Genomic DNA, 144,179 nt, shown 5'->3' with positions numbered 1-144,179 from the left:
GTAAGGTGGTGAGACCAGCCTGGGCTTCACTGCCAGGGAACCATGTGGCTGGGGGCAGGGAAACAACCTGATAGGTCAATGAGGACAACCAATGGACTGCACCAGAAAGCAAAGATTGCCTTTTAAGGAAGAAAAGAGCGAGGGCTGGCATGGGAGGAGTGAGGGAGTGGTTATGCTAATTGAAGGGTCTTCAAAGGGCTCGTCCCTCCCATTCAGGTGTGCTTGAACCGGGTCACGAGTTCGATGTACCCAGCACTCTGTTAATAAAGTTCTTTGTTTCACTTTATTTGGCAGTCACTGAAATTTTAATTAGATATATTTGTCACAAATGAATTGCATTTTACTTAAACGAGTATGCAGAAAGTTTTAGGGGTTTCCCGTGGAATGAGTTTTTGTGCGAAAGTTTTAGTGAAATCCCTTATTCATGGTTGTAATTTACTCCTGTAAAAACCTTTCACCAAAATATCATATTCAGCAGAAAAAAGCAGAGTTTTGGCAACAAAGAAATAAACCCCTGACAAAAACAGGAGAAAAGAAAAAAAAAAGAGGTAAAAAAAACCCCTTCCGAAATTCAGCCTTAGCAACTGAGCAGGAGGCTTAAACCTCCCAGACCCAGGAAAGTTTAAACTGCCGATTCCTCGGGGCTAGGAAAAGTGGATTCTCTAGCCTTCTGCCCCTGTTCTGGTATGAGGAAAAAGTAAAATCTTTCTGCTTTACATAAAAACTGCAACTTTGCAACCTTCTGGTTGGGGAAAGAAATTCCTTTGGCTTGCAGTCTGTGAGGGAGGGTACAGAAGATCCGAACCTCTCCTCTCTCGCTGTGAGTTTCCCTGCCTACAGGATATGGGGGGGGGAAGGGAGCCACAGTAAACTACAATCTCTCCCATCACCCAACTTAGCTCTCTTATCAGCATAACACCCTGACTCCTACAATTAAAAGTCAAAGACGAAATTGCAAATTATTGTATAAATTTATAAGGTTATTAATCGGGAACGTCTAAGTTTGTCTCATAAAACCAGAACCCTAGATGCATGCCTGTGAAATAAAGACAAGACAAAATAAAATAAAAAAAATTAGCTATGTTAGTAAGTTTAGATATGTAAGTGTGACTTTGAAAATTGTAAACTGCTTGAAAGAAGGTTGCTGCCCAAATTGTGGACAATTAAGATAAAGCTAGCTGACATAAACAAAAGAAAGCGGGAAAGACTTTTAGCACATAGCATTGTAAGAGAGACAGAAGGGGATGAGGGGAACCTAAGCTGTTTGAAATGATAAAACTTTATGTAAATACTCTATAATAGTAAGAATAGGAGATAGGCAACCAAATGTCTATTTAGATAAGGCAGATTTCATAAAGAGTGTGTATGATAGATAATTTTGAAGCTCGCTTCTTCCAAATGTATAAAAAGATGTTGTATTTCTTTTCTCGGTGGAATGCATGGGGGGGCGAAACCCCTTTTGCATATCCCCGGTCGTAATAAAAGTGTGCTTTACATATTGTTTAAGGATTTCCTTGAATCACCTGAACAAGCAATAATGAAAAGAACTGTTCTCTGATTCCTGCAATATCTACAAATGAGAAATGAAATCAACTCCGAAAAAGAACCATATGAACAGTGGAATTGGACAAAGCAACAACAGATCAGAGACTGTAAAGTAAAAAAATACCAAATGCTTTGCTTTGTGTTTGCAGCACAAAAATCTCCTAGTGTAACAACATAATATCAAGTTCTGTTTTGTTGTTAAATGTTTGCCTTTTTTCTAATTGTTTCAGCAAATGAAGGGTTCCCTGATAATTCATATGAGGATTCATACAGAATAATTGAATCAGGTTATACTAAGAAACCTCATGGTATCTGCTTTTAATAAGTTGCCACTTTAAACACGTATTTGCCACATTATTCTTACCCTGATACACACAATACACCACTGACAAACTGCACAGATACAAAAGGACCAGAAAGTTGTAAACCAGACCTCATAGGTGTGACAGCTATAAAAAGCACTGTGTTTCACCAATGCTTAAGCTGCATCTAGTCCCTGAAATCAAGAATATAGAAGCCTAATTTTTATAACCTCTATGTCTCTACCACAATGTAGGTATAATCACCTGTGCCTATATTAAAAGCCAGTTTATTTTCTTCACCTTCAGTTTTCTAAACTTTAATGTTAGTGGGTTTAACCTTTATATCACTCAATTTGGTTTGAGAAATACATAGATGCCAGTTATAGGAACTACAAAGGTGACAAACTGTTACATACAAATATGATTTAAAGAGTTTTCTGGGTTTATTCAATGGAAACAGGTTTAACAAAGCAGAGTTTTTACAGATTAAGGTGAACAGCAGAACTTTAATATTTTTCTTAAAACTGACTATGAAGATATGCAGGTACCCTTTAAACAGTTATGATTCCTTCATATGCCTTTATAATGCCAAGCTTTGTAGCCCAAATTATTCTGACATGTAATGCCTTTGCATAACCATACTTTCCATTTCAGGTATATATAGAGCTGTACATGGTATTAACAGTAAGGTTGCAGTTAAATCCATTTAAGAATACCTTTGCTTCTAAAATGCAGCTATAGAATTTGTTATTAGCTCATTCTGAATTGATACATCAAAGCACTGATAAGTAGAAGAAACTTTCAGCTCAGCTCAAATAAAATAATGATCAAGGCTTAGATAAGCATGTTTAGTTAGCTTGATAAGTTTAAGTATAGTACCCTAGTTAGAGAAAGCATTTATAGTAATATTAATAGGCCTGTTTGTATTCCTTTGTATTATGCTTTGTATCCCATGTTTATTATCTTGTATACAACCATGGTTATTTGCAGCTTCAAGACAAAAAGGGTGAGATGTTGGGGTAGGAATTCTTTTTGACAAAGCAGACATAAGAAACTATCTTAGCCAGGAACCCTGAGACTTAAACAAAGACAAGAAAGCCTGTTTACATATACCACCTGATAGTCTTACACTATCTTTTAATTAAATAGACTTCTAGACTCCAGAGGTAAATCTCTTTATCACCTTCGTTTACCCCATCTCCTGTTGTAATTGTGATAAAGAAATATTTGTTTATCTGTTTGAAGAAAAATATCTCCCTGCGCTTCCTGGACCTTTAACCCTAGCCATGAATGGAATGCTTACCCCCCTTTCCCAAAACCCTATATATAGCTAAGATTGTGTCAAATAAAGTATTCAGTTTTGGACCCTCAGACTGGATTGTGTATTATCATTCAAACTGTCTCAATAGCCTGTGCAGTAGCTCTGGGGCCAGTTCGAACAGGACCAGCTGTGTGAAATATCCTCTACACTGCAGCTGGGGAACATGGTCTCACCTGGAGCATCTGTCAGAAAAGACCAGGAGAAACCCGAGGTTGACCATTAGGGTTTTGGAGTCGGGGTTATCGAGGATCAGAAGCCCACTACACACCAACTGAAAAGGAGATATTAGCAGCCTATGAGGGGGTTCGAGCCGCCTCAGAAGTTGTTGGAACAGAAGCATGTCTCCTCTTGGCATCGCGTTTGCTCATGCTGCACTGGATGTTCAAAGGCAACATCCCCTCAACACATCATTGTATCAGGGGTTAATTACGCTGATACTTTTGGTCTGTGTTTGGCCCAGCCAGTTGTACAAGTTTTGTTCTTTCCCTGCCAAGTTATGAGAAAACAAGCACTGATAAAATGGGAAATTTGTCCTTGAAGAGAGTTCTTCTATAAACTATATTTAATTGGTATTCTGTGATTGGCTAATCGTTCTCCAAGGTCACTTGAAGGAGAGATTGAGGAGGAGGAGGATGAAGTAAACCCACCGACTCAATTAAGAAAGACCCCCCCAGGTGCAGTACACAGGCGCAGGGAAAGCCACGCATGCGCAGAAGAGATATTACTTGCATAACGGGGGGTGGGACTGAAGGCCTCTGGCTGGGCAGTGCTGGCCACACCTGGCTAGGTTGAGGTCACTCAGTTAATTGTATAAAAAGCAGATAGCTCTTCTTTGGAGAAGAGCTAGCTTCACATCAATGGTGGCCAAGAAGGCCAAAGGCATCCTGCCCTGTATCAGGAACAGTGTGGCCAGCAGGTCCAAGGAAGTGATTCTTCCCCTGTACTCAGTGCTGGTGAGGTCACACCTTGAGTACTGTGTCCAGTTCTGGGCCCCTCAGTTCAGGAAGGACATTGAGGTGCTGGAGCAGGTCCAGAGGAGGGCAACTAGGCTGGTGAAGGGACTCAAGCACAAGTCCTATGAGGAGAGGCTGAGGGAGCTGGGGCTGTTCAGCCTGGAGAAGAGGAGGTTCAGGGGAGACCTCATCACTCTTTACAACTACCTGAAAGGAGGTTGTAGCCAGGTGGGGGTTGGTCTCTTTTCCCAGGCAACTATCAGCAAGACAAAAGGGCATGGTCTCAAGTTGTGCCAGGGAAGGTTTAGGTTAGATATTAGAAAGAAGTTCTTTACAGAGAGGGTGGTCAGACATTGGAATGGGTTGCCCAGGGAAGTAGTGGATTCTCTGTCCCTGGAGATTTTTAAAAAGAGACTGGATGTGGCACTTAGTGCCATGGTCTGGTAACCGCAGCAGTAGTGGATCAAGGGTTGGACTTGATGATCTCGAAGCTCCCTTCCAACCCAGCTGATTCTATGATTCTATGATGCTCACATGCCCAAAAGTCATGCCACTGAAGAACATCAGAACAATAAGCAGGTGGATAAGGCTGCCAAGATTGGAATAGCCCAGGTAGACTTGGACTGGGAGCGGAAGGGTGAGCTATTTATAGCTCAATGGGCCCAAGAAACATCAAGACATCTAGGAAGAGATGCGACATATAGATGGGCTCATGATCGAGGGGTGGACCTGACCATGGAGGCCATCACACAGGTTATTCTTGAATGTGAAATGTGTGCAGCAATTAAGTGAGCTATGCGAGTAAAATCTCCCTGAATAGAGGGTGCCTGGGTTTCCAGTATGGTGAGGCCTGGCAAATTGACTACATTGGACCAGAGCCACGCACACACCAGGGCAAGAGCTACATACTCACCATGGTGGAGGCAACAACTGGCTGGCTGGAAACATACCCTGTAAACCAGGCCACTGCTCGAAACACCTTTTTAGGCCTCGAGAGGCACATTCTGTGACAACATGGGACCCCAGAGAGAATTGAATCAGATAATGGGACTCATTTTCAGAATAATCTCATAAGTTCTTGGCAAAGGAACATGGCATCAAGTGGATCTATCATATCCCTTATCACCCACAAGCCTCTGAGAAGATTGAGAGGTATAATGGACTGTTGAAAACTATGCTAAAAGTGTTAGGAAATGGGACATGGAAGCATTGGGAGGCAAATTTAGCTGAGGCCACTTGGCTGATCTGCCAACCGCCCTGGTCCTGCCCAAACAAAACCCCTACACACTGTGGGAGGGGATAAAGTCCCCATACTACATATGGGAAAGTGGCTGGGGAAGTCAGTGTGAGTTTCTCCTCCCATGAGAAAAGGCAAACCCATCCATGGGATTGTCTTTGCTCAGGGACCAGGGTGTACCTGGTGGGTAATGAGGGAAGATGGGGAGACTCGATGTGTGCCTCAAGGAGATTTAATCTTGGGGGAAAGATAATCTCTGTTCTGAGTTGTATATTGCAGGAAGTAAAGTCGCAGGACAATGAAGAGTGAATTCTGTGAGGAGCAAGGACAGTGTGACAGTGACCTGAGCCAGGCTGGTGTTGGTGCCCAATGATCAGTTGCTTCTCCTGCCCTGAGTACCCATCCCAATGGGATGGAGCCCAAGACCTGAAGGGGTGGAAGAAGGCCATTAAACGAGATCTGTGTAAGTGGGGGAGATAGTCAGATATGGGATCTGAGTATGACATAAATGGTGGAGATTGTATTGGGTCTGGCTGAGCTAGAGTTCATTTGCCCACAGTAGCCCTCGCAGTGCTGTGCTTTGTCTTGATAGCTAGAAGGGTGTTGCTAACACACCGGTGTTTTGGTGTGTAAGTTTCGAGCTGGTTCTCCGCCAAATTGCCAAGACCCAGCAAAAGAGCCTACTCCCCAGAGAGGGAAGAAAAAAAAAATCGAACAGCCAAAGCTATAGCAAAAATATATATTTACAATTATATATACAATTTGAATATATTGTACATGCGATAGGGAGCTCCCGGGGGGGTGGAAGAAAAGGGAAGGGGAAACAGGGATAAAAAAACCCACTAAACCAAATATCCTCCAAATATACACCGTTACTATAGAGCTAGCGAATAAATTAGAAAAGATGAATTAAATACTTCCCTGAACGAGACAGCAGAACTGCGCAAAGCACCAACCAACTCCCCCATGCATCCCGAAGAGACTGGAGATAACGGCAGGTCTGAGCAGCAGGGCCTTGTCATGGTTTGAGATAGTCCCAAAATCCAATCCCCTAGCTCCATCCCCCCTCCCACATCTCAACCTAATGTGAGATGGGTTTTTTCCAGACAAAACACACCAGACTCAAAGTGGGGGAAAGGGAATATATTACAATGACTGTACAAATAAATACCATATCACATTATACACACGATCACAACTATCTCTACCATGACATATAGTATTTACAATGGATCAGATCTCTTCTCCCCTCCAAATAAAAGTCCAGGAGGGAAAGAAGGACAGATCCCTTCCAGTCCTTAAGCAGCAGCATCTTCTAAGGCAGCAGGTTCTCCTCATCTCATGCATGCAGCAGCTGTGGCTGGCTTTCTGCCAGCATCCACGAGGGAGGTATCCAAGCCTCTCTCGGCCCCATCGCCTCACAACCGAGGGGTCTTCCGTGGACTTCGTAACCCCAGACAAGGTCGTATCACCACGTCATATCAAGAAGACACAGGGGAGTCTTCGTGACGGTCTGGTATCTCCAGGAGACTCAGCTCCTTGCTTGCAGGGCCTCTGTGCCCTGCCTTCAGGCTGCCACCGTGGCAGCAGTGCGAGGGGGGGGAGCCAAGGTCAACTCCCCCTGCATTCCATCTGGCCGTCCCGGTCCAGCTCTGGGACTCTCTGAGCTTCTCAGTTCCTCTCTCTCTCTAGTGTTACATGTCTAAAACTCTTCTCCTAAATAGGAGTCCATGTCCCTCTTCTCCAAGAGGGTCTCCAAGGGAGTTTTGGGGGATCTGGTACAGTCTTACCCCAAACTCTGTCTCTCAGCTGCTGGCTCTCTTTCTCCTCCCTTTCCAGGAGTCTTCTCTGCGGTGCTGCATGTTGTTTCTGCTGCTCCTCCAGTTCAGGTTCTTATCTCTGGCTCTCTGCTACCGTTTCTCTGGTCAGCGTCGGCTGCTGCTCTGCGCCCATGGAGAAAACATCTCCCGGCATAACTACAGGCACCTAGCCCAGTTTTATGCTGTTCCAGGTCCCCGCAGGCCCCCAGTCAGGGGCTGGGAGGCCCCAGAGGGCCCAAGGGGCACAGAGCCCCTTCCTCGTGGCTCACAACATGGCCACCTCTCCTCAGCAACCATCAAACTACAACTCTTCTCTTCCGGTCTGGTTGTGATATGTTTACATTTCTGCAGGAGCGCCCATTGGGCGGAACTTCAAAACTTCCAGGGGTTTCCACCCCTTGGGGTCTACCACTTCTCTTAGCCTCTGGGGGAAAACAAAGTCCAAACCACTACAGCCTATACAAGCAAAGACCGTCTGCAGAGAGACCTGTCACCTTCAGCCACCGGAAGAGAGAAGAGCGAACTCTCTTATCTGCGCCTTTTTATATGTTGTGTTACGGAAAGGGATGATATGGAATACTTCTTTAGATTTCTGACCCCGTTGCTAAGGAAGGCCTAAAAAATCCAAAAAACCAACCCACTACATTTGGCTACTGCTGAGCACAGCATCAGCACTGTAACATTCCTTCCTTAGTTGAGGGCAAGATCCTGGGAGGGGACCCAAGTAGTCCAGCTGACCCAAACTGATCAAAGGGATATTCCTTACCATATGATGTCAGCTCAGATATAAAAGATTAAGCAAGGAGCAGGAAGGCAGCCATTCATTGTCTCCAATGGCTGCCTGATGAGAAACCATCACATGTACTGAAGCCCTGCTTCTCGGGAGTGGCCGACCATTGCTTCTTATGGGAAGTAGAGAATAAACCCTGCTATCTTTCGCTTCGCTTTTGCGCACACAAGCTTCTCCTTTGCTTTTTGCTTTAAATAAACTGCCTTATCTCAACCCATGAGTTGGTTTTTTCCACCTTACTCTCTCCCCTGTCCGGCTGGGAAGGGAGTGATAGAGTGGCTGGGTGGGCACCTGGCATCCAGCCAAGGTCAACCCACCACATTATACTAGAACAGAATAGACTATTTCAGTTGGAAGAGACAGACAATGATCATCTAGTCAAACTGCTCAACCCCTTTAGGGCTGATCAAAAGTGATAGCATGTTATTAAGGGCATTGTTCAAATGTTTCTTAAACACTGACAGGCTTAGGGCATCGACCATCTCTCTAGGAAGCCTGTTCCAGGGTTTGACCACTCTCTTGGTAAAGAAATGTTTCCTAATGTCAAGTTTGAACCTCCCTTGATACAGTTTTGAACCATTCCCATGTGTCACTGGATACCAGGGAGAAGAGCTCAGCACCTCCCTCTCCACTTTCCCTCCTCTGGAAGCTGCAGAGAGCAATGAGGTTGCCCCTCAGCCTCCTTTTCTCCAACCCAGAGTGCTCAGCCACTCCTCATAGGACATGCCTTCCAGCCCTTCCACTGGCTTTTTTGCCCTCCTCTAGAGTGCAGTAGTTTAAGTATGTTGCTGGGTCTGTTGAGAGTCAAGTCAAAATGTCTCCTTTATCTGTGCAGAGATTTGCTCTTTCACATATTGAGTGACAGTGCCCTAACAACTGGGAGGTATTCTCACATAGATGCCATTCTTCTTTGTTAGAAAGTGATAGGATTATCCAAATAAGGTCTTAGATGCCTTGAAAGCAGTTGGACTTTAACCTCTAGAGTTATTTCAGCTAAATTCAGTAAACTAAACATGTATGCCTTTTCTGTAGTTAGTGGAGTCAGAGGCACTATTTTAGGCTGGGCTGAATTGTCTTCTGGAGGTGCCTATTGATGTCCTTCACTAGAGAAGGAATCCAGACATCTAATTTTTACATAACTAATGTCAGATTAAGTGAATCCAGGCCTGATGGCTAAAATTAAAATTCCAACCAAAGTTCTTCCTCAGGGACTACCCACATTTTCTAGTAACAAGCCAGCTGATCCAGGTGTTTCCTGCAAAGCACCACACCTGTTTCCTACCCAGGCCTATCTGTTGGCCTCTGAAAGCCCCACCACACCTGACCTCCTTGGCATGATCTGAACACTGAAACTTTCAGAAGGCAGCAAGGTTACCACAGCCTGAACCCTTCTCCCCTCCCAGAGCAGCTCTATGAAAAAAAACCTGTGGCACCCAGAAAAGCTTGCGCTTCCTTCTTGCTGGTTGGTGGGGCCATTGCTGTGATCTTGTCGATGACTTCTGTCTAGATCTGACAACGTCCATCTTGCCACTTCACCACCAGGAACTGGATCTCTCGGGCAGGTCCCTTGACCTTACTCTTTTTGATGGCAAACCCAGCTCCCAGGAGAATCTGGATAATTTTCTTTCCTTTCTCAAAAACATCCTCTGCTGTGTCCCCCATATGATGATGTCATCAATGTACTGCAGGTGTTCTGGAGCCTCACCCTTCTCTAGTGTAGCCTGGATTAGTCTGTGGCAGATGGTGGAACTGTGTTTCCACCCCTGGGGCAATCGGTTCCAGGTGTACTGCACACCCTTCCAGGTGAAAGCAAATTGCGGCTTACACTCTGCTGCTAAGGGAATGGAGAAGAACACATTTGCAATGTCCATAGTGGCGTACCACCTCGCTGCCTTGGACTCCAGCTCGTACTGGAGCTCCAACATGTCTGGCATGGTGGCACTCAGTGGCGGGGTGACTTCATTCAGGCCATGATAGTCCACAGTCAATCTCCATTCTCCATCAGACTTACGCACAGGCCAGATGGGGCTGTTGAAGGGTGAATGAGTCTTACTTATCACCCCTTGATTCTCCAGCTCACGGATCATCTTATGGATGGGGATCATAGAGTCTCGGTTCTTTCGGTACTGCCAACGATGCACTATTGTAGTGGCAATTGGCACTCGCTGTTCCTCAACCTTCAACAATCCCACAGCAGAAGGGTTCTCTGAGAGGCCCAGTAACAAATTCAACTGCTTAGCCACCTGTCTCCACAGCAGCTATTCCAAAAGCCCATCTATGTCCCTTGGGGTCTTTGAAATACCTGTTCCTGAGGTAGTCAATGCCCAGGATACATGGGGCATCTGGACCAGTCACAATGGGGTGTTTCTGCCAGTCTTTCCCGGTCAAGCTCACCTCAGCTTCCAACACGGTCAACTCTTGAGACCCTCCTGTCATCCCAGAAATGGAAATAGTCTCTGGTCCCACATGTCCTGATGGCATTAATGTACATTGAGCGCCAGTGTCAACCAAAGCCTTGTATTCTTGTGTGTCTGATGTTCCAGGCCATCGGATCCACGCAGTCCAATAGACACGGTTATCCCATGCCTCTACCTGGCTAGAGGCAGGGTAACGGATCTGTGTGCGAACTCTCTGCTGGTTTTCCCAGAGTGGAGCTCGGCAGCGCTGCCCCCCTTTGGCAGGGGGAGAGAAAGACCAAGCTTCCCCAGTGTGTTCTGTGACAGAAAGGTTCAGGGGGAGGGCAGGAAGGAGGGCTGTGATTGGGTCGAGGTACGGGGGGAGGGGAGTGGCTTGAGAGCCCACTGACCAATGGGAGATACAGGAGGATCGGGTTCCAGTAACCGAGACAGGGATTTGGGGAGAGGCAGGTGCAACAAGATCCACGATGGGGGGGGGGGGGGGGGGGGAGGGGGAGACCACATGGTTCTGAGTGGGGGGGGCCGCATGGACCAGGGAAGTACATAACTCAGGGAAAAACTGGTACAGTAAAAACACAAGTAGTTGTTTTTTCTGCTTTGCTCAGTCCCAGGGAGCTGCTACTGTAATGGGCCTGTTTCTAAAGCTGTTCTTTCCAGCTCTTGTAATCCTGCTGTTCACCCACAGCAGGGCCCCTCTAACACTGGCCTTCGTTCTGCCAATCACAGATTTTTTCCTGTGAATACTGACCGGAGGTACCTCCTAGTGGGTCAGATCCCTGCCCACAGGATACCGGTACTGCACTCACTTTCACGGACTTCCCTTTTCCTCTCTCTTTCAACTCTTGTACTCAGGCTGCTAAGGACACAGGTAGGTTTCCTGTCCCACTGTCTCATGTCTTCTCCATGGTCAGCTAGGAAATACCACAACTCCGTTCATGAGATCTGTCCATTCTTTCTAGCTGGGGGGCATCTGGTTCTCACTGGTGCCATATGGAAACTGTTTCCCTCAATTCTCTCTTTCAGTCTCTCCTGTTTATCTTTCACCTCTGTAGTTAGTGTCTTCAGGTCCTTAATCAATGTCTCTACAGTGGAGATGCGGGCTTGTAGTGGTCCTTCGATCATACTGTCATACAACCAAAGTTTATTTATTATAGACATCACCGGCTCTCGCTTCTCCCCAGCCTGCAATGATGTCAGGTAACTGGTGTGTGTGGACAGCCCCATACATGTGAGGCTCCACCACATCTGTGGTGTACACTTAACCCTGTCAGGATCGTTGGTGGGTTGCCCATCCCTTCCAAACAGTACCTCCAACAGTGCCATTGCCCTCAGGCGCAGGATCCCCTCCTCTATGGTCTTCCAGCCCTTTGCATAATGGTCTGCCTGCAAGGAATCTCTGTAAATGAACCTCTCCCTCACACCGTCCAAAAGCCGTGCCCAGAGAGACAGGGGCTTTGATTCTCTCAGGAACTCCTCCTCGATACCCACATCCTGGGCAATAGACCTCAAGAACCTTGCTTCATCGCCATTAAGGTTTATGGCATCACCCATAGAGTCCCAAACTCGGATCATCCAGGTCAGAATGGGCTCATTCAGGTGACGAATAATGTCTACCCATAAGCTCCGGAGGTTGTTATACGATAAGGACTCAGTGATGATTTCTAGCTCTGGACCAGATGCCTGTGAGGGTGCTGCCTCCCCATCATCGTCAACTGGACGAACCGATTTGGTCTTATATTTCCTCTTTTGGATAGGGGCAACCTCCACTGGCTTGGTCTGTCCCTTTGATTTGGCCCTATCCTGAGTCACCGTGGTATCAGGCATCTCATTTTCGTCTTTCTCTTTTCCCTGGAAGTGCTGCACCATACCGAGATGCTTCCAGTAGGCAATGGCCAAAGCCCCACATGCAGCTGCCAGCTGCCTCTCCATGGGTCTATCATGACCTTCCTCACGGCTTTCATTATTTTTGTAGGATTTAGGAGTTGTTTGAGGGTGAGCTTCCATGTTGTAGGAGCCAAACAACTTTCTAGGAATTTACCCATATCCTCCCATAACCCATGCCACTCGAGGTTTCCCACTCCTGGGGCAGGCTTCTGGACATGTTCTCGATAATTCTTGGCCCTAGCTTTGTATATTACATATACCGTAATGGCACAAACTTGCACGAAAAGCCCAAAAAGTAAAATGTCTCTGACATCTAAGGAGAATTTAAACTTCCCAAAGGCAATTGTATTGGATCCAAAGGGAAACTGGATGAAGGGTTGGGCAAATATACCCCCCTCCATTTCTCCATAGGGATGGGTGTCATTATCCTTAAATCCTCAGAGGAAGCAGTTTAGGCTAGAGCAGTAGTGCATCCTTGAGGACATACTCCGGATGAAAATCACAGGTGCTGAGTTTGCCACGTCATAAACCCAATGCACAAACTCAAAGGTACTTATCACAATGAGGGTCTTAATATCTGAGCTGAAACACATTGACAAATGGGACATATCTTGGCATGGTTATGTGCCAGAGGAAAGCAACAACCCCAAGCATCATGGTGCCTACAGGTTCAACATGTGTGTAAATCACACAAGGGCAGTTATTCCTTTTCCACCTTTCCTCTCTTCGAGCCCCACAAGTTGGGTGTCGAATGTCTTAGTTTAACAAGATTACAACTTAGAAATTAAGAAACTTCAGGTGGAAGGGTGGAAAAGGAAAAAAACCAGCTTTTTATTAACAAAATCTCAATAAACAACAAATGGTGCAATCAAAAACTTTCAGAAGAAACAAAACAAAGTCTCAATTCCCCAGGTTGGGGGGAAGAAACTGAAACAGGAGCCAGGCCTAAAAGAGTTAACTGAGATATCTTGGCCTGCTAAGAAACCCCAATACCTGTTTTGCTAGAAGAACATTTTAGGAGCACTGGTTAATATCATGTTCTGTTCTGCTCACTGGACCAAAGGCCTTATTATAGAAAGAATAGGAGTAATACACACACAGTAATAAATTAGGTAAACTAGACATTTGAATAAGATCTAGAAGGCCCAGAGCCAGGATTTTGCAAGCTTGAAGAATTCAGGTCACCTAATTGAAGAGGTCAAATTGAGGAAGACGTCCATGGTGACCACCAGAGGAATGAAGGCTTGAGGAGAAGACCCTCACAGTAGAAGACTGCTCATGTCTGGAAAGACTCCACCCAGACACTAACCTTCTTATTAATATGTATAATAAATGATGTAACCATGTATCTAAAGTGTATAAAATGGCTTAGTTTTGCACTTGCAAGTCAAGCAAGTTTGTCCAGTGTGAACTGGCTAGCTCCCAACGTTGAATAAACAAATACCTTGCTGCTTAAAGATAAAAAAATATCTCTGAGGAGTCTTTCGGATCGAGTTTTTCGGATTCAAAACCCACAGCAACCCGGAGCGGGGGGGGGGGGGGGGGGGGGGGGGGGAGGGGGAAGGCATGACTGTCTCAGCAGTTCAACAACTGCTCGCAGCCACGTGCACCTGCAGCAGTCAGCAGCTGATGGCTTCACAGCCAGCGATGGAGTCCTTTCTCCCACAGGCAGTCCCGAAAACTGAATACCTTGCTCTGAGATGGGTCGGTCTCTCTCAGTCGTCTGTGGGGGAAAAAAAACTTCCTCTCCGGAAAAGGAAAGGAGGTGGCCGAAACTGGGCTCCCCGCTCTGTCTGGACCAAACTCAAAAAAGCCCTTGAACAAAGGACTCCCCCAGCTGTCCCCACAGCCACCTCATTTCCTGAGAGCCCTCCCCCTTTCCCTGCTCCCGCGCTGCCCAGCGCATGCGGCTTCGTGCCATTCCCCTCCCCCATCCCGGAAGAAACAGATGGGGGGCGGGGGGGAAGGCGCATTGGGAAAAAATTCCAACATCTCTTTTCAAACCTATGACATAGAGTTACTGATCAGGTTTGTTTCTGGTTATCGTCTTTGTTAATGCTAATTGCTCAGGTTTTATGTCTCAGTGTGTTTGTTTCCCTCTCTTTCCTTATCCTCCCAACTGAAAAATTAAACATTCTCACACTTCACATATCCTTACCAATTAGTGCGACTGACCAAGTTTGCTCTTATCACTGTGTTCTGCACCGTGTATGTGGGAGGGTGTGGAGGAGGGACAGAGAAATAGAGGGAGGGATTTCTATAAGAAAGGCCCAACAACAAATGGCTTAATAAGATAACTGCTTTAGTAAAACAGAAAAAGAACTGGAATATAGACAGTGAGTAAATCTTGCACCCCTTCAGATGCTGGTTGCCCCATGTTTGTGTGGCATTGGACTTAGACCAGATGGATTTTCCCACACCGTACTTCATAGAGCTCCTGTCCATGGAGGGAAGCTCTTCCTATTTTTGTCCTTTGAGCTAATTTCCTTACAAAAAACCCAACTCTATTTCTAAAATATGTTCTTACGAAAAATTCTTGCTGCACTGTTAGATAAAGGTGAGGCCACACAGGAGATGTAATCACTGATACCAAGCCGGAGCTGCCTTCAGGCTTCTCTGTTGCAATGAGCTGGCTGAGGTCATCCTGCGGCTAGGAGTTTGTGCAGCTCAACTAAGACCTGGGCCTGCTCAAGTTAACTGCGTTGTGGATCACCAGCTCCTAAATGTGCAACCCTCAAATGAGAAGTTACTCTCCTTCCACATACTCTTACAGGATGGAGTCAATTTTCTTCATAACAGCCCATATGGTGCTGTGTTTTGTATTTGTGGCTAAAAAAAGTGCTGATAATAACATACCAATGTTTTGGCTATTTCTAAACAGCGTTTGCACAGTGGCAAGGCTTTCTGTCTCACTGTGCCCTGCTCACCCCCAACAGAGAGTTAGCTGAGAGTGAGCAAGAGGTTCAGAGGGGACATAACCAAGACAGCTGACCAAAGGGATATTCCATGCTGTATGATGTTGAGCTCAGCAATAAAAGCTCAGTGAATGACTTCCTCTTTTTGTTTGGCTTATGTGCACACCTTTTGCTTTTCCTATTAAACTGTAATTATCTAGATCCTTGTCATCTCGCCTTCCTTCTGTTTTCTCCCTGTCTCGTGGGAGAAGGAAGCAAGCAGGTGACTGGATGAGTGTTTGGATGTTGGCTGGAGTCAACCCACCACAGTTCTTTTTTGGCACTCAACATGAGGCTTGAGATAACAGCAGTTTTGATCTGAGTGTGCCATAACTGTTGTTGTTAATCAGCAGGCTTCTGTGCTGATCATGGAGTATGCTTTCTTTACTGTTTATTAGACATCAGGACTTGTTAGTGACTGCTTTTGGCTTTTGCTGTTTGCTGTGCTACTTATCACTTTATTTGACTGTACCTAGGAACTTTTTATTAAAAGAAATGGCCATGCACTTGGACCTGGGTTGGAGTATAAATCTGACATTGATGCAGTTCCTGTGCTGGGTAGGCTAACTTGCAGGGAGAATGAGGGATTATACCTCCCTCTTCTCCAGGATGCATGCGTACAACTTTTTGCACAGGCTCCCAAGGTTCTTGCACATCTGTCCTGGTTTTGGCAGGGATAAAGTTCATTTTTTCTTAGTAGCTGCTACAGTGCTGTGTTTTGGATTCACTATGAGAATAATGTTGAGAACACACCGATGTTTTAGTTGCTGCTAAGTAGTGCTTACCCTAAGTCAAGAACTTTTCAGTGTCTCATGCTCTGCCAGCAAGGAGGTGCACAGAAAGCTGGGAGGGAGAATAGACAGGACAGCTGACATGAACTGGCCAAAGGGATATTCCCTACCATGGAGCATCATGCCCAGTATATAAACTGGGGGAGTTACCATGAAGGCGAGCTGATCGTAGTTCAGGGATGGGCTGGGTATTGCTCAGCAGGTGGTGAGTAATTGTATTGTGCATCACTTGTTTTTCTTGGGTTTTCTCTCTCTCCCCTCTCATCATCATCATCATCATCATTATTATTATTATTTTACTTCATTTTATTTCTTAAACTGTTCTTAACCCATGAGTTTTACTTTTTTTTTTCCTGATTCTCCTCCCCATTCCACTGGGGTGGGGGGGAAGTGTGCAGGCAGCTGCATGGTACTTAGTTGCCAGTTGGGGTTAAACCACGACAATATCCTTATGTAAGTTGTTTGATCCTATTATCTAACATCGCCGCATAGTTGTTGGGCTTGCAGAACCTGTTTTCACCCTGGCATAAGACTAAACAACTTGTTGGTGATATGACAGAGAAACACATGGCAAGATGATCTCTGGATGGTAGGGTATGTTGAAGGATTTGGACAGGTGCCTAGGGAGGTTATCACCTCTGATAGCCTGGGATTTTACTCTTGAATAGGCATGTGTCAGAGACTGAAACGGTTAATGATTTATGCATTCTAGGAGACTTTTGCAGGCTTTTGACCTCTGATGGGCAGTTGGGCCCATCCCTCCCTCCAGTGCTGAAGGTGTCAAGCCCTGAAAAGGCAGGACCTCTGATGGCCCATCAAAGCCCATCTCCCCTCCCGCCAATCTTGAAAGACGGGAACCAGGCCAGACACAGAAACTCTGCGCAGGCCCAGGGAGAGATTGGAGGCTTGAGGCATGGCCCATAACATTAACCATGGATATAATAACTCATAACTTCTTGGCGTGTGGGGGCTTCCCTCCTTCACCCCCAGCAGATCAAGGCCACCACTTCAACTGACAGACATGGAAGCGGCAACTACCAAGTGTCATCGCTGGACCCCGTGGGCGGTGACTATATACGTTTTTTTCACTCTCATCTTTTCTTTTTCCTTACTCTCCCTTACTCTTATCCTGTCTTTCTCTCCCCTATGCATTTTCTCCCCCCCAAATGTTATCTCTATGCCACGTTGTTATATGACAAACACCCAAACTGCTAGCATACCTGTTGATACAAAATTGTTAAAATAAACCCTACCAATATGTTTTCAGACACCGATTATTCAGTGTCGTTTCACTCTAACCCACCCCAAGGGAATTATTGATAAGAACCTGGGTTACCCCCCTCCCCTTTTTCAGGGGCGGGTCGTAACAGCATGTAGTCTTGTTTAAATGGCACACCACCTGATAGAAGGGTGCCTTGCCAACCTCAATGAGACCCAGCAGCTCCTAGCACTGGTTTGGGGCTCGGCCTGTGCCTATGGAGCCTCTGTCCAGCACCATCAGAGGAACAGGGGAAAGAGGGCTTCTACATCTGAGGACACCATGCTTGAGACAGGGACCCAAACCCCTGCTACAGTAATTGCCTCATTAGTCTAAAACAAACATCATATGTGGAGATTGATGGGTCCATATCATCAATGGGGAACTACAGGCCTGTCAGCCTGACCTCTGTGCCTGGGAAGATTACAGAATAGATCATCTTGAGTGCCATCACGCAGCATGTACAGGACAGCCAGGGGATCAGGACCAGTCAGCATGGGTTTAGGAAAGGCAGGTTCTGTTTGACCAACCTGATCACCTTCTATGACCAGATGACCCTCCTAGTGGATGAGGGAAAGGCTGTGGATGTTGTCTACGTGGACTTCAGTAAAGCCTTTGATACTGTCTCCCCCAACATTCTCCTGCAGAAGCTGGCAGCCCATGGCTTGGAGAGGTACACACTTTGCTCGGTAAAAAACTGGCTGGATGGCCAGATCCAGAGAGTGGTGGTGAATGGTGACACATCCAGCTGGCAGCAAGTCACTAGTGCTGTTCCCCAGGGCTCAATATTGGGACCAGTCCTGTTTAATATCTTTATTGATGATGTGTAACATTGGGAGCAAGGTGGTTCGCACCACATAAAACTTTCTCGGCTTCAAAGTGCAAAAGCAAGCCATTTTATACACTTTAGATACATGGTTACACCTTCTAACATACATATTAATAAGTAGGCTGGTCTCTGGGCGGAGACTTTCCAGAACTTTCTTTGGACATGTGCAGTCTTCTACTGTGGGGGTGCCATGGTTTGAGGACCCCAGAAATCCAATTCCCTAGTCCAAACCCCCTCCCACATCTCAACCCAGTGTGAGATGGTTTTTCCAGACACTACACGAGACTCAAAATGGGGGAAAGGGAATATATATTACAATGACTGTACAAATAAATACTACAATACATTATATACAATCTTAGCTATCTCTACCATGACATAAAAGTATTTACAATGGATCAAATCTCTTCTCCCCTCCAAATAAAAGTCCAGGAGGGAAGTAGGAAAAGATCCTTTTCCACTTTCAGAGCAGCAATGTCTCTAAGGCAGCAGGTTCTCTTCTTCTCATGCAGCAGCTGTAGCTGGATCTCTGCCAGTACACACGAGGGGGTATCCAAGCCCCTTGGCCACTCGTCTTCAAGCAAGGGTCTTATCTTCCGTGGGCTGCGTTCACCCAGACAACGGTCGCGTCACCAAGGTCATACCATGAAGCACGGGAGTCTTCGTGACGGTCTGTATCTTCAGGGGATTCAAGCCCCCTTGCAGAGCTCTGTGCTCTGTCTCAAGCAGCGGGGGGGCCAAGGTCACCCCCTCCGCATTCCTTCTCGGAGCTTTTCAGCTCCTTTCTGCAAGTGCTGTAGCACTTTAAGACTCTTTCAAGTAAGAGTCCATCATGCTCCTCCTTTCTCGGAGGTCTCAGAGGGGTATGGGGTTTTATTTCAGTTCTTACCCCAACTTCTTCTCTCTCTCTGTAGAGCCTAATTCTCTCTCTGCTGCTGGCTCTCTCTTGGCTCTCTCAGGCAACTCTGTGTCTTCTTTGCTCAGCTGCATGTTTGTTTCTGCTGCTTCTCCAGTTCAGTTCTTATCTGTTGGCTTTCAGCCATAGCCTCTGTTCACTGCTGTCTCTGCCGCTGCTCACTCACAGTGGAGAAAACTTCTTTCAGCTTTCTAGTTACAGGCACCTAGCCCAGTCTAACACTGTTCCAAGTCCCTGTAGCCCCCATACGGGGGCTGGGGGGCCAGAGCCCCCCCAGGGGGGCTCCTGCTCTCACTCCTCGTGGCTCTACAGCATGGCTACTTCTTCTACAACTACAACTAACCTTCTCTTCCGTTCTGCTTGTGATATGTTTATATTTTGCAGAAGTGCTCATTGGGTAAAACCTCAAAACTTCAAGGGTCACCACCCCTGGGGTTTTACCATTTTATAACTTCAGGGGGAAAACTGTTTCCCCCCACCACAGGGGATCTTCACCCTGAGCCTTCATCCCATGGGGGTCGTTCTGATATTCTTCCTTGATTTGACCTCTTCAACTTTCTTTGTTAGGTGACCTGAATTCTTCAAGCTTGCAAAATCCTGGCTCTGGGCCTCCTATATCTAATTCAAACATCTAGTTTACCTGATTTATTACCTTGTGGTCTATTGTATACTACTCCTTAGTATTCTTTCTATAATGAAACTTTGGTCCACTAACTAGTGCTCTCACAATGTTCTTCTAGTGAGGCAGGCAAGGCAGAATAAACATCTTTAAGCAATTATCTTCTGGCTCAGCAGAGCAAGGTCTACCAGCTTAGCTGCCGTTACCTCTTTTTGTGCCTTTCTGCCATCATGAGCCAGCAGTGTGCCCAGGTGGCCAAGAAGGCCAATGGCATCCTGGCTTGTATTAGAAATAGTGTGGCCAGCAGGATCAGGGAAGTGATTGTTCCTCTGTACTCAATCCAGTTCTGGGCCCCTCACTACAAGAAAGACATTGAGGGGCTGGAGCATATCCAGAGGAGGGCAATGAAGCTTTTGAAGTGTCTAGAGAGTAAGTCATATTAGGATGTCATAGGTTTCAAAAGAGATGTTGGAATTTTTACTTTTTTTAACTAGGGTCCCGTCCCCATCCCCCGCCCCCCCCATCTGTTTCTTCTGGGATGGGGGGAGTCGGGGAGGGGGTAGGGGCAGGGCGAAGAGGAGCCGCATGTGCTGGGCAGCACAGGAGCGGGGAGAGGGGGGAGGTCTCCCGGGAAGCGCGCTTGCTGCAGGGACAGCTGGGGGAGTCCTTTGTTCGGGGGCTTTTGGGTTTGGTCCGCGGACCAGACTGAGTGGGAGCCCAGTTTCGGACGCCTCTTTTTCTTTTCCTGAGAGGAAGTTTTTTTCCCCCACGGGACACCTCACGGAGGATGACTGAGAGAGAGAGACCGACCCATCTCGGAGCAAGGTATTCTGCTTTTAAGACTGCCTGTGGGAAAAAGGACTTTTTCATTGCTAGCTGCAAGCACATGTGGCTGTGAGCAGCTGTTGAACGGCTGGGACAGTACTGCCTTCCTCGCCATCCCCGGGTTGCCACGAGTTTCTCCCCCCTCACCTGGGGAATTGGGACTTTGTTTTGTTTCTTCTGAAAGTTTTTTGATTGCACCATTTGTTGTTTATTCAGATTTTGTTAATAAAAAGCTGGGGTTTTTTCCTTTTCCACACTTCCACCTGAAGTTTCTTAATTTCTATGTTGTAATCTTGTTAAACTAAGACACAGGAGCAACTGAGGGAGCTGGGGTTGTTTAACCTGGAGAAAAGGAGTCTCAGGGGAGACCTTATTGCTCTCTACAACTACCTGAAAGGAGGTTGTAGCAAGGTGGGTGTTGGTCTCTTCTTCCAGGCAACTAGCGACAGGACAAGAGGACACAGCCTCAAGATGTGCCAGGGGAGGTTCAGGTTGGACATCAGGAAGAATTTCTTCATTGAAAGGGTGGTTAGGCATTGTAACAGGCTGTCCAGGGAAGTGGTGGAGTCGCCATCCATGGAAGTGTTCATGAAACATTTGGACGTGGCTGTACAAGTTTCGAGCTGGCTTCCTGCCAAGTCCCCGAAACTCGACAACAAGGACCCGCCTCCCAGAGAGGGAAAAGAAGAAAAACCAAGCAGCCAAAGCTATAGCAAAAAATATGTATATATATATATATATACCGTTCTCGAACCTCGCCGGAGAGGAAAGAGAGCGAACTCTCTTATCAATGCCTTATTTATACCCTGGGTTACGTAAAGGAATAGCATGGAATACTTCCTTGGTCACCCTCCTAGTTCCCTCCTGGTTACAAGCTGGTTTCCAGGAAGGCCTAGACTGAAACCATCACATTCTCCACCCCTTATTCCATACTATTTCTTTACGTAACACCTGTATATTGTGTTTGTCTCTATCCCGCACATATACACATATATATATATAGTCCATGTTTATTTTTTCTCGAAGGTTGTCGTCTGTCATTGAAGATCAGCACCACCAGCAACTCGATTTGTGTTCTTGGCCCTTTCGTCATAATCACAGTTCTGGTTTAGGGCTGGCTCATTGGTTTGGGCTGTGTCATCATCGGCCATCCTTAGATTCTCGTATCAGCTTTGTTTGGGTCTCTCTTTTTTTTTCCGTCTGGTGTCTGGTCTCCTGTAAAATACAACTCAAGGCACAGAATTAGTTTTTTCCCAGGCTTAGGTTTCCTTGAGGCACACATTGGACCTCTCCATCCTTCCTCATAACCCACCAAGTATATCCAGGCCCTTGAGCAAAGACAATCCCACGAATGGGTTTGTCTTGGCCTGAGGGAGGAGTGATCCAAACGGCCTTACCTAACATACCTTTTAGATGGATCGCTGGAACTTTGTCTCCATCTACAGTGTGGAGGGATTCTGCTTGGGCAGGACCAGCTCGGTTGACAGAGCCTTGGGTGTTGACTAGCCAGGTGGCCTTGGCTAAATTCTTGTCCCAATTTTTGTAAGTTCCCCCACCTAGTGCCTTTAGAGTCGTCTTCAACAGTCCATTACACCTTTCTACTTTTCCTGCAGCAGGTGCATGATATGGAATGTGATATACCCATTCAATACCATGCTCCTGTGCCCAAGTGGCCACTAGACTGTTTTTGAAATGAGTCCCGTTGTCTGACTCAATTCGCTCTGGAGTGCCATGTCTCCACAGGACCTGCTTCTCAAGGCCTAGGATGGTGTTTCGGGCTGTTGCATGCGGTACCGAATATGTTTCTAACCATCCGGTGGTTGCTTCCACCATGGTAAGCACATAGCGTTTACCTTGGTGGGTCTGTGGCAATGTGATGTAATCAATCTGCCAGGCCTCTCCATACTTATACTTCTCCCAACGTCCACCATACCACAGGGGCTTCAGTCTTTTCGCCTGCTTAATAGCGGCACAGGTCTCGCAATCATGGATAACTTCAGAAATGATATCCATGGTTAAATCCACCCCTCGGTCTCGTGCCCATCTGTGGGTGGCATCTCGGCCTTGATGACCGGAAGCATCATGGGCCCATCGAGCCAGAAACAGCTCTCCCTTCTGCTGCCAGTCTAGGTCTACTTGTGACACCCCTATCTGTGCAGCTCGGTCCGCTTCTCTGTTGTTATTATGTTCTTCATTAGCTTGCTTCTTGGACACATGGGCATCTACATGGTGGACTCTCACATTCAGACTCTTCACTCTGGCAGCGATGTCCTGCCACAAGTCAGCAGCCCAGATGGGTTTTCCTCCACGCCTCCAGTTCATCTTCTTCCATCGGTCTAACCATCCCCATAGAGCATTGGCTATCATCCACGAGTCTGTGTAGAGGTAGAGTCTCGGCCATCCTTCTCGTTCGGCGATGTCCAGGGCCAATTGGACGGCTTTGAGCTCTGCAAATTGACTCGAGCCGCCTTGACCCTCAGTAGCTTCTGCCACTCGTCGGGTGGGACTCCAAACGGCTGCTTTCCACTTCCGGTTCCTTCCTACAATACGGCAAGAACCATCAGTGAAAAGGGCATAACACCTTTCTTCATCTGGCAGCTGATCAAATGGCGGAGCTTCTTCAGCTCGGCTCACTGGTTCTTCTTCTTCTTCTGCCAGACTGAAGTTCCCACCTTCAGGCCAATTTGTGATAACCTCCAGAATTCCAGGGCGATTTGAGCTTCCCAATCGTACACGCTGCGTAATCAAGGCTATCCACTTGCTCCATGTGGCATCAGTGGCATGATGCGTAGGGGGTACCTTCCCTTTGAACATCCAGCTCAAGACTGGTAATCGGGGTGCCAGGAAGAGCTGTGCTTCAGTACCAATTACCTCTGTAGCTGCTCGTATACCTTCATACGCCGCTAAGATTTCCTTTTCCACAGGGGTGTAATTAGCCTCAGAACCTCTGTAGCTTCGGCTCCAGAAACCCAGTGGTCGCCCTCGTGTCTCGCCAGGCACCTTTTGCCAGAGGCTCCAGGAGGGACCTTTATCTCCAGCTGCAGAGTAGAGTACATTCTTTACATCTGGTCCCGTTCTAACTGGTCCAAGAGCCACGGCATGTGCAATTTCTTGCTTGATCTGCCTGAAAGCTTGTTGTTGCTCAGGACCCCACTGGAAATTGTTCTTTTTACGGGTCACAAAGTAAAGAGGGCTCACAATCTGACTGTATTCTGGGATATGCATCCTCCAGAAACCTATTGCTCCCAGAAAAGCTTGGGTTTCTTTCTTGTTTGTGGGGGGAGCCATTGCTACAATCTTGTTGATTATGTCTGTTGGTATCTGGCGTCGTCCATCTTGCCATTTCACCCCTAGGAATTGGATCTCTCGGGCAGGTCCCTTGACTTTGCTCTTCTTGATAGCGAAACCGGCCTCGAGGAGAATCTGGATGATCGTCTGTCCTTTTTTGAAAACCTCTTCTGCTGTATCCCCCCATACAATGATGTCATCGATGTACTGGATGTGTTCGGGAGCCTTACCCTTCTCTAGTGTGGCCTGGATCAGTCCATGACAGATGGTTGGACTGTGTTTCCACCCCTGGGGCAGTCGATTCCAGGTGTATTGAATGCCCCTCCAGGTGAAAGCAAACTGTGGCCTGCACTCTGCCGCTAAAGGAATGGAGAAAAACGCATTGGCTATGTCGATGGTGGCGTACCACTTTGCTGTCTTGGACTCCAACTCGTATTGGAGCTCCAACATATCTGGCACGGCAGCACTCAACGGTGGCGTAACTTCATTTAAGCCACGATAGTCCACAGTCAGTCTCCACTCTCCATCGGATTTACGCACAGGCCAGATGGGGCTGTTGAAGGGTGAATGGGTTCTGCTGACCACCCCTTGGCTCTCCAACTTCCGGATCATTTTGTGGATAGGGATCACAGCATCTCGGTTTGTCCGATACTGTCGTCTGTGCACAGTTGTTGTGGCTATTGGCACTTCTTGATCTTTAACTTGCAGTAATCCTACAATGGAAGGGTCTTCTGAGAGGCCAGGAAGGGCAGACAATTGCTTGGACTCCTCTTCAATCACCGAGGCTATACCAAAAGCCCACCGGTACCCTTTCGGGTCCTTGAAGTATCCTCTCCTTAAGTAGTCCATACCAAGGATGCAAGGGGCTTCTGGCCCCGTCACAATGGGACGCTTTTCCCATTGGTCTCCCGTCAAGCTCATGTCTGCCTCTACTACTGACAATTCTTGAGACCCTCCGGTCACTCCAGAAATAGTAACAGTCTCGGTACTCTTATACTCCGAAGGCATTACAGTACACTGGGCTCCAGTATCTATCAAGGCCTGGTATCTCTGAGGATCCGATGTGCCAGGCCATCGAACCCACACAGCCCAGTAAACTCGGTTATCTTCTTGGTCCCTCTCCTTCTCCTGGCAGAAGGCAGGGCCCCTCTACTGGTCTTGATCAGAGCATTCGTCGTCAGAGTTTGACTTTGACTTCTTAGACTTTTTACCGTTGTCGAAGTGGACCTCCATCTTCTCGTGTTTCGGCGATCGCAGTTTCTTTTCTAAGAAATCTCCGTCTACTACATAGACAACTTTCTTGTCAGTCTTCTTTCGCTTCAGCTCCCTCACTCTAGCTTCAAGTTTAAAAGTGGGTTCACCATCCCACTTCTTCATGTTTTCTCCTTTACTACGAAGGTATGCCCATAGTTGGTTACGTGGCCAACGCTTAGAGTTCTCTTTCCTTTGACTTGTGAATGACAGGGACCGTGAGTGAGATCGAGACCAGGATCGAGGTCTAGGCCGAGGTCGTCTTTGTCGGTCCCGCCATGATCTTCCCATTGGCCTTTCCTGGTAATCTCTATACCTTCTGTCCTCTCTTTCTCTAAGGTCGTCCTCATATCTGGAATATTCATAATCTCTCTCCATTCTTTCCCTATCATAGGGGTGTCGGTATAGAGGGTCGAAGGGGTCTTCCAGATTTTCCTCTATGCTCCTCATCCAAGCACACATGGTGTCCACACTTGGTTCATCCATCTTTGGATGATATGCGGTTATCAAGCAATACCTATATGGTTTAGGGGCACCTTGAATTACCTTCTTCCACATTGGTTGTGTGCAAGGAACGTTCTCGGGAACTTGGATGTCATAATATTCTGGATCAGAGTAGACAATTTCCTGCATGGCCAATTCCCGCAGGTATTGGATGCCTTCTTCCGCAGTCCTCCACCTTCTCGAAGAACTCTTGAGGGACTCCTTAAACGGGTATTTCGCCCTCACAGCATGAAGAATTCGGAGCCAAAGACTGGATGCCGTTTTCTCCCTTCCCATTTCTTGTTCTATCTTAGGGTCTCGGGCAATGGATCCCAGTTGTCGTGCTTCGTCACCTTCAATTATGTGACTATCAGCTCCCTTGTCCCAGCATCGCACCAGCCAGGCGAGGATTTGTTCACCAGGCAAGCGCATATAATCTCTCCGTAAATCTCTAAGCTCTCTTGTGGTCAGTGATTGTATAATTTCGCTTTCTCGCATTATTTCTTGTCCATCTCTCCCACGTAGAATCTTTTCTACCTCCCTCTTTACTCTTCCGCTCTTACGTGGAACCGCTCCTGCCTCCTCCCTGTATCTCTCACGTGGAGATGGAGACTGGGCATGCCATGGGGATAAGCTTCTATGTTGTTCATGGCGTGGAGATGGACTTCTACGCCGTTCATACCGTGGGGACGGACTCCTACGTCGTTCACGCCGCGGAGATGAACTTCTACGTCGTTCACACCGTGGAGATGGACTTCTACGTCGTTCACGCCGTGGAGATGGACTTCTACGTCGTTCACGATACCCAGCCGGTGGAGGTAGCGAGTAGTCTCTCGGGTGCCAAGATAAGGGCTTCTTCCAATCATCCACACCTCCAAGAGAAGGTTGGGTCTGGAGGGGTAGAGATAATTCCCCCTCCAATTGAGGGGGATGCTTTGGCTCCTTCTTTGCGTCCTTTGTAACACTGAATTTGTAGTCAGGATATAAATCATCAAGCGACAATATACCACCGGCCATTTGTGCTGTTGCTTTCTTTTCTCTTGGTGCTGTTCTGTATTCCTTTGGGCGTGCCCCTAGTTCTTTTGGACGTGCTCCTTCCCGTGTAGCCGTTTCTTCCTCTCTGGTAGCTGCTTCTTCTCTTCCAATCGCTCCTTCCTCAGTCACAACCACTTCTTCCTCTCTCGCAGTCGCGCCTTCATCACTTGCTGTTGCTCCTTCTCCCATTGCTGCCGCTCCTTCGTTCACTACATCCTCTGTTCCTTCTTCTTCTTCTTCTCTTTCTTCTGTGCGTTCTGGTTGCGGAGATGGGTCCGTAAGTTCCTCGATCTCCCTTACCCACGTCTTCTTCTTCTTTATAGGGGCAATGATGATCTTCCGGTTCTTAGCTTGAGTCCCGGTTCTAGTGGACTTAGTAGAAATGTCATTGACTTCAAGTTGTGTTTGGACCCCAACTTCTGTGGACCTAATAGGGACATCACTGGTTTCAAGTGGCGTGGTTTGGGTCTCTGTGTCGACCTTAGCCCTCTGAAGGTGGTCTATGGCAGCTCGATAAGCATTAGCCAGGCCCCAGCACAAAGCGGAGAATTGCATATTCGGATCTTTGTAGGAAAAACACCCTTCTGCCAAACAGTGGGCCATCTCACCAGAATCAAACATTTGTTCTGGTGTGAACTCCCAATTAATGGGGGGTGACACACGTCCTACTAATCTACCGAAATCTCCCCAAGCTCCATGCCACCCGGGGACTGGCCTGTCTGCAGCCCTTTCCAAAGTTCCAGCGAATCCCTTTGAGGTGTGATCTTTCCTACAAGAGGGAGAGCAACGGAACCCCATTCTTCCAAGTTTAAGGAGCACTTCCAGTACCTTTATCAATGACAGTACTGTTGCAATAAGATTTATATAGTAATTAGAGCCGATTTTAACCATGGGGATCTCCTTTACCAAACCTTCGATGTCAAAATTAAAGGATGGAAGCAATTCGTTCCATCCATCCTCAAGGTCTGGACGTCTCCCTATAGAGTAGCCTAACACAGGTGTAAAGACGGCTAGAATTATAAGACAAATTAATGAAATAGCCATTGCTTTTTGTTATTATTTCTTCTTGATCCCAAAACAAACTTTTGTTTTATATAAACAAAGTTTCCTTGGCTGTTTTCCCAGACTCTGGCAGTGTTCCCAGACCTGTTCCCAAAACAATAGATTGGCTTGCAAAACAACACCGAGCTTAGCTGTCTTCCTGGAAAATGTTTATCAAAACAAGCCAAACTTAACCAAAATATCCCACTCCTGACACCAAAAATGTTGTACAAGTTTCGAGCTGGCTTCCTGCCAAGTCCCCGAAACTCGACAACAAGGACCCGCCTCCCAGAGAGGGAAAAGAAGAAAAACCAAGCAGCCAAAGCTATAGCAAAAAATATGTATATATATATATATGTATATTTATATATAAGACAGATACACGAAAGGGGAATACCACACACCAGGGGGGGAAGGGGGGGAGGAGGGGGGAAAAAAAAAGGAGAAGGACAAAAAGGGGCAAGGACCGAACAAGTCAAACAGCCAGTCGAAGGCAAACTAGCAAAAATCTCACCACTTCCCTTCGAACAGGCAGGATGGCCAGACACGGTCCTTGGCTCTCCCCTCACGCGTGGCAGATAACGGCAGTCACTGTAGGCCTCGGCTCCAGATAAGCCCAACCGAAACAGGGACCCACCGTTCTCGAACCTCGCCGGAGAGGAAAGAGAGCGAACTCTCTTATCAATGCCTTATTTATACCCTGGGTTACGTAAAGGAATAGCATGGAATACTTCCTTGGTCACCCTCCTAGTTCCCTCCTGGTTACAAGCTGGTTTCCAGGAAGGCCTAGACTGAAACCATCACAGTGGCACTTAGTGCTATGGTTTAGTTGACTAGGTAGTGTTCGGCCAAAGGTTGGACTCAATGATCTTGGAGGTATTTTCCAACCTTAATGATTCTATGAATTAGTAAAGTAGGTGGAGAAGGAGGAAGGGACTGATTGGGAAGCCGGTACTTCAGCAAAGAAAGAGGAGGAAGAAGTGAGAGAAATGAGACAAGAGGCAGAAACCATCCAACTGGTAACCCTGAGTGAGCTGCAAGATCTATGGAAAGATTATGGCTACCAGCCATGCTAGTGGATTGCTGCCTGGTTACTCTGATGCTGGGATACTGTGGTCAACAGTCAGGAATAAGAGGGTATATAAGTCTAGCAGCAAGGATCCCTTCCTAAGTGGGATGGTGAGCCTGCCTTTAAGCTAGAAGCCCACATACATAAACGAAGGTGAAGACAGTTGCTAAGAAGGGGCCATCCAAGAAAGTTTTCACTCCAGTTGCTGTTGGCAGAAGGCAACCAGCAATCTCCCCATACATAGAAGAAGGTCCAAGAATGCCTCTCCTCCTGATTTTGATGAACAAACTTCTGATCTGGCACTGCAAAGGTCAGATGATAGTGAATGCTGTTACCTGGAGTAGAAGGTCCCTGCCTCCAGCCAGGTGAAGGAAAAGGACAACCACTATTACTTGACTGTGTGGATTCAATGGACTGGCACATCAGACCCACAGAAGTATGAGGCTTTGGTGGACACTGGCATACAGTGTACCCTAATGCTATCAGGGTACAAGGGAGTGGAATTCATTTGTATTTTCTCGCATGACAGGGAAACCACAACAGTTTTCTAACAGTGTAGGAGGCTGAGATGAGCTTAACAAGGGACAATTGGCAAAAGCATCTGTGCTGGTTTTGGCTGGGGTAGAGTTAATTTCCTCCCCAATCCTGCTGGTGGGGGAATGAGTGAGCAGCTGCATGATACTTGGCTGCTGGCTGGGGTTAAACCATGACATCATCCCATAGTGACTGACCCAAAGGCCCTATGTATTCTTGGCACAGAGAGGGTACTTCAAGGACCCAAAAGGATAATGGTGCATTTCTGGTGTAATCACCATGGGTACAGAGAAGATTAAACAGCTGTCTACCTTTTCTGTCCTCCCAGAGGATTCCTCTGTTGTGGGGTTGCTGCATATCAAAGAACAGCAGGTAACAACTAAACAGCAAGTGATAATTACGACCCCAATGGTGCACCAGTGGCAATATTGCACAAACCAAGACTCACTGGTTCCCATCCATGAGCTGATTCATTATTGGAGAGCCAAGGAATGATCAGTAAGACTCACTTGCCTTTTAATAGTCCCATATGGCCAGTGCAAAAGTCTGATGGAGGGTAGAGGTTAACAGTAGACTATCGTGGCCTGAAGAAAGTAATGCTACCACTGAGTGCTGCTGTACCAGACATGTTAGCTCCAATATGAACTGGAGTTGAAGGCAGCCAAATGCTATGCTACAATTGACATTGCCAATGAGTTTTTCTCAATTTCTTTGGCAGCAGAATGCAGGCCACAGTTTGCTTTCATGTGGTGGAGGGGTGTCCAATACACCTGGAATTGACTGCCCCAAGGGTAGAAGATCAGCCCTACCATTTGCCATGGGGGGATCCAGACTGCACTGGAACAGGGTGATGCCCCTGAACATCTACAATATCTCGACGACATTATCATGTGGGGCAAAAAGGCAGATGAAGTGTTTAAGAAGAGGAAAAGAATAATTCAGATTCTTCTGAAAGCTGTTTTTGCCATAAAACAGTGCAAGGTCAAAGGACCTTCACAGAAGATTCAGATCTTGGGAATAAAATGGCAAGATGTATGTCATCACATACATATGGATGTGATCAATAAGTAACAGCCATGTCTCCACTAGCTAGCAAAAAGGAAGCACAAGCTTTCCTAGATGTTGTGCGATTCTGGAGAATTTGTATTTCAGGTTAAAGTTAGCTTTGGAGCCTTCTCTACCAAGTGTCCTGAAAGAATAACTTTTTTGAGTAGGACCCTGAGCAGCAACAAGCCTTTGAACAGATCAAATAGGCCTGTTCAGACAAGCCCAGCCATGCAAAATATGCTCTACAGTGCAGCCAGAGAGTATGGTCTCATTTGGAGCCTCTGGCACAAAACATCAGGAGAAATCTGTGGTCGAGCCGGGGGTATAGAGGATCAGAAGCCCACTACACTCCTACTGAAAAAGAGATATTAGCAGCATATGAAGGGGTTTGTATTTGTGCTTAATTAGATGCTGCTATTTTGGTCTATGGTTGGCCCAGCCACCTGTGAGAATCTATTCTTTTCCTGCCAAGTTATGAGAAAACAAGCACTGATAAATTAGAACTTTGTCCTTGAAGGGAGCATCTTGTATAAACTATAGTTAATTGGTACCTCGCTATTGGTTGACGGCCCTCCAAGGGCATTTGAAGGAGAAGCTGAAGAGGAGGAGGATCAAGTAAGCCCCCAGACTCTTTTAGGAAAGACCCCCTGAGGTGCAGCAGGGAAATTCCAGAGTATCCACGCATGTGCAGAAGAGATGCCACTTGCATAATTGAGGGAGGGACTGAAGGCCTCTAGCTGGGTGGTGATGGCCACACCTGCCCAGGTAGACGTCACCGGCAAATTGTATAAAAAGCAGATAGCTCATGCTGGGGAGAACGCAAGCTTCACATCAAAGGACAACGTTGCCTTTTGTGGGGATGCCCGCCATCTTGTGAGCCTGCCAACACTCCGAGAATGCAGCTTCTGCTATGGGTAATTCTAGGCATTCTGGGTCTGTAAGATAATTTCATAAGCAACACCTGGGTGACTGGGGGAGTCATACTGAGGGCTTATTTTTCTCCTCCTTCGTCTCTCTCAGGTTTTTCATTTTGTTGGCCACCTCTTAGTAATAAATATTGTTTGTGTTGAGCTTTCAGCAGTGTATGGTTTAAGTTTCAGCATCCTTCCCCGTTACAGGGTTCAATCTGCTTCAGAAGTTGTTGAGACAGAATCATATCACCTCTTGGCACTGCAATTGCCTGTGCTACACTGGATGTTCAGAGGAAACGTTCCCAAAGGAAACACATCATGGAACGGACTCTACGTGGAGTAAGTGGGTAGAACTGATAATGCAATGGCTCAAATGGGGAATCCCAACCACCCAGGAATCCCGAAAGAGGTCATGGACTAGCCAGAAGGAAGAGATTTTGGAGCATTCCCTGAGGAGGTGGTCTGTGCCCAAGAGGCACCACCATATAATGAGTTATCAGAAGATGAAAAGTGTTACGCTCTGTTTCCCAATGGATGCTGTAATGCTTTAGGAAACCATTGGAAGTGGAAAACTGCTCTGTGGAGTCCCACATGATAAGTTGCAGAAACTGTCAAAAGAGAAGGCAAGTTGAGTCAGTTTGCAGAAATGAAGGCCTTCCAGTTTGCCCTAGAGATTGCTGAATGAGAAAAGAGGCCAGTACTGTATCTCTATATTGACTCCTGGATGGTGGCTAATGCCCTGTGGGGGTGGCTGCAGCAGTGGAAGAAGACCAACTGGCAGTGTAGAGAGAAACCCATCTGAGCTGCTGCATTGTGGCAAGACATCACTGCCCAGGTAGAAAACATTGCTGTAAAGGTATGTCATCGTTATAGTTTCTCTTCCTTTTTCATTAGCTTCTGGTGAATTTTTTTCACACCAACCACTTGGCTGGGGTGGGGATGAGCTTTTCAGGTTTTGGTGTTTGCTTGCTTAGACCTTAATGACTGTCATTGATACGCTAAACGACTCCTCTCGGCAAGAAACAAGACTCTTGTTTCCCTCTACCCAAGGCCAGGGGTGGGGGTGGGGGGTAGGGAAAACTCAGGTTTGGGATTTTTTTTCCTTGGGGGAGGGACTGGGTTTAGGGGCAGAACTCGGGATGTATGTTAGGGGGAAGAGGAAAGCTCCGGGGTCAGGGTTTTCTGCTCTTGGCGAGGTCATCTGGCTGCTTTAGGCCCCGGCTTGCCTCCGTTCCCTCACGCCCTGTTCTGCCCACTGCCCGAACTGCCTGAGATTTCATCAGAGAAGCAAGTGCTGATCTGTGGAGGAATTTCTGGGGGGAGGAAAGCTGCTTTCCTTCCCTCCTCCTCCTCCTCTTTCCGTGCCGGGGGAAGCTTGTGTCCATTGACGAGGAAAAGGAGTTTCCAGCTGCAGCCTTTGACAGCATGAGTCCACAGGAAGATTACCCTCCCTTCCTTCTCCTTTCCCCTTCGGTGGGGGGGGGGTCCCCATCCAGCTGCCTCCCGCGTGCCAGGGCCCCACGCGGCAGCCACCAGAGCCCAACAGCGCCCCCTGCTGGCCACCGGATAGTACCCGCAACCTCCGCCCCTCCAGAGATCCAACAGCGCCCCCTGCTGGTCGTGGTTAGAATTGCGCCGAAAGGCAAAAAGTGCTTAACTGGAGGGGTTTTTTTGTGGGAATTTAGGTGCAGGATTGTTGTTTGGTTTTTTTCTTTTGTTGTGTTACCTATACACATATATTCTTTAATTAAGGGCTGTTATTTTTTCTTTCTCCACATTTCCTCGACTGGAACCTCTTAATTTCGAATTTACAATTGCTTAGAGAGAGGACCTTGGTTTTCCTCATAACCCACCCTCCTTAGCAAGCACTTCTGTCTCGTTAAACTGAGACAGTCGTGTAGACATTCACATGCCCAAGCACCATACTACAGAAGAACATCAAAACAATGATCAGGTAGACCAGGCTGCCAAAACTGAAGTGGCTCAGGTGGACCTGGACTGGGAATGTAAGTGTTGGTTAGTGGGCCTATGAAACACTGGGACATCTAGGGAGAGATGCTATATATAGATAGGCTCATGGTTGAGGGGTGGATACTGTGACCACTGACACGGTCATGTAGGTCCACCCAGGAATGTGAAACATGTGCTGCAATTATGTGAGCCACACAAGTGTTCCTTAGAATAGAGGCCAGTGGTGGGGATATATGGCAGATATACTATACTGGACCACAGTCACGAACCTGCTAAGTCAAGCGCTATGTGTTTACCATGGTGGAAGTGATTACCGGGCAGCTGGAAACATACCCTGTAAGCCATGCCACCACCCAGAATAACATCCTGAGTCTTGAAAGACTAGTTCTTTGGTAACACAGTCCCCCAGCAGGAATTGCATCAAACAATGGGTCTCATTTCTGAAATAACCTCATAGATTCCTAGGTTAAGAAAAATGGCATTGAGTGGGTATATTATATTCTTTGTTACCTGTAAACATTTTTATTCTATTCCATTCTATTCTATAAGACTACAAAGCCCTGTTCTGGCTCTTTGTGTTTTTATTTGCTTCAGATTATCTCAGGGTTCAAAAGTCAGGTTGAAAGGACAGCAGCACTGCCCAAATATCTGCATGCTATGCTTCATAGCACTGCAGTTCCTAAACAGTAGGTCCAGCATATAAGTGGTTTTTAAAAGCCAGCTTGTCAATGAAATAATTGCAGATACCTATAAATAGCTCAGTACCTAGGTTACACCTGTATCTGATAAAAATAATTTAGGTTTTCCTCCTTTTATGACTGTGCTGGTTTTGGCTGGGGTAGAGTTAATTTTCTTCACAGTGGCTAGTGTGTGGGGTATGCTGGGGATTTGTGCTGAACACAGGGTTGATAACACAGGGATGTTTTTGCTATTGCTCAGCAGGGCTTACACACAGCCAAGGCCTTTTCTGCTTCTCATACTGCCATGCTGGCAAGGGGGCTGGGGGTGCATGGGAAACTGGGAGGAGACACAGCTGGGAGAGGTGACCCCAAATGACCAAAGGGATATTCCATACCATATGGCATCATGCTCAGTATATAAAGTGGGAGGAAGAAGGAGGAAAGGGGGGACATTTGGAGTGATGGTGTTTGTCTTCCCACGTAACTGTTACATGTGATGGGGCCCTGCTCTTCTGGAGACAGTTGAAAACCTGTCCGGCCATGGGAAACAGTGAATTAATTCCTTGTTTTGCTTTGCTTCACAGAATCACAGAATATGCTGAGTTGGAAGGGACCCACAAGGATCATCGAGTCCAACTCTTAGCCCTGCACAAGACCATCCCCAAGAGTCACACCATGTGCCTGAGACCATCATCCAAATGCTTCTTGAACTCTGTCAGGCTTGGTGCTGTGATCACTTCCCTGGGGAGCCTGTTCCAGTGCCCAACCACCCTCTGGGTGAAGAACCTTTTCGGAATATACAACCTAAACCTCCCCTGACACAACTTCAGGCCATTCCCTCAGGTTCTGTCACTGGTCAACACAGAGAAGAGATCAGTGCCTGCCCCTCCTCTTCCCCTCACAAGGAAGTTGCAGACTGCAATGAGGTCTTCCCTCAGTCTTCTCTTCTCCAGGCTGAACAGACCAAGTGACCTCAGGTGCTCCTCATACGGCTTTCCTCAAGGCCCTTCACCATCTTCATTGCCCTCCTTTGGACACTCTCTGATAGCTTGTCTTGGTTTTAAGACAGTGTTGCCAAGGAAGAGGGACTTAAGATGGAAAAGAGACACAAACTTTCCTGGACTTATTATAAATTTGAAAAAAACCTCAAATGATACTCACGAGGAAAAGTGTAGAAACAGAACAACAAGTTTACTGAAAAACCAGAAGGCAAAACCAAAACTAAACTACAAACACATAATAACAGAGAGAGAGAATATCATCCAGAAAAGTCTCTTTGTCCACTGATGTGTTGCTGAAACAGTAACTGCGGTTTCCTTTGGTGCAGTTACAGCCGCAGCCAGAAGGTGGCAATGGCAGGCTTTCTCCGCAGCAGTGACAGTAATGGCGGCCACTACGCAATAGTGGCAACAAAATGGCAGCCGTGGCACAAGGCAGCGGATGCAGGCGGGGGGCTCCCCTGCAGGCACCAGTGACCCGCGGAGTAGGGCTGCAATGGGACAAGCCCTCGACCCGGTGCAGCTGCTGCAGTGATGGTCCCCACCTCTCAGGGGCTGGAAATGGCTCCAGCGGTGTGGCTGGCAGGGAAGGGGAGGTGGCAGCTCTTTGTCCAGAGCTGAGTAGGGAACAAACAGTCACCTCCCATGACACCAGCGGTCTTTATATCCCTCCAATTCCCGCGGGGCCTCTCGCAATTTCATCTCCCCTGCTCCCACAGTGGCAAACACTTTAAAGCATGGCTCCCCTCCGCGCCCCTCTCCAGCAGGTCCCAGCGCGCGCCACCTACTGGTGGTATGGTAAAATTACAAGAGACAATTTTAAACTTATAGCTTAGTATCTTTCTTATAACCAAAACTGCACACAATATTCAAGGTGAGGTTGCACCAGTGCAGAGTAGAATGGAACAATCACCTCCCTTGACCAGCTGGTGATGCTGTGCCTGATGCTCCCAGGACATGGTTGTCCCTCCTGACTGCCAGGGCACTGACTCATATTCAACTTGCCATTGACCAGGACCTCCAGATCCCTTTCCACAGCACTGCTTTCCAGCATTTCATCCCCCAGTCTGTATGTACATCCTGGGTTGTTCCATCTCAGGTGCAGAATCTGGCACTTGCCCTTGTTAAACCTCATATGGTTGGTGATTGCCCAGTCCTCTAATTTGTCAAAGTGTCTCTGTGGGGTCTTGCCTTCGAGGGAGTCAACAGCTCCTCCCAGGTTTGTGTCATCTGCAAACTTGCTTAGCATCCTTTCCAGTCCTGCATCCAAGTCATTTATGAAGATGTTGAAGAGCACAGGGCCTAAGATGAAGCCCTGCAGAACCCAACTAGTGACAGGTCGCCAGTCTGATGTAACCACATTCACTATTACCCTTTGCACCTGACCCATGTGCCAATTGTTCACCCACCACATGATGTGTTTATCCAGCTGTGTGCTGGACATTTTGTCCAGAAGGATCCTGTGAGAGACAGTATCAAAAGCTTTACTGAAATCCAAAAAGATTTCATGAACTGGCTTCCCTTGATCAACTAGGTGGGTTACCTCGTCATAGAAGGAGATCAGGTTTTATAAGCAGGACTTTCCTCTCATGAAGCCATGCTGGCTGTGCACAGCTTTTGCTTTCCCTATTAAACTGTCTAGCTTTTACCCTTCCAATTGTCTCCCCAGTCCCGCTGGTGGGGGAGTAAGCAAGCAGCTGCATGGGGCTTGGCTACTGGCTGGGGTTAAACCACAACAGAGTCCCATAGGCTTGATTTGGGAGCTATTCTTTCCCAGAAGTACCAACCGGCTTTTTCATATCAGTCTTTTTAAGAACATGTGAGCTAGCTCAGTAGTGGCCAACCCTTCAGGTGGCTAAGGCAAGTTAAAAAATTTTGTAATGTACATTTATGAATTTGAAATCCTATATAAAGACCCTAAATAATTAAACTGTGACTTGCACAACTCATGCTTGTGAGTCTTTGAAAGGCCACTATTTTGAAGGTGTGGGGGTTTTATGTACTTATTAAAAAGTCACAAGTTTTGCTTCATCTTACAAATAAGTTTGCCTTTCTGTACAGTAAAGGGAGGAATAAATATTCTCAATGGGAAATCAGATGTAGATATGCCTCAGGTGAAAAATAATTTCAGGTACATCTACTTCAATGACAATCATCCCCCCCTCCCCAACTATTTTAAACTCCTCAATCAATACATATGAAATCCTTCAGTGATGACACTCCATGTTTTGAATCTTTGAAAGCTTTCTACAAGTAGACATGCATGTTCACTGACAAACAAGATAAGAGTTTCTTCTTTGTCAGCAGAGATTCATCTAACCCTTGTAAGTTTGTGGATTATTGTTTAGCTTCCTCTACTTGCTTTATTTTTTTATTGATGATCTATTAAGAAAACCTGATAATCGTGATGTGACTGTTTACCAAAAGAAGAAAAAAATGCAGCCTTGCAAATGGAAACGCTTTCTACTTCTGGGTTTTGATTCCATGGTAAAATGTCTAATTTCACAATTATGAAATATGAAACAAATAATGGACTTATGTTCAAAAAAGTATTAGGATATTTCTTCTATGTGGCCCAGTGGAAGCAGAAATGTAGAGTGAAATCTTTGGTTCTGAAGATCTAGTGCCCACCCCGCACATTTTGAAGGATTTTGCTTTGGATAAGTTCAAATAGACCAAACATTCATCAGCCATTGGAGTGTATTATATGCTCTTTTGATTTAGTTTTATCTGAAAGGAACCATTTTATGCAGTCCAAGATGTGAACCAAAGCATGGTGAGTGAGGTCTTTCAGGAAGGGACTGCTCCAGCATTGGGTCCTCTATGGTCTGCAGGTGAATACCTGCTCCACCATGGTCCACCATGGTCTGCAGGGGGACAACCTACCTCACCATAGTCTGCATAGGAATGTCTGCTCTGGTGCCTGGAGCACCTCATCCACATCCTTTTTAGAATCATAGAATGGTTTGGGTTGGAAGGGACCTTAAAGATCATCTAGTTCCAACCCCCTTGCCATGGGCAGGGACACCTTCCACCAGACCAGGTTACTCAGAGCCCCATCCAGCCTGGTCTTGAACACTTCCAGGGATGGGGAGTCCACAACCTCTCGGGACAACCTGTTCCAGTGCTGCACCACCCTCACAGTAAAGAATTTCTTCCTAATATCTGCAGGTATACTTTATAGCTCTTGTCTTAAAGCCTGCATGTCGCTGATAATGTCGGAACGGCCAAAGCGACACGAAAAAAGGTTCCAGCAAAGTTTATTCCAAGAAAAAAGCAGGGACAGCCGCCCGGGGCTGCTGCGCAGCCCCTTAAGTACAGTTTTTGAACACACGTAATGCACACGGATAGGACAGTTCAAACTTTCACACCAGAATTCTTACAGCTAATAGGTGCATTTTCTAAACTCTACTTTCTCACAACAACTTTGCTCTTTCTCAAAACAGCCCAGTTCTTTCCCACAACAGTCCCGAGCACCTGCTCTTATTTTTCTCTCATGTTGATGTTCTTCCCAACTACTCTCATTCAAAACAGGTCCTTGTTCTCATGAGACAGTGCTCCTGTTCTCATGAGACAGTGTTCTCTGTTCCCACAGGACAGCTTCTTCAGGATGCATCAGTATGTTGTCAGGATCAGGGCCTCCATTTTCAGTCCTCTCTTTCAGTCCATCTCAGGGGTATACTTTGATCTGGTCAACATCTATTGCTTCGTCAGTATGTGCCAAGGTGCTGACAGACCCACTGTCACCCGTGACAATTCCCCCTTTTTTGTATTTGTGCGACAAAGATGGCCTTAACAGTCTGCTGCAGGGCCCTTTGCAACAGGCTGATCAAACAGGGCATCATTAATAGCACAACTACAATAATTACCAAAATCAGCAATCCTGTTTTTATGATGGATAACAGCCAACGAGACAAACCCCATTTACCAAACAACTTATTTAACCAATCCCATCCATCATCAATTTGTAATTTGCAGACACCTTCTTTCAAAAGCTGAATGCTTCTGTGTATGGATTCACTATGGTCCGACAAATTCATGCAACACATTCCTTCAAAATCTTGACACTCCTGTAAAGTATTTTTAAGTCTACACACATATATATCTACACAGTTTCTCTCTCTCACACCATCTCTCTTCAGTCATTCATTGGTGGCCACCTCAGTCACACTTCACTCACGCATAGCTGGAATTTCTATTATACTTTTACATTTTAATTACACTCTTTACATTTTAAGTAGTTATTGGCTGTGTACTTCTCAGTGTGTCATCTTTGGCAGTCACGTCCAACAACTGTACCTGGCTTGAAAAGGAGTACATACAAGGAATATAAGGCCTAACAAATTTAAATGAGATCTAGTCCAATTTAGCATCTGTTTATGCACCTGCATGGTCTCTTTCCCCCCCTTTTTGTATTTTAAAATGTTCATTTGATGTGTAAAATGTTTTCTTGACAACAATTTGTCCTATAAGTGAGTTAGGAATCTCTGCATAATTTTCTTAGCTCTGGAAAACCAGCAAATTACATCACTTGTCCTTACAGTTTTTTAAAACTTCCTAAATTGTGGAGAATTAAACCAATGTCTGAGTTACATGAGTAATGTGTGATTGGCAGCAACACATGATTTCTGGCTATAGTCGGTACCTAGAAAAATGAATAAATAAATCACTATTACAGTCTGCTAATACAGCTTGAAATTCAGGGTCTTCTGTGAGAAGTCAGTCCAAGTCGTCTCTGATGTCTGGGACGTAATTGACTCTCAGCTCTTGTTCATCTGCTTCTTTTAGTTGTTCTTCACCTTTAATAAAAAACTCACAAATTTGTTATTAATAGTTCAGTCGGTTTTAAGTGGGTATCATGGGTAATTTTGCAGTTTTTCTTTGAAGCTGAAGGCCTAGTGATGATTCTTTGCAGTATAATTCTCTCTGTAGGAGATAGGTTATATGGCTTGGTTTTATGAATTTTTTCCTGGAGCATTCTTCAATCCTGCTTCTCAAAGAACATTGGTTAGAACAATCACATGTAGTTTTTGCTCATCTTTTTAGGTCTCTAACTTCTGTATTTACTTTTATTTTGCTTTTATCATTTTGAGCAGCATTTTATCATGTTGTACTGCAGAAAATTTCTCTCCTATTGTAAAGGAAAACAGGAATTTCAGGAAGGTCACTGTAACTTCAATAAAAGCAAATAGCAGCTTTCATTATGAAGAAACAATTGGCTGTTCAAAATCCCAGCATATGGAAATCTTTCAGAGGATGGGATTACTGATTTTTATAAGGTCTTAGTTGCATAATTGGATTAAATGTAGTTTTGTATCTCTTACTTTTCCTTTATCAAGCCACGCATGGCTTGGGATTTTAACAGGATTCACAAATTCATAGGGCAGATTCCTGCCTCTCTGAATGTAAAAAATGGAACTGGAGAACAGTCATGTCCTTTTTAAAACTTAAGTAGTCTCACCCAGCCTCTGAAACGATATGATCAGCTAGGATTTATAAGCAGTCAATTCTGAATTTTTGCTGATATTTATATATTTTTCTGGGATATGCGTGAAAACTTTAAACATCTTATTTAAACAAAATAGGTGTAACAGTTTAACTTACATCGATGTATTTAAGAAGTTAACACTCTTAAAGTAGCTCTCAACTTTAGCAATTTACATAAAGCCACAGTAAAACTCACTCAGGCTGCTTTAAACTAGGGTTTTGCTCATAAGAGTATACCAGGGGATCCAGAATGCACACCTTGTAAAGCAGCAAAAGTTCTGGTTTAAGCTTGTCACCTGATAACAGGGACACACCTCTGCTGCTTAGCACAAGAGACTAGGACAGATGCAGTTTAAACTTGAAACACTGTCTGTTGTTAGGCAGTTTCCTGTATTATATCTTTAGAATTTATCTCTCCTTCCACAAAGGTGGAAACTTCCAGCTAGAAACAGTTTACTTATTTTTCCCTTTTTGCTCTGGCAAAAACTGCCCCTGTCAAATAAGATATTTTGACCTAGGTATTCCACCAAATAAGTCTACCTTAAAGCTTCTTCAACAATCTCAAAAAACCTATCTGTAAAATACAGAAGCAACAAAAGAATGCTTACAGAGCTGTTAGAGCGGGGGGAGGAGAGGGAAGGTAGCGCAGCTGTGCTTAAGAGCTCTGCTGGAGAACCGCTCCCCCCACATGCATTGGAATTTTCTTATCACAGACAGTTGTCAGCAGTTAATTTAAAAACTGTTTTTCTCCCTTACATTTATGTATGCATTCTAAAACAATTTTGGTTATTTTAATGAACAACTTCAGAAAACAGTTAGTGAGACTATGTTATGAAATTGTAAGACAATTTCTTTCTCCAATCAGAAGGTTACAAAGTTGCAATTTTTACAAACCAGGATATTTTCATCCTCCTCCCAGCTCTGAGTGAGTGAATAAAGTTTTTGCTTAGTTACCAAGCAACAGACCATCTCTATCATGTGAAATACACTCTGTTTCTTTCCCTAGCAAGGCTGAATCTTTTCAAGGGAAGGCTTTTTACTTTTCTTTTTTCCTTTTTCTCCGGGCAAAGAACTTTGTTTCTTCACATACACACACACAGTAACAATAATATTGTGAGCTCACAAAAACACATTCAACAAACACTACAGTTAACACAAGAATTAACAGAAATATCAGAAGGCAGTTTTTTTGCCCCCCCTTTTCTTTCCAACCCCCAGTAGGGATCGTCGTCTTCAGGCTTCCATGACACCAAACTTGATTTGTTGCATATTTTTCTGTGTTTTATCTTACACACATTGTGAGACTGAAACAGCCAATTAGTACATGAACAAAAAATAAGTAACTCAGGCTGCGAAGAAGCAAGAAAAGGAGGTAGATGCTGAGTTTTGAGTTCGAAGGCTTATACAGGGACGGGCTTTGCTGTCTTGTTTTCTGCCCAGCCCCCATTGTTCTAATTTATCTCTGTCCCTCTCAATTCGCTTATATATCTTGATTTGGATTTCTTTTCTTAGTTGTTTTCTCGGTGGAGTTATCTGGTGGAAAAACTGCTTTTTCTGCAGCAGTGGCAATGGAGGGGGGGTGTCCTTACTTCTTTTCTGTCTCCGGGAGTGAATTATTAAATTTCTCTGCATTTTTTTGCTTGGAGGTGTAGTTCAAGGACAATTTGTTACATCGGCAACCTGCTTATCTTTCTGGGCAACTGTGTTTCAGAGTTTTAGTTCTTATATGAATTATTGCATAGATCGTTGCCTCCCATACTCTTCTAAATCTTTCAAAGTCTCACGGAGCAAGTGTTAGGCAAACACATGAAATGCAACTTAACGTAGTAGCTTCAAAGCCTTATTTTCAGTACTATAACAGCACACGTCGTAAATTAAATTCAGCAACCTTGACATTCTTTCGGTTAAGGAGGGATTTCCACGTAGATAGAACTATGCTTTCCTCCTTCGTTATGTGCGGTCCCATTGTTAAAATATAGTCCCCGGTGGCACCCCTGTTAGCTTACCTAATGAGGGTCAAAAAGTTCAGGTCCGGACTGTTTCGCGGGAACCAGCCCCGCTCTCAAGCTACACCGGGCTCCGTTCCCCCTGTGCCTCGCCCCACAGGTCCAATCTCTCTCTAGGAGAGAAAATCCTCTGCTCTTTCCCCCTCTAGGAGGGAAGTCACGGCAGCTCCGCAATTGGAGATAAATCCGTCTTCAACGTTGCAATCACGTCGGCGTTGCCAGATGTCGCTGATAATGTCGGAACGGCCAAAGCGACAAGAAAAAAGGTTCCAGCAAAGTTTATTCCAAGAAAAAAGCAGGGACAGCCCAGGGCTGCTGCGCAGCCCCTTAAGTACAGTTTTTGAACACACGTAATGCACACGGATAGGACAGTTCAAACTTTCACACCAGAATTCTTACAGCTAATAGGTGCATTTTCTAAACTCTACTTTCTCACAACAACTTTGCTCTTTCTCAAAACAGCCCAGTTCTTTCCCACAACAGTCCCGAGCACCTGCTCTTATTTTTCTCTCATGTTGATGTTCTTCCCAACTACTCTCATTCAAAACAGGTCCTTGTTCTCATGAGACAGTGCTCCTGTTCTCATGAGACAGTGTTCTCTGTTCCCACAGGACAGCTTCTTCAGGATGCATCAGTATGTTGTCAGGATCAGGGCCTCCATTTTCAGTCCTCTCTTTCAGTCCATCTCAGGGGTATACTTTGATCTGGTCAACATCTATTGCTTCGTCAGTATGTGCCAAGGTGCTGACAGACCCACTGTCACCCGTGACACCTGCACTCTGAGAAACTTTGAGTATATGAAACAGAGCAAATGAAAGATGTATTGGCAGCTTCCACCTGAATTTCCTTGCTTTTGATAGTCTATTAGATCTGTACAGTGTGTACTTAGCACTTTTAAATCAAAACCAATCTATTGTAACAGGAAAGCTAAAACCTGTTTTTGCTTAGGAAGGCTTTCTGCCTAAAAGGTAACTTTCTCAAAGGCAGTTTCAATGCTTTTCCCCCCCTGCCGCATAGCAAGAGAAGTTCTCAGCCTCCCTCTCTGATATGTGAGAGGAGAGAGATAACATTTGCAGAAATGCTACAGGGACGTGGTGGCCTGGGGAGAGTTGGGGGAGCCAGCCTGTGAGCGAACAGGAGGTTTGTCTTTTTCTCCCTAGGGTCCAGTGCTTAAACAGGACTGTCAGGTATTTGTAAGTTTCCCATGTTCTGACCTTCTAAATAAACTTTTGAATTTTTTCCACTACCTTGACATTTCTGGGGATACCTGCCTATCTTACTTTACACTCATTATCCTATTCTGATTTGATTGGTAATAAATTCAATTAATTTCCCCAAGTCGAGTCTGTTTTGCCTATGACAGCAATTGGTGACTGATCTCTCCCTGTCCTTATCTCAACCCATGAACCTTTTGTTGTATTTTCTCTCCCCTGTCCAGTTGAGGAGGGGGAGCAATAGACCAGCTTTGGTGGGCACCTGGTATCCAGCCAAGGTCCAACCACCACATCTGCATGCAAGAAAAATGAATTATAAATGGTTTATTTGCAGAGAATATGGTGCATATCCTACTATTAAGGAGAATCCCATAAGTCTCATAAGCCACAGAGAACACCTCTACCATCAAACTTCATTCCCCTCTGTGTTCAGTAGTCTTAAACTGCTATAACATTATTAAAGTTAACACAACCTAAATATACTAATTAGCAAAGATTCTAACCAAAGCCACCAACTATGTTCTGTCTAGTTATACTGATAGTAAAGCAGACTTAGTAGGACTGCTCTACTGATGTGTTATAGTGGATCCAAGATTCCAGCTCACTATCCAAACTATAAGATCTAGGCAGTGGATGTGGATGCTCCAACTTCTAGATTTTCACCACTAGAAGAAGATGCATAGCACACACACACGACCTTACTAGCCACCACTAGCTAAACACTGCTTCAGTAATTAAGCTCAAAAGCAGAGTTCAAAAGCCTCCCAAACCTGGGAAGGTGACAGCTAAGAAATGAAGAAGCATTAATTATCTGAGTTGAAGCCTACAATAAATTAGCTTAAATGTACTTGGCTAAATGATATTAACTTAGAATGTGCAGCAGCTGTGCCTATAGTGAGATCATAACAGACAGGTACTCTGAACAGGTTTTGGTTGAGTTTTAATGCTTTCATGTAACCCTGGTTAATTGGAAAAAAATGCTCAACACATTGCAAGATGAATTAAAATTGGAGCAACATATTAGCTCCAACCACATGATGCCGGGGTAGACATTTATCTTCCCTAATTATGTTGTGTATTTAGTACTTAGAGTTTAATATTTTTATGGTTAAATGAGAAAGATGTATGCTGTAGAAAAACACCAGCAGAAAACATGAGCTCACATTTAATTTTAAATTTAATTTGTCAGACAGAAGTTATCTATGTACAATCAGCGTGTATTGTAATAATTCTAGTAGTAGAAAGCCATTAAAATCTAACATATTAACTGGCTGCATAGCACATTTGACATTATTGCCCATTTCAAGAGGGAAAACAATAAATTTCCAATAAATTTTGTCTGATTTGGATTCAAAAGTGTTCAGATATTGAACACTCCTTCTTTAAAACCTATGGACTGAAAAAAACTTTTCAGATCACAGTTTAGCTTAATATTTCCCAACATTTCATTACAACAAATCACAATATTGACAGTTTAATAGAAAAACAAATCCAAAACATGTATCTGAAGCATGCGATAAAAAGGGGACACTAAATGGAATAAAAAAGTTCCTGTCCCCATTTTTGCATTCTGAACAGTGATTTCATAAAGATATTTTATTAAAAAGTGTTAGCATACTGACTCTGTGATAAGAAGGACTGAGTAGGTGGGGAAAGGAACAAGGAAAAAAAAAATCTCATTGAATTGGTTTGCAAAAATTTTCAGCCATTTATTTTATTTTGAAAAATGGCATTATTACAACTGATCACAAACAGGAGAAATCCTGGCTATTTTACAATTATAGATACAGAACTTAAATATTCAAGCTTGTGATGAAAAGCAGCAAGGTGGTTGCAGCGTACAATGTAAATAAATAGCTTTGAAAAGTGAACAAATGTCCTTGAGAATTCTTTTTTAAGAAAACAAAACAAACTCCTCATTTCTCCCTGAAACATGATCACAGGTCAGTTTTTAAAAATTCATTTGCAAACATGATTTAAACTGTGTTCACTGTAAAAACAGTTTTATGAGATCCAGTCTGAATAGGGCAGTGTTGAGGTCCCTGTAAAAGTAAACATTTTCCATTTCTTAAAGAGGGGAAAAAACCCCCCACCTGCCACAACATTTGCAGCACAGTGCAGCATAAATTTTAAATACAAAAATATTTTTCTATTGTTGGGATAATAGACCTTGCATCCTGGAAAGAAGTAACAATACTGCTAGTGACAGAATATCCAGTCCATATTTTTCAAGTCACATAAGGCAATTATTGTGTTAGTTTACTGTATATGGCTAAAAGAAGGTCCAGAAAATGTCAGTCTTTGTTATGTTTTCCAGCTACTCCATGTATGTTCAGGTGTACTTTTGTGATCTGATGAGTGTTCAAATGGAGATCTGTGTCCTATAGGAGATCTTGAACCATAAGGAGACCTCTGATCTAATGGTGACCTTGGGCCACTACCAGAAGCTCTGTGGTCCATTTGCCAGTCTGAGTGGTACCTATAATCTCTGGAAGATTTATGATGGCTGTACTCTGAAGTGAAACGGTGATCTGAATGTATCCTGTGGTCTGAATGGGAACGGTGATCTGAATGAGGCCGACTGTCTTTTAAACTTCCTTCCAGGTTTGACCTGTGATCTCTGCTCCTGTGGTCATCCAGCTTTCTATGTTTACTATCACTATAGTATCTGAAAAAATTTACTTATTACTGAACACATAGTAAGAACTACAATTATGTCAATTCAATAGAACTGCATAAGAGAAATGTCTTTGCAATTCTGCATTGCTTAGAAAAGATTCTTTGGTGCTTACTACAAGCATACTGCAAAACCAGGAAGGGAATTCTTAACAGAGCAATTTACCTGCTGTCTTGTTTATAGTGATCCCAGTCTCTGTGGTCTTTTCCATTGCTGAAGCCTGAATAGGACCTTTTCCTTGAGTCACTTTTCTTATAAGCATCTCCCTGGTACCTGTCCTTATGATGATCATGGTACTGTGACAAATATCTGTCAGAAGAACTGTCCCTGCTACTGTCATCATGGTTTGTATTCTCCTTCAGTCTTTCAACATCTGTTTAATAAAGCAGAGGTTATAAGGAAGTCTCATATAGTATAATTTTTTTTCTTCATCAATTCAAACAGCACTTCTATCTGTCAGATTTAAAGCAATGTGAAAGTGGCATTATAGTTTGCCAGAAACAAGATCTAAATAATTGAAAGACAAATGCAGTAATGTGAGCGAACCGAGAGAAACCTCAGAAGTAAGGAAGCAAGCAAGATAGAAATGTAGATATGTAGGGCTGAGAAACTAAATTTTTCAACCTTACAGACTGAATGGAGAAGATCAGTGTGGTCCAAATGAGCAGTGAGTAGAGACCAGGTGCCTTTAGCAGAGCAATTTGAAACAAAATGGTAGGAAGTTCCTCTCAAAGGAGAGACAGCCCTAGTGTGAACACCAGCTTTAGAGGTACACCTTAATGAAAGGTTATTAGTGGTATTCCTAAAATACATTATACTCATTTTAAACCCATGATAACATACTCTAGGTTTTATATAACATGGTATAAAACCAAGTATTACAAGAAGGTAACAGTGGGAGCACAGAAAAACAGTATTATTGCCAATAATAAAAGACATCCCATATAACTGATTGCTAACCATGACTTCAGGGAATATCTTTCTTATGATATGGTGACATTACAACTGCGACAGACAAGTATAGAGCTTCCAAGAAGTTTACAAGTGTTGAGTCGGCCTCTCTCCCTTCTCAAAATTCAATACAAAAAAGTGTGGGTTTTTAAAATTAATTTATTTACTTTAAAAGAATGGCCAAATAACTTGCTACTAAAATCAGTAAGTGCCAAATTTAGTCCATGCTCAGTTGAATTTCATCAGCAAACTAGTGAAGTTATGCTAAGTAATCCTATTTCTATGATATCCATCAGTATGGGAGTTCTAGGAGACAGTTTTAAATTTATTTCACTTTACATACCATCATTTAAGATATACAGCACAATAATATGCTCAAGATTTCTTACCTGGATTTCTAATTACATGTGTATTCACGTTGTTGCTAATATTCTGGTCACTGTGCTAAAAGAGACAAGTATAAAAATAATCATTGATAAATCCCAGAGTTGCATCTGAATTCTTCAGAAAATATCCTAAGAAAACAGACTAGTTTACTATGAACAGTAAAATACATTTAAAGTGTATTGAGTGTAGACAATTGATACATAATAATAACAATTATAAAACTTAGAATATATATTTGTATATTTAGAGAGTCTGAAAGCATTACCTGAGATTCTTGGCGTTTTTTGATTGCATGTTTATACAGCTTGTGCAGCTTTCTGGCATCAAATTCTGTAAACTTAGAGACAAAAATCCACAAGTTTCTGAGGAAAAAGAAAGAGAGGTTATAATTTTCCATATATTAGTTTTTATTGTGTCATTGTATTGGGTTTGCATGGCCAGGTTTTGGTAACGGGGGGCTACAGGGGTGGCTTCGGTGAGAAGTTGCTAGAAGCTTCTCCCATGTCTGACAGAGCCAATGACAGCCAGCTCTAGGATGGACCTGCCCCTGGCCAAGGCCAAGCCAGTTAGGAATGATAGTAACGTCTCTGTGATAACATATTTAAGAAGGAAAAAAGTTGTTGCACAGATGAAATGGCAGCCAGAGAAGAGCAGAGTGAGAACATGTGAACAACTCTGCAGACACCAAGGTCAGTGGAGAAGGAGGAGGAGGAGGTGCTCCAGGCATCAGACCTGAGGATCCCCTGCAGCCCGTGGTGCAGACCATGGTGAGGCGGCTGTCCCCCTGCAGTCCATGGAGGACCGCAGGGGTGCAGAGATCCACCTGCAGCCTGTGGAGGAGACCCACGCCAGAGCAGGTGGATGCCTGAAGGAGGCTGTGATCCCGTGGGAGGTCCATGCTGGAACAGGTTTTCCTGGTAGGACTTGTGATGCTGTGGAGCAGCCTGTGCCTGAAGTACTGCACCTCATGGAAAAGTGACCCATGTTGCAGCAGTTTGTGAAGAACTGATGCCCTTGGGATGGACTCAAGCTGGAGAAGTTCATGAAGAACTGTCTCCTGTGGGAGGAACCCCACGGTGGAGTGGGGGAGGGACTCCTCTCTCTGAGCAGCGACAGAAACAACTTGTGATGGACTGACCGTAACCCCCATTCCCCATCTCCCTGCCCCACTGGGGGAGGAGGAAGAAGAACTTGGTAAGAAGGGAGGGGTGGGGGGATGGTGTTTTTAAAATTTACTTTACTACTTATTATCCTGCTCTGATTTTGTCAGTAATAAATTTAATTAATATCCCCACCTTGAGTCTGTTTTGCCTGTGACAGTAATCAGTGAGTGATCTCTCCCAGTCCTTATCTCAGTTTGTGAACCCTTCGTTATTCTCTCTGCCCTGTCCAGCTGGTAAGGGGAGTGATAGAGTGGCTTTGGTGGGTACCTGGCATCTAGCCAGGGTCAACCAACTACAGTCATACAACAGAATATGGACTTAAATGAAATTATTTCAACAGTACTTCAGTAAACTGAAATCATTGTAAAGTCCGTTACACAGATTATTACCTAGCTGCACAGCAATCATTACTTAGATGTATTTCAAACTTCACAGAAATTAATTACTTCAGGAATTTGTCATTTTGTAATAGTTATCACAATGACTGCAGAATGCAAAGTGCATGAAAACTAGTGTTTAGTTCAGAAACATCTCAAGTGTGTACATTCAAGAAGCATCTATCTGCTCTTTCACTGTGATGATTTAAACGTTATAGTTTTGGCCTAGAGGTTTGCAAAAGTAGACACAACCAGACAGTGGTGTGCCCAATGACATCTGTATAAGAAATATAGCATGAATACCTTTACTAAATTCTGTCTTATTAAAGACTGATGAAATACATATTTTAATAATCTATGTATGGTACTGTAGCGTTATTAAGAATTAACATTATAGTAGCTCTACTATACTGATTCTTCACTGAAAGGGTGTTCATGAATTGGAACAGGCTGCTCAGGAAAGTGGTGGAATCACTATCCCTGGAAGTGTTCAAAAAACATGTGGATGTGGTACTTGGTGACATGGTTTAGTGGTGAACACGGCAGTGTTAGGTTAATGGTTGATGATTTTAAGAGTTTTTTTCCAACCTTAACGATTTTATGATTCTGTGATCCTACTATGAATTTCCACTTAAAGAAACATAACATTTACCAAAGTGTCTTTAAGACATGGATATTGTTTTTGTATTTCAGTTCACCCCAATATTTTAAAATAAAGCAAGTACAAACAGCAGAAATATTCTATGTTAACAACAGTCTGTAAGAAAATTAAACACTTGACTGAGGAGTGTCGTATATGGAAGTGCAACCATATTTGCAACCGTGAAGGAATTAAGTACACTTTATGATAAAACTAACTCAAATTGTATTAAGAACTTAACAACAAAATATAGCAAGTTTATAAACCAATATTTTTCTTATTTTTTCCAATGTTATCACCTCACAGATGCATAAGAACACTTAAAACTCTTCTTTCATTTTGAAATACATTTCTGAGTATGGTATAAATATTTTCTATCAAGTCAGTTCACATCTGATTTAATTTTAGAGTATACTTTTAAAAAGAATAAAGGATTCTGCAACTCAAAATCAAAGTTAAATACACAAATTTATAATGGCCTGTTTTTAGCATGAATAAAAAAACCAAAGCAAACTTCAAAGTTGAAAAAGCCAGATTATTTAATGATAAGAACTCTTTTCCACTAAACATTAAATATATGCTAAATATAGTTATTTTGTTTGCTTTTGGTTTTAAAAAGTATACTTCACCTACTGGACAAAATGCATTGCTATGCAAGTATAAAAAAGTGAATCCAATAAAAGTTTGAACCATCTATAATCATCTTTTTATAAGTCTCTCATAGGTTTTCTTGTTTTAAAGAAAAAAAAGGAGCGTAACTCTGCTTGGAATTTTTTTTTCCCTTTACCACTGTGAAAGAAAGGTGAGAGCAGGGGGGCTGCTTGAGAGGCTGCTGTGCCCCCTGGGAGGAGATGGCTAGAGTGAGCACACACACAAAAGCCCCACATTCCAAGCTAATGGCTTCGGTGGCTGTGGGGGGAGGTGAGCTTTTGGGGTTTTTTTCCTTCCTCTGGGGAGGGGACTTCACTCCTTCGCCAGACTCAGGGAGGGTGTGTGGGAGGAGAGAGAGCTCCTTTCCCCCCTTCAGTGGGGGGTCCCGTCTGTCCACCTTCGGTGCGCTGGGTCTCACGTGGCGGCCACCAGAGCTCAACAGTGCCCCCTGCTGACCACCAGAGAGCAACTGCACCCTTTGCTCCACCAGAGATCCAACAGTGTCCCCTGCTGGTTGTGGTTAGAACTGTGCTGAACGGTGAAAAGAACTGGGGTTTTTTTTTGGTGGGAATTTGGGTGCAGGATTGTTGGGGTTTTTTTCTTTTGTTATGTTCACCTATACACATATATTCTTTAATAAAAAGCTGTTATTTTTTCTTTCTCCACATTTCCTCGACTGGAGCCTCTTAATTTTGGAGTTAAAATTGCTTAGAGGGAGAAGCTTGGTTTTCCTCATATCTCTCCCTCCTTAGCAAACACTTCTGTCTCGGTAAACTGAGACAAAGTCCTTATTTAATACAGTAGAAAAGTAAAAGAAAGGGAGAATAAGACACAAATAATTAAAAAGTGTTCTGATTAATAGAAGCTATTATGGATTTCCCATTTTCAAGAAATACCATGCAGAATAACTTACTTTCTCCACTGTTTAATTTGTTCAGGATTTGTGTACTCCTTTAGACATTCAGTAATGTGGTCCCCAATTTTGATTAGGCACTGTCTAGTATGCTCCAGCTGTTCCCTTTCAGAAAGGCCTTTCTCTGGTCTATCCAATTGTTTCAATGCTGCTTTGACAGGCCTCATTCTTTCTTTGCACTATAAAATGTAAAAAAGGAACACATTAATTCAAAACTAAAAACATAATAAAAATTGTAAAACATAACTCACCCTTACATATGCAAAGACAGTACTGTTGTAAGCCAAATGAAAAAACAAATCTTTGCTTGCAGCTCTTTTAGTTTTACTACAAGGTTTCATTTGGAAAAAGTAGTTTTTTAAATAGTTGAAAATTTACTCCTATATGAAAGTATTAAAGTGTATGTAAAAAATATTAAAGATTTAAGAAAGCACTAAGTTAATATAAAAGATTTTCTGAGAGAAAGGAATTATTATAACTAGGTTTTCCAATCACGGGTTTAACTTTCAGCACAAGTATATAGGACTGTTATGGTTACAAGCCAGGGAAGAGTTATAGCGATCAATATTCATATCATTACATCATCTGAAGGGGGCCACCCTGCCCTCCCCACGCGGGGAGTTGGAGGGAAGGGGGGGGTTTCAATGCAGGTAAAATTTGTTTCTGGGGCCTCAGCTGTGACCGGAAGTCATCCCTGCCTGGCGGGGACAACAGAAACGCCGGGAACCAGAAGTACGCCATCTTGCCTTGGTCGCTGAAACAGTGTGGACTGTCCCCAAAAAACCCACGGAGAAATTTGGTCCCTTCTGCCACCTGCCAATTCTCTTCCTCCCATTTCTCCTCCAGAGTGCTAGTACAGAGTTTCGGTGCTGAAGCGGACAGCTCCGAGGTACGACTGAGCCAGCTGGGAGCCGCTCCGCTTAGCTCGCTGCTGCTGCTGCTCGCCTGGCGTGGTATGGCTGCACACCCCCCCCCTCACCGCTCCGCTTTGCTCACTGCTCACCCAGCGTGGGACAGCTGCACCCCCTGCCGCTCGGAAGCCAGGGAACAAAGATACTTCGAACTGGTACCACCGCTGGAGTTAAGACCTGAAGGAGGGAGTTGGTGGGGAAAAAAACCCTCCATCATTTTGTTTCCCCTTTGTTCCTGGGGGGGCCACGTGGGTGGTGCATTCCCCTCTCTGTGGGTAAATCGTTTCCTCTGTATCTTTATAGTTACTGCTATTTCCTTTTAGTAAACTGTTATTTTTTTTCAATTATAACCTCCTCTCATTTTTTTTTGGTTCCTCTATAAAAGGGGAGAGTTCATCTTATTAGAGTTCCGACCTCCCTATATTTGTCTTTAAACCAAGACAAGGATAAGACTTATTTTATTTTTTAGAGCCTTGAAAGCTATACAAACTCAGTGTCAAGAATGAGAATATATTTTAAATAGATACTTTCTGCAATAATTAAACTTGGCATTCAACAGAGGATCAGCATTCCTTTGAGCAGTTTTTAAGCCTGAGTTCTATGCAGATACTAGGATAAATCTAGTTTAGGTGTGCCTAAATTAGTAACAGTGATGACAACACATATGTACTGATAGATATATTTCCTATGTGTATTCTTGAATTTTCACACTAATTCAAATGTGTTAATAGTAAATACAGATAAACCAGTTAGCATGTTTTAAATTATAGATGCTTGCTTGGAAATACCATTCAATCACAACTGCAAGGTAGACAGATGAAATGCATATTTTTACCTGTCACAAGGTAGACAAGAAGTCAAATGAGTTAGCCTCAACAACCCACAGCAGTAATTTCCATTTTAAAATATAAACATGCTAGTTAGATTTCATCTGATTATGGCATAATGATGAATATACCTTCCAGAACAGAGGGCCTGGCCAAAAAAATGTTCTATATGCAAACCCAACCTAGAATTGCTCCCACTTAGGAAGAGAGGCAAGTCTGTATATCCAGAATCAAAAACATGAGGGATTTTGGAGAACATCGCCATCACTGTGGCAACATCTAGGGACAACTCAAAAATCAATGAAGCTGTTCCATTACCAGTTCATGACATTAAGTAATTAAGCAGCTACATTACCTATTGCACTAACCACAGCTTAAAGCAACCTTTAAAAAGACAGTTTACGAAGTACACTGCTTAAGTGTAGATGTGAACAGAGAAGCACAATTGTTCATGGGAATAGTGTGATTTTCAGTCACCTGGCCACTCACAAGATATCCTGGAAATTATGGATGAGTCACTTATAACATCATTTAGATAAAAAACAAATCACAAAACAACAACCTCCACATAGATAAACTGGTCAGTACCATACCAATGAGAAAACAAGATAATTTGCTTCTCATAGCCAGCACCACAGTAGACCCAGTAAATCTGTCTAGCAGTAACAACTGTTGAGAGCTGAATGATAGAACTTTCACAGCAGAAAATTAGCTGCTCAAAATAACTCCTTAGCATCTTTCCAAAGGCCCCAATAGACCTATAAAATGTTACATATCTCCCTTTTTTTCTTCCAATATTGATTCTGTTGCAGTCAAAAGTAGTGATATAACTGAAATTCTTTTGGTATCAGAGATATTACTTGGGCAAGATATTTCTAAGGACTTTAGGATTTGTTCCTTCCTCATTCAGTTTTGTCCTTTAAGAAGCAGTATCCACAAATTATTCTTGAGGATGGATCTTCACAGTCTGTATTTTAAAACTGTCCAGCACACAGACAACTAGACAAATACTCTTCACTATACTGCATAAATGCAATAAAATAAAACTGCTGGCCTGAAAACAAAACTGAATTTAGTATAGCATCAATAACCTTTCACTGATCTAAGATTTTACTGGCGATATCTGTATTATAATGCCTAATAGCATCAAAAACATCAGAAATTGTGCTCATTTAGAATATCAAGTGTAAACAGTAAGTTATCAACAAGTGACTTACCACACTGAATGTCTTCTGATCCAGTTCCTCAGATTCATCTGCTATTGGAACTGGTTCACTAGTTGCAGTAATATGAACTGGAATATCCAACAATGAAACTTTTTTATTTTTTTCTTTATTTTCTGATTTGATTTCATTTACCTAAGAACAAAATATGAAAATTTATCTGATAAGCAAACCTTATTTTTGGCCTGGAATTATACTGTAATTAGGCAATCACTGTATTTACTGCATTTTCTTCAATAATAAGAAAAAAAAAGAAAAAAATCTGACATTCAGTGACAGTACCTTTTATTTTCTCTCTCAGAGGGATGGAGAAGGAGAATGGACAAGTTTCTTTGCACCACTTGCACTCTCAGTCCCATTAAGCTATGGATCTTTAAAGAGGCAATTTCCCATTTCATTTGCCTGTCCTTGTAGTTACAAGTGGTAAAAATAAAACTTCACATGACGCAAAAAATTTCAATGAAATGACAACTGTAAAGTGAATGATCCAAAATATCTTTTCAACTCAAAGTCATTCACAAAACCCTGGTGGTCTTTTCTAGTGCTATATAAGAAAAAATAAACCTAGTTACCTTTTCTTCCTTTACTTCTTTTTCTTTCTGTATGGATTCTTTTACTTTGTTTTCTCTCTTTTCTTTAATATTTTTAAATTCTTTCTTATCATCTTTTTCTTTTTTCTCCCTTTTCAGATTCCTCTTGTTTTCTTTTTCTCTTGTCTCTCTTTTTTCTTCAGCTTCCTTCTTTATACCAGTATCTGGCTCAGGCTTTTCTTCATTTTCTTCTTTTGCTTTAATTTTTTTATGTGGACGTTTCACTGAAACAATCTTATCCTGCAATACACAAGCATATATGTCACATCGAGTTCCTAACTATACAAATTTTGTAATCATCAGATTAAAATGCACTTTTTTTCTGTGTGTGATTTCTTTAGACATAGGTTTAACACCTATCAAACAGAGCTGGATGCAGTTGCAAAACAAAATGAGGACTACTCACTCATTTCCTTGATATGACACAAAACAGGTCTTGATTGGGCAGGGGTAATGGGGGTGTGTGAGAGATTAAATCCATTTAACTTTCATGTTACCAAAGAAATCTGCCCCGTAAAAGGTAGTTAAGCTTCAAAGAGCTAAAAACAATAAGGAAATAGGCATCACAAGACTGAGCTGATTTTTCAGGGCATTGTGATGATAGAAGACCTCTGTTCTGGTTAGTTTTGTTCTAGTAACTTTTGACTGACCACAAATTAAATGTCACAGTCACAGGAGAAGGGAACAACTTTCTCTTTTTCAGAGATGTTCCAAAGAATCTAGTGTTCTTTCAGCTACCTTCAAAGTCACAAAATTAGGTGTAACGTGGCCCCTAAACTTAATCTGTTGGGTTTTTTTCTTCTCTCTAGTGGTTTCTGCTGTGTGATAAATTTAAATAAATGACCCAACAAAAACAGAGTCCTAAAGGAATACATCAGAAGTAATAAAAACACAACAAAGTTGAGTAGCCTGTTAAAATATCTATTGAATAATAGTCAAACTTGACATCCACAAGTCCATGGGCCCTGATGGAATGAATCCACGAGTGCTGAGGGGACTGGCAAACATCAATGTTAGGCCACCCTCAATCATCTTTGAAGGAGGACCTAGGGAAGTAAAGGCCAGTCAGCCTCACCGTCATCCTTGAAAAGGTGATGGAACAGCTCATCCTGGAGGTCATTTCTATGCACATGGAAGACAAGAAGATGATCAGGAGTAGTCAGCATGGATTCACCAAAGGGAAATCATACTTGACCAACCTGATTGCCTTCTACAATGGGACAACTGGCTGGATAGATGAGGGGAGAGCAGTGGATATTGTCTACCTTGACTTCAGCAAGGCTTTCAACACTGTATCCTATGATATCCTCATAGGCAAACTCAGGAAGTGAGGGCTGGACGAGTGGATGGTAAGGTAGATTGAGAACTGGCTGAATGGCAGATCCCAGAGGGTTGTGATCAGTAGCAGAAGCATTCACTTGCATGTCTCAAAACATTGTTTATTCATGCTGTACTTTCTAATCAAGCTCAATTTTTTCCCGAGCCTGAACAAAAGTTGCTACCTGAAGAATCATTATCAGTAGTAATAATGGATTAATCAGAAACACTAGTTTTATATTCAGATGTTATATTAAAATATTGAAATTAGAATTGCATTTCTAAAAGATACAATCTTTATATGAATGATGTTTACCTCATTATACTCATCATCTTCATCAGAGGTTTCTGAGGGTGGTGATGAGGAGTCACTTTTTATTTCTTCTTTAATTTTTGCAGCCTTTGTTGCTCTATTCTTACTTCTTGTTTTCTTCCTCTTTGAATTGCCCTGAATGAAAATTAGTACTTTTATTATGTCAACTGACAAGTGTCTGCATCACAGTTGCAGAAAAAGATTTTGGTTTTTATGTTCATTTATTGCCACTAATGATCACCACTTTTCTCAGGACTGGAGACCAAGCCTAATGCAACAGCAGAGAATATATACAAATAAGGGAGAGAAAAGCAATATTAAACTTGCAATACATTCCTTGAGGTAATCTCATATAATACTATTACCAATACAGAGAAAAATTACACAAAGCAGAGTGGAACTAAAACAAATATCTGCTGACATTCCCATAGGCATATTATGTTATCTCACTACTGAATATTAAGTTTAACTTACTGCACCAGTAAGTCTTTGCACTTCTTTTCTTGCAAGGTCTTTATTCAGTAATTTAATGAGGTAATCTGCACGGGTCTGCAACTGCTTGGCCTGGGGTTTCTTATCTGGATCATCAGGTAAAATCTGAGGAGAGCAATGGTAGCATCAACTATAAGTACATATTATCAAATTAGGAAGCTGCTAATCTGGAACACTGGGAACAGAAAAAGCTGAATTAAAAAAATAGGTAAAAAACAAATCCACTCCAACTATACCTGCAGGCATGCTTCAAGGAATGGAGAACTTAAACATTTAATTTTTCCTCAAACACACAATTAATGTAGTCTTGAAAATAGTCTCACAAAGTTTACAGTAAACTCAAGAAACTAGCCTCAGATTTCTGTTTCCACTCTCATAGTTTATCTGAAAAATTCAGAACTCCCGTACCATTGTCATCCACAGATCTCCTAGTTCTGCCTTGTGCTTCTAAATGTATTAACTCATTACCATAGGATATGCCAGAAGCCAAAAATATAAATGAGTGGTTTCATAAAACAAGCAAATTAATGGAAGGCAGAGACAGGATATCCTTAAACAGATTTATATACAACCCTGGCTCCTCAAATCTCAAAGCTACAGATCACTGGCAGTATCACTGAGTTTGCTTCACTCCAGTTTTTCCCTAAATGTTTCTCACTAATTCTAAGCAACCATTGCACTACTTCTAATCCGATAAATACAGCCATTCTCATGTTGCAAATGAAAGACAGTTTCAAGCAAAGGAAACAGGGATAGGAAAAACAAACCAAAATCCCCAAACCAATTTCCCTCCAAAAGATCAAGAATAAAATTACAAAATCACAGAATCATTTAGATTGGAAAAGACCTCTGAGATCATCGAGTCCAACCACTGAGTGATCACCACCTTGTCAACTAGACCATGATACTAAGTGCCATGTCCAGTCATTTCTTGAACACTGCCAGGGATGGTGACTCCAACACCTCCCTTGGCAGTACATTCCAATGCTTAACAACCCTTTCTGTGAAGAAATTTCTCCTGATGTCCAACCTGAATCTCCCCTGGCACAGCTTGAGGTGCTTGGCCTGTCGCTAGTTACCTGGGAAAAGAGGCCTATGCCCACCGTGCTACAACCTCCTTTCAGGTAGTCGTAGAGAGTAATAAGGTCTCCCCTGAGATTCCTTTTCTCCAGGTTAAACAACCCCAACTCCCTCAGCTGCTCCTAATATGATTTACTCTCTAGACACTTCACAAGCTTCATTGCCCTTCTCTGGACATGCTCCAGCCCCTCAATGTCTTTCCTGTAGTGAGGGGCCCAGAACTGGACACAGTACTCAAGGTGTGACCTCACCAGTGCCAAGTACAGAGGGACGATCACTTCCCTGGTCCTGCTGGCCACACTATTTCTGATACAAGCCAGAATGCCATTGGTCTTCTTGGCCACCTGGACACACTGCTGGCTCATGTTCAGCTGGCTGTCGACCAGGACCCTCAGGTCCTTTTCTGCTGGGCCTCTTTCCAGACACTCTTCACCAAGCTTGTAGCATTGCATGGGGTTGTTGTGACCCAAGTGTAGAACCCAGCACCTGGCCTTGTTGAACTTCATACAATTGGTCTTGGCCCATTGATTCTTGGCCCATTGATTCAGCCTGTTCAGATCCCTCTGCAGAGCATTCCTACCATCCAGCAGATCAACAATCCCACCCAACTGAGTGTCATCAGCGAATTTACTGAGGATATGCTTGATCCCCTTGTCCACATCATTAATAAAGATATTAAACAGGATCAGGCCCAACATGGAGCCCTGGGGAACAGCACTAGTGACCATCCACCAACTGGATGCAACACCATTCCCCATCCGGTCCCATAGACTTGTGAGTGTCTAAGTGGCACAGCAGGTGGCACTGCTTCCTCTTGGATTGCAGGGATTCTTTTCTGCTCCCTGTCCCTGTCTACCAGCTCAGGGGGCTGGTTGCCCTGGGGATAATTGGTCTTACTGTTAAAGACTGAGGCAAAGAGGATGTTAAGTACCTCAGCCTTTTCCTCATCTTTGGTGACAATGTTCCCCTCTGGGTCCAATAAAGAATGGAGATTTTCCTTGGCCCTCCATTTTTTTGTTAATGTATTTATAAAAACACTTTTTATTACCTTTACAGCAGTGGCCAGATTGAATTCTAGTTAAGCTTTTGCCTTTGTAATTTTCTTTCTACATGACCTAACAACATCCTTGTACTCTTCCTGAGCTGCCTGCCTCTTTTTCCAAAGGTCTGTAATTAATTCAAATTAACACAACTAGAGTATCTAAACTAGGGAAGCAGAGGATGGAAGAGAGAATTCAAGTGACAGAGATACAAATACATAGAAATATAGAAACATAGCAGACTCTAAGAAGGTATACTTCAACTGAATACACAAAATCTTAAAATCTAATAATTTACCAAAAGGATACAAAGGAGTACAACTGACCTAACTTCTGCGCAATTTCAGTTATCATAAAATAAGCTCCTTCAGTAACTGTTCTTATTAGGATTATCATCTAAACAAAAAAAGTCCTTGATGAAATTTTGTAGATGACATACCTTCTGTGTCAAACTGAGATCAGGATCCATTTTTATCATTTCCCAGCTGCCATAGCCATATTCATAGATACCTATTAACAGATTGGAATCATCTTCCTTACCCCAATCTATATCAAAATGAGCTGCCTTGGTGTGGCATGGGATGACATATCTAGTAGAAATAAATTAAAAATATAGATAAGCAAACTTCTCAAACTTAGTAAGGGATAGGAGAACATGCCACACAGCACTAAGATCCTGGTATATTTAGTAGGTAATCCAGATAACTATCAGGCTTTCTTACAATTTCTATAAAATATTTATTAAAATCAGTATCAAAACATGTTTTAAAGCAGATCAAGATATAAAAAACAGACATCTATTTGTGGCCATGGACTGAGTCAGAACTGGCTAACTATGAAGATAAGCTTAACTGCTAAATGAATAAGCAGATAGTCTAGGGAATACGATACACAAGGTAGCAAGCTAAAAAGTTCACAGGGCTAAACAACTACCAACAATTACCATCTGCTCCATTTTGACAAATATTGCTTTCTCTCAGGTAGAGGTGACACAAAGCAGCTCCTCAACAAGCCTAATTTCTAGTCTGGAATAATTAAGAATAACTGAACCCAGTCCCCAATGAATACAGTTCAGAAGCCAAAGCAAATACTGGCTTCTAAGGAGAGGAAAGAAAGAATAAAGAAAGGATGTGGGTGCAGAATGCTGCTGCCAGTTCTTAGAGGTAATGGAGTGACATGGGTGTCCCAGTGTACTTTGAGTCTGGATTGCTTAAATATACACCAAAAAGCCTTAAATAACTTTCCACATTATGGGTTCCTTTAGGAAGAAAAAAAAATACCTTTTCCTTTCTTCTGGATCTGCAGGAATGGATTTGTGCAACGGTGCCAACTCTTCTTCATGAGAAATGACTAGCTTTGCATTCACCTGCACTCCTGATATTCGAAATGTTGGGCCTTTAACTTTCCCAAATCTACCTCCTTAAAATAAAGGATCAAATTATTAAAATATAAGTGTATCTTATAGACAAACATAGAGAAAAAAGAAAGTTTGATGCTATAGCAGCAGACATTTAATTATAAGAAATGAATTTTTCTTAACCAAATGCTTTAATTAAACTCCAGAATCTTAAGGTCTTCCACTTAATAGTAGCAGATTAATTTTAAATTTCATGGTAAAGCAAAAACATACTGCATTCTACTGTGACAACTCACTCAAGGAAAGGGGGAAGAAAAACAAAACCAAAAAGTCCTCTTACTAAAATCCTTTTTCCTAAATCACCTAGCATGCTAACATTTTGTTAATGTTTTCCCCTAACACAATTGTTTTGTTATAATCAAAGTGCAAGAATCATTCAGATCTCTTGATACTTTTTGTTCCTCTCCCCCATCCCCAAACACACTTTACCTGCTCTTTCTTGTCCAAAGGAATTGTCCTTTAAAGACTTAATGCATCCATTATGTACAAGTTCTCCCAGACGTCTAAGGTCCATCTCAGATTTATCAACTAGCTCAGCATCTCTAGCTATAGCATCTAACCTGGAAGAAAACAAATGTTTTTACAGCTCTAAAACTTCAGTATTACGAATGACTTCTTCAGATTTTGAAACTAGAGAAGTGATCATGTAAGTTATCATTCACCCACACTTGCTATGCTGTGTACAATTATCAAACAAAAAACCTAAATGATTGTCACTAATGCAGATTAAACAGGACAGTAGGTAAAGTATTGTGATGGTTTCACTCTAGGCCTTCCTGGAGACCAGCTTGTAACCAGGAAGGAACTAGGAAAGTGATCACGGAAGTATTCCATGCTATTCCTTTACGTAACTTGAGGTATAAATAAAGCCAGCAGGAGGGACCTCGCCCTCTTCCTTTCCGGCGAGGTTCGAGAACGGTGGGTCCCTGTCTCGGTCTGGCTTATCTGGAGCTGAGGCCTACAGTGACTGCTGTTATCTGCCACGCGTGAGGGGAGAGCGCTGGGCCGTGTCTAGCCATCCTGCTTGTTCAAAGGGAAGTGGTGAGATTTTGCTAATTTACCTTCAGTCGGCTGGTTGACTTGCTCGGTCTCTGTCCCTTTTTGTCCTTCTCCCTTCTCCCTCCCCCTCTTCCCTTTTTGGGGAACTGTTTGGGATTTCTGGAGTTGTGGTGTATAGTATTCTCACTGTATATATCTGTCTCATATGTAAAATATATATATATATATATTTTTGCTATAGCTTTGGCTGCTTAAGTCGTTTCTTTTCTCTTCCCTCTCTGGGAAGCAGGTCCTTGTTGTCGAGTTTCGGGGACTTGGCGGGAAGCCAGCTCGAAACTTGCACAAGTATAAAGAAAAAGCAAGCAGTCTTGCCAAATTTAAAGATTTGTCAAACTGGCTGTCTATATACATACCATATATGATGAAAGGAAAAAAAATAAATTCATGTTATAGTGCAGGCAAAAGATTAGGCACATTATTTTCTCTTCAACCTAAGGTTTCTTGGTGTACTGTTCTAATTTTAATGGAAACAAGGTACCAAGTTGCTATACAAATATAAGCAAATTAGTTTACCTTTCAAGTGGGCCACCGAATTTCTTGTAACTCTTGATAAACCTAGTAACATAAAATAATTTTGCAGTTAAAAAAAAGTATGCTTAACTACATTGATGTTAAAAATGTATTTGTAAAGTCTTAGTACAAGGCTATGTGGACAATGCAAAGAAAATAAGAACTAGAGAGACTAGAACAGCTTAGTATATGAAGACAACCCACATTTAAAGCCAGAGTTCTATTTGGTTTAATGACTGATAGAAATAAAACAATAGAAGATGCAATTAATTTCAAAAATTTCTTTGCTAATTAGTTTCACAAGACAAAGAATTCAGCAATGTGATGTGTCTAATAGAAATTAAATGTAGATTTATGGTAAATCGAGAATTCAGATATTATGTTAGGCCTCTCATAATAAAGAGAAGCTAGCTACAATTTTATGGTTATTTTAAGACAGGAAAACATAACATGAAAGATAAAGGAATGCAAGCACAAGAATACCCCTGACAAAAGCAGCAAACCATTATATATTAGATAAAATGAAAAGGAAACAAGGCTCTTTAAGGCTATTTATATAATCAAAAATATTTTATAAGCTTTACAGTATTTTAGAAAAATATGAATACAGAAGCAATGTAGCATTTCACAAGTCAATCAAAGTAAAGCAAAACAATTTCTACTCCTTCTACCAAAGAAGTATTTTTAGCACCAAATATTGTGGGACTGGCTGTACAGATTCACTTATGTACTGGTTTTCGTTGAGATAAAAGTTAATTTTCTTCGGAGCACCATACCTGCTAGTCCATTTTGGATTTGTGAGCAAAACAGGCCTTTTCTGCTTCTCACACCACTGTGCCAGTGAGTAGGCTGAGGGTGCACAAGAAGTTGGGAGGGGACACAGCTGGGACAGCTGACCCCAACTGACCAAAGGGATATTCTATATCATATGATGTCATGCTTAGCAATAAAAACTGTGTGGAAGAAGGAGGGAGAGGGGATGTTCGATGTTATGGTATTTGTCTTCCCAAGTAACTGTCACACATGATGAAGCCGTGCTTTCCAGGAAATGGGTAAATGCTTGCTAGTGGGAAGTGGTAAATGAATTCCTTGTTTTGCTTTGCTTGTGCATGTGGCTTTTGCTTTCCCTATTAAACTGTCTTTATCTCAACCCCCAAGTTTTCTCATTCTTACCCTTCTGATTCTCTACCCGATCCCTCAGGGTAAGAGGCTGTGTGGTAGCAGCTGTGTGGTGCTTAGCTGCCTATGGAGGTTAAACCACAACAACTTATCAAAATGGATTTTTTTTTTTAGCTTTAAAAAGCATCATATAACATTAATACAATTACAATGGCAAGAAATTTAACAAAACAAAACATTGAACCTCATGTTATTCCTCACCAAAATAGGTTCAAATTCTGGACATAACAGTTCCTTATGTCAGCACCCGAAACTACACAGAGTAAAGCCTTAAATGCCTAGAATAAAAATTTTCAACTTAATTCATGAAAAATAGACTGTTTTCCATATTTTCAAACTCCAAAATGATAAAATATGTTTTGTCCCTTTAAACATGCATGTCCCCCCACATCTTACCGCCTAATCTCTGCATCGCTAAATCCTTTAATATTTTCTCGAGGAATAGTTCGAGGTCTTCCACGTTTTTTTGGTCGTTTTCTTTCTGAGACTGAGTCACTATCAGATCCAGAATATCTTCTCCTCCTACTGCATTTCCCTTCACTTCCATTAAAGCTGATCTGGAATTTCAGATTAAGTAGTTCAAAGCTACATGACTAAAACATTTTATTAATATATTATCTAGCCTGTCAAAAATGAGGGGAGGAATGTGTCTGTGGGTACCACTTGTGAAAACCACCCAACTCAAAAGTACAAGCCAAAACAACAGCAATAAACAACAAACAACAACAACAAAATCAAAGTTAGTTGATCAAAACTCAGAGATACCTGTTTTGCACAGTTTCTCATCCTTGGGAGCATATATATTTCTTCAAGCTCTTTTTGTCTTTCCTCCTCTTCTATTCGTCGCCGCTGGACTTCTGGAATGATTTCTTCCCAGTTTCTTAAATTTTGTTCTGGTTCCAACTCAATGTCATCTTCATCCATATTGGAAAAGTTAGCTACCTTATATATTGGAACATAAGTATTTTCACCAAATCAGTACGTGTTTTTATTTAAACAAAGAGTCAGTAATTAATATATTAGGAAAACTTAGTTCAGAATGGCATATTTTATTTATTTGTGTATACACAAAACATACACATATAAAATGCTTCATGAAACACTCTCTAATGAAAGTATTTTCATATATGAAACACACACACCTCATGCAACATGGCTGAATATAAAGATGAGAATATTTTTCTTCTTTTACAAGTTGAGTAATATAAAACCACTATGAAATGCATCCCCGATAGCTGTGATTGTTGTTTAATTTCCTTCAAAGCAGAAAGCAAGTCTAACTATATGTTGGAGTTAATATGGAAGTATAATAATGTAGAACTAACCAAACAATAATAAACAGTAGAAATCACAATATACTGCAAATGAATGATTAACATGAAAATGATTTAGTACTCTACTGATCTAAAGAAGTCCTGCCCTGACTTAAACAAAAACAAGCAAAACCACACCAAACCTAAACAACAACAAAAAGATCCACAAAAACAAACAAAAAACCCCCCAACAAACAAAAAACCCTCACCACCCACAATTGGACTCACTCAATATTTTAAGTATTATCCAGTTAAGCATATCTGGCATTCATGTTTACATGGGGGCTGAAAGGAATTTCTAAAAGTCATCAACTAAGAAATCCAAATTTCATTCTTTGTTTTCAGAAATACCACAGGTGCTTAACAGCATAAAGCATTAAATGAAAAACAGCCCTCCCCAGTATTCTAACAATTAAATCAAGGACTAATGTATTTGTAAATATCTTTCTTATTTTGTTAGCAAAATATATTATGTATTTTTACATGTTTGCACTGGCATTAATTACCCTGTATAGGTGAATAGATATTGCATGCCAAAGAGCTGACTTACTGTTTCACCCATTTCACAGAATCACAGAATATGCTGAGTTGGAAGGGACCCACAAGGACCATCAAAGTCCAACTCCTGGCCCTACACAGGACATCCCCAAGAATCACACCATGTGCCTGAGAGCATTGTCCAAGTGCTTCTTGAACTCTGTCAGTCTTGGTGCTGTGACCACTTCCCTGGGGAGCCTGTTCCAGTACCCAACCACCCTCTGGGTGAAGAATCTTTTCCTAATATCTAATGTAAACCTCCCCTGACACAGTTTCATGCCATTCCCTCAAGTTCTGTCACTGGTCACCACAGAGAAGAGATCAGTGCCTGCCCCTCCACTTCCCCTTGCGAGGAAGTTGTAGACTGCGATGAGCTCTCCCCTTGGTCTCCTCTGTTCCAGGCTGAACAGACCAAGTGACCTCAGCCGCTCCTCATATGGCTTCCCCTCAAGGCCCTTCATCATCTTCGTAGCTTTCCTTTGGATGCTTTCTAATAGCTCTATATCTTTCTTATATTGTGGTGTCCAAAACTGCACACAATATTCAAGGTGAGGTTGCACCAGTGCAGAGTAGAGCAGGACAATCGCCTCCCTTGACCAACTGACAATGCTGTGACTGATGCCCCCAGGACATGGTTGTCCCTCCTGGCTGCCAGGGCACTGCTGACTCATATTCAACTTGCCATTGACCAGGACCTCCAGATCCCTTTCCACAGCACTGCTTTCCAGCATCTCATTCTCCAGTCTACGTACATCCAGAGTTGCCCCATCTCAGGTGCAGAATCTGGCACTTGCCCTTGTTAAACTTCATATGGTTGGTGATTGCCCAGTCCTCTAATTTGTCAAGGTCTCTCTGCCCTCAAGGGAGTCAACAGCTCCTCCCCGTTTTGTATCATCTGCAAACTTACTTAGTATCCCTTCAAGTTCTGCATCCAAGTCATTTATGAAGATGTTGATGAACACTGGGCCTAACATGAAGCCCTGAGGAACCCCACTAGTGACCGGTCGCCAGCCTGATGGTAACCCCATTTACTATAACCCTTTGCGCCTGACCCATGAGACAGTTACTCACCCATTACATGATGTGTGAATGATATAAGAATGAAGAAAAGATGAATAGGTAAAGAAGAACAAAAAATAGCATTTATAAAGGAAAGTATAATTAAGGAAAGAGGGAGGTAACAGAGCAATACCTTGAACTGTGAAAGCAACTCATCTCCTACAGTCAGCGGGCCTGGTTCATTTTCTCGAGTTTCAGCCCTCTTCAGGATTTCATCTATATCCATTTCCTGAAACAGAAGTTTCTCTTTACAACAAAAGAATTCATATGTTTCTCTGTCCATGAAGAGTAGATGCACTGTTCCACTTACCTGAGGCTCCTCTTCTTCCCCTTCAGGTTCTTTAAAAAGTTCCTCAGCACCGAACTTCAAAATTGCTGACAACTCTTCCTTATTAAAAGGTGTTGAGCTGAAATACAGAAAGTTTCAAGTAAACACTTTATCTTAGTGATTTGTTTCAAATTACTATAACCATGAGTCAAACTTCCTTTTGTCTTAAAACCTATATTTAATATGTAAAAAAAAAATTTACAAAGAAAATATACTTTGCAGTCTTTACTTACATAACTGCTTACCACATATTTTTTTCCTTTTATTAACCAAGTGAAATGACTTGCATTTTTACTCAAATAGTCAGGTATACTTAAGCATAGGGTAATAGGAAAGAATAAACAAATATACCTGGAGGGAGTAGAGCCTGTATGTAGTACGGTTTTCCCTGTAGTATCCATTCTCTGAATTACTAAGTGATCTAACACCATCTTTTTCTTGGCTCTTTCAAGAATATCTTCTTCTACTGATCCTTTTGTGACTAGCCGATAAATATTAACCTATGCATATTATAAAAAAGGCTTTATTTACCTGCTCACAAATTACACATGAAAAAATACTCAGATGAAGTTAACAAAAAACCCTTGAGCAACAACAGGGAGAAACATTAACCGTGATTACAAATCTTCTAAATCTTATTGAACTAGTATTGCTTATATGAAACCAGTCAATCATGTTATCACAGTCTCTACAGAAATTATTTTAAAAAAATAAAAGAAAGAAATTCTTAGACCTCTCCTCTTTAAACTTCTATGATTAAGCACAATCAGGGCCACAAGGAAATGTGTTATGACTGATCACTACTTGAAGTCTTCTGCCAGAAATAAACCCAAAGAGAACTACAAAGTATTAAACGAAGTAAAATGGATGCACCCAAAGTACAGCAGTTACTTTCTAGAATGACACAATGCCAATGAACGTGGGACAAGTCCACAAATCCTCTTCCTATCCATATACTACAGCTGCCATGCAATGTCTCTGTATAGGGAGACTTAAAAAAAAAATTAAAAGGCAAATTAGGAATATTAACATTTTTAGACATTTTTGGTAAGTATTAGTTATTAGTATTAGTTATTCTCAAAATATATGAGGACTGCAATGGCCCAAACAGACAGCTTACGGCTAACATAATGAAACCCTCCTTCAGGTTTGAAGCTTAAAAGACAAGTGTGTGTACCTGTTTCTTCTGTCCAATCCTATGAGCTCTAGCCTGCGCCTGCAGATCATTCTGTGGATTCCAATCAGAATCAAATATAACTACAGTGTCAGCAGATGCCAAATTTATACCTAATCCTCCAGCTCTGGTAGACAGCAAAAAGCAGAAGTCCTGAAATGATAAAAAAAGAAATAGTTTTATATATATTAGCTATAATATCCCTCAAAGAACCAACATGACACTTCTTTATATGCTCTGTGGAGCAGACTGTGAACTCATATACTTCTTTAAGTATATCATAAACATATATTAGACTTGTAATACAAAAAGTTGTTTGTCATGGCTAGAGCGAGTAAATTGTTATTAGAATAGAATAGACTATTTCAGTTGCAAGGGAACTACAATGATCATCTAGTCCAACTGCCTGACTCCTTCAGAACTGACCAAAAGTTAAAACATGCAATTAAGGGCATTGTCCAAATGCCTCTTAAATACTGACAGGCTTGGGGCATCAACCATCTCTCTAGGAAGCCTGTTTTAGGGTTTGACCACACTCTCCATAAAGAAATTGTTCTTAATGTAAAGTCTGGACCTCCCCTGGGACAGCTTTGAACCATTCCCACGCATCATTCCCATGCGTCCTGTCACTGGATACCAGGGAGAAGAGCTCAGCACCTCTCTCTCCACTTCCCCTCCTCAGGAAGCTGCAGAGAGCAATGAGATCACCCCTCAGCCTCCTTTTCCCTAAACTAGACAGAGCCAGAGTCCTCAGCTGTTCCTCACAGGACATGCCTTCCAGTCCTTTCACCAGCTTTGTTGCTCTCCTCTGGATGCATTCAAGGAACTTCACATCCTTCTTAAATTGTGGGGCCCAGAACTGCACACAGTACTCAAGGTAAAGCCACACCAACACTGAATACAGCAGGATAATCACCTCTTTTGACTGCCTGGATATGCTGTATTTGATGCACCCCAGAATGCAGTTTGCCCTCTTGGTTGCCAGGTTCCACTGCTGACTCATACTGAGCCTGATGTCAACCGGGACCCCCAGATCCCTTTCTGCAGGGCTGCTCTCCAACCACTCCTCTCCCAATTTATATTTGTGTCTAGCATTACAACGTCCTAGGTGCAGAATCTGGCATTTCTTCTTGTTAGGTATTGTGCCATTAATGATTGCCCAATGCTCCAACCTATCTAGAACCCTCCCTCTGCAAGGCCTCTTGTCCCTCAAGAGTCACCAGTCAGATGTAGCCCCATTAATCTACAACCCTTTGAGCTCTGCCCTTCAGTTACTTCTTCACCCAACGCACCATGAACCTGCTCATCCCATAGTTGGACAACTTCTCCAGATGCTGTGAGGGACAGTATGAAAGGCCTTACTAAAATCCAGAAAAACTACATCTATTGCCTCCCCTCCATCCACTAGGTGGGTGACCTTATCGTAGGAAATCAAATTAGTTTGACAGGACTTTCCCTTTGTGAATCCATGTTGACTGTGGCTGATGATTTCATTGCTCTTTAAATGCCTTTCAGAGGTACACAGTATAATCTTCTCCATAATTTTTCTAGGTACTGAGATTAAACTATTAGGTCTGTAGTTCCCTGGGTCTTCCCTCAAGCCCTTTTGTAGATGAGAATAACACTGGCTAGCTTCCAGTCAGCAGGGACTTCCCCAGACTCCCAAGACCTTTGGTAAATGATCGAGAGGTCTTGCTGTAACAGCTGCTAGCTCCTTCAATACTCTGGGATGAATCTCGTCAGGCCCCATGAACTGATGAACATTCAGTTGATACAGTTGTTCCCTTACAATTTCAGTGTCCACAAATGGAAAGTCACTGTTCCCACACTCATGGTCCTCTGACTCTGGATCAGGCAGTCCAAGGTCTATCAGTATTATTAAAGACTGAGGCTAAAAACACATTGAATGCCTCTGCTTTTACTTCATTCCTATTAGTCAGGTGATCACCTTCATCTTCAACAAGTATTGGTCCAATGTTTTCTTTAGACCAGCTAGTATTTTCTTTAGGCAGCTAAGCACCATGCAGCCACACAATTACTTCTCGCCCACCCCCCCAGTGGGACAAGGAGAAGGAGAAAGGAAGACTAATAGCAGGGAAACTTGGGGGTCAAGATAAAAATTGTTTAGTAAGTAAAGGAGAAATGAAAAAAGAGAAAGAAAACAGAACAAGTGATGCAAATGCAATCTCTCGCCACCTTCCCAATGGGCCGGACTGATGTCCAGCCAATTCCCAAGCAAAAGATGGCTAACCTCCCTAAACCCCATTCTCTACTTTTTTATTGCTGAACATGATGTTATATGGCATGGAATATCTCTTTAGTTAGTTCAGGTCATCTGCCTGGTTATGTCCCTTCTCAACTACTTGTGCACGACTCAATCTATTCACTGGAGGGGCAGAGTGAGAAACAGAGAAGGCCTTGACACTATGTAAACACTGTTCAGCAACAGCTAACACACTAGTGTGTTATTAGCACTGTTTTCATCACAAATCTAAAACACAGCACCATACGAACTGCTATGCAGACAATTAACTCCAGTCCAGCCAGACCTTGTATAAGTATAAAGCAAACTGATATCAACTTCTCTTGCGAAGTTATCAGCTTCTCCGTGGTTTAAAGGAAGCAGCATCCTGGAAGATGAAAAAAAGCCACTTGGGAAGAAAAAAACAAGCAAAACACTGGCCAAAAATACAAACCCCCTTGTTGTTAAAGCCTCAAGTGTGCCCAAGTCCCTCTGCTTTTTTTGTAAAGGAAACTAAAGTGTTTTGCCTGGGTCAATGCTCTTCAACATATTCATAAACAATGGGAAAATGAGATGAGTAATGAGGTGACAAAGTTTGCAGATGATATGGAGTTATTCAGGGACAACTACAAGGGACTACAGAAGGATCTTATGAGACAGGCAATAAAAAAGCACATGAAACTAAAGTGAAATAGGAAATAAATTTGAATTTCAAGTACAGTCAAAGGTAATAGAAGCCATTACTGCTCAGGAATGAGTCCTTGGAGTTGTTGTAGATATTTCCATTAATACCTTAGCTCAGTATTAGCAAAAAAAAAAAAAGCATGACATTTTGGCATTTATTATAAAACATCCACTGGTCAGATTACGTGACTAATACATCTGTTCTAGAACAAGCAGCAATCACAACTATTGAGGCCATGTTACTGAGAACACAGCTGCACTGGGCAGGGCACGTCTCAAGGATGAAGGACCACCGCCTCCCTAAGATCTTGCTTTATGGTGAACTTGCCACCGGCTGCCACAAGAGAGGAGCCCCGAAGAGGAGATACAAGGACTCCCTGAAACAACATCTCAGACTTGGCCATATTGATCATCATAACTGGTCTACTCTGACCTCCAATTGGGAGGTCTGGAGACACACTATCTATAATGTTGTTGATGCCTTTGAGAAAGCACGCAGGATCACTCTCGAGGAGAAAAGACAACGCAAAAAGAATCGTGTCTTGCAGAATATACCACCTAAGGAGTCTTTCTGCTGTGCCTTTTGCAACCGGACGTGCCTGTCTCGTATTGGCCTTTTTAGCTACCTGCGTGCTTGTAACAAATGTGGATAGAGCCTTTCCCAAATCTTCATTCGTGAAGCCTAGCCATGAAAATGATAAGGTGATTAGGAAAGAAATAGAGAATAAAACAGGTAACAATTTTATTGCTGTACAACTTCATAGTTTGCCTTCATTCTTGAATGCTGTGTGAAACTTAGATCCCCCTTCATCTTAAAAGCTGTACAGTACAACTACAAGGATTCCAGAAAAAGGCAATTATGTCTGTACTAGAAATTTAAAACAGAACTAACTTCTGTATTTAACAAATATCTGAAGTTTATGTTATGAAATGAAGTCCTTCCTCCTCAACCATAGCAGAAACATAAGCTCAGCAGCAACTGACAAATGCTATGCTTCTATTACTGAAAGTATAGGACAAAAGATCTGAGATTATCAAAGGTATGGAATGGCTTCCATAATAGGAAACCTAAATAAACTAGGAAACTTAAGTGGTACACAAACAATGGCTAGAAATCAGTTCTGCAGTTTCTTCCAGGGCAAGGAAATAAGAGGTAAAAAATGAAAATAACAGAAGCCAGATTTAAAGCTATTCAACATAGTTTTTCTTTATGCAAGGATATACACAACTCAGTTCTGCCCATTGCCTAAGTAGGTTTTTGATGTCAAAAACTTGTGTTAAAGTTCAGTGCTCCTGTAAAAACTGAAGGATTAAGTCCTACACAACAAAATAAATTAAATTCTTCAATTTCTAAACAGCACGTAAAATTACTTTGATAAAGAGCACTGACAAAAATCTAAAAATATAACTATGTTTGTTTATTAAGAGTTGTAAACATTATAGTCTCTGCCACAGCAATGGAATTTCAAGAGAATACATACCTCACTTTATTCTATCTTCAGTTTTTGTGCAATATTTGTTATATTTCCCGGGGGAAAAAAAAAATAAAGCCGAGTAGATTAAAAAAAATCAGCCATCCACTAATACCATACCTCTGAGCCTTCTGCATTAAAATGATCCAATGCTTGTTTCCTCAATTCCCCTTTTATTGATCCATCAAGTCTCTAAAGAGTAATAATACAGTTAATAATACAGTTAAAAAGGAACTCCTACCATATTCTATTAAGAGCAACTTGAATTCTCAATTGCCAAAATAATTGGGGAGGGGAATAAGAGTAATGTAACACTTCCAACTAATCAGTTTAATTTCAAAATACTATTAAGCATATAGTAATTGATAGTCTTTTACTGTACAAAAAAATTAAACTTTCATAAGTCTTTCTACAAAAAGGACACTTTTAAAAAGATTAAAATGGTAAAGATCAAGGCTTCTTGGCTACTACCAGCAAAATTCTTACCTGAAAGGGAAACTGACGATACTTCAAATACTCTGCTAGGATGTCTAGCATCCTCACCATCTGAGAGAAAATCAGTACTCTGTTGCCACGTTCTCGTAGGCGAATTAGTAGCTTGTCAAGAAGGATTAGTTTCCCACTGCTACGTATTAAATGCTACAAGACAAGAAAACGTGTACCACAAAATAAGTTCACCTCAACCCTAACATACACTGCAGATGGTTAGACATTCATTAACTGAACATGAAAGTTTTATAAGCATTTAGTCAATCCTGATCTTGTAAAAACTCATTATAAAAGTGTTAAGCTCTCTAACTGAAATCAACAGGACTAGCATGTTTTTCAAATAAATGCATTTCTCAGCTCTGGCTCATAAAACAGCATCTTAACATTTCATTAAAATGTTAAGCAAATATACTGTGCTATGAGTTAGAGCAGTTACAGTGTAGACAAATTCTCTTCTACCAAATAAACAACAACAGACTACCTGAGTACTACTTGCTCCTCACTTTCTGTCTTTTGAACAGACCTAAGCATTGCTACTTGATCCTCTAAGTATTTTTAAACAATGCCTAATCAGTCAATTTTTTCTGGCAAGATAAAAGTGAGAAGAATCCTGTTAGTAGAAGTCAATATGCTTTAGCTAGGTTACAATGTTCAGCCTTCTCAGCTCCAGTGGAAACCATTAGAACAGAAACTCAGGTGCATGCTGAATTTAATGTTGAAAACATTAGGTCTCTTTAGCTGAAGAGGCTCAGAATAAAAAACTGGGAGTTAGGTGCTTTTATTCTTTATGCCAGAAATGAGAAGGATGTATCATTCATAATTAGAGCTAAAAAAGCTTATTCAGATGAGCCAAGGAAATCATTGTTACAAGTATGCAATTATTAGTAATAATGGGTGAACAGTTCTGATGAGATTAATTATAAATTTAAGTAGAGTGTGCGAAATTGCAAATTAAACATTCTTTAGCTTAGATAAGCATTTTACAATATAAAATAGTTTGTGCAGTGACAGCTTGTGATTTCAATCTAGTAGTTTTGGGTAAGTATTTAAATTGTGAACTTAAAGTTTACAGAGAAAAAACCCTGATCTTTAGAAACATTTATGGTGTTATAAACTGTATAAATTATAACAGTGCTTTTATTTGTTGGTGTGGTTCTCAACAGTTTTAGTACAAAGATTAGTTAACCTATCCAAAAAACCTCAAACTCTAAACCAACAACACAATCACAGACCAGCTTTAGTAGTGATGCTATAATTGCTTTCATTTATAGCAACAAAACAACCAGACTAAGCTTTGGATGTTAATTACTTTTATTTCCTTTCAATTTGGTTGTTTGAAGGCATGCAGAGAACAGTATTTGATTACAAAAAAGCTTAAAGAGATTCTGCAGATTACTTTCTGCTATCACATGGATTGTTGGTGTACTACTGCCAGTCACATACATTTGCATTTATATTCAATTTACCTGTTTATTTAACTGCTTTATTTTAATCTGGGTTTAAAATAGGTCTTGTTTATTTAGTCTGAAAATGTAGAGACTATTTCAATCTATTTTGTTTTTATTTTTATCATAATTCACGCCAAGGATATTTTATTTAGTATTGATCTCTCTATTATTCAGTTCCAGTTAAGAAACAAACAAAAAGGTAATCATTTCACTTACCTGTAAAACCCAGGATGCACAGTTGATAGAGAACTTGGTCTTTCTTAAAATAATTTAATAAGAACAAATAAATTGCCAAAACACTATAAAATTATTGCATTCATATAAGAGATGTAAAATCACTTAAAATTTTTTTTTTAAAAAAGGTATTACCTGTAAGGCCTCCTGTCTATTATAGAATTCATTATCATCCGGTGGTTTAATGAGGTAGCAATGGTTACAACACTTCTTGAGTTCCATCATAATGTTCAAAAAGCCTGAGGTACTGCCTTTTGAACCTTTACTCAGGGCTTTATAATTCCTGGTTAAAATCCACCTATGATATAGAATGTGCACAATGGAAGTAATTTATAACCATTTGTGGAAATATGAAGGATGTAAGCTCTCAAAATTTCAGTTAAAATTGCATTATGAGAACTACTGCACCAGTAATTTTCATATAGATATGTCATTAAAAGAGTGGGAATTAAAAAGTGTCATTACTTACTTGTAATATTGCTTCTGCAATGCACTCATTTCCATCCTCAAAATTTGTTCAACCTTAGCAGGTAAAGACTTTTCTACATCTTTTTTAACTCTTCTAAGTAAAAATGGTTCAAGTTCTTTGTGAAGACTTGCATAACCAAACTCTCTCCCTTTGCCATGCTCCTCTTCAAAAACTTCCCAGGAAGAAAACCTTCAACATAGAAAGAATAAAGGTAAAATAATGACATACCATGAACACAGACACACAAAGACCATAAATATACCACACATGCACAAACACATATGGACTTCTTCACCACTCCCCTCTGTTTTATTAAATAAGTTTCTGAATTTGCATCTCACAAGAAATTCCAAATATTTTGTCTGCAAATAGGAGAATGGAAATTAACAAACTTTTGCAGAATGAAAATTCAGAACAAACTACTGAATTTTAATTTCTTCAGTGAAAACCCAGCATTTTGCTTTTCTGCATGGAAACACAGGTAGAACATTGCAGAATTCCATTATATTTCTCAAGAGCAGCATGAAAAAATAGTTGTATAGTTGGAGAAAGTGCAAGAGAACAGACAACTTCACATACCTTTTACAGCTTGTATGGACTAGCTGAAATGTGATTATCCTCTGGTATGTCCTAACAGACTAAGAGAATGCACTTTGTGATCAAATGAAGAATAGGTGCCAGACAACAAACTTAGTGGCTTTGTTTGTAAGGTTCTAAAGAAGTCAATGCAATGCATAGCTCTGAAACTAATTGGAGCTACAGTGCTTTGTATTTACAAGATATCCGAAAGGAACATGTGCTCTTATTTATACCAGATATAAACAGAGGTCAGTATAATGTCAATACAGTAAACCTATTCTATGCAAACCATAAGGGCAAATTGGCTGCCTGAATCATAGAATCACAGAATATCCTGAGTTGGAAGAGACCCACAAAGATCATCGAAGTCCAACTCCTGGCCCTGAACAGGACCACCCCAAGAATCACACCACGTGCCTGAGTGAACTACTGGATATCAGGCATTGTGGTATAATCTTGTTTTCATTCATGGTACTAACACAGAAAAGATGACATTCTCAGCCCCATTCTATTTCCATCAATCCATCTTTTTTCTGGACTGCTAAAACAGAAAAAGTGACAGCTGCTACCAAAACAGTTTATCAAGAGCAGCATGAAAAATATGTGCATCTATTTTATAAAAAATATTTAAACTATTTCACAATGCAATTCTTTATCTCTATTGATTCTCCAATCACTATAATATTTGACCATAAGAGACTTGACCACAAAAAACCCAAAAAAACCCAACCAACCAACCAACCAACCAACCAACCAAAAAAACCCAAACAACAAAAAAAACCCCAAAACCCCAAACCCAACATCAACAAAAAAACCCCCATCACATTCCTTACTTTTCTGGCATGATGAAGTGCAGCAAAGACCAAAGCTCTTTAAGGGAGTTTTGCAGAGGGGTTCCAGTAATAAGAAGACGATGATTAGACTTAAAGTCTATTAAAGTCTTGTACAGAAGGGAATCATCATTTTTTAAACGATGAGCTTCATCGACTCCTATAAATATCCAATTCAGACCACCAAGGAATGACTTCAAGAAATTGGGGGGGGAAGATATTATACAAGTTAATATATTATGCAATTTCTGACATTTTACACGAGGTTATACATATGTCATCACTCCTTTTATTTTAATAAAAAAGGACACCTATATGTTTTTAGCATTAATTATGGGTTTTATGTTTGCTAGATTCAACAAAAGGCTATGTAGACATCCCAAGATTAAAAAGAAAGTATAAACCAAGTTTATACTTAGGGGGAGGAGGAAGGCAAAAAGCTGATCTATAAATTTTCAATTGACAAAAAAAACCCCAATCCACAAAAATCCACAATTGACTCTCTTCTTTTCAGCATGTACAAACAAATGAAATAGAAAGTCAACGAGCAGAACTTTTTTATTATATTTATCATACGCTGTTAGGATAAACAATAACTTTATGTACTACCATCACAAAGAGAGTAGTAATATAGATACATGTAATACTGTGCACACAAATACAAAGAAAAAACATGGGATTTCAGAGTTGTGAATCACAGGTGTTTGGGGCTAGGGACTGGTTTGTTTCTTCAGTTCCTAGATGACTGTCTAACAGGAAAGTAGAGATTTTGAGATGCAAAGAAATTACTACAGCAATGTGAAGCACAAAAAAACTGAAGAAAAATAAATTTTACCTGCTTGATATGGGGGGGAAGGGAGGGGGCAGAAAGTCTCACCATGCATACATAAAATCTGAAAGTGCTTAAAGAAAACTTGACCTTCATACTTCCAAGAGTAAAGCTGTCATATTCCCCATCCACCTAATGGCCCAGAACCCAAATATATGTCAATTTAAAAGGAATTTTACATTCTACAAATTATTTTTATCTCCCTGAATAAGTAAGTGCGATTACCTTATCCTTCAGCAAAATTTCATAAGTTGTTAGAAGTATATTAAATTTTAATCGCTTGGTCTGTGGATGCATCCATTCATGAGTTCTTATCTACAAGAAGAATCAAGCAAACTATAAGCTAAAAAAAATGGTCTTACTGATCAGGATGACTTCAGGTACTATAGCAATATAGATGTTAAGTGACATACAAGAATCTGATCATGAAAAAGGAACATAACACATGAAGCTTTTTTTCTTAAAGTTATTAAATGGTGGGGATGTGTTTGTTGGGTTTTGTTTGGTTGGGGTTTTTTGTGGATTTCTTTGTGTGTGTTTTGTTTTTTTTGTGATTGGGTGTTTTTTGTTTGGGTTTTTTTTTGCTTTTTAAACTTTAATGGATAAGGTTACTTATATTCCTCCTTTCAGGAAACAAATTAAGATTATGCCTGTCTGTCTTAAATGTTTATTTTACTCACCTAAATAATCGCATGACAAAGGACAATTTATTTTCAAATGCAAGGTTGCATTTTTAATCCTTTTTATTATTAAGCAGGAATGAAATTTTTCACATTCATTCAGATCCGATCAAAATTTATGCTTTTAATTTGCATTTTAACCACATGCAATGTTTCAATTATTTGCTCATTCCTAATCAAAATATTGGAGATTAGCATAAGACAGGAACATGAAGTGAGTCTTGTTTACCGCTAATCTTTTTCAATGATACAAAGAAATACTCACCGTATTTCTGCTAGTTATATCTCCTAAGTAAACCACAGCATTCATCTGAGGAGCCCAAGTTTGAATTTCTCTTTGCCAAGATGTCAAGGTAGAAAGTGGCACGACTAGCAAGAAAGGCCCATACAGTTGATGTTCGTGAAACAGGTAGTTCAGAAAAGAAATCGTTTGTATTGTTTTACCCAGACCCATTTCATCTGCAAGAATACAACTATTCCCTCTAAAAAACAAACAAACAAACAAACAAACAAACAAAATTTTAAATGCTTTCAAGTTAAAAACAGCAAGACTAATTTAAGACTACTTACTTGCACCATGAGTGAGCAAGCCAGTTCAGTCCGTTTAACTGATAATCTCTTAACTCTAAACCTTCATGTCCTCCAATATAAGATGGTTGCTTCTTTAGCGCAACAAACCTCGGCCTCTGTTTTAAAATCTGTCAAAAGCAAATTGAGCATCAGTCCTACTACTGAGTGAAGTTACCAGAATGTCTTCTTATAGAAACAAAGTAGCAGTAGGATTCCGTTTGGTCACCAAATCTGGTCTTTATTCGTCACAGACATCTCGACCATATAACAATATCCATCCATTTGCAAGCTAAAATTAGTTTGCTAATCTAAATTCCACAACAGAAGTGACATGAACTCATTCACAAAGGTTACTTTTAAAACAAATTGAAGTAATAAACAATTCCATCTTTGAATGGCAATAAAATAAGTAGAAAACAAATATAGAATCATAGAATGGTTTGGGTTGGAAGGGACCTTAAAGATCATCTAGTTCATATCGCTCTACCATGGGCGGGGACACCTAAGGCTATTCTTAAGAGTAATATTTCCTACATATATAAATATAGCTATCATTATTACTGCTTTGGACAGCATTCAAATAAAATAAAATGCATTTTGGATGTATAAAATATATCAGCTTTTTTTAAATTATTGTAACTGTATAAATCCATTGAAACTACACACTCACCTTGAAGTCCTTAAATGGAGTGGTCTTGGATTGGTTTCTGCTAAAATACTCATCAATACATGCCTGAAATTTTTTGGCAATGAGAGCACCGTCTTCCCAGCTACATTCTGAGTAAGGCAGACCTTGCCATTTGCAATAGTAATCTGGATAACCAGCTGCTGATTTCTGATTTGAATGAGCTGCAGAAACATACCAGAGATACCAGATCAATATTTTCTTTCTGTATTTTAAGAAAACATTCATTTTAGGGGATAAGACAACATGAACTAGTTTCACAGCAAAGACAATATGACAACTTTTCATCAAAGATTTTGTTTTGCCTTAAGTTGCTAGGAATATTAATAACCTAAATTTCTTAACTATAAATTCAACATGCAAGTAATAAACTTGTAATATTCTCAACACTATTTTCCATGTGGAACTTTGTCACATACCAATTATCCTCTCCACTATTTGATACTGTTTATGTAGATCATCTGTAAGTTCCTGCTGGCAGTTATAATATTCCACGTCTTCTGGAGAAGCATTTTTCAGCCTGAAACGGGAATTTATTTGCAGCACTTACTACATTGTGTAGTTCTGAAACTAAGAAAATCTGGCAATTTTAAAGTTCTGAATGTAAGCACCATAGGAATGCTGTTTAGAGAGCTTATTTGAAGAAGCTACAGCTCTGGAATTCCTGCTATAAAAGTGTTGCATCTGGCCTAGTCATTCATCACTGATGACTGAGGAAGCTTATCAAGAGAAATTACTATCAGCTATAGCTTGTACTAGTCATGCAGATAATTTACAATATCTGTTCTCAACACAGTAGTGTACTTCACATGGTATTTTCACAGAACAACACTGATGTCTCACTATAAGAATCTATCTTCTGAGTAGGAGTCACTAAAATTCCAGCACTATTCATAGATTATATTAAACATACTCATTAACTGCAATACCAAAACATACCACTAAAACATAAGGATTTTTTAATTTCTTGGTTCTGAGGCTTTGACAAAAGTTTGAGCCAAGAAAACTAAATGCTGTAATGTTTTGAGTGCTTCAGCCATTTCTGATTTTTTTCATCTCTGCAGCAATTCCCAAAGAACTCTGATCAAAATAACAATCAATCAATGAGAAAATTAGTAAAAGTTAAGATTTAAAACAAAACCAGAAAACCCACCACTCATCTTGTTAAAACGTCATTTATAACAGACATATTAAAATCTAGGTGCAGAAGCTGCTTCCTTTAAAGGCCTGATTTTACAAGATGTGTGAGTATTGTCACTTGCTCAAGTAAAGTTGGTGTGCTCATAATCTTACAGGACCATAAGGTGTTAGGGAAGCTTCAACTTTAAAGCTTTGTCTTCCTGTTGTACAGGCACTTAAAAACATCTATATTGTTACAAAAAATATGCAACATGGAAATAGTTATAAAAATACTCACCAGCGTTTTGCTTCCTGATCCTTTTTCTTATAGTTGTCCAGTTTCTTCATTCCTTTAACATTTTGTTGTTTCAGTGTTTCCTCAGTTTCCCATGTATTATGGATGTGCGACCAGCCTTTCCATTTAATAAGATACTGCATTTCTCCTAGCTCCTTTGACTTTTCAAACCCCATATTTGGGTCACCATCTGCCTCAACTGCATAGATGGTGGTTGCAGCACCAGTAGCTAATAAAGAAACCACACTATAAGGTTCAATTAAACGTGCACTGCCATAAATTAACTAACAAAAAACACTGCAGAAAGCAATTTGTGATGCTCTTGTATGAGGATGCAACTTGATTAATTATATCTGCAATGCTTATGTCACTCTTCTTATTTGAAGAATTATGATGATTCAAAGATTCAGAAAAGCAACCAAAAAACACTGCATCTAACCTATAGTATCTCATTTCATGAGAATTTTCTTAGCATTCCTAGTTTTTCTAGTGATCCCCAGAGAATGCTCCACTAACACTCCTTGCTATCATCTTTGCTATGTCCTTCTCATCTCTGAGAATATAACAGATATTTGAAATTATGCTTAATCAGCCTTGAGACTTCAATAGCCTACTATTCAATTATTACTATAGATGCCATAAATGCAATTCATGGAATCGAAGAATGGAGATTGGATGGGACTTCTGGAGGTCATCTAATCCAACCTCTATGCTCAAACAAGGTCACCTAGAGCCAGTTGCCCAAGACCATGTCCAGATGGCTTCTGAATATCCTCAAAGAGGGGAAACTCCACCACCTCTCTGGACAACTCCAACATACAAACTGGTAACAATGAATGACTAGAAGGATGAGGTACTCAACAACTTTTTTGCCTCAGTCAAGGCAGGAACTGAGGAAGCAAAATCCCCACCACTCTAAGTGAAGATGAGGTTCAAGACCACCTGAGGAATCTGAACATACATAAGTCTATGGGACCTGATGAGATGCATCCCAGAGTCCTGAGGGAATTGGCTGATGTAGTTGCCAAGACCCTCTCAGTGATATTTGTAAAGTCATGGCAGTTGGGAGAAGTCACAGGTGACTGGAAAAAGGGAAACGTACCCATCTTTATAAAGGGTAGGAAGGAGGTCCCTGAGAACTACTGACCTGTCAGTCTCACCTCTGTACCTGGGAAGATCATGGAACAGATCCTCCTAGAAGCTATGCTAAGGCACATGGAGGACAGGGAGGTGATTCAAGACAGCCAGAACGGCTTCACCAAGGGCAAGTCCTGCCTGACAAACCTAGTGGCCTTCTATGATGGAGTGACTCCATCAGTGGACAAGGGAAAGGCTACAGATGTCATCTATCTGGACTTCTGTAAAGCCTTTAACATGGGCCCCCACAATATCCTTCTCTCTAAATTGATGGACTATTTCGTGGATAAGGAATTGGCTCAATGTCCCGATGGAGATCAGTGATGAGTGGTGTCCCTCAGGGGTCCATATTGAGACCAGTCCTGTTTAATAGCTTCATCAACGATATAGACAGAGGGACCAAGTGCACACTCAGCAAGTTTGCAGATGACACCAAGCTGAGTGGTGCAGTTGACACTCCTGAAGGACAGGATGCCATGCAGAAGGACCTGGACAAACTCAAGAAGTGGGCCCATGGGACCCTCATGAGGTTCAAGAAGGCCAAGTGCAAGGTCCCACACCTGGGTTGGGGTAATCCCTGGTATCAATACAAGTTGGGGGATGAAGGGATCAAGAGCAGCCCTGTGGAGAAGGACTTGGGAGTAATGCTGGATGAAAGGTTGGACATGAGTCAGCAATGTGCTCCCAGAGCCCAAAAAGCCAACTGTATCCTGGGCTGCATCAAAAGAAGTGTGGCCAACAGGTCAAGGGAGGTGATTCTGCCCCTCTACTCCATGCTGGTGAGACCCCACCTGGATTAATGCATCCAGGTCTGGAGTTCTCAGTATAAGAAATACATGGATATGTTGGAGCATGTCCAGAAGAGGGCCATGAAAATTATCAGAGGGCTGGAGCACCTCTCCTATGAGGACAGGTTGAGAGTGTTGGGGTTGTTCAGTGTGGAGAAGACTCCACCTTATTGTGGTCTTTCGATACTTAAAGGGGGCTTATAAAAAAGATGGAGACAAACTTTTTATTAGGGTGTTCTGGTTTTGGCTGGGATAGAATTAATTTTATTCATAGTAACTAGGGCTATGTTTTGGATTTGTACTGGAAAGTGTTGATAATTCAAGGATGTTTTAGTTATTGCTGAGCACTGCTTAGACAGAGTGAAGGCCTTTTCTGCTTCTCACACCACCCCACCAGCAAGTAGGCTGAGGGTGCACACTAAGTTGGGAGAGGAGGCTTGTCTTCCCAAGCAACCGTTATGCATGATGTGGCCCTGCTCTCCCAGAGATGGCTGAATACCTGCCTGCCAATGGAAAGTAGTGAATGAATTGCTTGTTTTGCTTTGCTTGCACATGCAGCTTTTGCCATACCCTATTAAACAGCCTTTATCTCAACCCACGAGTTTTCTCACTTTTTTTACTCTTCTGATACTCCCCCCTATCCCACGGGGGAAAGTGAGTGAGCAGCTGTGTGGGGCTTAGTTGCATAGGCTCTGTTGCCATAGGACAAGGGGTATTGGTTTTAAACTAAAAGAAGGGAGATTTAAACTAGATATAAGGAAGAAATTTTTTCTGATGAGTGTGGTGAAACACTAACAGGTTGCCCAGAGATGCCCTATTCCTGGAAATATTCAAAATAAGGTTGGATAGGGCTTTGAGCAACCTAATCTAGTTGAAGATGTCACTGCTCATTGCAGGGGGATTGGAGTAGATGACCTTTAAAGGTCCCTTCCAACCCAAACCATTCTATGATTTTGCTTTCCTCCAGTTCTCAGGCAATTCTCTCAGTTGCCATGATCAATCAAAGATTATTGAGACTGGTCTTGCAGGGACATCTGCCAGCTCACTCAGTACTTGTGGGTGCATTCCATCAAGGCCCATGGACTTATGTATGTCCAGTTTGTCTAAGTATTCCCTGACATGATACTCTTCCACCGAGGGTACATATTCCTTGCTCCAGACTTTCCCCTCAATCTCAAAGACCGAGGATTCCTGAAGACTGGTCTTGATAGTAAAGACTGAGGTGAAGAAGGCATTCAGTACCTCAGTCTTTTCCATGTCCTATGTTATCAGGACCCTGCCCCATTCAGCAGTATGCCCATATTTTCCCTAGTCTTCCTTTTGTCACCTATATAGAGGCCTTTCTTGCTGCCCTTGACAACCCTTGCCATATCCAATTCCAAGTGGACTTTGGCTTTCCTAACTGTGTCTCTGCATGCTTGGAGAGAGTCTCTGTATTCCTCCCAGGTTACCAGTCCCTGTTTCCACCTTCCATATACCTCCTTTTTGGTTTTGAGTTTTGCCAAGAGCTCCTTGTTTATCTATGCAGGCCTACTGGCAATTTTGCCTGACTTCTTGCTCTTTGGGATGGGCTGTTTTTGAACTATTTCTCCCTAAACTCATTTTACTACTACCCCTCCATCTTTGGAATCTTATGTGGGGTAATTTTTAATTAAATAGTCAGTATTATAGCTGAAGCACACTAGCAGCAAGAAACAGGCTCACTTCTGTGAGGGCAGACAAATAAGGAAGTGGACCTAACCAGATGTGGGGGACAGATATAGCAACAGAGCATGGCAATAGTAAAGGGCATGCAAAATATAAGAAGCATAGTCCAAAAGGCTTTTAACACAGCAGTGACACTGTGCATTAGAGTAAGGGGCTAGAGTAAGAATACACTGGAAAAAAGAAAGTAACACACAAGCAGGACACTGCATCCCATCAGCTGCTGGAAATATGACACTCCTACCATCATTCATAAAATTACTTTTAGAAGTGCACATGCAAGCATGCCACTGAAATTTTATATTCCACCATCCATTGCACTGTATTGGGACTATTTGGAAATGAATAACTGAAATCACAATCTCAATGGTTCAGCCTTCCCAACATCATCCTTCCCAACATCATCCTTCATCATTCAGGCTACTGGTTAGCTCTTCTATTCATTCCACTTTTTCTTCACCCTCCTGTATACAGTTTATACCTATCAAGTATCAATAAACTGTACAAATAGTGAAGTAACAGTATGTTATGCATTTATGTGATATGGAGCTATATTCCACTTCATTTTGTCTTTTTGCATTACCTAACAACTTAAGTTACTTATGTTCTTCTATGTTTTATTTTATAAGGCTTACAAAAGAAACATTCTTATGAATATGAAAAACAAAATAAGATTATTTTCCAGTATTTTAAAAGTTCTTTACAAACATCATGGGTTACCTACAGTTGAGAACAATTACTGTTTACATCGCACCACAATGCAGTGCAGTATCTTAAGAACGCTGATAAAAAAATTACCTCCTTTTCGGCCAATTCGACTATTCATAAACTTCTCTATAGTTTCAAATTCATCTTCTTCAGTCTGTGGGACATCTTCTCCACAAACTTCCAACAAGTCATCAGAATCTGTCTTGGTTTCTTCAGCTTCTTTGTAACTAACATTGACTGTTGCCTGGCGACGAGATACTCTCTTGTCGTAGTCATCATCATCCGATGAATCAAGCTGCCTCTTTTTCTGTCCTGCAATCTTTTTGCTGCTTTTTGGCTCAATTCTTGAAGACAATAAGATACAACACAACAGTGGGGTTTCAACATGGACAACTACAAGCCTTCTGTATTTGTTTCTGAATACATGTATTTCATGACTGCTCAGTTACACCACTTTCAGTTGGAGCAGACAGGAAAGAGGTATTCAACACAAACCACTGGTGTGATAACATCTTTTGTAGATTAAAAAGAGTCTTCAAGTTCTGTAATAAATATTAATGTTTTCATTTGGCTGTACAGCAGTACAGTACTTGATTACGAATTAGAAATAGTACCAGGGTATCTAAAATGCAAGACTTCTTACCTGCTTGGAGGTTTCCGGCTTTTGACCTTGTTTTTTGGCTCATAGTCAGATTCACTATCTTCACAACTGCTTTTCTCTCTATCTTCATCTGATTCAGAATCAGAACTAGTTCTTGACACTGACCCTGACCCAGACATTTGCCAGTCTTCACTGTACATATTGAGAAACAAAATAGTAACATTAGTTTTTTGGGGGGTTTGTTTTTAAATCAAGCATTCACCACAGGCTTGCTGCTTTAATTTCAACATTCTTCACAGAAATAAAATTGATATAATATTCATTTCAGCTGGAATGACAGAAAATTATCATGGATGGATAACAGGTAAAAATATCCAGTGGCTTCAAAGGGAATTTAATTAAGTTTTCTGTTATCAAGAGACAGATGTAAAAAACAAATCAAACTAAAAGTCTGGATTTCTGTATAAATTGCAGCCTTAATAATGGAGTTGACATGAATAAAACCAATGTCCTTAACAAGACTTTAGTTGGAAAGATACATGTTTACTGGAACTTACCTATGCTCAAGTAATAAACCTCTTCTCTAATAGTTATGTTCCCTGTGCTTCACGTGAATAATTAGCAACTTCAGCACAGGAACAAAAAATAATACAGAATCAGACAGAGAAACACACAGAAAGACTTCAACCATGGCAATCTGAGAGGCACTGGCTCCCAAAAGCCCCCACAGAGCTTCCAAATCAGTGCTTCACACCTATGCAAGATACTATGAATAAGCCACTTGTGACTCCCAATGGCCCTATCTCTGTTCTCCTGCTTAGCTGAGATCTTCTACTTTGCAACAGGAAAAATGTACCCACTGATCAACAGTATCTTACCTCAGACTCTGTTTGTACAGAGAAATTTAATCTTAGAAGCTTGGGTAGGGGTGGAAGAAAAGTCTGGCATGCATTCTTGAAAGGTTGCTAAATCTTTATACTACCATCTATTACCAGGTTTAGGGATCTTTGACCAAGATGCTCAAACAGTACTAATGTCCTTCAAAAGTGAAATATTACTCAAAGACCTTTTCATTACATTTCAGATCAGGAAACCTAAGAATCAGGGCTTTGACATTTCTTTCAATTAAATATGCAGTGGTCCTAGAAATTATGTTTTCATTGTGGTCAATACATCTGTGTGTCTTAGAAATACTATAGAATCATCTGTCTCCTTAAAAGAGTTTTTTTCTGTAAGCTGTAAATTAAAAAACACCCAAACAACAACCCCTCCCTCCAATAAAAACAAAAAAAAACCCCATCCCAAACCAACCAACTCCTCCACTCCTATGCAAATCCACAACCTGTATTTATTTGGAGATATAGACAACACATAAAACACCATACTCTATAGGGTTTGGATCCTGTACTAAGTATATATATATATAAATCAGCTCTGCATGTCAGATAACAACTGCAAACATACTTGTTCAAAATAGGCATAAATCAAAATTGAAGCACTGGATACATGAGGTTATTTGGTTACTACTTTCTAAACTATCTTTCCGGTAACAATGTTACTAGGTTTAATCACATTCTTAAGTAATAAAAGACTGAATAACAATTCATCACTAAAGAAGTACTATTTTGCATGGCAGGCTTTTTTGCCTCCTCCTCCCCAACCAATTTCTTGAAGATATTATATTGACAACTTTGAATATTTAGAAGATTCAATTAACTGGAGAAGAGGAATGAGAAAACAATTCAATTTCTATACATTGTTCATTAAAAAAACCCAAAGCAATACAACAACAACCAAACAAACCCCACAAAATCACAAACAAAACCACTCCCCCACACAGGTCACTACGGATGAGAAGGTATAACCTTTTTCACAAACTATTTCATCTACAGCTTAAAACCAGCTCAATTTCAACTTGGCTTTATTGACTAGCCAAGATGATTTATTACTGTCAAACCTGTAATAATTTGGGGACAAAGGTTGCCTAAGTGTTTAAAAATTTGGCATTAACTATGGGATTCCAACTCAAATTTTATCTAAGACAACCTAATTAAGTAATTTCCTGTTTCCTCAATAATTTTCAGAGGACCTTCAGCTCAAAAATATGCCACAAATAAGACTACAAAATAAAAAGTGTTGATGAATGTTTTCCAATAACACTGTAGGTAATACAGTCTCTTTTCCTCAGAAATGAATAGTGATATCATAAAATCATAGAATAATTTAGGTTGGAAAAGACCTCTAAGATCATATATGTTCCTTTGAGAGTATTTATTTTAAAATATTTCAAAACGTTAATCAAAATTGAGAAGTGCAAGATTATGTATTTTGAGTGCAGAGAAATTAAGCCTGGGTAATTATAGGCATTATGTCACCATAACAAAAAATTATATTATTTATGAAAAATATCTTACTCTCTATGTTTTTTCTTCTTGACTTCACTGGAAGAGTCATCTGCAGAGTCTTCACTGTTCGACGAATCCTGCAGATGAAGAAAAGAATATACATGATTCATTGCCACAAAAAGAATGAAGTATTTTTAGTATTAAAAAGATAATTCAGCTCCCACTTTCAAACTGAAATCATATTCTTCATGTCTTATCCTCTTAACCCCCCTCAGTGTACCCACTGATATCAAATAAGATCAGGATCGCTATTGATTTCATATTTCTCCATCTACAAACATACCATGTCAGCAGAACTCTAGGAAACACTACAAAAAAACTGTCTTAAAATATAACCATTGTGCCTACATATAGTCATAGTTTAGACTGCTGTGAGTTAATAAATGAAGATGAAGGTTCTATCAAAAGCTTAATAAAACCTCTTGCCCTTGGAGAGCTGTCTCACCTTTCATATCCTCTGACATTTAAACACCACTAAGAAAATTTTTAGAATAGCATGTATGTTTCTTCTCTCTCCACTCCTAAACAAAAATTAATAAATAAATCTATGAACCCTCTTAAAATTATTTTCCTAAAACCAAACTCATAGACATTAAACTTAGATAATTTTTACCCTGAAAAAAAGTCTTCAGGAAAAGAGAGAACAGAACTTAGTTCTACGTAATTTTATTCTAACCAATGGAGTAATGAGAAATGCATTTTTACATTTTATTTCCTAACTTATATGTTATTCACCTCTTCTGAACCACTGTCTGATGAGGGTGCCTTCTGCTGTTGTTGCTTCTTGAGCACTGTTGATCTCTGCACAGCAAGGATACTTGGACTGGACTTCCAAAACTGAATTGGAATTCAGATACAAGAGTCATTTAAACCTATTGAAACTTTAAAGTTTACCACAAACTTACCTGAACAGTATCACTACTAAGATAAATCTCAATTTTATCATTAATAAAAAACTCACTACAAAATACCACATGCATTAATAATATTGGATAGCATTTTATAGTAAGACTTCTGTAGAAAGGAATGTTATATAAGAATTGTAAGCACAATTTTTACAGTAAATATAACAATAGTTGTGCAGGCCTCTATTATTAGATAATTTTTTTTTTAAAGTAAAAACTGATCTAGATAAGTCCTTCCAGGTCACTTTGCTGATATATTTTTGCTTCATATGGAAATACTGAAGTACACACAATCATAGAATATCTCAAATTGGAAGGAGCATTGAGTCCAACTCCCTCCTCCTTGCAGGACTACCTAAAACTAAATCATATGACTAAGAGTGTTGTCCAGATGCTCCTTGAACTCTGACAGATTTGGTGCCATGACCACTTCCTCGGGGAGCCTGTTCCAGTGACCAGCCACCATCTCAATGAAGAACCTTTTCCTAATGTCCAGTCTGAAGTTCCCCTGATGCAGCTTCATTCCATTTTCTTGGCCTATCACTGAGACAGAGGAGATCAGCATCTCCCCCTCCACTACCCCTCTTGAGGAAGTTATAGACTGCCATGTCACCCCTCATCCTTCATTTCTCCAAGCCGAACAAGTCAAGTGATCTCAGGCACTCTTTGTAAGTCTTGCCCTCAAGACCTTTCACCATCTTGTTCACAGTCCTTTGGACACTCGGTTGGAGCATGGTGCTAATAACATCAAGGTTGCAGGTTCAATCCCCATACGGGCCATTCACTTAAGAGTTGGACTTGATGGTCTTTGTGGGTACCTTTTAACTTGGAATATTCTGTGATTCTAATAGCTTGATATCCTTTATATACTGTGGCAACCAAAACTGCACATAGTACTCAAGGTGGGGCTGCACCAGTGCAGTGTAGAGTGGGACAATCACCTCCCTTGACTGACTGGCGATGCTGTGCTTGATGAGCCCTTTAGGCTGCCAGGGCACACTGTTGACTCATATTCAACCTGCCATAAACCCAAACCCCCAGATCTCTTTCTGCAGTGCTTGTCCCTCAATTTGTATGTATACTCAGAATTACTCCATCCCAGGTGCAGAATCTGGCATTTGGTCTTGTTAAATTTCATACAGTTGGTGATTGCCCAGTTTTCTAGTCTATCCAGATCTCTCTGTAAGGCCTCTCTACCCTCGAGGGAGTCAACAGCTCCTCCTCATTTAGTATTGTTGGCAAACTTAATGTACATTCAATTCCTGTGCCCAGATCATTTATAAAAACATTGAAGAGAAATGGGCCTAATATTGAGCCCTGGAGAACTCTACTAATGACTGGTCACCAGCCTGATGTAACCCCATTTACTACAACTCTTTGAGTCGGACCCATCAGTCAATTATTCACCCATCATTTTATGGACTTGTCTAGCTGTATGCTGGACATTTTGTCCAGAAGGATACTGTAAGAGACAATATCAAAAGCACGAACATGAACAACAACAAAAACAAACAAACAAACAAAACCCACAAAAAAAGTATCCTTAACAGCCTTTGAATCTTACAGTAGGAAATATTTTATTACCCTTCATGTATATCATATCATCCAAATTAAGGCCATATTACATAAAGAAACAGAGGAAAGCTCAGGTAACTTTCATCCATTGCATTGAAGAGATTTCTAGACACCACTTTTTTTTTTCTAAATTTGGCAGACTTTTCTCCCATACAGAAGACAAGACGTACCTAAGCCTGAAATTGCTGTACAATAATTTATTGATATGAAGAAGTTAAGTATTAGAGAGACAACTTGAAAAAAATTTAGAAATAGCAACATTATGTGTGGCTTTGTCTTCAAAAATATGCAATAAGTTAATAGGTGCTTCTGCATGATAAAATTTAGGTAATTATCTAATTGTAGGTATTTCAGGGATGAGAACTTAGCAGCCCTGTTTGTTATGAGAGCTAAGTATGTGACCTCATTAACTCAATCAACTCAACATTTTAAGTAAAAATTATGGGGGTTTTGTTTGTTTAACTCAAAATTGCTCTTGTAACTACTCTGTACAGAATGTTTTTTCCTCACAAAGAGTTAATTTATGTTTTGTTTTACCTCAGATCCATCAACTTTTGGTAGTGGTTTAGCTTGAACTTGTTTCTTCTCTCTAGATGTGTCAGACTCTGAACCAGATTCAGAGTCACTGCTACCTGATTGACTGCTACTTCCATCACTACTGCTTCCAGAACTTGAACCAGATCCAGAATCTGATGCTGACCCAGAATCATTATCCGACTGGCTGCAATTAGAAGTTAACAGGATATTATACAATGGTTAATTAAATAGGATTAAAAAACAGGTCACATTAAAAAAACTTTAGCTTCACCTATAAATCAATTGTTGGCTTAGCCCAGACATACAGATAGCATACAAATGAATGCACTGGATTAAATAAATCAGGAATGAAAATTCAGAGTTTAATCAGATACTTTTCACTAAACCTTAAAAGAAGCAGGGGGTATGGGGGCGGAAAGAGGAAGCGGCAGGGGAGGGAGGGAAGGGAGAGAAGAAAGAAGGAAGAACATTTATCATTAATTTAGAGGAGTCAAAACTATTTTTCACCCACCAAAATCTTTACTTAACTCTATCAAACCCCACATATTTTTGTGTATACACACACACAATTGCTTTAAGTCTTTTTAGACTGTGTCATCCCCCCAATTTTTTATTTTGAGCATGAATTTCTTCAAAGCAAATATAAACTCTGTTTTGTTCCCCTAGTTTTATTTTTTTCATTAAAAGAATAGGGGGGAAAAGTATCTTTAAGGAAGCACTTGCAAGTTACATTTCATGTTGTGATTTGGACCATCTTTATACAAAATATGACCAAACAGTTGATTAAATAAAGTGTTTTTAGAAGTAACTGGAAAACTAGAGGTGTGTTGTCACACATAATATAAATCCATGCAGACCATCTTATACTGTTAAAATAACAGCAGTAAAATTCCCCACACAGACAAACTCTTGAGCCACTGGATTATTCCACATGTACATCCATTTCACACTAGATTTAACATATTCAAATAAAATATTTAAACATTTATTTCATGACTATTCAAAAACATATAAACATTTGATTTTCTAAAAAAATTTTACAAAGGAACCAAGTTAAAACTTTAATCAAATTCCTCATTAGGTTAAATACTACCATACTTTTAAGATATCATGGGGGAAAACATTGGAATTACACTACCACACAAACAAAATTATTTTAAATTATGTGCACTTGGGTTGCAAGCCTTTAAAAAGAAACAACCCCTCATTAAAGATTATAAAATTCAAAACAATAAAAACCCAAAAGCTAATATCAAAGTCTAAGCCTATCACTGACAGCACAATTCATCTGGCTGCCAACCAGCAAGAGTGTGTGTGGGGGGAGGAGGGGGTAGGTTGATCATCTTCTGCACTAGAACACACTTAATTGACAACATTTAAAGCCACAAAACAGAACCACTACTCTCCCTGTTACTAATACCAATTAAATTGTACTAGTGAGGGAAAAAAATTAATTAAGCTATTCACAAACTGATTCCTGTAGACAGCACCTCAACCAACCATTTGCATCCGTTGACTTTGAAAGAAAGAAATAAACCAGGATAAAGCTTCCTTATTTTGAAGTGGGGGAATATGAAGAAATACAACTGCTGTGTTTACTTAGACTTGCTGGAGAGCAACAAAGCTGCTTCCCATTCCTGTCACCAAAGGCCTACTTCAGGCATGATGCTATAATGCTAACATATTAACCTGATGTGAAAAAGGCATCCACTGTAGAATATGACTGGAGTTTAAACCATTTATTAAAAATTAAAGGCAACTTCCACTATGTTTCACTAAAGATATTTTAAATACAATAGTATTATCATACACAACTGTCACCTTACCTTTAGTGTTGGGTAAATTAGAGCATTATAAAACAATAGCATTTCTCAGCATAGCACAGTGCCATAAGTAAATGTCACAGGAACTGTGGAAGATGGTATATGAAAAGAAAAAAATTCAGCAAGAAGAAACCTTGAGACACAAGAAAATACCTACCAGACAAGTCCCTGTGACAAAATGCCACCAAAAATGCCTAAATCCTATGCTTAAATAAATAAGCAAAAACCACCCTAAAAACCACCTCCAAAACTCAACTTTTCCAAACATCATAGAGAAAATCGATATATTTATTTCTACCACTGAGATCACTGTAGTCTAAGAGCCAGAAGAGAACGAGTTTATTCCAAGGTAAATCACTAGCTGTCACATATTTCCAGGTGCAGACTATGTCCCTGTTTTTCCTGTACTTTGGCCAAACCTTACCAAAAAATAATATTTATTTTACTTTTAAAACATTTCTTCTTTCATAAAGTGTAAAACTGATATGTCATAATTTCAAACTATGTCATTCGACTGACTTTTATTTTTTAAATAAGAACTTAATACTAGCATCTTTCAAATTCAATTTTACACTAACATAGGTGTCATGAACAAGGAATTCAATTTAGCCATTCCCTCTATCAAACTCACTGCCCCTGCTCTCTCATAGAAATATTTTTTTTCTTAAACCTAGGGGAAAATATATATATATTTATCTACACACACATAGATACACACGCATAAAAATAAAATGGAAAAATACAAACAGGGTATGCAAACAGGGATTGAGAAGGTGCAGCAGTTTGCACAGAGTGTGTGTGAGAAGGGCAGTGCACACTGCTTGTAGGCCCAGAGCCCAGGGAAGTGTTGTAGGTCTCTGCCATAATGGTGAGCACTTGCCCCAGAGTTAAAACCAGTGTTTCTACAGAGCCCCCGAGATGTCTAGTGCTTCCACCCAGACAGAACTGGTAAGGAAGGAGACATCAGTACAGATGGTAGGTTGCAACAAGTGCCCAGGCCCTTATCCTGGAGAAAAGGTAAGAACCTGCAAAAGATGCTCACAGGTCGATGATCTCTTGCATCAGGTGACCGAGTTGCAGAAACAGCTAAAAGGCTGAGCAGTATTAGGGGGGCCAAGACAGAGATAGATAAGTGGTTTCAGAACCATGCTCCTGTGGTGGACACCACAGAGAATGAGGCACCTTAGACCTTGGTGACTGTTGAGGAATACATTTGGTGCAGGTAGCTCGAGGTGCAGCTGCAGTGTGAGCTGCAGGTTGAGCTCTGGGTGGCTGGACCCTGAGGCAAAAGGCTGTGAACTGGCACCAACCCTTTGCACAACAAAGGGCACAGGGACCTGGGGCGAAGCCAGGTGACTGGACACTGAGAGACACAGCAGAAGCCAAGGACCCCAGATTTTCCTGTGAGGATATAAAAGTCCAGGGGGGTCCTCTGTTTGAGGTCCTTCCTCAGAGGCACCCAGCTTGAGCTGTTACTTTGTTATTTAGCTATTGCACCAAGATTAAACTATTTGAACCATCAGGATGTTTGAGACTCTACTTATGGGAAACCTGGGGTCAAGCTGGTAAGGAAACCTGGTCTGTGTGACTGTGGTGTGTGTAGAGAGTCAAGTGGGACACCTGTCAGCTCACTGGAGCTGCCCAGTGCGAAGGGGCTTTGGTCCTAGCACAGGTGGTGCGAGTGTGACTGCCAGAGTGGCTCTTGGATGGTCAGACAGGGAAGTTTCCTTAACAGTGACCCACAAAAGTAGGACTCTGCTTCAGTCCTCACCCTCTGGCATTACAAGCAAAACCAAATATGAAGCTTTAACAGCTGTAGACACCCACAAGCAAGGTCTGCAAGGAGAAAGTGTAACAGGAGGACACACTGGATATCACAAAAAAAACCCCACAAGTACTCATAGCAGGTGTAAAGAAAGGATATTTATTAGTTGCCTAGCATAACTTAGCATTAGTATCTAGGTGTGTTGAAGCCTTGGGCTGAAAGCTGTGAATTTTCACCTAGATACGCTGAACTTTTACCTAGTTAAATAAAAGGAGGCCCCAGAGCCAGTTCTAGTCAGCAGAAGCTGGAACCTTAGAGATAAGAAAAGAAACAGCCAGTCTAGAGACAATGAAGGGACCTAGTGAGGAATGGGAAGACCCCAGACCTTAATATTACTACTGGTCAGAACTGTCATGAGAGGGGTGAGGAATTAAGATCATAAAGGTATAATTGCCCAGGGTTTTCTTTGTTCAGGGTTCCTCTGTGGAGGCACCCAGCTCGAGCTGTTTCTACCACTGTACCACTCAAATAAATTACCTTATTGGGCTTAAAACCTGAAACTCTGCTACAGTACACCTAGGGTGGAGAAACTTCTTTAACAGTGGGTGACTCTCTGTTAAGGGGCAATGAGGCATCCATCTGCCAAGCTGACAGAGAGTCATGAGAGGTATGCAGCATTCCGGGAGTTACGGTCTCAGTTCTTGCCGAGAGGGTGCAACAAATTGTCGGGAGCACAGACTACTATCCTTTGCTACTGTCAGGGGCAAAGGTTTTTGGAAAAGTTGCAAGGAGGGAAAAGTGAGCATTTGCTCGAGGAAACCTTGGCTGCCAGGGAAGACCTAGCATGAGAAAGAGTTCTTTCTCACACATGGTGCTGTGTATGTTCTCTCTGTCTGTAGAGAAGTAACTACCCTGCTACAAGAAGAGATAAGATTCTCACAGACATGCCTATGGGCCCCTGATGGAAGACAGGCAGGCCGTAAAGCACAGGGGAGAATACAGCCTTAAAGCTATGCGCATGTGAAAAGTGTTGATATAAAAGCATCAAACTGTGTTTCCTGATGTAAGGGTAGATGGCCTTCCAGGATGCCATTGGCCTTCTTGGCCACCCAGGTACACTGTTGGTTCATGTTCAGCTTCCTGTCAGTCAGAACCCCCAGGTCCCTTTCTGCCTGTCTGCTGTCCAGCCACTCTGTCCCCAGCCTGTAGTGCTGCATGGGGTTATTGTGGCCAAAATACAGGACCCAGCACTTGGTCTTGTTGAACCTCGTACCACTGGTTTCGGCCCATCGATCCAGCCTGGTCAGATCCCTCTAAAGAGCCCTCCTACCCTCCAGTAGATCAACACTCCCCCCCCAACTTGGTGTCTTCTGCAAATTTGCTAATGGTACACTCAATCCCCTCATCCAAATCATCAGTAAAGATATTAAACAGGACTGGGCCCAATACTGATCCCTGGGGGACATCACTAGTGACTGGCCACCAACTGGATGCAACACTATTCACCACCATTCTCTGGGCCCAATCATCCAGCCAGTTCTTAACCCAGTGAAGAGTGCACCTGTCTAAGCCGTGGGCCAACAGCTTTTCCAGGAGTATGCTATGGGAGATGGTGTCAAAGGCTTTGCTGAAGTCCAGATAGACCACATCCACAGCCTTCCTTCCCCTCATCCACCAGGCAGGTCACCTGGTCATAAAGAGATCAGGTTGGTCAGGCAGGACCTGCCCTTCCTAAACCCATGCTGGCTGGGTCTGATCCCCCATGTGTCCTATAGGTGGCGTGTGATCGCACTCAAGATGATCTGCTCCATAACCTTGCCAGGCACTGAGGTCAGGCTGACAGGCCTGTAGTTTCCCAGATCTTCCTTCTGACCCTTCTTGTGGATGGGCATCACACTGGCCAACTTCCAGTCATCTGAGACCTCCCCAGTGAGCCAGGACTGTTGATAAATGATGGAGAGCGGCTTGGCGAGCTCTTCTGCCAGCTCCCTCATTGCCCTAGGATGGATCCCATCTGGTCCCATAGACTTGTGAGGATCCAAGTGGCTCAGCATGTCACTAATTGCTTCCTCCTGGATTACAGTGGGGCTATTCAGCTCCCCGTCCCTGACTACTAGCTCAGGAGGCCACTTGTCCTGAGGAGAACCTGTCATCTTGTTGAAAACTGAGGCAAAGAAGGTGTCAAGTACCTCAGCCTTTTCCTCGTCTTTGGTAACTATGTTCGCGCTGATGCCTTAAGGTCCATCTAGTTTTTTGATTTTTCTAATTTTTATAAGCTTTATAAGTAGTTATATAGTAGAAGTAGATTTAGAAGCAGCAGTACTTATTCCCTTACCCTTAGCACAGAAACTACACACATTCCCCAACCCTATTACCCCATTCCATGCTCCCCATATCGATTCCACTCCTGGATTCTATTAGAACATGTTTAGTCTCACTCTAAGATAGGTCTGTTCTGTTTAGAGAATGCATGTGCCTTGGCCTAAACCGCAAAAGTACAGTCAAGAACTGGGTGAATATATGTGACCCCTGTACCCTGAAGAAGATGAAGATTGATGAAAAAAGGGTCTTGAAAAGCCCCCAGCCCCAATTCCCCAGGGGTGGGATGGGGGTGGATCAGGGTAAAAGCCAGAGGGTGGGAAATCCTGGGATTGGACAAGCAGTATTAACATCTGTACAGAGGGATTTGCGCGCGCGTCTTGTAATCTTATGCCTAGGCACAAATTAAAACCCTTTCCTTATCTCACCTTTGAAACTAAATTGTCTCGGAGATTTTTTCTCCCTGAATTTTCTTTTAGGCATCAGCTGGTGGGCCCGAATGGGGAAAACTGGACCTGGACTTCTTCAGATCGGACGATTCATCCTGCAGGAATCCTAAAAGCCATCATTTATTTGGGACAATTCCCGCACCAGTCTGAGAAAGCCAGGTCCCCAGAACCCCGCATGGAGGTGAGGAGGTGAGGTAAGAAAAGGTGGAAATAGGGGAAAAGGGTACCTTTTTGTTAGCAGCTGCAAAAGTTTTTGTGTTTCGCAGGAAGTTTGGAGGCAGTTGGACTGCCTAAATTCTGAACAGAGCAGTTTCGTTTCTCGGCCTTGGGCCAACGGGGTAAACTCGGAGAAGTTTTGAGTTTCGTGTTTTGGCCAGAGGAGGTCGATTGGGAAAGAAAGGGATGCCTCTCAGAGTGCTCTGTTTCTGTGGGGCGCCAGGGTCGCTCCATAGCCCAGTGCTTAGTTTTGTAATCCCAAACTGGTGAGTTCGAGTCCTGTAGTGAAAAGTTTGTCTGTTAATCGGCATGGGCAGTACACAATCCAGGAGGAATGTTCTGAAGGACCCCTCTTTAGCCCTAATTTTGCGCCATTGGGACCGTTTAACTAAACCCAAAACACCTTTAAAAAAGCAAGAACTGTGTTGGTTATCTATGAATGTGTGGCCTTCATACAGGAACCACAGGGGGGTAGCGTGGCCAAAACTTGGAACATTTGAAATAGATACCGTGATACAACTTATTATGATTCTATATAGAGAAGAAAAATGGGAGCAAATCCATTATGCAGAATTGTTTCTATTTCTTTCAACATGGCCTCAGTGGAAAAAGTGGTACAAGAAAACCCCGGTAGGGAAAGGGGGCCGCACCAAGCCTGAGAAAGTGGCAGGAGCAAGTCCCACCGACGCAGACGATAGAACAGAGGCTGCCGGCTTGGCCGGAGTAGGCACAGCGGCGCAGATGAGAATTTTGCTAGCTGAATATGCTAGACATGGCGTGGCGAGAGCTATGAGATCTATAAGGTCGACTTTTGCTGGAACTGCTTTTGGTGCGGCGGCGCCGGGTGGGGTTGTTACAAGCGTTGCGGGACTAGCTAGCTCGGAGGTAGTGCCTACTCCGATCGCAACAGGGGCCACAGCAGGAGCGGCTCCTGGCCCCACAGGGGCGGTGAAAAGCAAGACTCCCCTCGCCTGTTCCAACGAGTGTGGGGGGAGCAGCCCGTTGCCCCGCAGCTGCCGACGGCTTTGCCAGAGCAGACGCGGTTGTCACGGTAACAGCAGGGGCTAGCGCAGGCGAAGTGGGGGCTGTAAAAACTGAACTGCATACCCAGACCGCGGGAGCCCCGGAGTTAGCTGCTGTGAGCGGCAGACGACAGCACGGGGGCTGTTGGCCTTGCCTCTGTAAAAGAAACAACTCCGAGCCTAGCAGGCACAGGAGGGACAGGGCTGCCCGCTTCTGCCGGGGTAGCCCTGCCGAAATGAAAGCAGTCGCAGGGGGTGGGGAGACAGCCTCCCCAGGAGCTGTAGGAGCGGTCCCGGGACCGCTCGAGACCGCAGCGAGACCAGATGAGCTGAAGGCGGCATCTGTTGTGGCGGCGGGGGAAACCTCAGAAATCGCTGGCCCTGCGGGACCGGACAGTGTAATAGCGGCGGCAAGCGTAGGGGTCGCTAGCTCTGACGGTGGCAGCGAGGCGGGGGTGCCTGCCCCAGGAATAACAAGAGCCTCAGGAGTGCCTGCGAGACTGAGCAGCGCGACAGCGCCGACGAGCGCTGAAGCCGCTGGCTCTGCCGGTGACAGTTGCGGTGCGGGGGGCCCGGAATTAGCTGCTGTAAGAGCAGCAGACGATAGCACGGGAGCTGTTAGCTTTGCCTCTGTAGAGAGAGCAGCTCTGGGCTTAAGAACGGAGCTGCCTGCTTCTGGCAGGACTAGCCCTGCTGAAACGGAAGCTGAAAAATCGATTCTAACTAACACCACGCTGGGAGCAGCACTGGGTGCTGGCCCCGTGCCAGCTGCTGCTGCGACTGCAAACACTGTAGAAGTTTTAAAACCGGCCAGTAGCTCTGCGGTTACCATAGCAATAGAGATTGGCGCAAGTGATATTGAAACACAGAGACTGCCTGGAGGAGACTCGGCAGCCCCAACAGGAGCCGGGGCTGTAAGCTTTGCGAGCACGGTGGGCAGTGGAGCAATTTCAAAAACAGCCGTTGCCACGGCAACGGGACTTCCGGCTCTGATCCCAGGAGCGGTTTCCGGAACGGCCGTTACCACGGCGACGGAGCTGGCCGGCGCAGGAAAAACAAAATTGCCTACTCCTAGTGCTGTGGGAGTGGGCACAATCGGACAAAAACAAGCAAAGTTCGTCCCAGCTATTCTGGCGAGCGGAGAAGGGCCGGGATCGAGAGCGGCGGAATTCCTCCAGCCTATCCCAATGGGAGGGAGGGAGATTTCAGCTGTTTCAACTGGCGAAGGGGCTCTAACTTTAGCCCCTGCGAATGTAGCACGGACAGAGGCGGTGAGCGCAATAACTAGCGAAGGAGCTATGGCCAGCGTGGCAAGCGCAGGGGCGGCAGCTCCCTCGGGAGCAGCAGGAGCTGATGCTGCCCTGAGGGCGGCGAGTCCCGACGGCGCAGCGAGAGCAAGTCCAGCCGCGGGACAGTTAGAGTCTGAGTTTGGCACGAGAGCTGCCGTCGCTCCGACGGACGGAGCAGAGACAGCAGCAAGTGCAGGAGCAAACCGCCTCTCGGCTGTGACCGGCACGGACACAGTTGCCCACGATACCTTGGCAGCTACAGGCAAGATGCCGGCTGAAACTGCAGAAGCTGCAGAAAGAGCTGAAGCAGTGTCTGTAACTGGAGTCCCAGCCCCAATCGACATCGGAGCCTCTGGCTCCGCCATAAGGGGCGGAGACAGAGCTGTCACTCCCCCTCTATCCCTCCCAACCCTTCACGATCTGTACACTCCCACCAGGCCGAAAAGGGGGAACAGCATCGGTATGCATTTCCAGCAGTGTTAACTCCAAATCCAGCAAACTTATTCTCAAATAGGATAGAACTTTCAACACCCACAAACATGAAAGCTGAGACCCAAGGCAGAGGTTTCACTGACACAAGCACAGAGGCCTTTGATGACGAATCAGATTGTAGCTCAAAGGAGAAAGAAAATTCTATCCCAACAAAATCTCTAGCTTGGGGGAAAAAGAAGTGGAGTTATTAATTGATAGAAGTACAACATGCTATGTTAAATACTTTAGAAGGGAAATTGAGTTATAATACCATAACTGTAATTGAAGTTACAAAAATAAGTGAAATCAAGCCATTCTTTGAACTTTTGGGATTTAAATTGAATAAACATTGGGTGGTTCATCAATTCCTCTGTATGTCAAAGTCTCCTAACCCTTTATTGGGTAGTTCACTAAAGAAATTAGAAGTTGAAATTAAATTCTGCAAAGAGGAGATAAAGGTTATTATTTTTGATACTAAATATGTTGAAGCAGCTATCTTCATACAGGAGAACCATGGAGAGATCCCTGCAGAAGCTGAGTGTTGTCATCCCAATGGTGTGAGCCAGCATCACACTCAGACCAAAACCAGCCAGTTAGTCAAAGATGTATAAGGAAAGGCAGGACGAGACTGAATCTCCAAACAGTAATTACCAAGAATGCCACAGACACAATGTACACCACATTGAACATAAATACAATTGCCAACATGATGAGGCAAATGGTGGGTGTTCTTTCTGTGAAGGGAGGGGACACTAGAGAAGGAATTGTCTAAATCTGAAGGGAAAGCAATTAATTTGTCCCCAACAAGCAAAACTATCTGTTGACCCCTATATCCCCTGTATTCTAAAACTGTTTCAGGCTCATAGCCTGTGAATGAATATCTCTACCCTAATTCACTTGGGGGGGGGGAGCTGTGATAAAAAAACAAAAGGGGGGGTATTGTTTTATTCTGAATGTAAACTAATAATGTGTCAAAAGTTAACTGTTTGCAGAAAGCTTTTTCCAACAAACAGGCCTGAAAACTGTGCCACCAGAACTTAAGCTGAGAGTCATAAAGACAACTTTTATACAGAAGTGAACAAATGCCTTAACAACTGTAAGTAAAATACACCAAGACAAAGAGTTTTGGACTGCAATAAAAATCCCTGAAATGGGTCAAAAGTGAGTAAACAAAAGACTAGCATAAAAAGCTTCTGACACGGTTGAAAACTGTTATAAAATCAACCTGTGACTTCCAAAGGTGGTACATATACGTATGCTATAACTATTGTATCTATTCTGTTATCTTCTGTCCTATATTACTTTTGAACTTCTCTTATTGTTAGCTTAATTGCAGAAAAATTGAAAACTTACATAGCTTTTGCTACACGGATTGTTTTAAAGTTTGTAATGTTTATACTTGCATATATCTTGTTCCAGCAGCAGTTTGTAAACACTGTTTGAAACATCTATGTCTCTTTAGCTACTGTAGCTTATGAAAAGAATTCCTACTGAAGGAGTGATTTGATGAAAAGTCCATAAAAGATTTTCATGTGATTGTGAAATCATATTTATACACCTTGTACGCCTTAAAATGTTTTCTTATCTAGTGTCACCAAGGAATGTGTGGACGCTGAATTGCATAGAAAAAATCCTACATTAAGACAGAAAGAAAGATGAGAGTGGCTTCAGTGCTGAGGCAGCACTAGTTTTGTGAAATCCATGAGATCCTAAGACCTGATTTGCATCATTGCCTACAATTTTTGAAGCAGACTGGTAACATAGTTGTTAAGATGATTTGTTTAAATTACTTAAATGCTTTGCTTAGAATCGCTTTTTAACTTTATTGTTTTGTTGGTGCTCGCATATATAAATGCACCTAACTCAGTATATGAGGATGCTTTTATCCATGGAGGCAAGAGGCACCTGTATGACCACTCTGTGAAGGTAAAGATGATCGACTGCAGTCTGGGACAAGCTGGAACAGGACAACCTGCCCCCTATAAGGCCTAAAATCTGTCCAGAGAGTATAAACGCTGTGGTGAGCTACTGGCACTGCAAGGGTGCTGTTTGCATCCAGATGCAGCCTGCTTCAAGTAAGCTCCTGACTGGCCTATTAAATCCGTGACTGGCAGTTAATCACTTTATGTGATAAAAGCACAAGTTCCTCTCACACAGTCAAGATGCAAGAATTCCAAGATTTAGAGTTCCTGTAAAATTGACATCAGACAGTCACACTTCATCGACTCCCTATTTGCATAGAAGAAAGTTTATTTGTGAAATTGTTTAATATTTTAAGCTCTGCTTTGCAGGAACTGCAGAGATTCATCCAAGCCTATAAGACTGGACACTCCTATTCATCTGTTCCAGCCCAAAAACTGAGCCTATATTAAACAATGAGACTGAAACTCCTGCAAACCAAACAGAAAGAACTGTTTCAAATCCAGCAGACCATCTCCATCGTGGTCAGAGCTATTATCGAAAACCCTGAATTGGCTACCCAAAAGGAAAAAACCTCTGTTCCTGAGATGAGTAGAACAACCGAGATTGTTACAAGGACTGTTAAAATGATGTTTAAGCTTTTTCCTGTCTGTATTGTTTAATACTACCAGTAACTATGAATTGAGTTTAGAACCTAAACTTACATTGGGCTTTAGCAAAATGCACCCAACATTCTTCATGAAAGTGAGTGCTGAATTTACACTATTGATTTGGCTGAAATTTGGCAACAAGTTTAAATTACATATATTGGATAATTCTGAAAAGTGTCTCATTAAGTTTCCAAAGATATCTTCTACAAGCTTACTTCATAGTTACCAAATTAAACCTGGATAGAACAACCATTCATGTTAGTAGTATATAGTGTTAGATCTGCATAATAGCTTACAGTATGATTAGTGTTATAAGTATTAATCATCTTACTAATATAATGTTAAGTATCATTCATTCATGGCTAGGCTTCGCGAACGAAGATTTGGGAAGGGCTCTACCCACGTTTGTTGCAAGCGCGTTGGTGGCTAAAAAGGCCAATATGAGATAGGCATGTCCGGTTGCAAAAGGCACAGCAGAAAGACTCCTTAGGTGGTATATTCTGCAAGACACGATTCTTTCTGTGTTGTCTTTTCTCCTCAAGAGTGATCCTCCGTGCTTTCTCAAAAGCATCAGCAGCGTTATAGATGGTGTGTCTCCAGGCCTCCCGATTGGAGGCCAGAGTAGACCAGTTATGATGATCAATATGGCCAAGGCTGAGATGTTGTTTCAGGGAGTCCTTGTATCTTCTCTTTGGGGCTCCTCTCATTCTGCAACCGGTGGCAAGTTCACCATAAAGCAAGATCTTAGGGAGGCGGTGGTCCTTTATCCTTGAGACGTGCCCTGCCCAGCGCAGCTGTGTTCTCAGTAACATGGCCTCAATACTTGTGACTTCTGCTTGTTCTAGAACAGATGTATTGGTCACATAATCTGACCAGTGGATGTTTAGGATTGTGCGGAGACAGCGTTGATGGAAGCGTTCTAGGAGACGCAGGTGGTGGCGGTAGATGACCCATGATTCAGATCCATATAAGAGAGTAGACAGCACTATGGCTCTTGATGCCTTAAGCCCCTAATGGTTTTTTTTTTATTTTTCTTTTATTGGTAAGACTTATAAGTTTTATAAGTGGATTTTAAAAGCAGCAACCCCCCCTCCTTTGTCCCTTGTCCCTTTCCCTTTCTCTGTAGCACCCTTGTTTACACATTCCTTAACCCTCTTACCCCATTCTATGCTCCCTATATCACCCCTACTCTCGAATACAGAAGAAATGTTTAGTCTTTTGTCAAGGCAAGGCCCAGATTGTTGGCAGAACAGCATATCAGGGCCTAAACCACAGAATACGGTCAAGAATTGGGTAACTATGTACCCTTTGTGCTCTGAGGGAGATGAAGATGGGATGAACAGGGGGTCCCAAAAAGCCCCCCGACTCATATTCAGGGGGTGGACCCGGGTCGGTCCAGAGTAAAGGCCACAGGGTGTACACATCTGGGATTGGATGGCTGGTATTATAAAATGTAACATCTCAGGCACGGCCGGGGCACGTCTTGTAACATCTTTAGCCTTGGCAAAATAAACCCTTTCTTATCTCACCCCTAATTAACTGCTCTGGAGATTTTTTCAGCACTTAAATCCCACGGCAACACTCTGTAAACACTGATCTTTGTACTTTTAATGTTAAGTATAAGTAGTAGAGATTGAACAAGATCTTTGAGTCTTGTCCAATTTCTAAAGGGGGGATCTGATGCCTTAAGGTCCATCTAGGTTTTTTTTGATTTTTCTAATTTTTATAAGCTTTATAAGTAGTTATATAGTAGAAGTAGATTTAGAAGCAGCAGTACTTATTCCCTTACCCTTAGCACAGAAACTACACACATTCCCCAACCCTATTACCCCATTCCATGCTCCCCATATCAATTCTACCCCTGGATTCTATTAGAACGTTTAGTCTCACTAGGACTGTTCTGTTCAGAGAATGCATGTGCCTTGGCCTAAACCGCAAAAGTACAGTCAAGAACTGGGTGAATATATGCCCCCTGTACCCTGAAGATTGATGAAAAAAGGGTCTTGAAAAGCCCCCAGCCCCAATTCCCCAGGGGTGGGACGGGGGTGGATCAGGGCAAAAACCAGAGGGTGGGAAATCCTGGGATTGGACAAGCAGTATTATAAATTGTAACATCTGTACAGAGGGATTTGCGCGCACGTCTTGTAATCTTATGCCTAGGCACAAATTAAAACCCTTTCCTTATCTCACCTTTGAAACTAAATTGTCTCGGAGATTTTTTCTCCCTGAATTTTCTTTTAGGCATCAGCCCCCTCCCACCCCCGTGTTCAACAAAGAATGAAAGTTTTCCTTGCCCCTCCTTTTGCTATTAATGTATTTATAAAAACACTTTTTTTTATCCTTACCATAAGTGGCCAGATTAAGTTCAAATTGTGCTTTTGCCTCTCTAATTTTCTTTCTTCATGACCTAACGACATTCTTAAACACTTCATGAGTTGCCTGCCCTTTTGTCCAAAGGTGAATAACTCTCTTTTTTTTCCTAAGTTCCTGCAAAAGCTCCCTGTTCTGCCAGGCTGGTCATCTTCCTCGCCGGCTCACTTTTCAGCACATAGGGACATCCTGTTCCTGCGCCTTCAAGATTTCTTTCTTGAAATATGTCCATCCTTCCTGGACCCCTTTGTTTTTAAGGGCTGTTTCCCAAGGTACTCTCCCAATCAGCATCCTGAATAGGCTGAAGTCTGCCCTCCTGAAGTCCAGGGTAGAGGTTTTGTTGATACCCCTCCTTGCTTCACTGAGTATTGAGAACTCCATCATTTCATGGTCACTGTACCCCAGACGGCCACTGACCACATCTCCCACCAGCCCTTCTCTGTTTGTAACCAGCAGGTCTAGTGCAGCCCCACCCCTGGTAGGCTCGCTCACCAGCTGAGACAAGAAGCTATCCTCCATACACTCCAAGAACCTCCTAGACTGCCTCTTCTCTGCTGTGTTGAGTTCCCAGCAGACATGTGGCAGGTTAAAGTCACCCACAAGAACAAGGGCTGGCGATTTTGAATCATCTGCCAGGTGCTTATAGAATAATTCATCCATCTCTTCATCCTGGTTGGGTGGTCTATAACAGACTCCCACCAGGATGTCAGCCTTGTTGGCCTTCCCCCGATTCTTACCCATAGGCACTCAACCTTATTGTCACTAACCTCAAGTTCTACAGAGTCAAGAGACCCTCTAATATACAGAGTCACCCCTTCACCTCTCCTACTTAGCCTACCCCTTCTGAAGAGCGTGTAGCCATCCATTGTGGCACTCCAGTCATGCGAGTCATCTCACCAGGTTTCCGTGATGGCGATTACATCATAGCTTTCCTGCTGCATGATGGCTTCCGGCTCCTCTTGTTTGTTATCCATATTGCATACATTAGTGTACATGCACTTCAGCTGGGCTGCTGATTTCATCCCTAACTCTGGCTTACCACCCTTAAGCTCATCTCTGGAGAGCCTGGTTTCATCCCCTTGAAGTTCAATGAAGACAAATGTAAACTCTTGCACCTGGGAAAACATAATCCAGGAGCACAGCACAGGCTGGGATCTACCTGGCTGGGGAGCAGTTCTGTGGAAAGGGACCTGGGGGTCCTGGTGGACAATGAGTTCAATATGAATGAACAGTGAGCTGCTGTGACAGAGAGCCAACAGGATGCTGGGTTGCATCAACAAGAGCATCACCATTAGAGATAAAGAAGTCATTATTCCACTCTACTCAGCACCTTATCAGGCCACACCTGGAATACTGTGTAAAGTTTTGGTCCTTGCTATACGAAAAAGATATGGATAGGCTGGAGAGGGTCTAGAGAAGGGCCACAAAGATCATCAAAGAACTGTGAAGCCTGCCATATGAGGAAAGGCTGAGAGAACTTAGCTTTGAGAAAAGAAGGCTTAGAGGGAGACCTTATCACCAGTATTTAAAGGGTGGTGACAAAGAAAATAGAGACTCCTTTTTTACATGGAAAAGAGGAGGAGGGGTAATGGGTACAAGTTACTCTTGGGGAGATTCCGATTGGATACAAGAAGAAAATTTTTCACAATGAAAACAATCAGCTATATCATGTCAATTCACCATCAGAGAGCATCTCTTTCTAGTACTTTGCTTATGTAGATGTAACTTAACTGGGATATATGTGTGCTTGGCTTTTTATTTTTGTTTCACTTGTCTAGTGCTGACCTAGTAAAAATTTAACATAGTCATTACTTCTTAGTATCACCTAAGCATTTTGAATTTCCACAATTTTCAAACAATTCGAAAAATGGTACAAAGCAGCATTATGAGCTATTACATCTGAAACCAAGCACCTGGAAAACAGTCTTGGTCCTCAAACAATATATTTGCCTGCTGGTGAGTGATGATTCACGAGAACAGCTTATTTTGACACTGGTATTAATGCCCTCTCCAACCTTCCTCCAACACACCACCCCCCTTAGTAGTGTCAGTGCAGTCTGTAGAAGAAATAGACGCAGCTTTTAAAAAACATCCTACCAACTTACAGACCCCACAAAAGAGTGTAACAAGTGAGCACAATTGAACAGGTCAATATTTTTAAGACTGCTGTCCTGAAACAAAGTATAAACCAGTTCAAAGCAATACAGAATTTAGGAAAAATAACTTTAAAATGTAAAGGGCTTTTCCTTTGGTAGTTTTTTTTTTCAATTTTAGTACATGCATAAACATTCCACATTGCATCATGACAGACTTCAGCTGCTTTTCCAAGTGTTTAAAATGCTACGCAGTCTAATACTTTTTCACCTTTCTTTAAGGAAAATTATTGACGTTGCAAAAAAACTCAACCCAAACCTAAAAAACCAAAGCTACTCTAGAACTCCTTACACTGCAACATCTGTCAGCATCACTCTAAGTTCAGAGAACTTGTTTGCCATAGCTTTAAAAATCTAATTTTTGAGTTTTTAAAGTTTGTAGAAAAAAACACACAAGATATATGTTTCATACACATTTCTAGCAGCTCAGATGATATTTTCTTGATCCACTAAAAGCTATTATAGGGCAAAGCCAATCATAATCAGCTTGAGAAAAGTTCACATTCTTTTGAGAACTTGAAAGACAAGCAATCTCTTACTCCAACAACTTCTATCAACAGCATGCCAGAAGTGGTTTAATCTTTCTTGAGGTTGAAAAAGAAAAGATATACAGTTTAAGACATCATGTACATTTTCTAGAAATAATCGCTGCAAGTTATTATTGCTAACCAAGCTGCAAGGCAAAGCATTTCAGGCTATACCAAAATTTGACTTTTAAAACAGTTGTTCCATTCATCATGGCTAGGCTTCGTGAATGAAGATTTGAGAAGGGCTCTACCCACATTTGTTACAAGCACGCAGGTAGCTAAAAAGGCCAATATGAGATAGACACATCCAATTGCAAAAGGCACAGCAGAAGGACTCCTTAGGTGGTATATTCTGCAAGACACGATTCTTTCTGCGTTGTCTTTTCTCCTCAAGAGTGATCCTGCGTGTGTTCTCAAAGGAAGCAGCAGCGTTATAGATAGTGTGTCTCCAGGCCTCCCAACTGGAGGCCAGAGTAGACCAGTTATGTTGATCAATATGGCCAAGGCTAAGATGCTGTTTCAGGGAGTCCTTGTATCTTCTCTTTGGGGCTCCTCTCTTGCGGCAGCCGGTGGCAAGTTCACCATAAAGCAAGATCTTAGGGAGGCGGTGGTCCTTCATCCTTGAGATGTGTCCTGCCCAACGCAGCTGTGTTCTCAGCAACATGGCCTCAATACTTGTGACTGCTGCTTGTTCTAGAACAGACATATTAGTCACATAATATGATCAGTGGATGTTTAGGATTGTACGGAGACAGCGTTGATGGAAGCGTTCTAAGAGTCGCAGGTGGTGGCGGTAGATGACCCATGATTCGGATCCATATAAGAGAGTAGACAGCACAATGGCTTTGTAAACACTGATCTTTGTACTTTTCTTCAAGTGTTTATTTCGCCAAACTCTTTTATGAAGCTTTCAGAAGGCACTATATGCCTTTGCTAACCTGTTGTCTATCTCTCCGTCAATCTTACCATCCAAGGAGATGAGGCTACCTAGGTAATTAAACTGTTGGACTGATTTGAGCTCTGATTCGCCAATGGTGATATGGGGATGATGGAAGACTTCCTGAGGTGCAGGTTGATAGAGGACCTCTGTTTTCTTTAAGCTGACTTCCAGCCCAAAAAGCTCAGCAGCCTCAGCAAAGCAGGATGTTAAACGCTGCAGAGCTACTTCTGTGTGGGCGACAAGGGCGGCATCATCAGGATAAAGCAGCTCCCGGACAAGGTGATTTAAGGTCTTAGTGTGGGCCTTCAGTCACCTTAGGTTGAATAGGCTTCCATCAGTACGATATCAAATGTAGATACCATCCTGATCATCGAGGTCTGCCATGGCCCTTTGGAGCATCATGCTGAAGAAGATTGTGAATAGGGTTGGTGCAAGAACGCAGCCTTTTTTCACACCACTGGTAATTAGAAAGGGCTCAGAAAGTGCATCGCCATATCTGACTTGGCCGTGCTGATCCTCATGAAGTGAGATGATCATTTTAAGGAACTTGGGGGGACATCCTAAACGTTCCAAAATCTGCCATAGACCTTTTCTGCTCACAGTATCGAAAGCCTTGGTGAGATCAACAAAGGTTACATAGATACCTTTATTCTGTTCCCTACACTTCTCTTGAAGTTGTCTGAGAACAAATACCATGTCTATGGTACTCCTATTGGCTCTGAAACCACACTGGCTTTCAGGTAGAATTCCTTCTGCAATAGAGGGTATTAACCTGTTCAAGAGTATTCTTGCCAGGATTTTGCCAGCAATGGAGAGCAGAGTAATACCACGGTAATTTGAACAGTCTGATTTAACTCCTTTCTTCCTATACAAAGTGATGATGACTGCATCACAAAGGTCTGATGGTAGTTCACCTAGTTCCCAACAGCGTACCACAAACTCGTGAAATTTAGCATGAAGTGCTTGGTCCCCATGTTTCCAGACTTCAGGTGGAATTCCATCAACCCCACCTGCCTTGTCAATTTTCACTTGCTGTATGGCCTTAAGAGTTTCTCCCAAAGTGTTCCATTAGGGGAAAGAGAAAACACATCCCCCCAGAAAAACACATTTTCATGATAGCAAGACTGTTTCCTTTCATCCTTTTATTAAAAGACTCAAAATCTAAGTTCTATAATATAGGCATTTAAATGGTAAATTCATGGAAACAATAGCTGTGAGGTAGTCATATTTTAACACCCTTGTCACATTTTCTTTTTCTCCTTTGCCTATGGGCTTCTTTGATCTTCCCTGCATTATCTGTGGTGTAGCATTCAAGCAATTCCTCCTCTAACTGAAAAGCTTTAAATATTATCTGATGCTGTCCAGCTAGGGACCTGTGTTGATTTTGGTTGTGGTAGTTAATTTCCTTCACAGTAGCTAGTATGAAGCTATGTTTTGGATTTGTGATCCAAACAGTGTTGATAATTCAGGGATATATTTGTCATTGCTGAGTAGTGCTTACACAGAGTCAAGGCCTTTTCTGCTTCTAGTACCGCCCCACCAGTGGGAGTGCACAAGAAATTGGGAGGGGACACAGCCAGGACAGCCGATCCCAACTGACCAAAGGAATATTTCATACCATATGGCATCATGCTTAGCAGACAAAGCTGGGGGAACAAGGAGGAAGGGGGAATGTTCAGAATGATGGCGTTCTGTATTCCCAAGTCTGCATTACTCATAATGGAGTCCTGCTTTCCTGGGGATAGCTTAACATCAGCCTGCCCATGGGAAATGGTGAACAAATTCCTTGTTTGCTTTGCTTGTGTGCGTGGCTTTTCTTTCCCTTTTAAACTGTCTCAACCCATGAGTTTTCTCACTGTCCTAGTTAGAACAACTGGGACCAGTTCATCACTGGATGGGTGTAACCCAAAACTGTGTATTCTATAGCCTTCCATGCCATTTCCCAGAAACTGTTATCAATGAACCATTTACACCATCTGCACATAGACCCTGACTCCTCAGGCTATAAACTAGGTGTTAAGAGGCCTGTGAGATAGGATGTTGCTTTTGTCCTCACACCCATTAAGGAACCCCCCACCCTGAGGGAGGTACTGAGTATTCCTGCCTGAACTGGAGGATATATAATCTTGGAGTCTTGGGACTTTTTTAACCACTCGTGGGATCCAGAGGAAGACTGCAGACCACCACTCTCAACCAGACTGCAGACCACCACTCTCGACTGGACTGCAACCACCACTTTTCAACTAGACTACAACAGGTTTTCCCCTCTCCTTTTACTTTGGACTTGGGGCCCAAAGAACACCACTCTGTTCATGCCCCAGGGTTATACATTTGGGTTTTGTGGGTTAAAACCAATTGTTTGTCTGTATAATTATACTTATTGTATTATTTTATTAAATTGTTATTCTGACTTATAATCTCTCTTTTGAGTTGAGTTCATTTCCCCTGCTGGTTTACCTTTAAACCAGCACACTCACTTTTACCCTTCTGATTGAATCCCCCATTCCAGGGGGAAGTGAGTGAGCAGCTGTGTGGTGCTTGGTTGCTAGGGTTAAACCATGACAGTCCTTTTGGCACCACATGTGAGGCTTGAAGGGTTTGTGATAATGGCAGATTGACTAGGATGTGCTAGATCGAATTTATAGCTGTTATTGCTGTTTAGCTATTAATTGACAGGCTCCAGTGCTTGCTGTGGTGCTTGTAGATTGAGTCCAACCATTAACCCAGCACTGCCCAGTCCACCACTAAACCATGTCCCTAAGTTCCACATCTACATATCTTTTAAATATCTCCAGGGATGGTGACTCAACCACTTCCCTGGGAAGCCTCTCAATGCTTGACAACCCTTTCCATGAAGAATTTTTTTCTAATATCCAATTTAAACCTCCTCTGACAGAACTTGAGGCCATTTCCTCTCATCATATCAATTGTTACTAGGGAAAAGAGACCAACACCCTCCTTGTTGCAACTTCCTTTCAAGTAGTTGTAGAGAGCAATAAGGTCTCCCTTGAGTCTCCTTTTCTTCAGGCTAAACACCCCCAGCTCCCTGTCAGAGACTGAAATGGTTAATGATTTATGCATTCTAGGAGACTCTTGCAGGATTCTGACTTTTGCATTATACAGTTGGCCTGTCCCTCCCTCCAGTGAAGAGCCAAGTTTGCAGGCTTTTGACTGTTGCATTGTACCTCTGATGGCCCATCGAAGCCCATCCCCCCCCCCCCCCCCCCCCCCCCCCCCCCCGCCAATCTTAAAAGGCGGGAACCAGGCCAGACACAGAAAGAAACTCTGCGCAGGGCCCAGGGAGAGTTTTGGAGGCTCGAGGCATGGTCCGTGAAACTAACCATGGATATAATAACTCATAACTTCTTGGCGTGTGGGGGCTTCCCTCCTTCACCCCCAGCAGATCAAGGCCACCACTTCAACTGACAGACATGGAAGCGGCAACTACCAAGTGTCATCGCTGGACCCCGTGGGCGGTGACTATATATGTTTTTTCCACTCTCAGCTTTTCTTTTTTCCTTACTCTCCCTTACTCTTATCCTGTCTTTCTCTCCCCTATGCATTTTCTCCCCCCTCAAAGGTTATCTCTATGCCACGTTGTTATATGACAACACCCAAAATGCTAGCATACCTGTTGATACAGAATTGTTAAAATAAACCTTACCAATATATGTTTTCAGACACCGATTATTCAGTGTCGTTTCACTCTAATCCACCACAAGGGAATTATTGATAAGAACCTGGGTTACTCCCCTCCCCTTTTTCTGGGGCGGGTCGTAACACTCCCTCAGCCTCTCCTCATAAGATTTGTGCTCCAGACCCTTCACCAGCTTCATTGTCCTTCTCTGGACATGCTCCAGCACCTCCATGTATTTCTTGTAGTGAGGGGCCCAAAACTGAACACAGGATTCAAGGTGCGGCCTCACTAGTGCTGAGTACAGGGGAATGATTGCTTCCCTAGTCCAGCTGGTCACACTGTCTGATACAAGCCAGGATGCCATTGGCCTTGGCCACCTGGGCACACTGTTGGTTCACATTCAGCCAGCTGTTGACCAACACCCCCAGGTCCAGTTCCACCAGGCAGCTTTCCAGCCACTCTTCCTCAAGCCTTTAGCATTGCAAGGACTTATTGTGACCCAAGTGCAGGACCTGACACTTGGCCTTGTTGAACTGAATACAAGTGGCCTCGGCCCATCAATCCAGTCTGTCCAGATCCGTCTGTAGAGCCTTGCTATCTTCAGGCAGATGGACACTCCTGCCCAACTTGGTGTTGTCTGCAAATTTACTGAGGGTGCACTTGATCCCCTTGTCCAGATCATTGATAAAGATATTGAACAGGACTGGTCCCAATACTGAGCCCTGGGGAACACCACTTGCGACCAGCCACCAACTGGATGTAACTCCCTTCACCACAACTCTCTGGGCCTGGCCATTCAACCAGTTTTCTACCCAGCAAAGTGTACACCTGTCCAAGCCATTGAGCAGCCAGTTTCTCCAGAAGAATGCTGTGGCAAACTGTTAAAGGCTTTATTAAAATACAGGTAGACAACATTCACAGCCTTTCCCTCATCCACTAAGTGGGTCACCCTGTCAAAGGAGACCAGGCTACTCAAGTGGGACCTGCCTTTCATAAACTCATGCTTACCAGGCCTGATCACCTGGTTGCATCTGACAAGATGGCACTCAAGATGATCTGCTCTATAACCTTCTCTGGCAGCAAGGTAAGACTGACATGTCTGTATTTCCCTGTATCTTCCTTTTGGCCCTTCTTGTGGATGGGCATCACATTTGCTACCTTCTAATCAACTGAAACCTTCGCAGATAGCCAGGACTGCTGGTAAATGGTTGAAAGTGGCTTGGCGAGCTCTTCTGCCAGCTCTCTCAGTACTTTTGGGTGGATCCCATCTGGCCCCATAGACAAGTAGTGTAGCAGGTCACTGACCATTTCCCCTTGGACTATGGTGGCTTCATTCTGCTTCTCATCCCTGTCAGGGGGCTGAGTACCCAGAGAACAACTGGTCTTACTATTAAAGACTGAGACAAAGAAGGCATTAAGTACCTCAGCCTTTTCCTCATCCTTTGTCACTATGTTTCCCCTCGCATCCAATAAAAGATGGAGATTCTCCTTAGCCCTTTTGTTGCTGATGTATTTATAGAAACATTTTGTGTTGCTTTTTATGGCAGTGGCCAGATTAAGTTCTAGCTGGGCTTTGGGCCTTTCAATTTTCTCCCTGCATAACCTCACAACATCCTTGTAGTCCTCCTGAATTCCCTGCCTCTTCTTCCAAAGGTCATAAACTCTCTTTTTTTTGAGTTCAGCCAAAGCTGTCTGTTCAGCCAGGACAGTCTTCTTCCCCACCGGTTTGTATTTCAGAACATAGGAATGGTCTGCTCCTGAGCCTTTAGGATTTCCTTCAAGAACGTTCAGCCTTCCTGGACTCCTCTGGCCTTCAGGACTGCCTCCCAAGGGACTCTGTCAATCAGGCCCCTAAACAGCACAAAGCCTGCCCTCCACAAGTCCAAGGTGGCAGTTCTGCTGATCCCCATCCTTACTTCTCCAAGAATCAAAAACTATTATCATTTTATGATCGCTGTGCCCAAGACGCCCTCCAACCATCACATCACCCACCAGTCCTTCTCTGTTCACATACAACCGGTCCAGTGGGTTGCCTTCCCTAATTGGCTCACTTACAAACTGTGTCAGGAAGTTCTCTTCCACACACTCCAGGTACCTCCTAGACTGTTTCTTCTTCGCTGTATTGTATTTCCAGCAGACATCTGGTAAGTTGAAATCCCACATGAGAACAAGGGCTAGTGATTCTCAGACTACTCCCAGCTATTTATAGCATATTTCATCTGCCTCTTCATCCTATAACAGACTCCCACCAGGATATCTGCCTTGTTGGCCTTTCCCCTTAATACTGATGTCTTTGAATTTTTAGGATTTTTAGCTTTTTGTAGATTTTAATGTAGCTGTGTAGTAAATAGGGATTTTTTGTATAGCTGTGTAGTTTCTCACACTTTAGAATAGCAGTTGACACTTATCAAACCCTATTCTCATGCTCCATATCAAATTTTCTAAGTTCTTTAAGCTTGTTTAAGTTTCTTTCCAATGAAGGTCTATAGCAAATGCATCCTGTTTAAGAACATATGCATCCTAGGCCGGAACAACAAGATATCTTGCACCCAAAGCAACATTGAAGGCCCGAAACCTTGGAGAAGCTCCAAAGATAATGTGTGCTGGAAGGAGGAGGAGGAAGATGAGGAAGAAAGGGGTTTTGAGACCTCCGATTCAATTCTGGGGAGGCGTGCCAGGGGGGAAATTCTGGGGAAGATCTGGGGGTGGATAGCTCTCAGATTGGATGGATAGTACTATAAAATTGTAGAACCCCTGGACACGTGCGTGCGCCTTTGTACTCCTTGCGTCAGAAGGCCTTCATTCAAGAGCTGCTCTATATCTTATCTATACTAATATTGCCTGGTGAGTTTTTTCTCCCAGTTTTGAGGCATCAATATTGACACTTCAACGCTCAACCCTATCAGTGCTGTCATTAAGCTCTAGACAATCAAAACACTCCCTAACATACAGGGCTACCCCACCACCTCTCCTTCCTTACCTATCCTTTCCAAAGTGTTTATAGCCATCCATTGCAGCACTCCAGTCATCCCACCATGTCTCCATGATGACAACTGTCATAGTTTTCCAGCCGCACAAAGGCTTCCAGCTCCTCCCATGCAGTTTGTCTCCCATGCTACGTGCACTGGTATAGATGCACTTCAGTTGGACCATTGATCCTGACACTGTTTTGGGGGGGCAGAAGCCCTAATTCCTATGTGACAATTCTCAGGTGCATCTGTAGTTTATAACATATCAATAACCCTTGTGTCTGCTGCCACATGGATCTCCATCCCCTACCTCCACTAAGACAGCAGACCAAAGGACCTCACTAGTTCCTCAAACATTGGCAGGCTGCCTCCCGGCTTCTCTCTAGTGAGCCTGGGTTTATCCCTTTACCCCTTCGATCTAGTTTAAAGTTCTCTCAATGAGCCCTGCTAACTCCTATGCAAAGGTCTTTTTCTTCCTTTGAGACAGGTGTACCCTGTCTGTTGCCCTCAGGCCTGGTGTCATGTAGACCAACCCATGATCAAAGAATCCAAAATTCTGCCAGTGACATCAGGCTTGGAGCCAGGTATTGATTTGCTGGCTCTTCCTGTTTCTTCCCTCATCATTCCTTGTGACTGGAAGGATAGAGGAGAATATTACTTGTGCTCCTGATCCTTTACCCAGTCATCCCAAGGCCCTCAAGTCTCTCTCAATTGCAACTTCTTGTTGCAACTTCATCGCTGCCTACCTGAAAAATCAATAATGGATAATAATCCGAAGGCCGTACCAGGGTAGGAAGCTTTTTCTTCACATCTTTAACCTGGGTCCCAGGGAGGCAGCAGACTTCCCTAAGAAGTGGTGTGGTCTGGTCTGCATATGGGACCTTCTGTTCCTTTCATAAGGGAGTCTCCTATGACAACAACCTGTTTACTTTTCTTTATGGAAGCAGTTTTGATGCAGGCCATAGGCTGACAACCTCAGTGACACCTCCATGCTAGATGAACTATTGTCCTGATTATTGTTTGGCTCCACTTGCAGAGCCTCATATCTATTATGCCAGGGCACATAGGAAGGTGGGGCAGTCACAGAGGAGACATGCCTGCTGCGCCGGGCAGGCACTTGTCTCCATTGGCCCCTATCCCTTATGTCACCATGTTCAGTTGGGAGGAGAGAGGATAGGGAGTCCTCTGTATCATGTACCTTGTCTGCCTGTCAGGCCTGTCCCAGGGAAGGTAGGGTGCGATTTCAGTAGTCTCTCTCTCTCTCTCACACTCCCTGATATGCCTCAACCTACTCACTTCCTGCCAGAGCTCTGTCACTAAGGGGAGGAGTTCCTCTACCTAAGTGCACCTCCCATAGGTGTACTCACTACTGATGTCCGGTATTGGCATAAGAGCAGGGCACACCCTGCAGCCTGACACATCTTCCCACTGGAGCTCTGTCTGGGCAGCTGTGTCAGTCGTGGTGGGTGCAGAGCTTAGAGAGGCCATGGCTTTCTGCTGGGTAGATACTATTGCTCCCTGGAGCACCTCAAAGCATGTAGCCATGGATGAGCCCACAAAAGAGCAGGTATACCCCTGGAGGGCCTGCAGTCTGTGGATAAGTCCAAGCCAGAGAAGGGGCAAGGGGAGGAGTTCATTGCAATATTAAACTCTAGAACCTGGTCCAAAGGGGCCAGTGGTGGAGACTAGCAGAAATATCTTTAAAATGTTGCAACCAATGATTTGAGTCACCTGTTATAGAAATTACTATAGCAGGAACCACCTGAACCAATGGAGGAGAAGCCTTACAAGAAGCAGTGCAAGTGCATCAGTGACCCAACCTGAGCTGGCTTTGGTGCCCAGTAACTGCACCCAACACATCAACTTCTCCTGTCCTGAGTGACCACCATAACAGATGGAGCCCAAAGTCATGGACTAAATGAAATCAGTGGACATTTGTGAACATTTTGCAGGGGTGGTCCATAGACTAAGGAAATGATATCTGTGTATTGTATCAAAGGATGGAAGGGGAGGGTAATGAGGATATATTGGATAGTGTGGGACCTGAGCATGATATAAATGGTAAGGAATAAAGGGTGGAGAATGTGCTGGTTTTGGCTGGGATAGAGTTATTTTTCTTCAGAATAGCCAATATGGGGCTATGGTTTGGATTTGTGCTGAAAACAGAGGGATGTTTTACCTACCGCTGAGCAGTGCTTACACACAGCCAAGGTCTTTTCTGCTTCTCACACCACCCCACCAATGAGTAGGCTGGGGGTGCACAAGAAGTTGAAGGGGACACAGCCAAGACAGCTGACCCCAACTGACCAAAGGGATATTCCATACCATATAACACTGTGCTCAGCAATAAAAACTGCAGGGAAGAAAGAGGAAGCAGGGGACGTTCAGAGTGATGGCATTTTGCCTTCCCAAGTCACCATTACGCGTGATGGAGCCCTGCTTTCCTGGAGATGGCTGAACACCTGCCTGCCCATGGGGAGTGGTGAATGAATTCCTTGGTTTGCTTTGTTTGTGCACATGGCTTTTGCTTTCCCTATTAAACTGTATTTATCGCAACTCATGAGTTTTTTCACTTTTACTCTTCAGATTCTCTCCCCCATCCCACTGGGAGGGAGGGAGTGAGTGGCTGTGTGGTGCTTAGTTGCCAGCTGGGGTTAAAACACAACAGGTCCATAATTTGTCTAACTTCTCACAATGACTAATTCCTATTAACACAAAATAGCACCACTGAATTCTACGAGATTATTCTCTTGAACTGGCACTACTAATTACTGAGATTCTAGTATTGTATCTCTAGCTTTAGGATGCAAGGAACACTAAAACTCAAATATTTCTTCAACCAAATACTCAGAATGCTGTTCTAATTACCCGCTACCCAGTGTTGTTACATAAATATAATCTCAGGAACAGCAATTTTGATCCTCTGCTCTTCAGAGGTCATCTTACATAAGAGGACAAGCAAAGTATTTCATCTATTGCCCCCTTCTCTTCCTGTACAGTCCAGGGTCAGTGCCTTTTCTTTAGATGCTTTTATTTGAAATAGTTCAGCAAAAGGTGAAAAGAGGACACCACAATTATCCTGAAGGCTTATAGTTGTCCACGTTGAAATCCCACTGTTGTGTTGTATCTTATTGTCTTCAAGAATTGAGCCAAAACACAGCAAAAAGATTGCAGGACAGAAAAAGAAGCAGCTTGATTCATCAGATGATGATGACTACGACAAGAGAGGACCAGCCTTTTTTTCCCCTCTTTCAAAAAAGCCTGCTTGAAACTGGAAGGTAGGAGGCAATCTTCAGACACCTAAGCCTAAATTAGAACCTTCCTGTTTTTCCCCTCACCCTTTCTGAATATACTCAAGAGACTGGTAGAAAAACCATGCATACCTTACATATAATGAGAGAAAGAGACAATGTACAAAACTTAATTTTCACTTATCTATTCACCTGTGTTTGTCAATTTACCCTATCCCACCTTTTCACATTGTCCTCCCTTTACTCTGCTCTTGCATTGCTGCCCTTTTCCAACCAACTCTATCCTGTGGTGTAATTTGCTTCCCCTCCTCTTCTTCATTGATCAATGTGCTTCCAAGAGACCAAATATCAACAGAAATTATAAACACTATCAAGACTAAAATTGGAAGAACTCTAGATCTAAAACAACAGAGCAAGGCAAATTAAGCTACAGAATAAAGATGCTGTTAATATGATGTATACAGAAAGGGAATATTCAGTATTTGCTTTTGAAAAGCATTTCTGCTCTTTTAGATACTTAATTCTGTTAGCCAGAATTCCTCCATTTGTATGTCCCTCTTTCAAAAATGTGTCATATAAGCCTTCCTCTCTGTGCTTCAATTTTTATATTGTTTATATATTATATATATATAACCCAGTAAAATTAAAACAGCATTATTTGATAAAATTTATTCTTGAATAAGAAACCATACATTACATACACTGTTCAATTAAAAAAAAACCCACAAACAAAACAACCAAACCCAAACCCAACAACACTAAAGAAAGACAGGAATGCATGAGACTGTACAAAACAGTTACAGGAGCATCATAGGACCATGAAAAAAAAGAAACAAAAGTAATGGATAAAGCAAAAATGGCCTCTTCCATCCTACTGAAGTGAGACTACTCTACTATGCAAACAAATCACTGCAATGATGCCAAAGTTAACTGACAGTGCTAACCTGCTGTAGTAGGCATGAAGGAATATATACTAAAAGTGAATAGCATGCTCTCAGGATGGGATTTCTACATGAAAAATTATCATTTCATGTATGTTGGCAAACCAATGTAAAGTCTACAGAGAACATCTTCCAGGATATGTAGTAAAGAAACTTCTCACACCCCTAGCCCTTGAGTCAAATAGTTGCATTTGTACAGCAGTAGATGTGAAATCTGATTTGGTATGAAAGTTTGATACTGTCTCTGGATATTCTCAATATATTCAAGAGCAATTTAAGAGAGATATACAAAAACAATATTTATTTTCAAACTACTTTTCAAAGAAAAGCAAGATAGCTTACTGAGAGTACCAAGAGATAATTGTTACATGTTTGCACCTTTTAATTTTTCAAACCCCAATTGTGGTGGTGCTTCCCCTCCCTTCTCCAGTTGCACTATGATCTCAGAAATGCTCAGTTAGGCCTCGTCCTTGATGAACAGCACCTGGGCTGAGCTCCTCTTGAGCTTATTAGAAACACTGTCTGTTCCCAGGAACTAGTGCTGTCTAAAAAGCTCCTGTTTTTTAACAGCCTTAGAAACTTATTTTTCTTGCCTGAATAACAACCCGAGTGGAATAACATTTTTATTATTGAACTTTCAAAGCAAGTTACTGACCCAAATTGGGGCCAGGATGGAAAATTACCATGACTAAAGTCAACTCTCTTGTGACCCTATAAACAGTGGTCCTAAGTGAGACCCTTTGAGCTCTCCTGGCCCGCAGGAGGCTGCGACCAGCAACCTCCCTCTGAGTGGGGCCTCTCAGAGACAGCGAACTCTCACGTTTGCTATACATGGAGGATCACCAAACGATGACGGATCCTGGGGTGATACCCCCCACTCCTTAAGGCTCAACCCTTTGCCCACTGAGAAGATGCAAAGGCATCCAATGTGAGCATTTCACTGAATTCAAAGGGAATTTTTCACAGGTATATACCTTGTACAGACTCCTTTAGGTCTGTGTGCATGAGTGTGAATGTGCAATAGCGAATGTACTAGGAATGTTGCTGTCCTAGATTCTTAAGTACTTTAGATTTGTAAGTTAGGCCTATAAGTGAGCTACTGTTGTGTTTATAGTAAGTTCTATAGAATCTCTTGTTGAATTGTTTAAATTAGGCTATTAAGTGCTGTTAAGTTTAAGTACTGTTAAAACCTTTAGGCCTAAACTGTTGGTCAAGCCTGGAACTCAGTTTGGCAAGAGGGTCCACTCTGAATCTTGTGACTCAACAGGAGAGTCTTCCTTATTCCTTTTTATCCTTACCCTTTTCCATCCCCAGTCTCTATGTAGATGATTTTTTGTCCATTTTAGCTTTAGATTGATTTTAGTCCAATTTTTCTCTGTGTGCTTTAACCATCTAGTAAATAGTAGAGTGAACCTTGCCAACGAACTTTGTCGTACTTTCACTTTTATATTAAACCTGCTTTTGCTGATACCTTTGCTGGTGATTCTTTGAGTGACCGAAAACACTCATTTGTGACAAATATCTATGGAATAAAATTAGAGTATGCTTTGGGGAGATGACAGGAGAGATAGACTTAAAGAAAAACATCACTGGCAAACATTAAAAACAAGTGTTCTGTCACAGAGTCACGAGTTCAGTAGTCTTAGGTTTAGCTTCACTAGCTTACCTCTTAAAACAAGGTACCCCTGATCAGAACATACGACTAAGAACAGTCGGCTAATTTATACAAGGCACTAGGAAGAGAAACTTCAAGACAGACAGTTACACAAGCCATGCTGCAAAAGCACTGTTAGAACATTTAGACTCCTGTATAAGGTCTAGGTTGATAAAGGACCAAAGATAGGATAATTTATCACTGTGGATTTAGAGGGCATTCATTACATTAAACTGCCTTAACAATCCTCTAATTTAAAAAAAAAACCAGGAAACAGAACATCAATTTGAGCAAAATAGAAGTTAAACCCATTAAAATCAGAAAAGATTAATTTCAGCAAGGTCTTTGAAAAGCATCTGAGATGACAATTCACCCTATTTTAATAAACCAGAAGTCCAAGGAAGGTCATGTATTTGAAGAGCCCCTTTCAGAATGAATAGAAGTAACAGACACTAAATGCCAAACTCTTAAAACTGAAAGTTCACAGGTAAGTTTATTTAGGCAAATACAATTCAAGTGGTTTTTGTTTTTTTTTTTTTTATTAAAGGAAACTGAACTACTCAATCTGATTTTGATGTGTAAGAGACATTCATCTTATTAATCACCACTAATATAAAGCAAAGGGAACAAAGAGTATTAAGTTCAGGCTACCAAGAAGTGTTATTTGCCATCCTCATCTATTCTGAAGCATGAACTTGATTTCCTTTTCCTGACTGACAACTCAAATTCATTTCTTGTCAATTAAAGTAGAATGGTGAGACACAAAGACAAAACTAAAACACCTTCCTCCTCCAACCCCCTTCTTCCCAGGCTTACTTTCACTCCTTTATTTCCAACTTTATACCTCTTCTCCCCCCACTTCAGGAGTGGGGAGAAAATCATAGAATGGTTTTGGTTGGAAGGGACCTTAGAGATCTTCTAGTCCCAACCGTCCTGTGGAATGGGAGGTTGCAGTCAGTTCTTAAGAACTTATCTGACACTCCTTCCTCCTCACACTTTTCCCCTGCTCCAACATAGAATCTCTCCCAGAGGATAGTCCTTCACAAACTGCTCCAGCATGGGTCCTCTCCACGGGGTACAGTCCTTCAGGAATGGACTGCTCCAGTGTGCGTCCCCTAGGGGCTGCAATTCCTGACAGAAAACCTCCTCCTCTCCGAAGGTACGCTCTCTAGAGGCTGCGGCTTCCTTCAGGGCACATCCACCTGCTCTGGCATGGAGCCTCCGTGAGCTGCAGGGTGGATATCTGCTTTGGAGTGGTCTTCTCCACAGGCAGTAGGGAAACTTCTGCTCCAACGCCTGGAATACCTCCTACCCTTCTTTCACTGACCTAGGTGTCTGCAAAGCTGTTTCTCTTGCATTTTGCCCCTCATTCCTCCCTCTCTCACACACACTCTGCTGCACAGCATTTCACCCTATCTTAAATGTTATCACAGAGTCATCCCAGCTTCACTTATTGGCTCACGTTTGGCCAGTGGCAGACCTATTTTGGAGCCAGTTGGAACTGGCTTTGTCCAGCACAGCAGCAGCCCCTGGTCTCTTCCGATGGAGGCTGCCCCTACAGTCTCCTCACTACCAAAACCTCACCACATAAACCCAATATAACTCTCTCTATACATACACACTTTTTCCTTTTTTTCCCCCTAATTTGTATTACCTACTTCTACCAAAAAGAAACCAATAGATGAAAATACTTCTGTAATTATACTTGTGGAATCTTTAACTCCCACTTAGGTTTCTTGAAAGCAGGAACTTAGAATAGTGGCTTTCAATTTATCTTTTTAATCTTCTGTGGAAGGTACGAGTTTATACAGCAAATTCAAGCCTGCTGACAAAGAGCTGGCTTTACTTAATTATCTTTTGTGGTCCACAGACTATTAAATCAACAAAGCAAATTCAATCCACAGAAATTAGTGTCTTGTATTAACATCAGCTTTCAAGAACATAAACAATGGTAAGGGACCTTGATGCAAGAAGCCACTTTCTGCTTGCTGGAAAATGGAAGTACAATTGCACCCCAGCCAGCTAATTTCCAGATAAGTTTTACTGAGCACACCCTTTTATACCTACAGAGAAGTAAGGTCTGTTCGAGAGTTTCCTGATAGCAAATGACAAGCAGACAAATAGGTTTTCCAGGATCTGTCTGAATTAGGCTACAGGGTTAATGACTGATACCAGCATAAGGAAAAAAAAGTTTAATATTTTAAAAACTTTTTTAAAGCTTTAAATTGTGCTCAGCAGCACATTTAAGATGCAAAACAAAGTCTTACTTCACAGGTAACTATCATGTTTTAAGTAATTTGCATCTCCCTGATATTTGCTTATAATAAAGTTGTCTAAATACTTTTTTGATATTTAGTTGGTTTAGTCTTGAGAATTGCTACAGCTTTTGAGTAACTTTGATATACTGGTATTTACAAGTGGTCATAGTTTGATATGCAGTATTCTTCCTACATTATCTTTAGCTAGATGGCTCATTTGAAGTAGTAAAAAACTTCCTAAATACAAAGTCATCAGAGTTGTCCCCAGTAAGTTAATGTTTATTAGGGGTCTTAGTTATAACTCTCTAAAAGTTCAGAAGACTAGCTTTGGTCACACTGTTTTATTTTGTTCATATTCCTCTACTCAACTGACAAGGCTTATTGTTGGGTTTGGTTGGGGTTTTGTTTTTGGTGGGGTTTTTTGTTTGGTTGGTTTTGGTTTTTCTTTTTAATATAAGTAATCAGGAATATTTTGCCACTTACTAGAAGAAACCCAAAATTTGTTTACTAACTAAACAAGTACCATCTTTACTGGAAGTAGAAATCAACAACAACAAAAAAAGCTTACAAGTTATTAACACGATTAAAAGTTTACTGACTTCCTAGAATATTTCTAGGTATAACATCAAAGCCTGAAATTAACAACTTTTTTGTATTTGTTTAAGTTTCTTTAGTTTTACTGTTCATAGGTTTCCTACAAATTTACACCTAATATCACCTAAACACTTCTCTCTTCCCCCTTCTTCCCACCCCATTATTCACTATGCTACATGCAAGCTTAATGGCCAGCATATACTGAATGATCAGCTGGCCATTATCTTCTTGGATCTTTTTCACTTGGGGCAATAATTTAGATCTATCCCCTCTACCCAACTGGCTGTTTTCATAAAATCCATAGAACTCAGTTTTCTTTATGACCTCTGACTCATGAAATCAACTAACAGGTTCAACAGGCAGTGATCAGAAAGAGGAGGAGACAGACAAGACAGATAGGTAGACTGACAGCATAATCACGACAGCTTCTATTTGTAAGTTTCTCTTGCCTTCCTTAATCTGAAGCATTCATCATATTCCCAGTTTTAGAAATATTAACTTCCTAGTGCAGTAGATACTTGTTCAATTTAGCAGTGTTCTAAAATAAGAATTCAATTCCACCCCCACAAGTTCACTGTTATCCTTATCTTGCAGCAGGGAAGTTCTAACCAGGCATTTCCAACCAAGTGAACCCTCTACACACCCTAGAACACCAGCAATCAACACTAGAGGAGCGGATTTTTTTTTTAATTAAAAAAATAGCTGGGAAAACTGTACTTTCACTTTGGAAAACAAACATGAAGTTAACACTTTCCCTTATACTGCTTTGACAACACAAAAAAAAAAAAAGGAAGCCCCCCTGGAATTAACAGTCCACTGTTCCAATTTTAGAGATAGCGTAGTTTGGGGGTTATATAGCACATATTATGCATGCATGCCATGCACTCTATAGATAGACATGAGTTTTACTTTATCATTTCAATGTAATCTGTTTCAGCTTTTGACACTTCAGACAACTTTTGAGGAAAAAGAGAGTAATGCTGATAGAGTTTTAATAGAATTAAAATTGTATTATGTAAGGTATATACATGATTGTTACAGTCATTAAATGAAACTAACTGATTCTAACAAGCAGATTAAGTATCTGTAAAAAAGCATGGTCAGTCCACTTGCTCACCAGGAAGCTTTGATGCTAAATTAAAACATAAACCAGTTCTAAAAAACAAAATACAGGAGAATATGTAACCAAGGACTGAACGTGCTTACCTTGACTCTCCACTACTGTTTCTTACAATATCTTCATCACTGTGCCCATTCATTGTAAGTATTAGGAAGTTTAAAAGATAAATAGAAGTCCACTCAGGTTAGAAGGCAGATGTCAAGAAATTACTTCTTGGTACTCTGTTTTCCAGGTGACTTTTTTACTCAACTGTTCTCTGCAAGATTTTTCCCAAATTACCTAAAGTAGTAAAGGAAAATGTTGACATGATTTGAAATATTTGATGATTGCAACTGAAAGATACTGAAAATAACCCATCCTGTCATAACACCACTGAGAGTATCTATCACATTTGGCATCTTCTTTTTAATTGAAAAATAGCTTTTGGTGTGCCATAGTCCTGTCTTAAGAACAACCTGATCTTACTTTTAGAGGAAAACAGCCTCCTGAAACACATAAATAAAAATTATGAATATTAATGCTCTAAGATCTGATTAGCAAAATCATTTTGTGCACAAAACACATATCAGAAGCAGTTCTAGACACAGACATAAAGTTTACATTCTGTTGGGCATAGTCAGGAAAATAAAGACTGTCCCATTTTAAAAGAATGGCTCAACTACATCAAGCTAACAAGATGCCACAGATGGAGTGATGATTATTTCATACGCATGAACATCTTCAATCAGATCTCTACCGTGTCAGCTGCACCTAGAAAAAGTTTAGGTTCACTTTAAATGGAGTGCAAATATGAACTCATTGGTAATAAGCTGAAGAGCAGCGCCTCTCACAGAATAAGTGGTGTGAAAGCGATTAGGGGCTCGCTTGCAGGTTGTCTGCCTCGAGGTGCTCTTTAATACAGCCCGACCTACAGTTCATGGTGGAGGCGGGGGCCGCCTCGTTCCGGGATGGAAAAAGCCCTGCGCTCAGGCACTATCTCAGACACCAGAGCCATTCCAGACAGCAAACAAAAGCAGTGACGGAAGAAAAGTGATAGGAAAGAGCCCTGTAACCCCAGAGAGGCCGCGAAGCGAGGCTGGGGCCCCCGCGGCGGCGAGTCAGGCAGCTGAGTGGTTTCTCGCGGATCGGCCGCTGGCTGCCCAACGAGGCCAAGATCCGCGCTATCTGCCCTCCCATGCCCAGGGTGCGAACACTCTGCCGCCTCCGGGACCGGCACTCCCTGGGCCCCAGGAAAGATCTTTAGAGACCATGTAACTCTCCTTGTCGGCTACTCCCTGCTCCGCGACGATCCTGCCCGACCACCCGCACCGCGCTCTCGCGGCCTCCCGTGACCGACCGTTCCCAAGACGCTCTCGAGGAGAGCCTAGGCCAGGGCTTCCTCCCTACCTCTCGCGAGTTCACCTCCCGCCCCCTAAAACGGCCCTCTGGTGGTGGCGCGACCCGCATAGGCGCCGCTCCTGGCCAAGGCTCCCTGGAAATATTGCCAAGGCGGCCGCTGTCTTTCCTGCTCGCTCCTCCCAGCGTCCCCCCACGGCTAGAGAAGGGCGAAGGCCCCCCAGCCGGTTCGTCATGCTCCCCCCGCAGGACCCAGCGAAAGAGGTTCAACCCCGACTACCTCAGCTCTCACAGCTCTCTCCCTCCCTCTTCGGAAAACAGCGACCGGATACAGGAGTCCAGCGGCACGCTGGGCATCCAACCCCTTCTTCTCAACGCCAGTCGCCTCTCCAGCCATCTTCGAAAGCGACAACCACTGCGCAACTGCGAACCAGGGAAAAGGAAAGGAGCCATGGCGGCTCTCTGCCTACCTGCGTGCGTGCGCCCGGCTTGGCTTTCCTAGGGCTGCCCTGGTCCGAGGCGGCGCTACACCCCACGAAGAGGTCTGTGCTGCAACCTAGGGTCAGAGGCTGCTCCTGCGGCCGCCACAAGGTCTGGGCCGCCGGCTCCTTACAGCCCCACGCGGTGGGCTCGCCTGCAGCCCTCACCGGCTTGAACAATAGGGCCCCAAACCGGGCAGGGAGAACCCTGGTGAGTAAGTGCTCTGTTGCTCCGCCGCCTTTTCTTATGTTCTCCCAACCACCGCCATCACGCCGCCACTCCGCTCAACCTCCTCCTCCCTTAGTTGGATGGAAACCCTGGGCGTGATGTCAGTCCTGCGCCCTGGGACAGAGCGGGGAGGAGGAGGAGCAACAGTCGGGAGGGGACAGCGCCGCCGGGACAATGGCAGCAGGAAGGGCTGCTTGGAGGGCATGGCGGAGTTCAAGCGGCTTCCTTAGTTGCGCCGGATACTGCAGGGCCCGGAGGCAGCAGGTGCCCACCTGCCCCGCCGCAGCAGCGAACGGCCGCTGGGGCCGGTGCCGCTCCTAGTGCCTGCTGTAGCTCCCGTGTGAGGGGGCAGGGCGCGGCGCGGCGCGGCCCGGCCCGGCCCGGCCTGGCCTGAGGGACGCCCATGACCCGCCCAGCGTGGCAGGCAACCTGGCCTAAGCCACGCGTTACTGGTTAGTGTGGTGTGGTTTGTGGGGTTTTTTTGTTTGTTTTAGGTTTGTCCTGTCTAAAATCAGAGCCCCCTAACAAACACATATGCATTTCTTAGTCTTCCTATGCAGTTACAGTTGGCATTAGGGCATATTTAGGAAGGCTTGGCATGCAGCTGCACAGAGAACACTTGCCTCCTTGAGGAAAGCATCCTCCAGCTGGAGGCAGAACACTCCTTCCTCTTGATATCTAACTCGAGTTGTTTTGAAGCAATCAATGAGAAAGCTGTTTGTTTAAGGTAGCTCATGCTCAAAAAAAAAAAAAAAAAAGTAAATCATCTTACTGCAGGAGTCTATATGTTCCCAGAGCAGCAAAAGAAAGTAGTGGCTGCTGAGTGAAAGACTTCTGCTCTGAGCATCACAATTACAGTGTTGGAAAGAGGAAGTAATTTATCTGCTTTGTCCTCTTTGTATTCCCACATATCATGCTGGTTTTGTCTGGAGTAGAGTTAATTTTCTTCATAGTAGCTACTATGAAGCTATGGTTTGGATTTGTTCTGAAAACAGTGTTCATAATTCAGGGATATCTTTTTAATTGCTGAACAGTGCTTACACGCAACTGAGGCCTTTTCTGCTTCTCACACCTCTCCACCATTGAGTAGGCTGGGGGTGCACAAGAAGTTGAGAGGAGACACAGCCAGGACAGCTGACTCCAACTGACCAAAGGGATATTCCATACCATATGACATCATGTTCAGCATATAAAGTTGAGGGAAGAAGAAGGAAGGGGAGGATGTTCAAATTTATGGCATCTGTCTTCCCCAAGTAACCATTACACATGATGGAGCCCTGCTTTCCTGGAGATGGCTGAACACCTGCCTGCCACTGGATTAATTCCTTGTTTTGCTTTGCTTGTGTGTGCGGCTTTTGCTTTACTTATTAAACTGTCTTTATCTTAACCCACAAGTTTTCTCACTTTTACTCTTCCAATTCCTTCCCCCATCCTGTCACCAAAAATGTTGGGAAAATAAAACTCTAACACTGTAATTTCAGTATTAAAAAGCAGGCATTACTTTATTTTGGCGCCGGGTGCATGGGGGATCACTCCTCCTGACATGCACACACCAACTATCAAAACTTTTAACTATCTATACATTTTAGCAAACAAAGGAGTTAGTGTTCACTGGCTACAAGTTATATAGTCCTCTTATTAATTAGTATTCTATCTTCTATTGGTTAATGATCTCTTGCTTCTCATGCTAATTAGTCTGCATGCTTAGTCTTTCTCTTCTTTTGGGTCAGTGGGTTTCTTGGGTTGGTGGTCGCAGTCGGAGCTGATTTCAGCACAATTGCTGAGTTGGCTTTATTAGTTTCTTCCTTATCTTGGGAGTTCTGCCAAATGTCCTTGTGACCCAAAAGTTGTGCATTTCTTCCCAAGCTTTGCTAGCCTCCCTCCCAGGTCTGAGATCATTGAAGCATGTCAATCCCTAAACTTTAATTTGTTTTTCTAACATATGGACATCACTTAGAGCTTGCTTGCTAGCTGCTAATCTGTTTCATGGATTAAATCTCCCTTCTTGTTGATTAGGCTTGAAAGTTTACAAAGATCAAACATCAAAGAACATCCTTTCTTAAGAAATTTTTACATATTCCACATTTTACAACAATTAGGCAGGACCTTGTTTCATAACCCCTTTCTCATTCTCTGTAATTCTCTGAGCAAATTGTTAACTATTTCTGACTCTTGAGATGTCAGTGCCAGCAAGACTAAACACTATTTGTTACAATTAAAGATTTTACCAACAATCCCACTATGGGGGGAGTGAGTAAGTGGCTGTGTGGTACTTAGTTGTTGTCTGGCCTTAAACCACAACACATATCAAATCACAGTCCGTCATGCTAGGAAGGATTGTGGCGTCGTTACTGACCAGGATGTGGTACCATACTTGGAATTTTTTTCAGCACCCTACAAGAGTAAAAGAGGTTAACATGAATAGACAGTTTGCTCATGAAGGAAGGAAGGGCTTGAGAGTCATTCTGTGTATATGCCAGAGCAAGGTGGCTTCAGTAACTGTCAAATCAGTTCATACCTAAAGATTTGTGTCGGCCAGGAGCCAGCATCTGAGTCACAGTCAGTCAGTTAGAGATGTTGGCCTAGGGTTTCTCTCATGGCTGCTCCCCCTAGGGTGAGCAAAGCTGTGCAGCCAAGACACCTGCCACCCCCTCAGCAGGGCTGCAGGGGTTTCCTGTGGCTGCTTCTTCAGCCCACCAACTGTTGGGATAGCTGTTATACACAGCAATTCCATCTCCTTTTTGGAACCAGACTGCAGCAGCAGAGGCTAGGTGAAGCATTTCCACTAGTCCATCTCTCAAGCACCATAGGAAAATACCTCAAAATCTCAAGAGTTAAAGACAGAATAAACTTTTTTTTTCACCCTTAGAAATAATAATTAAAAAAAAAGCATAAGAAGGTGTTTAGACAAGAAAACAGCTTCAAAGCCTACAAAAAAGCTGTATTAGACTATGTTCCTTCCTGAAGCACTTAAGTTTGCTGAAGTCAGCTTAAGGGATAATACTTCATGTGGTGATAGACAATGACACCTGTAATGGGTTTCTGTGGCTGGATTTTGGTAGCAGAGGGGGGGCTACAGGGGTGGCTTCTGTTAGAAGCTGTTAGAAGCTTCCCCTGTCCCGTGGAGCCAATGCCAGCTGGCTCCAGGACAGACTTCCTGCTGCTGGGCAAGGCCGAGCCAATTAGAAGTAATAGTAACACCTCTGTGATAACATATTTAAGAACAAAAGATTGTTGCACAGAAGAAATTACAGCCAGGGAAGAGTGGAGTGAGAACATGGGAATAACAATGTAGACACCAAGGTCAGTGCAGAAGGAGGGGGAGGAGTGCTCCAGGCACCGGAGCTGTGGCCCCTGCAGCCCGTGGTGAAGACCATGGTGAAGCAGGCTGTCCCCCTGCAGCCCACAGAGGACCATCGAGGTGCAGAGACCCACCTGCAGCCCATGGAGGAGCCCATGCTGGAGCAGGTGGATGCATGAAGGAGGCTGTGACCCCGTGGGAGGCCCAGGATGGAGCGGGGTCCTGCCGGAGACCTGCGGCCTGTAGAGAGGGAAGCCCACACTGGAGCAGGTTTTTCCCAGGTAGGACTTGTGGCCCCTGTGGGGGACCCACACTGGTACAGCTCATTCGTGAAGGACTGCACCCCATGGAGGAGTGACCTATGTGACAGCAGTTTGGGAAGAGCTGCTGCACAAGGGATGGACTCATGCTGGAGAGGTCCATCAAGGACTGTCTCTTGTGGGAGGGACCCCACGGGAGCAGGGGAAGGACTCCTCTCTCTGAGCAGCAGCAGAAACAACAACTGACCATAACCCCCATTCCCTGTCCCCCTGCACCGCTGGGGGGAAGGAGGGAGAACATGTAAGGAAGGAGGGGTGGGGGAAGGTGTTTTTAAGACTGTTTTATTTCTCACTCTTTGACTCTTATCCTGTTAGTAATATATTTAAGAACTATCCCCACTTTGAGTCTTGTTTTGCCTGTGAAGGTTATCAGTCACTCACCTCTCCCAGCTCTTATCTCTACTCATGAATCCTTTGCTGTTTTTTTTTCTCTCTCCTCTGTCCAGTTGCAGAGGGAGAGTGAGAGAGCGGCTTTAGTGGGTACCTGGTATCTGGCCAGGGTCAACCCACTACACACCACAAGATCAATGGAATTTAAACTCAAGAATGTCAGAATGAAAGTGCTTTAAATTAAATTCAAATTTAAAATTTTAATTTAAATGAAGGTAATTAACACTGAAACACTTTATCAAGGTGTACTGGGTATAACCAGGATGGAGTTAATTTTCTTTGTAGCAACCCGCATGGCACTGTATTTCAGATTTGTGACTAAAACAGTGTTGATAACACTGTTGTGGCTATTGCTGAAGGATGCTTGCACAGCATCCAGGCTTTTTCTTTTTCCCACTCTGCCCCCACAGCAAGTAGTCTGGGGGTGGGCATGAAGGCTGGGAGGGAATACAACATGGACAGGTGACCTGAATTGGCCAAAGGAATATTCTGTGCCATACAGTGTCATGCTCAGCAATTAAAACTGAGAGGAGAGGGTTTTGCGGGACATAGCCATTGCTTGGAGACTGGCTGGGCATCAATCTGAGGGGGGTGGTGTTTGTCTTTGCATTAATTGTGGTTTTGTTTTCTTTAATTTTCTTCTTTCCTTTACTTATTAAAGTATCTTTATCTTGACCCACAGTTTTCTTGGTCTTCCTATTCTCTTACCTGTCCTGCTTGTGTGGGGGTTGGGTTGAGTGAGTGGCTGTGTGGTTGTCCTAGTTACAGGGGCTGGGACCAGTTTATCACTATGTGGGTATAACGAAAATGGTGTATTCTACACCCTTGGTGTCATTTCTGATGGACAGTTAATAATGGATCATTTGCAGCAGCTGCCTAGGGCACACCTGACACCTCAGGCTACAAGCTGGGTAATAAAGAACTCTGAGAGGAGTGTTTCTTTGTCTTCACACTGATGACTCAGCTGTGATAACTCCCCTCTGGGGAGGCATTAGCACCTTCATGCCCAGCCTGAGGGGTTATCTCTGCTAATGGGCCACACTGGACTGGCATAATAGGCAGCTGCAAGGACCTAGACCATCAAAGACTCCAAAAATATCCCATGACTCACAGAGTTAAATCACCCATTGTGAAACTCCCCGCCCCGGGGGAGGTACTGGGCATTCCCACCTGAACCTGAGCATATATAATCTTGGGGTTTGGGGACTTCTGGTACTACTTGTTGGATCCAGAGGAGGACCAGAACTTCAGCAGGACTGCGACTACCACTCTTGACAAGACTGCGATCATTACTTCAACAGAACTGCCACCATCATCCAGACCAACAGGTTTCCTTTCCTTTTATTTTGCACCCGGGGGGCCACGTGGTGCTCAGCACAGGGGCTAACAAACACTGTTCTGTTCTTGTCCCAGGGTTATACATCTGTTTTGTGGGTTAAAAAGTTTTTCCTCTGTATCATTGTATTTATTGTAATCTTTTTAGTAAATTGTAGTTCTGACTTGTAATGTCTCTCGAGTTGGATTCATTTCTCCCACTGGTTTACTTTTAAACCAGCACAGTGGTGCTTAGATGTTAGATAAAACCCCAAATCTGCAAACATTTTGAATATTTTCACAAATTTCTGGCATTCCTCTGATAAGTATTTAGGGCAAAGGAGTTCAGGAAGGCTGGACATTCTTCAAGAAGGAAATTCTAAAGGTGTAGGAGCAGGCTGTCCCCATGTGCCAAAAAAATGCCTGGCTGAACAGACAGCTTTGGCTGGAACTCAGGACAAAAAGAGAGAGTTTAGGAACTTTGGAAGAAGGGGCAGGCAACTCAGAAGGACTACAAAGATGCCATGAGGTTATACAGGGAGAAAATTAAAATGGCCAAAGCCCGACTAGATGTTAGTCTGGCTACTACCATAAAAAATTAAAATGTTTTTACAAATACATAAGTAATAAAAGGAGGGCTAAGGAGAATATCCATCTTTTATTGGGTGCAGGGAGAAACATGACAAAGGATGAGGAAAAGGCTGAGGTACTTAAAGCTTTCTTTGCCTCAGTCTTTGATAGTAAGACTGGTTGTTTTCCGGGTACCCAGCCCCCTGACCTGCAAGAGAGGGAGGACAATGAAGCCCCTATAAGCCAAGAGGAAATAGTAAGTGACCTGCTACACCACTTAGACATGTACAGGTCTATGAGGCCAGATGGGATCCACCCAAAGGTACTGAGGAAGCCACTTTCAACCATTTACCAGCAGTCCTGGCTATCTGGGGAGGTCCCAGTTGACTGGAAGTTAGCAAATCATAGAATCATTAAGGTTAGAGAAGACCTCCAAGATCAACTCCAACCTTTGGACTAATATCACCATACCCGCTAAACCATATTGTGAACTGCCATGTCCGATCGTTTTTTGAACACTTCCAGGGATAGTGACTCCACCACTTCCCTGGAGAGCCTGTTCCAATGCTCAACTACTCCTTCAATGAAGAAATTTTTCCTAATATCCAACCTGAACCTCCCCTGGTGCAACTTGAGGCCATTTCCCCTTGTCCTATCGCTAGTTGCCTGGGAGAAGAGGCCAATGCCCACCTTGCCACAACCCCCTTTCAGGTAGTTGTAGAGGGCAATAAGGTCTCCCCTGAGCCTCCTTTTCTCCAGGCCAAACAACCTCAGCTCCCTCAGCTGCTCCTTGTAAGACTTATGTTCCTTCACCAGTTTTGTTGCCCTTCTCTGGACATGCTCCAGTGTGGTGGTTTGAAAAAACAGGAATTTCAAAAAGCTAATTTTAAAAGGTTTGCTACAATTTGTTCTAATGTGAGAGAGAAGTTTTCAGACATGCACAACTTAGTATAGGGGGAGGGGAATATATTACAATTTATTATTAACATATATACATGTATATATACATGTAACAACTTAACTATCTCTTCTATGGTGAAACAATATATATACATAGATCGTCTCTCCTTTCCTTCAAAAAGAGTCCAGAAAGAAAGGAGAAGTCCTTTTTTCACTTTCAAGCCACAGCTCTTCCAAATTAATTTTCTGCGGCTCTGGTTAAGTCTCTTATTTTTTAAGGTAGCAGGTTTGATTTGTCGCAGCTAGAGTTCTTCTGCAGCACGAAATACAAGGGGTTAAAATCTTTATCCCCATGGGGGGAGACTCCCCTCGGCACTTACGTGACTGGATGCTGCAGCTGTCTTTCCAAAGGGTCATGGCTAGTCCACCTGGCCCATTCTAACCCAGGTGTCTCCCCGATCTTCCGGGATCCCCCTCGGTCGCTAGCTTCAGGGGGCTTCTCCCAGTAGCTATGCTGCTCCCAGCCCCCAGGCCCGCACCACACGCAGCGCATTCAGAGCATGGCTGCTTCTCCTTCTAGCTGCACAGTTAAAATTAACCTCTTCTCTTCCGTTTCTGTGAGCATGTAATTTCCGCAAGGGCGCATGAGCTTTTGATTGGTCCAGTATTAAAAACAATACCCCCTGGGGAAAGGCCTTTTTTCAAACCACCACATCTAGCAATTCAGTGTCCTTCTTGTAGTAAGGGGGCCCAAAACTGAACACAGGATTTGAGGTGCGGCATCACCAGTGCCAAGGGGAACAATCACCTCCCTAGTCCTGCTATCCACACTATTTCTAATACAAACCGGGATGCCATTGGCCTTCTTAACCACCTGTGCACACGCTGGCTCATGTTCAGTCAACTGTTGACCTGCACCCCCAGATCCTTTTCCATCAGGCAGCTTTCCAGCCTCTCTGCCACAAGCCTGTATTGCTGCATGGGGTTGTTGTGACCGAAGTGCAGGACCCGGCACTTGGCCTTATTGAACCTCATACAACTGCCCTCGGCCCATTGATCCAGTCTGTGATGTGATCAACAAGAAGGGCCAGAAAAAGGATCTGGGAAACTACAGGCCTATCAGTCTGACCTCAGTGCTGGGAAGGTTATGGAGCAGATCATCTTGGTCTTGAGTGCCATCATGCAGCACGTGCAAGACAACCAGGGGATCAGGCCCAGTCAGCATGGGTTTATGAAAGGCAGGTCCTGCTTGACTAACCTGGTCTCCCTCTACGACAGGGTGACCTGCTTAGTGGATGAGGGAAAAGCTGTGGATGTTGTCTATCTAAACTTTAGTAAAACCTTTGACACCATTTCCCACAGCATTCTCCTGGAGAAACTGGCTGCTCATGGCTTGGATGGCTGTACATTTTGCTGGGTTAAAAACTGGTTGGATGACTGGGCCCAGAGAGTGATGGTAAATGGAGTTAAATCCAGCTGGTGGCTGGTCACTAGTGGTGTTCCTCAGGGCTCGGTATTGGCTCCAGTTCTGTTTAATATCTTTATTGACGACCTGGACAAGGGGATCGAGTGCACCCTCAGCAAATTTGCAGACAACACCAAATTGTAAGAGTGTGTTGATTTGCTTGATGGTAGGAAGGCTCTGTAAAGGACAGGCTGGATCGATGGACCGAGACTGATTGTATTTGGTTCAACAAGGCCCAGTGCCGGGTCCTGAACTTGGGTCATAACAACCCCATGCAATGCTACAGGCTTGATAGGACGAGAGGAAATGGCCTCAAGTTCTGTCAAGGGAGATTTAGATTGGATATTAGGAAAAATTTCTTCACTGAAAGAGTTGTCACGCATTAGAAGAGGCTGCCCAGGGCAGTGGTTGACTCATTGTCCCATGAGGTATTTAAAAGTTGTGTAGATGTGGCACTTAGGGACATGGTTTAGTGGTGGACTTGGCAGTGTTGGGTTAATGGTTGGACTTGATGATCTTCAAGGTCTTTTCAACCTAAACAATTCTATTATTCTATTATTCAACTTTGACAATAGTAGGTGATCTTTAGATGTCTCTTGTTCAGTGTTTATAATGATCTCTTCCTTTATTAGGTCATGGACCCCCCATCTGCTGGTGATATCCCAATGAATCCATGTCTCACCCACAGGGCAGCTTAATCCTAGTTGTGCTCCTTCAGGCCCCAAATTCTTTGCTACCCCATAGTGTCTTACCTACTGTACAGGTTTCCAATTCCTTTTCATCATAACAAACTTCATTCACGTACTCATATGTCATAAAGGTGGTTATCACACCTGTCTCATAGTATGCATTTTGGGAACACTTTGAGCAGTGGTCATGGGCAATGGCTACTAGTTGGAGCACAGCTAAGGCAAGCAGAGGTCCAGTATAGCATATACTTCCACTCCCCATGCCTATCGGGTTGCACCCGACAGTGGGGTAGAGAGATCCTCTTGTGGCAAGTATAGAGGCTAACCTGGTCTTGCCTTCTGTTGCTTTTACTTCGTGACAGGCCAAAAATGGCGCTATGTGTATCTGCGAGTTTGGCAACAGTAATACTTTAGCCACTGTATGTCATGCAACTTGTTAGTCTATACTTGAAACACTGCAAATGAAATGTAAAGCGCAAATCACAAGTATTGCATTTAGTCCTGACATAGAATTAACAAAGACGCGTATTATGCCTTGGTCTTGCTGCTGAGTTTGTATTCTTACTATCAGCCTTCATGGTGATGGCCTCTCCCATTCACTAGGATCCTGGATCCCGGCTTCTCTCACTGGGAGCGATGTGTCAGCAACTGTCGTCTCTGGGCGACTGTAAAAGAATTATTTTAAGTTTCAGGAAGTCCCCTTACATTTCCACTCCAGAACAGAGGAAGGAGGTGCCACAGGTCCTTTGACTTTGGTACTGTGGGTCCATCCCTTCTCTATAGCCCGTACCACAGTTTCTGTAGTTATCACCACTTGATAGGGTCCCTCCCATTCTGGTTTGAGAGGTTCTTCCCTCCAGGTCTTTATCAAAACCCAGTCCCCCACTGAGATGTTGGGTACTTTTATCTCTAACTTCACAGTTTGGGGCAGCAGTCCCTGCTGCCTGAGATTTTCAAGTCTTTCAGTTACTATTTTGATATATTCTCTGAGGTATTTGTCACCCAGCTCCAGGGGCAGGGTTCGAACACCTTTATAACATGAGGGATAAGGCAGCCCAAATAACATTTCATAGGGACATACATTCAGATCCTTTCTTGGGGCTGTCCGAATCCTAAAGAGAGCCAACGGTAAACATTTTGTCCAAGGTAATCCCATTTCTAGTGCCAACTTGGTGATAGTTCACTTTAATGTTTGATTCATGCGTTCCACCCTTCCTGAGCTCTGGGGGTGCCAAGGGGTATGATGTTGCCAGTTAACTTGCAAGGCTTCACATACTAGTTTCAAAATCTTAGAGGTGAAGTGTGGTTCACGGTCAGAGTCTATGGTTTCAGGTAATCCAAATCGGGGAATGATTTGTTCTAATAGCACTCTGACTACGCTTTGAGCAGTTGCCCTCAAAACTGGGGAGGCTTCCACCCAATGAGTCAAGTGATCTACAATTGCTAACAAATATTTGCACCTCTGTACCGGGGGTAACTAGGTAAAATCTATCTGAACTCTTTGAAAGGACCATTAAATTGTGTTCAATTTCCTCATTTTCCATGGCTTTCTGCCCAAACAAAAACTTTGATGGATCTACACATGAATTGATTGTTATACTTAAATCATCCTTTTCTATTAATATGGTCTCGTACTTTAAGATCCAGGAATCTGTCATCCACCTCCGAGATTTCTGGCTCAATATCGTCCTTACTGCATGTGGGGTATGAACCCTAATTTTTGCTCCAAATGTTAGTTTTCTTGCTTCTTCCAGAAGGATGGCCGTAGCAGCTACTGCCTGCACGCACAGTGGCCATCCCCTAATTACTGGATCCAACATCTTTGACAGAAAGGCTACTGGTTTCCTGTTCCCCCCTCCAGTCTTGGGTGACAACTCCCTTCGCAGTCCCTTCTGAGGCATTTACATAAAGATCAAAAGGTTTCTTGAGGTCTGGTAATGATAACACTGGAGCTTGGGCCAAGGCTTCTTTTAGTTTCTCAAATTTTTCGATTTCTTCTGAGGAATATTCTGCCTGGTAAACCTTTCCTGAGGCTGTATCCATTAGTTTCTCATATAGGAACTTTGTTTTACTACTATAATCTGCAATCCACAGCCTACAAAAACCCACCAACCCCAAGAATTGTCTTATTTCCTTTTTGGTCCCTGGTAGGGGAAGGTCTAGGATTCCCTTTATCCTTTCTGGACTCAGTTTCCGTCCACCATTGCTTATGATGTACACCAGATACCTTACTTCCTTTTCCACAAACTGAAGTTTGCTCTTTGACACTCTTAATACTTGTTTTCCTAAATAGTTTAGCAGCCTCACTGTTCCCTTTTCCACTTCTGTTTGAGTTTTCCCAGCTACCAACAAATCGTCTACATATTGTAGAACAATAATTCCTTCTCTTGGTTCAAATTCATTCATTATTCTTTCAAGAACCTGTCCAAACAAATTAGGTGCTTCCGAGAACCCCTGTGGGAAGACTGTCCATCTGAGTTGTTTCCTGCCCGTCTCTATGTCTTCCCATTCAAATGAAAAAATATCTTGGGAATTCTTGTCCAGTGGACAAGTCCAAAATGCATCTTTCAGGTCAACCATGGAAAACCATTCTCACTCTGGAAGTATTTTGCTCATTATGGTGTATGGGTTTGGTACTACAGGATGTCGAACACGAACTATCTTATTGATTTCCCATAGGTCCTGGACCAATGGATATGTCCCATTGCCTTTTCTTACTGGCAAGATGGGGGTATTGTATGGTGACATGCAAGGTTCTAATAATCCATCTGTACTAGGGTGAATTTATGCTGATACTTTTGGTCTGTGTTTGGCCCTGCCACCTGTGAAAGCTTTGCTCTTTCCCTGCCAAGTTATGGGAAAACAAGCACTGATAAACAAGAAAGTTGTCCTTGGAGGGAGAACTTCCGTATAAACTATTTTAATTGGTGTTCTGTGATTGGCTACTTGTCCTCCAAGGTCGCTTGAAGGAGAATTTGATGAGGGGGGGAGGAAGGCTCGCCCCCAGACTCAATTAAGAAAGACCCCCAAAACATACTGCGCATGCCTGAGGGGATTTCCAAAGTTCTCATGCATGCACAGAAGAGATGCACTTACATAACCGGGAGGTGGGACTGAGGGCCTTTGGCTGGGCAGTGCTGGCCACACGTGGGAGGTTGTGGTCACTCAGTTAATTGTATAAAAGTAGACAGTGCTTTCTTGGAGGGGAACTAACTTCACATCAAGGACAACGTTGCCTTTGGCAGGGACGCCTGCCAGTTTGTGAACTTAGTGACTCTCCAAGGATGCAGCTTCTGCTATGGGTAATTATAGGCATGCTGGGTTGGTAAGATAACTTTATGGGCAACAGCTGGGTAACTGGGGAGGTCGTGCTGGGGGCTTATTTCTCTCCTCCTTCCTTCCTTTTGGGTTTGTTCATTTTGTTGGCCACCTCTTGGTAATAAATATTTGTTTTTGTCAAGCTTGCAACGGTGTTTTGGTTTTCAAGCTTCAGTATGTCTCAAACCCTCCCTAATACACCATCACATATTAAGTTCTCTATCACCGGCGAAAGGCCTCTTTTCCCTTCCAGGGGAATGGGGTATTGGCGAACACAAATTGGAATTTCTGTATACAATTCCACTGTAAAGGGTTCTATTTTCAATCTTTCCCTGTTCCTGTCTTCAGCCCACAGTTCAGGATTTATACCCAAATCTTCACTTAAGATGAAGAGTTTAACTTCCATCCCCTCCCCTTGAGGTACCACCCCTACTCCCAGGATTCCCATTAGAGCTCTACCTAACAGATTCATCCCTGCCTGGGGTGTAACGAGTAGATCTGCCTCAATCATCTTCTCATTTCCTTTTATTAATACTGATGGGGCCACAGGTACCTCAAAGTGTTCTCCTTTGGCTCCCTGTACTGTGACTATTTGGTTTGATACTCTTATTCCCGATGGAGGTTGAGTTACACAGGTCCTCTGAGCCCCTGAGTCCACTAGAAAGATGGTATCGTCCTCCTGGGGTCCCAGTTTTAAATTTATCAAGGGCTCTTTTCCTGTTTCTGACCCCAGGAGGTAAAGCCCCTGACACCCCTATTCCAAACTCTCCTGTAACTGGAAGACTTGGATGTCTGTTTGGCGCCTAGGGTAATCCCTTTTAAAATGTCCTTCTTGTCCACAGTAAAAACAAGCTCTTCCCTTACTTTGTAGATTCGGGGGGGCCGTTTGCATCCCTGGTTTCGTTAGTGCTCAGGGACTCCCTCTAGGGTATTGAGTTCCCTGTCCTTTATATGTATTGGGACCATTTCCATACTTCCCTTGTGGTACTGTAGTGGATTTCTGTGGCTGGGTTTTGGTAGCGGGGGGGCGCTACAGGGGTGGCTTCTGTTAGAAGCTGCTAGAAGCTTCCCCTGTCCTGTGGAGCCAATGCCAGCTGGCTCCAGGATGGACTTTCTGCCGCTGGACAAGGTCGAGCCAATTAGGAGTAATAGTAACACTTCTGTGATGACATATTTAAGAACACAAGATTGTTGCGCAGAAAGAATTCCAGCTAGGGAAGAACGGAGTGAGAACATGGGAACAACATGGTCAGTGCAGAAGGAGGGGGAAGAGTGCTCCAGGCACTGGAGCTGTGGCTCCTGTGGCCCATGGTGAAGACCATGGTGAAGCAGGCTGTCCCCCTGCAGCCCATGGAGGAACCCATGCTGGAGCAGGTGGATGCATGAAGGAGGCTGTGACCCCGTGGGAGGCCCAGGATGGAACAGGGTCCTGCTGAAGACCTGCAGCCCATAGAGAGGGAAGCCCACACTGGAGCAGGTTTTTCCCAGGTAGGACTTGTGGCCCCTGTGGGGGACCCACGTCGGTACAGCTCATTTGTGAAGGACTGCACCTCATGGAGAAGTGACCCATGGGACAGCAGTTTGGGAAGAGCTGCTGCACAAGGGATGGACTCACGCTGGAGAGGTCCATCAAGGACTGTCTCCCGTGGGAGGGACCCCACGGGAGCAGGGGAAGGACTCCTCTCCCTGAGCAGAGGCAGAAACGACAACTGACTGTAACCCCCATGCCCTGTCCCCCTGCACCGCTGGGGGGAAGGAGGGAGAACATGGAGAGAAGGAGGGGTGGGGGAAGGTATTTTTAAGACTGTTTTATTTCTCACTCTTTGGATCTTATCCTGTTAGTAATAAATATAAGTACTATCCCCACTTTGAGTCTGTTTTGCCTGTGAAGGTAATCAGTAAGTGACCTCTCCCAGCTGTTATCTCAACTCATGAATCCTTAGCTGTTTTTTTTTCTCTCTTCTGTCCAGTTGCAGAGGGAGAGTGAGAAAGTGGCTTTAGTGGGTACCTGGCATCTGGCCAGGGTCAACCCACTACAGGTACCCACGCCCTTCTCTGCCCTGGGGCCTGTCAACCACTTGTTTATTCACTTCCTCAACTGTAGCTGAATCTTCTGCTTTTCCCTCTCTTCTTCTCTCCAAATGTATACTTTCTGAGCTTCCTTCAATAGCTCATTCACGTCTTTCTCATTTCAGTCCTCCAACTTTTCTAATTTCCATCTAATATCCAGCCATGAATGAGTCACAGCAATTGCTGCCCTTCTGGACTGTTCAACTGGACTCCCAAATACTGTCGTATGTTTTTCTTTAATCTTTCTAACTGTGGTGGGGGGAAACAGTTTTCCCCCAAAGTTGTAAAATGGTAAAACCCTAGCGTGTGGTGACCCTTGAAGTTTTGAGCCAATGAGCGCTTCTGCAAAATATAAACATATCACAAGCAGAACGGAAGAGAAGATAGTTGTAGCTGTTGTTAAAGAAGTAGCCATGTTGTAAGGCCACGAGGAGAAAGGGCAGGAGCCCCTTGGGGGGCTCTGGCCCCCCCAGCCCCCAGCAGGGGGGCTGCAGGGACTTGGAACAGTGTAAAACTGGACTAAATACCTGTAGCTAGAAAGCTAAAGAAGTTTTCTCCACTGTGAGTGAGCAGAGACAGAGCAGCAGCAGGAGCAGCGTCCAGAGAACGGTGGCAGAGAGCCAGAAGAGATAAGGAGCAGCAAACAGCATGCAACCAAGGAAGACAGAGTTGTTCGAGAGAGAAAGAGAGCCAGCAGCAGAGAGAGCAGACCTAAGCTCTACAGACAGAGTTTTTGGGGTAAGAACTGAACCAAAAGACCCCAAACTCCTTGGAAACCCCTCCTAGAAAGGAGGAGGATGATGGACTCTTACTTGAAAGAGCCTTGGCGTGCTACAGCACTGAAAAGAGAGGAGCTGAAAAGCTCAGAGAAAGAATGCGGAGGGGGTGATCTTGGCCCCCCTCGCCGCTGCTGCCAAGCTAAGCTAGCAGCCTGAGATCAGAGCACAGAAGCTCTGATAGAACTCTTGAGGCAAAGGCCTTCAGGTGAAAGCTGCCTGAGATGTTCTGACTCAGGGGTGAATCCCCTGAGGAAGGGACCTTCATGGGGGGTCTTATACCCCATGATGTGAAGTGGTGAAGTGAGTTTTGTCCCTGCTACGCAGTCCATGGAAGAGAAGACCCTCACTTCGAGACGATGGACTGAGGGGCTTGGATACCCCCTCATGTGTACTGGCAGAGATCCAGCTACAGCTGCTGCATGAGAAGAAGAGAGTCTGCTGCCTTAGAGACTGCTGCTCTGAAAGTAGAAAGGGATCTTTTCTTTCTTCCCTCCTGGACTTTTATTTGGAGGGGAGAAAAGATTTGATCCATTGTAAATACTTTTATGTCATGGTAGAGATAGCTAAGACTGTATATAATGTAGTATTTATTTGTACAGTCACTAATATATTCCCTTTCCCCCATTTGAGTCTCATGTGGTGTCTGGAAAATCCATCTCACACTGGTTTGAGATGTGGGAGGGGGACTTGGACTAGGGAATTGGATTTTGGGGTTCTCAAACCATGACACTAACCATTCAGACAGTGACTCATCTTTAGTTTGCTTTTCATTAAAAACCTTAGCCGTATTGTGTCCTCGAGGGACTGCCTCCTTAATTCCTTTAATAATGCAATTTCTGTAATCTATCATATTCTGTCTTCCCCTGTCAGTATTCTGGTCCTAGTTTGGATGCGCAACTGGCATTTTTTTGTTCTCCTCCCTGTCTGTTTATCCCTCGTGGATGTTCCTGGTCCCAAACCCAGATTCCTGCTGTTCTAATGTTTCTTTCCTCTACTGAAAACAACGTTCCCATTATAGATTGCATCTCATCCCATGTTGTCTTGGTTTGACCCAAAACCCAATTTTTCAAACCTCCCACAAATTTGCTCAAAGGTTGAGAGAAGTTTCACACAGGCAAATACACTCAGCATGGGGAAATTATATCAAAATTTATTGCTAACAGAATAAAAACTATAAAGTAATATATACAACAATCCTAACTAATTCTCCTATGATGATAAAACTATGTATTTACAAAAATCACCCCTCCTCCCCCATAAAGTCCAGGAGGAGGAGAAGAACTCTTTCCTTTACTCTCTGGATTACAGCTCCGATTCACCAAAGCTGGAAAATCTTCTCTCTCTCTCTCTTCTATAGGGTGCAGGATCTTAGTACCCCACCTCTAGCCACTCAGCTCCCACTGAGGGCTCACCATGGGCTTCAAGGGAAACACTCATAATCACCATGTCGTCACCACGGAATACAGGGAGTTAAAGCTCAAAGTCTTTATTCTCTGCTCCATGAAGGTTTCCTTCCACGGGAGTTTCGGGGGTCCCCTAAGTCTGGGGGCTACTCCTCCTTTCCCGAGTCAAAGGGTTCTGGGGTTTTTGACTCAGTCCCTACCTAAGAACGTTACAGCAGACTTCTCTCTCTGCTCCGTTCAGCTCCCATACAGACGCTCCCGTGTTCCTTGGTCTGGCTCTGTGCCATGCTCTGCTGCTTGCCAGGCAGCTTTTCTTTTGCTCTCTGGAATTCTTCTGATCTCTGTTTCATATCTTTGGCCAGGTGCCCAGTCTCGACTCTGGCCACAGCTGGTCACTTTGTGCTGCCTCCACCACCGCCCCCACTGCGAGTGGGGGAAAAAAACCCAGCCCTTGGCCACAGCACCTGATCCAGTTTTAACACCACTCCGGGACCCCTGCAGCCCAGCTGGGGGGGGAGAGGGGCCTGGCCCCCGTGAGAGTGTGCCGACCCCTCTGCTGTCTCCTGCTTCAAATTTCCAACTGTACCACAAGCTTCTTTTCTGGTCTCGTAAGAATATGTCATTTCACAGAGGCGTTTCAAGCTTCCCATTGGCTCAGCACTGGAAATGCCACCCCTGAAACTAGTTTGT

General features: G+C 42.8%; 1 protein-coding gene across 1 annotated transcript; it reads right to left on the bottom strand.

The window, feature by feature from the left end:
• Positions 1-36,763: 36,763 nt before the first annotated feature.
• On the bottom strand, positions 36,764-128,059 carry LOC135404360 (chromodomain-helicase-DNA-binding protein 1-like). The gene is made up of 38 exons (XM_064639084.1): positions 126,733-128,059; positions 125,014-125,206; positions 90,590-90,773; positions 88,308-88,409; positions 87,582-87,649; positions 85,210-85,359; positions 84,657-84,910; positions 80,233-80,458; positions 79,235-79,335; positions 78,801-78,979; positions 78,131-78,258; positions 77,826-78,042; positions 77,106-77,195; positions 76,055-76,245; positions 74,643-74,831; positions 74,309-74,471; positions 72,489-72,641; positions 72,123-72,194; positions 67,608-67,757; positions 66,782-66,930; positions 66,413-66,509; positions 66,236-66,331; positions 63,959-64,135; positions 63,590-63,750; positions 62,018-62,059; positions 60,875-61,005; positions 60,309-60,447; positions 59,468-59,618; positions 56,891-57,013; positions 56,420-56,551; positions 54,769-55,026; positions 54,191-54,331; positions 51,236-51,414; positions 47,757-47,853; positions 47,494-47,548; positions 46,319-46,526; positions 43,035-46,144; positions 36,764-37,968 (listed from the first exon to the last, which is right to left on the bottom strand). Exons 2-37 carry the CDS (start codon positions 125,064-125,066, stop codon positions 45,781-45,783), a joined length of 5,370 nt encoding a protein of 1,789 aa, XP_064495154.1. The 5' UTR covers positions 125,067-125,206; positions 126,733-128,059; the 3' UTR covers positions 36,764-37,968; positions 43,035-45,780.
• Positions 128,060-144,179: the final 16,120 nt, after the last annotated feature.

The sequence above is a fragment of the Pseudopipra pipra genome, chromosome W, assembly GCF_036250125.1.
Source record: "Pseudopipra pipra isolate bDixPip1 chromosome W, bDixPip1.hap1, whole genome shotgun sequence".
NCBI lineage: Eukaryota > Metazoa > Chordata > Aves > Passeriformes > Pipridae > Pseudopipra > Pseudopipra pipra.
The sequence above is the reverse complement of the archived record's forward strand: the minus strand, read 5'-3'. Positions and strand labels throughout refer to the sequence as shown.

Bases quoted from the DNA above. Each gene is read 5' to 3' on its own strand.
- LOC135404360 (XM_064639084.1), bottom strand. From the start codon at position 125,066: ATGAATGGGCACAGTGATGAAGATATTGTAAGAAACAGTAGTGGAGAG. The intron at 74,472-74,642 runs GTAAGTAATGAC...TCTATATCATAG, and splicing joins TTGCAGAAGCAATATTACAA to GTGGATTTTAACCAGGAATT. The intron at 57,014-59,467 runs GTATGTCATCTA...TGCTCTCCTCAG, and splicing joins ATCTCAGTTTGACACAGAAG to ATTTTACCTGATGATCCAGA.